Source organism: Tachyglossus aculeatus, chromosome 18 (genome assembly GCF_015852505.1).
Source record: "Tachyglossus aculeatus isolate mTacAcu1 chromosome 18, mTacAcu1.pri, whole genome shotgun sequence".
Lineage (NCBI taxonomy): Eukaryota > Metazoa > Chordata > Mammalia > Monotremata > Tachyglossidae > Tachyglossus > Tachyglossus aculeatus.
This window is the reverse complement of record NC_052083.1, coordinates 7576784-7698679: the sequence shown is the minus strand read 5'-3', so window position 1 is coordinate 7698679 and position 121896 is coordinate 7576784. Positions and strand designations below refer to the sequence as shown.

Here is a 121896-nt window from a genome sequence, read left to right as displayed (position 1 = left end):
AAAAGCACAGGCTTGGGAGCCAGAGGTTATGGTTTCTAATCCCGGCCCCACTACTTGTCAGGTGTGTTACTTTGGGAAAGTCACTTAACTTCTCTGGGCCTCAGTTACCTCATCTGTAAAATGGGGATTAAGGCTCAGAACCTGACGTGGGACAACTTGATAACCTAGTATTTCCCCCAGAGCTTAGAACAGTGCTTCACACATAGTAAGTGTTTAACAAATGCCACCGTTATTACCTCCACCCCCACCCCAAAAAAGGGTGAGTATGTGGGGGACCTGGGGGAGAGACAGGGGTGAATCATGGTGAAGGGCAAAGCCCCCCTTCCTCTCTACCCTCCCTCCCCCACCACAGCAGTGACAAGCACCAGGGTCAGCTACACCCAACCTGATTACCTTGTATCTACCCCAGCGCTTAGAACAGTGCTTGGCACATAGTAAGCGCTTAACAAATACCAACATTATTATTATTGTTCTGACGACTTTGACACCTGTCTTCATGTTTTGTTGTCTGTCTCCCCTTTCTAAAATGTGAGCCCGTTGTTGGGGAGGGACCGTCTCTATATGTTGCCGACTTGTCCTTCCCAAGCGCTTAGTACAGTGCTCTGCACACAGTAAGCACTCTATAAATACGACTGAATGAGTGAATGAGAGGACTCCCGATCTGGTGCTTTAAACAAAGACATCCTGAGCTCCTCCCCGCGGGGCACGAGGGAGCTTGGGGAAAGAAGGCTTTGGAAGTAGCCAGGTCTAAGAGGAGGATTAAAGGCAGGGGTTGCAGAGGAAGAAGCACGGCAGAGTTGAGGGGTGGGGGCAACACCTCAGCAGGATGGTGGATAACATCACCTCAGAAGTCTTCTCCTGTCCAAGGCAGCTGCAGCAGGTGATGCCCTAGAAAGGCTTTGCTGCAAATCTGTCAACCCCCTGCCTCATCTCTGCCCCTCTTGCTGGCTTCTCCCACAGTTTCCCCACTGTGCCCAGGGCCTCTCTGAGGTCCAGCCTCCCCAGAGATGAGGGGTGGGATCTGCCTGTGGAGGGGGTAAAACCAGGTGGGAAGAGCCCCTCTTCGAGCAGAACCCTTCTGGGGGAGCAGATGAGGCTGTGGTAAAGCTCTGACCTAAGAGTTTAGTTCATAAAGTGGGGAAGCACAGGTGGTGGATTCCAACCAGAGAAGAGGGTGAGCAGGAAGATGCTAAAATGGAACATGCCTGCGTAAATGTGTACGGACCGATTATGCACACTCAGGGACAGACACACAGAGACTGACACAAATGTACAATCAGGTATACACCAGACCTACACACAGATACCCCTTTTGTTTGGACTCCTTCATGACCTTGAGCCTGGGGTGGCTCCATTTTCTCCTACAGACCTTGGGGCCTAGGTAGCAGGGCAGGAAAAAAAATCAGGCACAAAGCACTCAAACTGAGAAGCAGCGTGGCTCAGTGGAAAGGGCACGGGCTTTGGAGTCAGAGGTCATGGGTTCAAATCCCAGCTCCGCCACTTGTCAGTTGTGTGACTTTGGGCAAGTCACTTCACTTCTCTGGGCCTCAGTTACCTCATCTGTAAAATGGGGATTAAGATGGTGAGCCCCCCCCATGGGACAACCTGATCACCTTGTATCCTCCCCAGTGCTTAGAACAGTGCTTTGCACAGAGTAAGTGCTTAATAAAAATGCCATAAAAAAACTGCTCAGAGAAGGTATGGAAAGCAGGGAACAAAGGAGTCAGTGCCTGGGCAAAGTGGCAGAGGGGGTGAGTGTTGACCTCTGAGTAGCCGCTATCCTGGCCCCCATGTCATAGCTCTTGGCTGCCTTCTTTATAGACCGAACAAGCTGAGGCTTCTGGGAATTCTGCTGTACAGAGGCAGTTTCCTTAACTCCCCTGGAGATGATTTACCCCCACAGCCAGCTGAATGAACAATGAAGGTTGAGGATGGTTCTGCTCTTAACATTATTTCCACCACTCTAGTGTCCTGATTCCAGACACCAGCTCTGTTCTCTGTCCCATGCCCCGACTGCCCATTTGGTCCACCTCTGTGCTTCCTCACCCTGTGCTGTCCTGTCCAACCCTCTTCTCCAGCAGAGGTACCCCAGCTGCTGCTCTCACCCCGTGCCTCTGAACTGCTCTTCGGGGTCACCTTGAGTCCAAGGGCCAAAATGGGGTGGGAGGGGAACAGAGGCATGAAGGGGCAAGGCCCTCCCTGCCTCAGGAGTTGGACTCATTGGCTCCAGCTGGGGAGAAGGGCAAGGCCAAAGCATTCCCCTGTGTCCGTTTGGTCTTCTTGCTCCAGATGATCAGTGGGCCACTGCCACCGCTCTTGCTACTCATAGGCTTCTTCCTGCTGTTCTCCCTGGGGCTCCGTGATAGTCCCCCGGGAGAGGACATGGATGACTTCTTGTCCGCCTGGAAGAGGAACGGTGGAGAAAATAGGATGAAGTGTCTGGAGGGCAGCCCTCCCCCTGCCCAACCACCTTTCCAATCACCTCATCCCCAGCTAGTCCGAGCTCTGAGGCCAGTGGGCCCCAAGGATTTCCAGCTGTGGGGTTGAAGCCATTTTTGGCCCACAGCTGTTTGAGCTGGACTCCCAGTTTCGCTCATCTCTACTTTCCTACAAAGCCCCAGAGTTTCTGGGCAGGCCTTAAGAGACCTTCAAGTTGTCTTTTCAACTCCTTAGCTCTTTGGAATCTGCCTGCACCTCACAAGTCTCAATTCCTTGCACTGATTGAGGGCCTAGTCTGCAGAGCGCTGTACTAGGCGCTTGGGAGGGAACAGTAGAATTTATACACGAGTCACTCCTTCAAAGAGCTTACAGTCTAGAGGGGGAGACAGATGCTAAACTGAATGATGACAGAGAGGAGAAGTTGTAGAGTGCAGAGACAGAAGCCCAGCCTCTCTCTGCCTAAAGTGTTGGTGCCTGGGTTTAGCAAGATGGAAGTTCCTGGAGGCTCCCCCATCTTGAGCTGGGATGCAGGGCACTTGGGACTCTGACTCTGTCCTCTCCTTCTTTCCCACTGCGCATCATGAGGGGAGGCCTAAGTCACCACCAAATAGCACCCCCACCTTCCTTTCCCTCTCCCCAGGACCGATTTCTGACATTGCTGTTCTAAGGCAGACGATGATTCTGGGCACAGGGATAAAGGTCAAAGGTGGTCAGAGAGGCGGTTTGACCTAGGAAGGATTGGAAGGAATCAGAGTATAATTCCCATCCTCTGGTGGGAAAACTGCAATCAAATAAGTGAGTTGGGGATGGCCTAAGAACAGCAGCTCAGCCAGGAGACCACCCTGCTTCTCTGGGATGGCTACTTCCTTGGGGAGGAGGAAGAAAGGAAGCTGATCCCTCCAAATGGGACTTCTCCTGACTTACATTTTGAAGGGGTCCCTCCCCAGGCCCACAGGTCTGCCACGGGCTCCCCACTGCGACCCTGGGGACTGGTTACCAGGCTCTGTCCCTCCGAGCTCTGCAGGGTGACCACCTCGATGTCCACACCCTCGTCCCCGATGCCCTTCAGCAGCTGCACCACCTCCGAGTGCCGAGACCACTTGCAGTCCTCCCCGTTGACGGAGACGATGTAATCCCCCTCCTTTAGGCCGGCTGCCTGCAGGGAGGGAAAGTGGGAGAGGGATGGGATGGGCAGGAGTGAGAGGAACAAGAGGAGGAGGAAAAATGATTAGAGAAAGAGGAGGACAAGGAAAAGACTTTTGTGAGGCCCCACTGTGAATGGGGCCAAGTTGGCCCATCCCCCTGGGGCTCTGTCTGTGTAGAATTACTGCATCACCCTTCCTCCTTCTCCCTGAGCCTAGAAGGCCAGCCCTCTGCAGAAGAGTTGCCTCAAGCTTTGGCCCTTCATGGAAATGGCCCAGTGATGGGACCCTAGGGGTCATTTTACCAAGGCGCATATCAACGAACCAGGGTCAGGGTTTGTCCAAGGGATGCTGGGTCCTTCTAGCATTGACGACTTTCTGGGTGGGGTGGGGCAGGTTGCACATTAGTCATAGCCCAGGACATGCCCCAGGCTCTTTCTCCTCGCCTGTCCTCAGTGTGTAGTGAGCTTGTAGTGGGCAGAGCTCCCAAGCCGGAGGGGGAGTCAGAGGGAGGAGAAGGCCCAGTTCAAGCTCTCAAATCACTGAAGTGGCTGAAGTCAGGTGGGAAAAACAGGTGACATGGGGTGGAATTTGAGCAATGAGCTGAAAAAGGGGAGGGGGCTGGTTTGGCAGAGCAGAGTGGGGAGAACATCCTGGGATGGGATAGGGCTGGACGAGGCAGAGCCTGGCAACTTCCTCCTTTGACTAGGAGGGTGGGGGAGACCAGGAGGGGTGAAGCAGGACAGCAAGGATGAGGCTTCGAATTGTGGTAGGGCCTCAGGGCCCCTGCTGCCCTTTGGTCCTATCCCTGGGCCCCGGGGTTGAGGGGAGGAAGTCACTTACCGCAGCACAGCCCCCAGGGATGACTCCAGCAATAAGAACAGGGGAGTCCCCTCTGAGCGTGAACCCAAATCCGCTCTCCCCTTTGGCCAGGTGGACACGGGATGCCAACCTCCACTTGTTCTTTGCCGAGAAGATGGACAGGGGTCCCTGCAGGATGGTGGAGGGAACCGAGGGGACAGCTCAGAAAAGCAATACCTGGCTAAGGGGCTGCATGGAGATAGTTTGGCTTCAAGTCGGCCAGGCCTGGGGCTGCCCCAACGAGGGCAGACCAGGCTGAGGTCACTTATGAGTGGCGGGCTCTGGCAAGGCATGTGGTCTTGGGCATTCCAGCCCCAGGGATTCGTATCCCAGTTCCAAAGACTCAGGGATGCCATGGGGCAGGGGTCCTGGACTGAGATGGACCCTCAAGCCTGGGAAATGATAGTCACCCAATCTCCACTAAGGAGGGGCCATGACTGATTCATCTCTTTGGGGTCCTTTGGTCCTGGGGTCTGCCATCTCCCCTTCCTCTTTTGTGAGACTCCTGAGCTTAGCACAAATCCCTGTGGCTGTGGGGCTGTCTGAGCCCAGAAAGATTAAGTCACAAGCTGTGAGGCATAGAGCCATGAGAACTGTCAACTAGCTCAGAACAAAGGCTTAAATCGATCAATGATACGTGAGCATTTACTGTGTGCAGAACATTATACTAAGCACGTCAGAGGAAACAAAGTAGGCAGACAGCTATCCTTGACCACAGTGATTTTATAATCTAGTTGGGGAAACAGGCATAAAAGTAAATTACAGGAAGGGAGAAGCAACTTAGTATGAGATATATGCATAAAGTGCTGTGGGTGGGGGTAGAGTATGAAAAGTGGATATTATTATTATTATTATTTATTAATGGCATTTATTAAGCACTTACTATGTGCAAAGTGCTGTTCTAAGCGCTGGGGCGGTTACAAGGCGATCAGATTGTCCCACAGGGGGCTTACAGTCTTCATCCCCATCGTACAGATGAGCAAACCGAGGCACAGAGAAGTCAAGTAACTTGCCCAAAGTCGCAGAGTCAGGATTTGAACCCAGGACCTCTGACTCCAAAGCCCATGCTCTTTCCACTGAGTCACGCTGCTTCTCAGATTTAAGTGTATAGGTGATGTAGAAAGGAGAGAGATTAGGGTGGGGAATGAGAGATTAGTCAAGGAAGGCTTCCTGGGGAGATATAATTTTAATATGAGAAGGGTGGTGATGAAGAGGGGAGTTTTTAGGCAGGAGGAACAGGGTGAGGATAAGAGAGGTGAGAGAAAGGCAGAGTGAGTAGAGTGGAGTTTGGGGAGCAAAATGTGCAGTTGGATTGTAGAGGGAGAGAAGTGAGGATAAGAAGGGGGTGGAAAGCAAGCTAACGGTGGCTCCAAGATCTCTGCAGTCTCCCAAGGTTGAAAACTGGGTGAGCGTTTCCCACCCCTTGAGGGATTGACAGACTAGCTCCTCTTGGGTGGGTATCGTGTCTACTAAAGATGGTTAGCAGTGTGGTTTAGTGGATACATCACAGGCTGGGAGTGAGAAGGACGTGGGTTCTAATTCCGGTTCTGATACTTGTCTGCTGTGTGACCCTGGACATGTCTCTTCACTTCTCTAATGCCTGTTAGCTCATCTGTAAAATGGGGATTAAGACTGTGAGCCCTATGTGGGACACAAACTGTGCCCAACCTGATTAGCTTGTATCTACCTCATGCTTAGTACAGTGCTTGGCACACAGTAAGTGCTTAACAAATACCATAAAAAAACCAAAACTGCATGGTATTCTGCTCTGCAAATAGTAAATTGCTCAATAAATACCACTGATTGACTGTATACTAGCAGACTATACCAGCAGAAGGAGAAATATACCACCAGCAAGCAATGAGGCAGACAACAGAGGTTACAGAGACACTCTACAGGTTTTCCAGTAGCAAACTGGGGAAATAGAAACTGGGAAAGCATTCAGAAGAACTGGAGAACACTAGTCCATCACCACCTACCAGTGGAAACAAATTGTTGGCTGCATTTGTTGCAACAATTGGGTGTGTTTGAACAACTTTATGGTTCTCAGCTACTGGTTTAGTGTCTCTGGGTGCTGTTTTAGAGAGAGTTTGCAAGCTTCATCAATAGAAGAACCTATCACAGAGGAAATCAAGTAACTCCCTGGACCCTCTGAGTTGAAACCATAAAAAGATTAGGCAAAGAATTAAGCTAACTTTAAGCAGGCTACTCATTGTTTTCGAAAGCTGGTAAGCTGATATAGCTTTATGTCCTCTCTAACAGTGTTTTAGCCCGCTGGGGATTCTTATACTACAGTGAACAGTGGTTCTGTCCCTGGGCACCATTTTCAGCTCTGTAAATTGGAGGGAGGAGATACTGAGAGAAGGAGTTGGTACAAATTCATCTGATCCTACATGGTTGTTATCTGAGAAGTCCAGGGGCCCAAACTCCACAAGTTTTGAGGATCAAGGATGTTTCTCAGCTTTGAACTTACCAAACGATGAAAAATATCAGTCACTTTCACCTTGGAGAAGTTGGGCATTTTGATCTCTGGCTTCTGAAGAGTTTTGGCTAAAATAAAAGCAATAAAAAGGCAAAGTCAACAGGAGATGGAGAGGGGAGTTTTTAGGCAGGAGGAACAGGGTGAGGATAAGAGAGGTGAGAGTAAGGCAGAGTGAGTAAAGTGGGATTCGGGAGCAAAATGTGCATCCTTCCCACTGCCTTTTAAGCCAAAATCGAGAGCCGTGTCTGCCTTTGAGCCCTCTGGTGACCTGTCCTGGCCAAATAGCTTACAAAGTACTATTTTTAAAATTCACCCATGGTAATTACAGGAGTATAGTTGGCACTGCTCTAAGGTCACTTAACACCATTCCCACATGGGGACATTTAGTCTTTCTGTACTCCCACATCCACCCCATGGTCTTTCTGGAATCCTAAAACCCATTAAGTGTGACCTTGAGGTCTGGCATTCTCTACCTGGTCACATGTGGGATTTTTAAAGAAAAGTCACAGTACAAACATCCCCTAGACTGTGAGCTTCTTATGGGCAGGGGAATGTGCCTGTATTGTTCTTTCAAGTGCCTAATATAGTGTGCAGCATATAGTAAATGCTCAATAAATACCACAATGATTGACGGACTGTAGGTCACGGGGGACAGTGCTGCCATTGCAGTAGGAGTGACTACAGTGAGACTTGAAGAACACTTTATTAACGTTTGACTTGGGGAGTCAAGGATCTTGAGATATTTAGGAAGGGAAAAAAATTGGTGAGGAAGAGCCAGGTGTAAGCCATCCTTACCAGGCTCAGAGGAAGGCCAGGCAGCTTCCAGAACCCCCAATGCCATTCCAGGGTCTGATGCCCCCTTCACTTCCCCCTAGTCCTCCCCTGCTCTGCACGGGCAGAGGGGTCACTGAGTATGACCATAGTGGGAGGGAGCATTTGCCCACCCACCCAAGTGCTCCACATCTACCCCTTGCCCCATTCAGCAGCTTGCCCACTGGGGAAGGGGAGATGCCCCTCCCGGAGATCTCTGGGGGCTCAGCCTCCTGTCCCGGGCCACTCACGGTGAATGTCTGGAGCCTCGCCCATCTCAAAGAAATCCTCTTCTTGGTCGACCTCGGAGTATTTGCTGAGCGAGCGTTTGTGGGTGAAGGACAGCACCTCCTGAAGGATGTCCATCTTGCGCAGGATCCGGCACAGCCCGTGGACCCGCCTGGCCTCCTCGTGCCTCATGATGGCTTGCTTCAGATGGGCCTTGCCTGTGAGAGGAATGGAGAAGGGCCAAGGATGGAGATGCCCACTAAGGTGTGCAGGGCCTTGGGGGGAGAGGAAGTCACTAAGAAAGCACCCTGAAGCAGACCACTGGCAGGAGCTGGCAGGGGTGACAGGATGAGAGGTTCTGGCCGGCCCCCTCTAATTCCTTCATTCATTCAATTGTATTTATTGAGCGCTTACTGTGTTCAAAGCACTGTACTAAATGCTTGGGAGAGTACAATATAACAATAAACAGACACATTCCCTGCCTACAACGAGCTTACCGACTTCTTGCCCCTGGTCTAAAACTGGGGCTCCATCCACCTCCCTGCCCTCTCAGATCCCTCCTTGCTGGCTTGCCCTTTTCCTCTTTTTCCCATTTTCCACTTCATCCTAGTAGATGCTGCATGGCAGGTGCTCTCAGGAGATGGTGAGGAAACAGGGAACAGCAGCGGTGACTCTCTCTAGGGCTTTGAGGCTGCAGAGCGGGTTCCCAACACTGACCTTTCAACCGGTCCTAGGTTTCCGGGAAGGGCAAGGTGGCCCTAGGTACTGCTTTAGGTGGGACGACTGCAGTTTTCAGGGCTCATTCATTCATTCAATCGTATTTATTGAGCGCTTCCTATGTGCAGAGCACTGTACTAAGCGCTTGGGAAGTACAAGTTGGCAACATATGGAGACAGTCCCTACCCAACAACGGGCTCACAGACTAGAAGGGGGTGACAGACAACAGAACAACATGTGGATAGGTGTCAAGTCATCAGAATAAATAGAAATAAAGCTAGATGCACATTAACAAAATGAATAGTAAATATGTACAAGTAAAATGAGTAGAACTTGGTGTAAGGAAAGCCCCTTGAGCTGGGATAGGAGGCTGTATTTCTAATGGAATGGCGGCCGACCATTTCCAACTACCTTGTTTTGCGTTATTATGGCTTATCCATGCCCTTCACATCCTAAATAATCGAGAGTGGCCAAAATAGTAGTAGCTGATACAGTTCAATGCCTTTCTTTGGAGAAACGCACTGACCTCTCTCAGCCTCCATCCCTCTGCTTGCACCTTATGGGATGTGCTCTCCCTTGAGGGGCTGTGGGGAGCATGGAAAGGCTGGGTTTGGGTAGAGCCATCCTTGCCCTCCTGCCTCCCAGGAAGGAGAATTACCCAGTTTCCTTCGCTCCTCTGGATCCTGCAGCAGGACTGGCAGGGGCGGTCCTTCAGGCACGGTGACATGGAACTGAACGAAGGCCTTCTCATACTTGGGGACCTCTGGGTCTGAAACAGCTGTGGAAAGAAGGTGTCAAGATCAGGTGAACAGAAGAGGGCCCCTCTAGTAATAATAATAATAATAACAATGGCATTTATTAAGCACTTACTACGTGCTGGGGAGGTTACAAGGTGATCAGGTTGTCCCACAGGGGGCTCACAGTCTTAATCCCCATTTTAAAGATGAGGTAACTGAGGCACATAGAAGTTAAGTGACTTGCCCAAAGTCACACAGCTGACAATTGGCGGAGCCGGGATTTGAACCCATGACTTCGGTCTCCAAAGCCCGTGCTCTTTCTACTGGGCCACGCTGCTTCTCTATGTTTGGGGAGTCCCTGGCCCAGAAATATTGAGCCCCAGAGTCATCTGGAACTAGCAGTTTTGGGGGTGCAGGGTAGGATGCCCCCTAGCCACACTCCGCAGCTTTCTTTGGGAAACCAAGCCTGAAGGGGCCCTGTAGGTCAAATCTCTAGTTTGTAGGTACCCTCAATCTCCGAGGGATGGGAATGCTCTACTCAACCAATTGTATTTATAGAGTGCTTACTATGTGTAGAGCACTCTACTGAAGGGCTTGGGAGTTCCCTGCCCACTAGGACTTTGAAGTCTGGAGGGGGAGACAGACATTAAAATTAATTATGGACATGTAAGTGCTGTGGGGCTGAGGGTGAGGAGAATAAAGGGTGCAAATCCAAGTGTACAGGTGATGCAGAAGGGTAAGGGAGTAGGGGAAATGAGGACTTAGCTGGCCAAGTTGGCCCTGGACTCTTGGGCATGCCCCAGGGACTTGCTCAAAGGGTGCATGCGATTATCTGGACTCCTACTGCTCCAGGCTGGGGCAGCTCTGGTCTGGAGTTTCCCTGAAGTTGGGATTCCTGGTCCTCCCGCTCCAACTTTCCTGGGATCCTGGGTGTTGACAAGTCCCCGGATCACCTCAAACCCTCAACAAATCGCTAGGGTATGGAGAAGATTCAGAACCACCCGAGCCCCCTGAGCAGTTCTTCAGGCTGGAGGAAGTTACCTGACTCTCTCCAATCTTCTTCCCCGTGACCACCATCACCTTCTCACCTATTCCAGGCTGCTGAGTTCCAGAAGGAGCAGGAGAGCTTTGGGCCGTATGCCACTCAGATGGATGGATGAATGGACGGAAGGGGTAGAGAGGTCAGGGAGGGGTGAGGGGTACTCACGGGGACCATCGCAGAGCGCGACGGCCGCGTAGTAGTGCGAGAGGGCCCGGAAGTGCTCCGATTTGACGTGAACCATGGTGGTCCAGGAGAAAGGCACGTAATCCTTCATGGGTGGCTGGATCATGGTCTGATACACCAGCGAGTAGACATCTTCCACCTACCAGCACCGGGGACACGGCTCCTGTGAGCGGGACAGGGCCCAGGGGTGACCCTGTGGGCTGCCTTTTTTAAGGAGCCCTGCAGCCAGCCCCCCATCCCTCTTGGCCCAAATATGTGCTGGTGGGGAGAGGGTAAGAACATCGTTGATTTTAACAATTTGGCCACTAGGACTGGGTGCTGGAGGAGCTGGCGTTGGGACAGAGAGTCAGAGGGAGAAGATGAGGGCCCTGCCTTCAGGGGGCTAATAATCTCATGGCTGATGAACAGCTCTGAACATTGTACTATCCCCTCCCTCCCTCAACCCAGACTCCTTGGGGGTAGAGAATGTGTCTGTTGTACTGTACCAAGTGCTTAATACAGTGCTCTGCATGCAGTAAGTGCTCAATAAATACGATTGACTGACTGACTGACTGGACGGTCTGCAGGACCTCAAGGGAAGGGAGCATTTCCTCTCTTCCCTCGGCCCCTTCCCGGATGCCAGCTCAGGGCTCCCAAAATCAATCAGGTATTTACTGAGAGCTTACCATGTGCAGAGCACTGTACTAAGCACCTGGGACTGTCCTATTGTACTGAGTTGGTAGATCCGCCCACAAGGAGTTTGCAGTCTAGAGGACAGTTTACAGCCAACAGAATGGGCACCACCCAGGCCAGGACCTGGCGTGAATGAGTGGGCGCAGGGACTCGAGCATCGTACCCGGGCCGCCTCCTGGGCGATTTGCAGCTGGGAGAAGCAGTCGTTGGGTGGTTGGGAGAGTGTGACCTTCTCAAACACACACTCCTGGACCTGTGCGATCATCAGTCTCACCAGCATGTCCAGGGAAGCCGCGCTCATGTCCAGGCTGGGGGCGTTGGAGAAGTTCTCCTTCAGGTAGTTAAAAGCTCCTGCAGGGACAACAGCCTTGGGTGTACAAACCGCACACGAGAGCCGGAGTCCTTCCACGGGGGCCGGCCCTCGATCCCTAGACTAGAAAGACACAGGACTGACAGGTGGACAATCCTCATCCAAACGGATGGTTATAGAGCCTCATCCGCTGTTCCTGTGAGGAGGCTTGATCGTCACCAACTGAGGTCAGGGTTGGTGCTAGGGGTGACAGCAAGTGAAGCAAATTGGGGAAGGCTTCTTGAAGGCGGTGGCCTGGAAGGGAAGGCATGGGGAGGGCAGACAGGAGGGAGGTGGCGGTTTCAGGCCCACTAAGATTCTCAGAAGTGGGAGAGAGTCACCAGGACTTGGGGCTCCCAGGAAGGAACAAGTCTCAGGAGGAGAATGCAGATGGAGGGGGAGTAGAAGAGGAGAATCGGGGATGTGAGCAAATGGTTCTAAGTCTTCTGGGTCGCCTCAAATCCAGACAGCCAGGAACAGGATTGCAGGGCAGGGGCAGTGAGAGAGGCAAGAGACTCAGGGTATGCCCTTGGGAGGGAGGATGTCCTTGGGAAGGTTATTGCTGGGGGGTGGGGGGAGCAATGTAGTATGTATCTCGTGAAGCCAGCTAGTTCAAATCACATCAAACGTGTTGACACAAAAATAATGCAGTCAACTTGGAATTTTCCAAACAGCAGAGATGGGATGCAGAATACTGAAAAGTAGAGGATGAGACTTGGGTTCCTTCTAGACAGCAGGTCAAGCAGCTGTTGTGGCCAGCTGGTACTGGAGCGGGGGGGGGGGGGGGGGGGCAGAAACCCAGGCAGATAAGCCAGAGCTAGCTGCAGATGCTAATTTATATCTTTGCTTATCATGAGTATGCTGGCCATTCTGAATGTGCAGACATTCTTTCTCCCGGCATCCTCAGCTCCCCGTATGTAGGACGTAGTGGGAGAAAAGAGCAAGAGTGGAGGGGAGCAAGGAGGTCACGAGAGAGAATTGTAACAACAGAGCTGGGGCCAAGATAGTGCAGCTGTTTCTTCAGGACTGAGTCAAGTGGAGTGGAGCTCTCTCCATGCCCACCTGCAGAGGCTGCTAAAACTAAAAACACTCCCTCCCGGTCTAGTTGGCCAACTGACCTGCAACCTTTGCCACGATCCTTCATTGCCCCCAGACTCTGTGTGTCTCTCCTCTCCCCTCCTGGCGTATGAGATCTCACGGTTGGGGGAAACTGCAGATTATGGGACATCTTCACCCAGACCCTCCCCTGTGGTCTGTTGCTTCGGTGATAATGAGGTGCGTACCGGCCGCTTTCTCGAAAGCGTCGATGGCGAGGTCGATGCCTCGGTCACTGGTGCGGTCTTGGCGGGCCCCGATTTGGGTGTATAGGGCCCCGATGTTGAACAATACACTTCCCTTCTCAAAGGCCAGAGCCCGCTGGTGGGAGGGGACTCCGGTGAGTGAGTCGTACCTAGGGAGACGAAAGAGAAACGAGGGTTGGGTGGGCCCGCGCTCCTTGCTGAGCTTGTTTTTCCCTCCTAGGAGAAACAGCATGGTTTAGTGGATGGAGCCCGGGTCCGGGAATCAGGTCATGGGTCCTTATCCCGGCTCCACCACTTGTCTGCTGTGTGACCTTGGGCAAGTCACTTCACTTCTTTGCCTCAGTTACCTCATTTGTAAAATGAGGATTGGGATCGTGAGCCCCACATAGGATAGGGAGAAGCCATGTGAGAAGCAGCGTGGCTCAGTGGAAAGAGCCGGGGCTTGGGAGTCAGAAGTCATGGGTTCACATCCTGGCTCCGCCACTTGTCAGCTGTGTGACTTTGGGCAAGTCACTTCACTTCTCTATGCCTCAGTTACTTCATCTGTACAAGGGGGCTTAAGACTGTGAGCCCCACGTGGGACAACTGATTACCTTGTATCTACCCCAGTGCTTAGAACAGTGCTTGGCACAGTAAGCGCTCAACAAATGCCATCATTATTATTATTATTATATAGGGACTGTGTCCAAATCGATTTGCTTGTATCCACCCCCAGCATTTAGTACAGGGGCTGGCACATAATAAGCGCTTAACAAATACCATTATTATTATTATGTCTATCTTCTGATTGGCTGGTACATTGCTCTGCAGAGAGGCTCCTCCTCCTCTCTTCGGGCTAATGCTGCCCCATGACATCACAGGAAGGTAGACCCATTCCCCTTCTAGGGTCCTGGGCTAGACTGATTTCCCCAGGAACTTCCACTCACCAATGGAAGAAGACTCCAAGATGCCTACTAGGAGGTGAAAACCTGTAGTCCAGGAAGTACAGCTGATTGTAATACTCCATGAGAAGCTCTAGCCCAGCTTCATTCCGGCTGGGAGTCCGCATTGCCTGGAGGAAGTTGGGGAGAAATGTCAAGAAAACCACCCAGTGTGCTGTAAACTCGTTGTGGGAAGGGACTGTGTCTGTTATATTGCTCTGTTGTACTCTCCCAAGCGCTTAGTACAATGCCCTGCACAGAGTAAGCACTCAAAATATACAATTGATTGGTTGTGTGTATGTCCCCTTTTTCCCCTTCCCAGACTAGAAGTCTTGAAGGTAAGGGGTGTGGCTTCCCCTCTCATCCCCGCTCCCGGGGCCCTGTACGGTACATCAATCAATCGTATTTATTGAGCGCTTACTGTGTACAGAGCACTGTACTAAGCACTTGGGAAGTGTCTGTCTGTCCTATCTGCCCCAGACTACTCATCTCTGAGGACAGAGGCTGCCATCCTCTTCTTCTTCTTCTCCTCCTCCTGCCCCACTTCCCAAAATATCTGGCACTGGTCTCTGTGAATGGCTCTAGGGTAGGGTCAGATTTACCGGCTGTCTCAGGAACACTGCAGATTTATCCCACAATTTTCAGACTAAAATAGAAAAGATACAAGGGAAGAAAAGGAAAGCTTCTGGAAGCCTCAGTCTAAGCAGTTACCCTGCCACTCTGAGCCTTGGAGATGTGAAGGAACTCAGAGCTGAGCAGACTCCTGTCTTCATTCACTCATTCAATCGCATTTATTGGATTGTCTTGGATTCCTTTGCTGTTGCAGCCTCCACAACCCTGATCCCCACCTAAAAAAACCAGGTTAGCCCAGCCCTCCATGGGTTTCCTGACCTGTCTCAGATCCATCACCTCCTGGATTTCCCTGTCGTAGGAGGTGCCATCCTCACCGTAGTGCTCGGAGATCAGCTCCTGGGAGGTGGAAGGAAGAAAGAGAGACAGGGTTCAGAGAGTTTGCAGAATCCAGCCATCGTGAGAAGATACAGTCTGCTTCGAGACCCATTTCAGTTCATCCTCCAGTCCCCATCGCCCACAACATGGATTCATTTTGAGAGGAGGTGGAAATGAATCTGCTCCCTGTGGAGCTGGTGATGCTGAGGTCCAGAGAGGTTCGGTGACTTGGCTGAGGGCAAAGAGCAGGTTCCAAAATGGCCAGGCCTCTGAGTACCCCGTGCCTCATCTTCCCATAAGGCCACAATGCCTCCTCAGACAATTTCACCAGGGCCCGAGCATCTGTTCCCACTGAAGCTACTCCTGGAAAATGGAGGGGTGGGGAGGCCTTGGTCATCCAAATGCCAACCCAGCAAGTTTACCCCACGCCCTAATTAACTGGACCCAGCAGGTCTACCCCACGCCCTCATTAACTGGATCCCTGAAATGTCCCAAATCATGTGGGACATACCCAGCAGGCTCCCAAATCCCCTCTGCCTGAAAGATTTGGGCCATTCACGCAATAGTGGATTTTGAACAGAGCCACAGTCTCCGGCTTTAATCGAAACGACTATGTTAGTCTGACTCCCAAGGCCATACCCCTTTAAAAACGGGACTCAAAGAGACTGGAGATAATGGCCATAAAGAGCTAATGTCAGATGCAGGAGCACAAAGTGGCTTTGATCCTAAAGGAAACCATAAAAAGTTTCCAGGGACAATAAAGGAGCTTATAGGGACAGAAGCCAAGAGAAGATTATAAAAAGCCCCCAATGATACAGGTCCCAGAGGGAAGGGAGGAGGGAGAGGAGAAAGGCTGTTATCTACCTAGCCCCAGCCCCTAAGAACACACAAACCCACACAATTAGCAACCTTCAGGAGGAAACCAAAAGAGATCTGTTCTAGGCTGATGAATCCCTGCTTCTCTCCATCCCAGAGACCATCAGTGAGAGGCAGGTTATAAATAGCAGCAGCCAGGACTGGGGATGAAAGGGGCTGGACTGATGTTATTCAGGTCGGGTGGCCATGTGTCGTGCATTTGACAATCACAACAGCTCATCTGCTGTCCTTGGCTTTGGTGGGAGGAATATTTTATTTATCAGGCAAGTTGTTTTCCTGATCAAAACGGACTTCAAAAGCCTCGAGTCAGGTTCCATATGTACTGGAGTATCAGGTGCGCCGATGAAAGAGCTGCATGGTGGCATATGATCTGCATTTACTCCCACACCCCTGTAGGACTAATTTGAGAATGTTTGATGATGCTTGGAGCTTGATGATCTGGGAATGGGGGCTGGGATGTGGATACCCTAAGTAAAGGAAGAAAAATCACACTTCCTAGGTCCTCGCTGATAACTCTCTGGCTGGACCTACACTAGCTAATTAGACCCCCAAAATACAAAGCTGCCAAACAGCTAAAGAGTTCAAACCCCTTGACCAGCAGGACCCCACAATGTCATTGTGGGGTCATTGGGAGGGGCTCCCACCCCCAACTAGCTTTGTGAGGTTATTGATCTATTTGTCTCTTCAGCCAGAAACCCTACTGGCCCCAGGGCCACACTTACCTTTAACGCCACTGACAAGTCCAGCTCTTTTGTCTCCTTCAGTCCCAGCGGGATCATGGGAACGCTGATGCTTTCACTGAAAGGATACAGCAGACCAGCGGTGGGCATCGGGGGTGAAATTGGTTCAAAACAAGGAAGTCGGGTGCGACTATTGTACTCTAATCTTAGGGGAAGAATGAGACTGAAAGAGGGGAGGAGGGGAGGAGAGGGTTTGTAAGGCCCTTGGGCGGCAGCTGGAGTTGATGAAGATTTGGGCCATGGGCTGGTGGGAGAGGGGAGGCAGTCCAGGGCCTCAGTGGTCCTCCCTCCCTTCCTTTACGTCGCAATTGCAAGAATAGGTGCCGGTACCTTCCGACAGGTGGGAGCCAGGCTCCATGACTGCCAACCAGATTGAGCGGGACGCTGTTCCTTGCTGAACTGGGCACGTTCGGGGCCACAGACAGAGCCACTTTGGGCTTGTGATCTGGTGGTGGCTCACCCAATCCAACATGAAATAATTCGGAGATGTGGCTCGGAGAATTTAGGAGATTGGGTCCAGGAGGGGAGAGGGGGCAGAAAGGGGAAAGGGTGGGGCCTGCTGGTGGCACAGCCTTTGCCTCCTCCCAGTACTCAGCCGAGGTGGATCCCAACCTGAAATTTTCTAACTGGGACCCCCCGGCCCCGAAGGCACCCTGGGGGTACCCCATAAAGGCATTCCATCTTCCGGTCTGCCTGATGGATTCTTGGATTTAGTAATGATTGCGGTATTGTCTGGTGCTTACTTCATGCCAAGCACTAAAGTAGAGATGAGAAGCAGCGTGGCTCAGTGGAAAGAGCATGGGCTCGGGAGTCAAAGGTCATGGGTTTTAATCCCGGCTCCACCACTTGTCAGCTGTGTGACTTTGGGCGAGTCACTTAACTTCTCTGTGCCTCAGTTCCCTCATCTGTAAAATGGGGATTAAGACTGTGAGCCCCACATAGGACAACCTGATCACCTTGTATCCTCCCCAGTGCTTAGAACAGTGCTTTGCACATAGTAAGCGCTTAACAAATACCATTATTAGTATTATTATTATTATTATTACACAAGGCAATCAGGTCAGACAGTCCTGGTCCCACATGGAGCTCACAATATAAAGGCGAGGGAGAACAAGTATTTAATCCCCATTTTACAAATGAGGAAACAGGCACAGCGAAGTCCAGTAACTTGGCCAAGGTCACCCAGTGGGCCAGGACTGGAACCCAGGTCTCCTGACTCCCAGCCCTATACTCTTTCCAGTAGGCCACACTGTTTCTCTACAGAATGTCCCCAAGCCCCAGCACACCATAGTTATCAGTTAAGTCTTGGTGAAAGTGGGGATAATAATGATGGCATTTGTTAAGCGCTTACTATGTGCAAAGCACCGTTTTAAGCGCTGGGGATGTTAGTGAGCTTCTGAGTAACAAGCTCAGCCCCTTCCTAAGGACCGATCGAAGAGAATGCCAAATGCTGAACCACCTTCCTTCACTGAGAAAGGTGGAACCAACACTCCAGAAAATAGAACCAAGGCGGAGGGGTGAGGGGAGAGAGACGAGAGGAGAGACTAAGGGCAGTGACAGGAAGGAAGCCAAGGCTCCTAAGTGAGAAACCATGAGGCCATGCAGGCCGGAGAGAACTCCCTCTCCCTTACACTGCGCTGCGAAGGCTAGGCCACCTGGATGGCTCTCACGGCCCCTCAGTGTTGACCAGCTGACAGAGGACATGCCAGTAGCAGAGGGTGGGAGAAAAGACATAAGTCCAGGGTGGGGCAGCAAAGCCAAATTCACATCTCAGTCCATCCATATTTACTCATCCTCCAGACCAGTGGCCTCCGGACAGCTATTAATTGGGGCGGAGAAGGGTTATCGTGTTTTTTCTCGAGGTGGCGGGTCCATCTAAATGCCCCAGTGGAAACTGACCCATGGAGGGGGGCTGGGCTGGGGGTGGGGCTGGTGAGGATGTCAGGAGATGGGACGCCAACGTCCCTCTCTACCCTTCTCCTGGGGCCACCTGATCCGGTTCCCTGTTCCCAGATAATAATAATAATAATAATGATGGCATTTGTTAAGTGCTTACTATGTGCAAAGCACTGTTCTAAGCGTCCAGATCAGTAGCACAATATGGTAGCCCTTACACTATTAATGGGAGAGGGAGAAAACTCTTCATGGCCAGCCAGGACTGACCCCACTGCAGCAGAAGACACTGGGGGAGGATGCCTATGTTGAAAAGGTCGAGGGCCGGAGCACGACATCTCTCCAGGGCGGGCAGTGTGGGTTCAGCCCTCTGCCAGGGCCCAGGGAGACTTAGCCAGAGGCAAATCTGATGGCCAACCATTCAATTGGATTGATTGAGCGCTTACTGTGTGCAGAGCACTGTACCAAGCAGTTGGGAGAGTACAATTCAACAATAAGCAGACACATTCCCTGCCCACAACAAGCTTAACGTCAGGCACTGCAAACATCAAACTTGAAAACATAGCAAGGGACAGTTTTTTGGTGGGTCCGTGCAAGCATGGTTGTGGATACCAAATCAGTCTTTAAAGTCACACCCAGGTGAATTTCACCATTAATGTTGTCCTTCTTGAATGTGGCAAAAACCATATATATATATATACTTTATATTTTATATAAATTTTATATTTATATATTTTATATTTTATTATATATATTTTTATATATTTATATATAAAACTATATATACACACTATAAATTTTATATTTATATTATATATATATAAACTAGCTATATTTATATATGCAAAAAAATTAATGTAATTTCCCTACCACCAGGCCACGTGTGGAACCGGGCACTGTGACAGAGCTCCCTCGTGGGCGGGGAACGTATCTACCAACTCTGTCGTACTGTTCTCTCCCAAGTGCTTAGTACAGTGCACTGCACACAATAAGCACTCCATAAATATCACCGATTGATGGGCATTAACCAGGCCCTGCAGTGGGATTTCTGCTTCAGTCCTCCACCCACCCCGGGGTAGAGCCGGGCCAATAAATCAGCAGGTGAGCCCTCCGTTGACTCTACCTATCTCAGGAGCACTCCTGCCCCCAGATCCTGCGCCTGTGGCCACCACCACCTGGACGGGCGGCCCTGCAGCAGGCATTGTGCAAAGCCCCCTGACCTGTCGTTCTGGTACACATCCACACAGCTGTTCAGCTCTTCCAGCTCTTCCTTCAGCAACTGCAAGTTGGAGTTTACGTAGCTCAGCTCCAGGGCCACCGTTTCCTTGACTTTGTGGTTATTGGTGGCTCTGAAAAGACACCCCCACCCAACCCCACCACCAAAATGGAGTGAAAGACGGACCGGCGCTGGGTAAGGGAAAAGGGGAGGCTGAGCTCAAGGCTGGAATAGAAGGAAGAAAAAACAAAATAAAACCTGGTCCCAGTAAAGGCCCCCTTCAAAGGAAGCAGCATGGCCTGCTGGAAAGACCACAGGCCTGGGGGGTCAAAGCATCTGGGTTCTAATCCCATCTCTCCCATTGGCTGGTTGTGTGACCTTGGGCAAGCCACTTAACTTCTCTGTACCTTAGCCTCCTCATCTGTAAAATGGGGATTAAATATCTGTTCACCCTCTCTCGTGTGGAGCAGTGACTGTGTCTGAGCTAATTATCTTCTATATACCCTGCTGCTTTGTCCATGATACCATCACAATTATAATTATTATTATTCGTCAAATCAATCAATCAGTTAATCGTATTTATTGAGCACTTACTGTGTGCAGAGCACTGTACTAAGCGCTTGGGAAGTACAAGTTGGCAACATATAGAGACAGTCCCTACCCAACAGTGGGCTCACAGTCTAGAAGATACAGTCAAAGAAAATACAAGTCCATTGCAAGCATTTCCTATAAGCACCAGATGCGCTAAGTGGAAAGACCACAGGCTTGGGAGTCAGAGGACGTGAGTTCTAATCCCAGCCCCACGACTTGTCAACTATGTGACCTTGGGCAAGCCACTTAACTTCTCCATGCCTCAATTACCTCATTTTTAAAAGGGGGATTAAGACTGTGAGCCTGAATACCTTGTATCTATCCCAGTGCTTAGAAAAGTGTTTGGCACATTGTAAGTGTTTAACAAATACCATAATTATGATTACGCCTTTCCCCTGAGCTCTGCAAACTGTGTTTCCAAGCTTGGACTAAACGCCTCCCCTGCCTTCCAGCTTCCCCAGTGTCACTACTGATGCGCACTGACCGAGTCCCTGAGCCAGTTGGGAACTAAGGCCCAGTGAGTTTGGGTCATCAAAAGTGGGGTTAAGGAATTCCCGGGGAGGAGAGGGCAGAGAGCTAGGCCTAGGCTACTTTGGGGAGGGCAGGGGGTACAGCAGACTGTGGGGGCTCAGGCACAGGCAGTGGAAAACAAGCTTCTTAGATCCATTTAAAGACCTGTCACCACCACGAAGTACCACCATGAAGCCAACTGGGAAGCAGCTTGGCCTAGTGGATGAAATACTGGGTTCTAATCCCAGCTCCACCGCTTGTCTGCTGTGTGATCTTGAGCAAGCCACTTAACTTCTCTGGGCCTCAGCTACCTCATTTGTAAAATGGGGATTAATATTGTGAGCCCCATGTAGGACGTGGACTGTGTCCAACCTGATTACTTTGTACCTACCCCTGTGCTTAGAACAGTCCCTTGGCACAGAGTAAGCACTTAACAAATACCATTAAAGGAAAAAAAAAAAAAGGAGCTCACGTCGCAGGGTTGAATGTGCCAAAATGGAACTCGAGCTGGGTTTATGACTGGGGCTCTTGGGCAGGGTGTTTGGCGGCTGGGGAATTGGGGATACCTATTATATTAAGGGTGGGGTCCAAAAACTTTTGACAATTTGAAATGGCCAAAAATGTCTCTGAAAACCTTTCCCGCCTGCAAGGAGAAACTACAGAGGGTAGGCATCTGGGCAGTCTAATCCCTCCCTGGCACTAATCCCTGCCCAGGCAGGTTAGACAAGAAAAGAACGAAGAGGACGGGAGCCCACATGGCGCTCACAGTCTAAGTAGGACGTCTCTACCAAGGGGCAGACCTGCTTGGGTTCTATGTGTGAGCTCTGTACATGGCTTAGGAAATTTAGAATGAAAATAATAACAGTAGTATTTACTAAGCATGTCCTACTTACCAAACTACTGAACTCTGGGGCAGTTACAAGACACTCAGGTTAGACACGGTCCATGGGACTCCCAGCCTAAGAGACCCCATTTAAGATCTCGTCTATCTCGCGGCCGACCCCTCTCTCTCTCTGGCCTGGAACTCATCTCCCCATTACTATCAGAGCCATCTTCAAAGCCTTATTAAATCACATCTCCTCCAATAGGCTTTCCCTGACTAAGCCCACATTTTTTCTACTCCCTCTCCCTTCTGCATCCCACCCTGCACTTGAATGTTTAAGTGCTTTAAGCACTTGGTATTCACCCAACCTCAGCTCCACGGCACTTGAGCTGCTCTGAATTTAGCCGGCATGGCTGTATGCCCACCTGTTTTGTCTGAGTTTGGCAGGGATGTCCCTGGGCTGGGGGGTGGAGATGGGGTGGAGAGGGTTAGAGCTGGGTCTTTACTGGATCCTATGGATGATTAATTGATGACCCACCCCAGGTGGTTGGCGGAGAGCTCTGCACCGCGGCTGTGGTCAGGTCACACAATCTTGTTACTAAAAGGATGGATGTGGGGGAATTGACTGGTCGCACAGGCTGGTGAAGAGAACTGTTTGAGGAGACACAAGAAAGTGGTATTTTTGTGTGTGGTATTTGTTAATCAGACAATCAATGGTATTTATTGAGGGTTTACTAAGTGCAGAGCACTGTACTAAGTGCTTGGGAGAGTACAATACAACAGAATTAGCGGACACGTTCCCTGCCCATATTGAGCAAGAGTATAGAGGACTTGCAGTGTAAAGTTCATTCATTCATTCAATCGTATTTATTAAGCAATTACTGTGTGCAAAGTACTGTACTAAGCACTTGGGAAGTACAAGTTGGCAACATATAGAAACAGTCCCTACCCAACGGTGGGCTCACAGTCTAGAAGGGGGAGACAGACAACAAAACAAAACATATTAACAAAATAAAAAAAATAGAATAAATATGTACAAACAAAATAGAGTAATAAATACATACAAACATATACATATATACAGGTGCTGTGGGGAGGGGAAGGAGGTAAGGCGGGGGGGATGGGGAAGGGGAGGAGGGGGAGAGGAAGGAGGGGGCTCAGTCTGGGAAGGCCTCCTGGAGGAGGTGAGTTCTCAGTAGGGCTTTGAAGGGAGGAAGAGAGTTGGCTTGGCGGATGTGCAGAGGGAGGGCATTCCAGGCCAGGGGGATGACGTGGGCTGGGGGTCGACAGGGGGATGGGTGCGAACGAGGCACAGTGAGGAGATTAGTGGCAGAGGAGCAGAGGGTGCGGGCTGGGCTGGAGAAAGAAGGGAGGTGAGGTAGGAGGGGGTGAGGTGATGGACAGCCTTGAAGCCCAGGGTGAGGAGTTTTTGCCTGATAAGCGCTTGCTATGTGCCAGGCACTGGACTAAGCGCTGGGGTAAATACAAGCTAATCAGGTTGGGCACAGTCTCTGCCCCACGTGGGACTCACAGTCTTAATCCCCATTTTAGAGATGAGCTAAGGCACAGACAGTTAAGTCACTTGCCCAAGGTCACACGGCAGACAAGTGGTGGAGTTGGGATTAGAACCCAGATCCTCTCACTCGCAGGCCTGCGCGCTTTCCACTAGCCCACGCTGCTTCTCGAGCTGCAGGTCGGGCAGTCGTGAGAGGAAGATGACCAGGCTCTGTGGGGAGGGTGTGCGGGACTTACTTAAAGAGATTCTCCGCTCCGGCTCGCATCCTCATCTCCTTGTTGATCTGCTGGTTAATCCGGGCTCGGCGGTTCTGAAGTTTGCTCCTCTGGCTCTGGGCCAACGGGTCACAGCCCTGTAGAGACAACGAGTGAGTCACTCCATCCTCCATGGCCCCTTGCTTGCCACTCCACCTCCCTCTCCTCCCCTCCCAAGGCTACCCTCTCCCAGGAGGCGCCAATCAATCAATCGATCAATCAGTGGTGCTTATTGAGTACTTACTGTGTGCAGGGCACTGTACCAAGCGTTTGGGTAAGTACGATACGATAGAATCGGTAGACAGGATCCTTGCCCATAAGCTCCCCGTGTACAGGGGGAGACGGACATTAAAATCAATTACAGGTAGCGCAAATAGTTGGGTAAAAGGATACGGTGTGGGGCTGGGGTGAGTATCACTTTGATACAATTCCTCGACATCCCACAGATCAGTCTGCCTGCTAATCATGCAATCAATCAATCAATCATATTTAATGAGCGCAGAGCACTGTACTAAATGTTTGGGAGAGTACAATATAACAGATTTGGAAGACACATTCCCTCCCAACAAGGAGCTTACAGTCTAGAGGGGGAGGTAGACATTAAAATAAATCATGGATATTCGTTCATTCAATCGTATTTATTGAGCACTTACTGTATGCAGAGCACTGTGCTAGAGCGCTTGGGAAGTACAAGTTGGCAACAAGTAGAGACGGTCCCTACCCAACAACGGGCTCACAGTCTAGAAGGGGGAGACAGACAACAAAACAAAACATGTGGACAGGTGTCAAGTCATCAGAATAAATAGAGATAAAGCTAGATGCACATCATTAACAAAATAAATAGAATAGTAAATATGTATAAGTAAAATACATAGAGTAATAAATCTGTACAAACATATATATAGGTGCTGTGGGGAGGAGGTAGGGCGGGGGGGTGGGGAGGAGGAGAGGAAAAAGGGGGCTCAGTCTGGGATATGTAATTAAGTGCTGTGGGGCTGAGGGTGGGGTAAATATCAGGTGCTCAAAGGGAGCAAATCTAAGTGCAAGGGCATCGCTGAAAGGAGAGGGAGAAGGGGAAATGAGGGCTTAGTTGGGAAGATCTCTTGGAGGCGATGCACGGGCTATCACTGTGTCTGCTCCAGTTTCAAGTCCCGGAAGTCCTCCCCTCTCCTTCGACAGTCAGGTCAAACAGTCCCAAGAGAAGCAAAAAAAAAATGAATGACAGGAAAGGAGAACAGTCTCATTCTCAGCTGGTTCAGATTGGGTTAAAAGTCAGATTTAACCCTGGTGGCCAGGCAAGTTCAGTCAGACGTCTGAAATGAGATCCTTGAAGGAATCTCAGCCTGCAACTTCTAGCTTAGATCTGTAGATCAACCACCCTCCCCATCTCCTAAGGCCTCTTGAAACCTTCTCCTCCTCGAGGAAGCCTACCCGATTCAACTCCGCCTTCCTAGGCCAGGTCAATCCAACAGCTGCTCAGAGCCTTTGTGCTTACAAGCACCTGTCCTTGACACAAAACACATCTTTGGCTTACGTTAAACTTACACTTCCTCATTTATCCTTTCATGTTTCTGCTATCAGCAACTGTAGCATCGCTTCTCACTACAACTACTTGCAAATGGCTGTGTCTGTCAGTTTCCCCCATTAGGTTCTAAGCTCCTTGAGGCCAGGGACCATGTCTTTTATTCAAGTGCATTCTCCCACATGTTCAGTACTGTGCTCTACTCCCAATAGGCACTCAAACCCCTTAGCCCGCACCAGCTGCTCAGACTTGGACACTAGGTCTCCCACTGCCCATGGTCCTGGGCATTGAAGGCAGAGAGAAGACATGGTCCTTGCCCAGAAGGACCGGCAGTCTGATGGGAGAGACAGGATAGATTTTCCATCCCCGCTCCCAGCCTCAGGCCCCACATGTAGATACAAAGCTAAAAGAGGCCTAGGGATCAAGGCCGAGAACATAACAACTCTGCAAGGGCACAGAACAGAAGGGAATATACACACCCACATTCATTCCACCTACCAACTTGGGGGTCAGTGTGAAGGAGAGCCAGATGAACTTGGGCTAACAGAGGAAACTTCTGGTCTCCCCAGTCTTCCCATCAAACCCCGTGGGCCTTGTTTTCACGTGGTTTCATGAGCTTCAAACTCCAATAAGTCTCCCGCAACCTCCTTCCTCACTGCTTTCACACCCCCACCCCCCTCCCCGACCCAGCATTCCCACTGGAATTTAATTAAAAATCGGTTGGCTCTTCCGCTGTTGGCAAAAAACCTCCTCCTCCACAATGGGGAACGTGTCCTTTCGGTGCCCCGTTGCCATGACGCTGTCCTGAGCCTCCAGTGACGCAGCCCTCCGAGAGAGGAGTGGTAAGGTGTAGGGAGAGGCACACACACACACACACAAACACACACACACACACATCATCTTCCCTCCCCTTGCTTTGCCCCACATCCACCTCCTTTCCTCTGCCAATAGTTTGGTAATGGGCCCTGGGAAAAGGGCGGGTAGCAGCTTGGAATGTGTCCCCTTAGAGAAAGTGGACAAGGATACGGGGAGGGGCCCTGACTCCTGTTTTCTTTCAAGGTGACGCAAGTGTGCAAGGGTCTCCGATGACGTGAATAATGGTTAGTGACCTCTGGCATCCTCTCTAAGCAGTCGGGGTGGCGGAGGGAGGGCTGAGAGACAGACCGAGGTTGGAGTGGCCCAGGCTGGGAGACAGACAATCTCGGGAGCGATGACAAACAAACATAACAAAAGCTCAGCCCTTGTGAAAGGGGCCCATTGTGTTGGGGGAAGAGCTGGAATACACGAAGGGATATTTCCAGGGAGCTCCTGGAGGTTAAATAGAAGAGTCTTTTTTAAAAATTTCCTTAGGGCAATAGGAGAAGGAGGGGAGGTGCTGGGGAGAAGAGGAAGGGAGATGGGCAGGAACACCCCACAAACCCCTCTTTCCCTGCTCTCTAAAAAGAAAAAAAATAGGCCAGAATGAGCAAAAACTAGTGTGTGGCTGCTGTTGGAGCAGGGACCAAACCACTTCTGGGCAGGCAGGAGGGGAGACGCTCCTCCCCTCCTGCTTCTGTCCCAGCCTTGGGGCTCCCCCAGGCATCCTGCAGTGGAAGCAGTGAGATGCTAAAGGAGCAACAAACAGCTTGGTATGGGCCAAGCTCGGCCTTATTTTGGGCCTTCTCATCAGGGGGACGGGAGGGAGGGTCGGAGACAGGAGAAGAGCTTGGGCTGAACTGGATGTGACCTGGGCCTCCCTCCCAGGGTGGATTTGCGGAGCACAGGCAGTTCCTTGTATATGCACAGTTGTGCCCCTGGACTCCCTTTTCGAGTCAGAGTCCCAGGAGCCCAGACGGCCTGCTTTGGTTTGAGCAAAATCTCCCTACAGAGCTCCACGTGTTCGAATCTCACTTTTTATAGATGCTGTCCTAGGGAGTGGTGTTAAATTGGTTATTCAGAAGCAGCATGGCCTAGTGGATACAACATGGTCCTGGGAGTCAGAAGGTCCTGGATTCTAATTCCGGCTCTGTCACTTGTCTACTCTGTGACCTGGGCAACTCACTTCACGTCTCTGTGCCTCAGTTACCTCATCGGCAAAATGGGGATTAAGACTGCGAGCCCCTTTGTGGGACATGGACTGTGTCCAACCTGACTGGCTTGGATCTACCCCAGCGCTTAGTACAGTGCCTGGCACATAGTAAGTGCTTAACAAATACCGTTTAAAAAAAAGTCGTGAGGGCCACTCAACCCGTAACTGCAGTACTATATGAAATGTAGGTCAGAGATGGAAATCTGGGTGAAGTCACACGAGTTTATAGACAGTTTGACTTCACTGCCAGTAGAAAGTCGAGAATAGAGGCTCATTTCTATGACTCAGAAGGACGTGTTCATTGTACTACTGAGGGCTAAACACGGCGAGCCCCAGGACATACTGCCAACCACAGATTGGTTCCATCCAGCGTCTAAAAGCTTCTGTCCAGTTCCAAATGGACAATCGGACCAGACGCCCTGGATCCGGGCCCAGAAGGGCACGTTTCCCCCATTGGGGGTCCCGAGCCCTGGTTTGAACTCTCTCCCCATCATCGCTCCCCAGGAGATGTCACTGAACCTGTTACAGGCCCCCATCAATAGGCCCTTTCAGCGCTGTTAGGGGGGAAAACTCCGACACACAGCAGACATACAGCTGAAAGGAAAATGTGAATTAGGAAGCTCCCTCAAAAGGCTTACTGCAGGGCAGACACTTCCCAGCTAGGCATCTACTGGGCAAAATGGGCCACTGGCCAGAACCACTGTTGCTGGGAGCTCCGCATCCTTCCCTCCCCTGAGGGCTTCCTCCACTCTCTTGTGGCCTTTCACCAAGAAGCACTTGGTTTGTGTGGGAAAGGAAGGCATGCATGCGTTTTGGGCACATGCACAACACTCCAGGGAGAGGCAAACTTTGGTCTGGGGGCAAACTGGCTTTCCCTGCTCAGGCCCCACCACAGCCTCAAACAGGGTCCACACCTGAAGACTGGAGAATGTAACACAATGGAAATTCATGACCGAAATTGTTCCTTTACACACAAACACATACACCACTATTTCATTGGCTTAGATAGACATTAAGCTGCGCAGGTTTTGCCTGCCCTAATGAGAAGGCAGTTGTCCATTCCCCATTACAAAGGCGAGAAGTAGCTGGTACCTGGAAGAAAGGAGTGTAATTCCCTACTTCGGTTCTCAGTTTACCCATATGCAAAATGGCTAGAATAATTCCAGCTCCTCCCTCACTCAAGAGACTCTCTGAGGGCTTTGGCTTCTCTCCCTGGCACTTTGTGAATTCCAGGGTAAAGCATTTTAGTAGTTACACTCCAAAGGGGAAAGAATCCTCTCCACAGACCCTGCCAAGGACTTGCACTGAATCACCCCATATTTCATTCATTCAATCGTTTTAATTGAGCATTTACTATGTGCAGAGCACTGTATTAAGCACTTGGGAAGTACAAGTTGGCAATATATAGAGACGGTCCCTACCCAACAACGGGCTCACAGTCTAGAAGGGGGAGACAAACAACAAAACAAGAAGACAGGTGTCAGTACCATCAGAATAAATAGAATTATAGCTATACACCCATCATTAATAAAATAAATAGAATAGTAAATATTCCTGTTGCTTCAAATCAGGGTCACGCTGGGCTCACTCCTCCCAGCTTCCACCACTTTCTGGTGCCATGGCTGCCCAGTAAGGAAATGCCAACCAGGGAAGGGGCAGGGGGGTGACTGTCATCTCCCAACTGACAAACAGCGGTGGACTAGTAATAAAAGTGGAGGAATCCTGCTTCCAGCACCCACAGAATATTAATATTACTATTATTAGTAATAATAATATTTGTTAAGTGCTTACTATGACTTTGGATTCACGACTTGAACATAAAACTGGCTGTCTTGGTGTCAGCCTGGTACTTTGACGGCCTTGTGCATCCCTGAAAACTTTGGGGGCCCTGCCCTGGGTGAATCAAGTTCTTTAGAGTCGGAGGTGGATGGCAACCTGCACAGACCCTGTAGGATGGGGGTAAAATGCCAAGTGGGGCCAGAAACCACTTTTCTGTCTGTCTTGATGTTAATTACTAGTGCCCTGCCCCATTCTCTGCTTCTTTCCTCATTGTGGGCAGGGAACGTGACTACGTTTCACTCTCCCAAGCACTTAGTACAGTGCCCCGCACACGGTGAGCACTCAAATAACACTGATTGATTCAACTGACCATGTCCACCTTGCATTTCACAGCTAAAATCATCTTGATCTCACAGGGCAAATGGACAAGCTTTGGCCTGAATTTCCCAGGTGGCTCGAGAAGATTGTGTGTTTAGACTGAAAAGTCCAGAAGGCTCGTCTACCGGATAATTGCTTCACTTGTTACATAATTGCAGTGATGTAGCCTGAACCCCCCCAAAAAACACTTTAGCGCCCAAGGAGAAAAAGCCTGCTCAAGGAGACTCAGGAACTTCAGCCTTAAACAAGACAAACCAAAACAAAAATAAGAACACCCTCAGAGAGAAAAAGAGCCATGTAACTTTCAAAGATTAGAGCCAAGTTCAGTCGGGGCTTTAAAATGCCTAGCTTTGTAAGCCAAGATAACCTTTCATGAGTGTCAGTATTTGTGAGCTTATTTAAGGAATTTAGCTTGTGAGAGGCTTTGGCTGTTTGTTTTCCTTCTAAACTTCTAAGGTTACCTTAAGCGAGTGAAAAAAAAAACCCACTTAATCACCCTGTGTAACTTGGTGTATCTGGAGGCCTTAAAACCACCTTGGGAAACTTTGGGTGACTTGCCACCTGTCCACATGCTTTGTTTTGTTGTCTGTCTCCCCCTTCTAGACTGTGAGCCCGCTGCTGGGTAGGGACCTTCTCTATATGTTGCCAACTTGGACTTCCCAAGCGCTTAGTCCAGTGTTCTGCACATAGTAAGTGCTCAATAAATATGATAATATGTTTTATTTTGTTGTCTGTCTCCCCCTTCTATACTGGGAGCCCGCTGTTGGGTAGGGACCGTCTCTATATGTTGCCAACTTGTACTTCCCAAGCGGTTAGTACAGTGCTCTGCACACAGTAAGCGCTCAATAAATACGATTGAATGAATGAATGAATGAATGAAACCTACTGGATAATGACGGCTTCAGAAGTGATAGGGTGGTGTGGTCCAATGGAAAGTCCCAAGATTCAGGTGGCGAGGCTGACTCGCTCTCTCTCTGACTTACTGCCTGCCATCTTCTGTCACTACTGCAAGTGCCACCATCACTACCACCACCGCCCAAGGGGCTGTGATGCAGCTGAGTCGGGGCTGGCAGCACTTTAACCAACAGCTGCCCCAGTTCCTGCCTGGCTGTTCTACAGTCGGGTACCGAGGCAGCCAGAATTCCCTTCGTGCACAGCTAGAGAAGCAGCGTGGCTCAGTGGAAAGAGCCCAGGCTTGGGAGTCAGAGGTCATGGGTTCTAATCCTGCCTCCGCCACTTGTCAGCTGTGTAACTTTGGGCAAGTCACTCAACTTCTCTGTGCTTCAGTTAACTCATCTGTCAAATGGGGATTAAGACTGTGAGCCCCACGTGGGACAACTGGGTTACCTTGTTTCTACTCCAGTGCTTAGAACAGTGCTTAGCACATAGTAAGCGCTTAACAAATACCATTATTATTATTATTATTTAAAAAAAGTTGAAAAAGATTCCCCGGTGTGGTTAAAATGGGGCCCGAGGATGAGGCTTGAGGCCAAAGCGTCTGGACGTTGTTCTTGGTGCCGTAGTATAGACTGTAATTAACTTTAATGGTCTGTTCCAAGGAAGTTTGATTTATTGAGGGCTTAGTGTAGGTGCAGAGCACTGTACTAAGCGCTTGGGAGAGTACAAGATAAGAGAGTTGGTAGACATGTTCTCTGTCTACAACAGAATTGTAGTTTAGAGAGGGAAGGATTTTTCTATCAGTTCATTCATTTATTCATTCAATTGTATTTATTCGAGCGCTTACTGTGTGCAGTGCACTTTACTAAGCGCTTGGGAAGTCCAAGTTGGCAACATATAGAGACGGTCCCTACCCAACAGCGGGCTCACAGTCTAGAAGGGGGAGACAGACAACAAAACAAAACATATTAACAAAATAAAATAAATAGACTAAATATGTACAAATAAAATAGAGTAATAAATATGTACAAACATATATACATATATACAGGTGCTGTGGGGAGGGGAAGGAGGTAAGGCAGGGGAGATGGGGAAGGAGCGGAGGAGGAGAGGAAGGAGGGGGCTCAGTCTGGGAAGGCCTCCTGGAGGAGGTGAGCTCTCAGTAGGGCTTTGAAGGGAATCAAAGCTATCAGTTCAGCCCAACCTCCAGATTCTTTTTCGTCCCCTTACCATGCTCTTTCCTGCTCCTGGAGTAGGAGTCATTGCCTTCTAATCCCTTCCTTCCCTGTGTTCTTTTTTTAAAAAAAATTATATCTGTTAAGCACTTACTATGTGTCAAGCACTGTTCTAAGGGCTGGGGTAGATATAAGTTAATCAGATTGGGCACAGTCCCTTTCTGACATGGGGCTCACAGTCTAAGTAGGAGAGAGAAAAGGTGTATTGAACCCCCTTTTTGCAGTTGAGGAAACTGAGGCCTAGAGAATAATAATAATAATGGCATTTATTAAGCGCTTACTATGTGCAAAGCACTGTTCTAAGCGCTGGAGAGGTTACAAGATGATCAGGTTGTCCCACGCGGGGGTTCACAGTCTTCATCCCCATTTTACAGATGAGGTAACTGAGGCACAGAGAAGTTAAGTGACTTGCCCAAAGTCACACAGCTAATTGGTGGAGCTGGGATTTGAACCCATGACCTCTAACTCCAAAGCCCATGCTCTTTCCCACTGAGCCACACTGCTTCTCTAAGAGAAGTGAAGTGACTTGCCCAAGGTCTCACAGCAGACAAGTGGCAGAGCTGGGATTAGAACCCAGGTCCTCTGGCGCCTGTGTTTTATCTACTAGGCCACAGTGCTTCTCAATTTCCAACCTTCAAGTCTGGTTCCAGGCTATCTCCTACAGGTAGAAAAAAGCCTTTTTTTCCTCCCAAGCTTCCGTCTTTGAAAGCCCACCTCCTCCAGGGAGCCCTCAAGGGACCTAGTCAGCAAACCCAACTATGACTACACACAACAAGAGGCCCGTCGATGGCTGCAGGTTTGCTGTGAGGGACCTTCAGCCCCAGGAGAGACGAAGGCTGAGAGTCCCGTGAGTTCTGAAAAGTGTCCTGCACAGCTGCGGAGCTGAAGAGATAATGAATGTGGGCTAAGATTGCTTTTTATAGAAACCCATGATGAGGAAAAGCCTTTAAAGAGGAAAGTTCAGCTCATTACTGTCCTACTCAGTGTCCCCCTTTTAGACTGTGAGCCCACTGTTGGGTAGGGACTGTCTCTATATGTTGCCAATTTGTACTTCCCAAGCGCTTAGTACAGTGCTCTGCACATAGTAAGCGCTCAATAAATACGATTGATGATGATGAAGAGTCACTAGAAATAAGAGCCTGGGGTTTGGTTTGACAGACCTACAGGATTAGACAATCTAGGAGCTATTCCATAAATCAGCCAGTCAACTGGATTTATTGAGTGCTTACTACTACTAATAATAAAATAATGGCATTTATTAAGTGCTTACTCTGTGCAAAGCACTGCTCTAAGCGCAGGGGAGGTTACAAGGTGATCAGGTTGTCCCACAGGGGGCTCACAGTCTTAATCCCCATTTTACAGATGAGGTAACTGAGGCCCAGAGAAGTTAAGCGATTTGCCCAAAGTCACACAGCTGACGATTGTGGAGCCGTGATTTGAACCCACGACCTCTGACTCCAAAGCCCGTGCTCTTTCCACTGAGCCACGCTGCTACTCTGTGCAGAGCACTGTACTAAACACTTGGGAGAGTACAATATAACAATAAACAGACAAACATTCCCTGCCCGTGAGTTTACAGTCTAGCGGGGGAGGCAGACGTTAACGTAAATAAATTACATAAATTACAGTGACTTGCCCAAGGTCACACAGCAGGCAAGAGGCAGAGTTGGGATTAGAACTCAAGTCCTCTGGGTTTTAATCCCATAAAATGGAGTCATTCTCCCAAGGAGAGTTGCGCACAGACCTGGGGGGTTGGGGGTGTGGGGGGAGTGTCAGGGAAGTCCCGGTCAGGCTGGGCCAGATGGGGGGGACCCTAAACTCCCAGATGGAAGCCCCCAAGGTGTATTGGCACAGAGAAGCAGCGTGGCTCAGTGGAAAGAACCCGGGCTTTGGAGTCAGAGGTCGTGGGTTCAAATCCCGGCTCTGCCACTTGTCAGCTGTGTGACTTCGGGCAAGTCACTTCACTTCTCTGGGCCTCAGTTACCTCATCCGGAAAATGGGGATGAAGACTGTGAGCCCCACGTGGGGCAACCGGATCACCTTGTAACTTCCCCAGCACTTAGAACAGTGCTTTGCACACAGTAAGTGCTTAAAAAATGCCATCATTATTATCATTATTATTATTATTGGCACCTGGGCTATGGTGGCTTTTGGAGTGCCTGGCCAGGTTGGGGCACCTCTGTTCTGTCTGCTGTGTGACCTTGGGTGAGTCATTTTACTTCTCTGGGCCTCAGTTCCCTCATCTGTAAAATGGGAATTTAGACTTTGAGGCCCACATGGCACAGGGACTGTGTCCAGCCCGATTTTCTTGTGTCTACCCGTGAGCTTAGTACAGTGCCTGGAACATAGTAAGGGCTAAACAGTGTCTACCCGCACACTTAGTACAGTGCCTGGAACATAGTAAGGGCTTAACAAATGTCATAATCATTATATTATCATTGTGAGAAGCAGCGTGGCTCATTGGAAAGAGCATGGGCTTTGGAGTCAGAGGTCGGGGGTTCAAATCCCGGCTCCACCAATTGTCAGCTGTGTGACTTTGGGCAAGTCACTTAACTTCTCTGGGCCTCAGTTACCTCATCTGTAAAATGGGGATTAAGACTGTGAGCCCCCCGCGGGACAACCTGATCACCTTGTAACTTCCCCAGCGCTTAGAACTGTGCTTTGCATATAGTAAGTGCTTAATAAATGCCATCATTATGATTCTTATTCTTGTTATTGTTATTCGTTAAGTGCTTACAATGAGCTCCCTGCCCACTAGACTGTACGCTCGTTGTGGGCAGGAAATGTGTCTGTTTATTCATTCATTCAATCGTATTTATTGAGTGCTTACTGTATGCAGAGCACTAATGTATGCTCCCAAGCACTTAAGAACAGTGCTCTGCACAAGGTAAGCACTCAATAAACACGATTGAATGAATGACTGAATGACCAAGCTGAGGAACCGGCTCTGTTTTGCTGCTTGGCCACGGGTCCGTGGTTCTGTTTTGCCTCACTTCTCCTTAGTTAATAATAATAATAATAATAATTATAATAATAATAATAATAATGGCATTTATTAAGCACTTACTATGTGCAAAGCACGGTTCTAAGCTCTGGGGAGGTTACAAGGTGATCATTAGTTGCTCATTCATCTGTCAGTGGACCATGGCCATGGTCCCAGTCACATCAGCCTTGTCTTGTTACGGATGTCACCCTGGGAAGGTGCATTTGGTTGTACGTTACCAGTCCACCGCCACTTAACTTCTCTGTGCCTCAGTTCCCTTATCTGTAAAATGGGGATTAAGACTGTGAGTCCCATGTGGGCCAACCTGATCACCTTGTAAACTTCCCAGTGCTTGGAACAGAGCTTTGCACATAGTAAGCGCTTAATAAATGTCATCATCATCATCATCAGGAAGGGTCTTCTGGGGCTACTGACATGGGACGCCCGCAAGCGGGACTTTCTGCCAATGTGGCATTCGCAGGACTCCTGCCTTTCCTCTCGGACCGGATAATCATGTTCTCTCTGGATAAACAACCACAGTGGATTCGCTCCCTCCTCAGGCCACAAATGGCTCCCGCCAGGCCTGAAAGGGTCATCATCATCATCATCAATCGTATTTATTGAGCGCTTACTATGTGCAGAGCACTGTACTAAGCGCTTGGGAAGTACAAATTGGCAACATATAGAGACAGTCCCTACCCAACAGTGGGCTCACAGTCTAAAAGGGGTCAGGATATTCTCCTGCTCAGGGCCTCCTCATGACCAGCAAGGGATCTAGGCATAGGGAGAATCCAGCTCCGAGCATCACATTCCCTTCCTTGCCAGGAAACATGGTGGAAATCGATAAATGCCAAGGAAGCAGGGCTGAACATTAAGGGGACAGTTGCCCCATTCTTCCTCCCCAGCATTCTCTGGCACCTCTGATGGAGGAGACAGAATGGTAGGCTGAGCGGGCCGGAGTCTGACCGTCTCCCCCCCGTCCCCGAGGCTTTTGTTTAGCACAATCAAGGAACAGGGCAGCCTAGTGTACAGAGCACAGGCTGGGAGTCAGCAGGACCTTGGCTCTAATCCCAACTCCACTACTCGTCTGCTGTGTGACCTTGAGCAAGTCACTTCACTTCTCTGCGCCTCCTTTACCTCATCTGTAAAACGGGGATAAGGACTGTGAGCCCCACGTGGGACATGGACTGATTAGCTTGTATCTACCCCGGCGCTTACTATATTGTCTAGCACTTAGTAAGAGCTTAACAAATACCGTTAAAAACAAAAACTCCCAGGGAGGGAGAGACACCCAGGGTGGAAAGGGATGTGAAGCCCTGGGTTAACTTTTCCAGCATCCTGAAGTACTAGTTTCCTGAAAAAAACACAAACAAACCCTTAATAAAACCTTAAAGCTACACTTGCTGGGCACTAAGGAAATGTGGTTCAAAATTTTCAAGCTCGGGAGGATGGGGGAAACAGGGATTTAGTTGAGAGGATGTTCTGAGACTAGGGCCCGACAAAAGCCTCCCTCCCCACCACGCTTGCTTTCGTTAATCACTCGGCTCCTGCCTGTTTATTTTAAACTGCGGCTTTCCAGGATCACTCAGCGGGTGTCATCATCTGTCCTCTCTTGGGAGAGAGACTGTTTCGTGAAGTCGCAGACAATTCACTCTCTTGAGAAAGGAGGGGGTTACGGGCAAGTTTTCACACTAGTTGAAACAAAATGTGGGAGAGGTGTATAAAAAAGATCCCAGAGTTTACAATGCAGTCCGTCTACTGGGGAAGTCATCCTTAATCCCACAACACCGTTGCTCTACCAACGGGCCATTAGGAAGAAAAAAGCTTTTCTAAAGTTAACTTGATCCGTTTCTTATCTAATCACCTAAACTTTTCTGGTTTTCAGTTTGGCTCAATTGTGGTCTTTGAATGGAATCAGTACTGAACCGCAATATTCTTGGGTTTATGATAGCTCTCCTTAACACTGCTCTACCCCCTTCCCCTCCCCACAGCGCTTGCACGTATTTGTACATATTTATTACTCTATTTTATTAATGATGTGTATGTATCTATAATTCTATTTATCTATTTTAATGGTATTGATGCCTGCTTGTTTTGTTTTGTCTGTCTCCCCCTTCTAGACTGTGAGTCCAATGTTGGGTAGGGATTGTCTCTATCTGTTGCCAAATTGAACTTTCCAAGCGCTTAGTACAGTGCTCTGCACCCAGTAAGTGCTCAATAAATATGACTGAATGAATGAAAGGTTTGGGAATCAGAGGACCTGGGTTCTAATCCCAGCTCTGCCACTTACCCGCTGTGTTGCCTTGGGCTAGTCACTTAATTTATCTATGCCTCAGTTACCTCATCTACAAAATGGGGATAAAATATCTGTTCTCTCTCTTCCTTAGACTGTGAGCCTCATGTGGGACAGTCACTGTGTCCACCCTAATTAATTTGCATCTGCCCAGTGCTTAGAACAATGCTTGTCTCCTTCCCTTCCCCACAGCACCTGTATATATGTATATATGGTTGTACATATTTATTACTCTATTTATTTATTTATTTATTTATTTATTTTACTTGTACATTTCTATCCTATTTATTTTATTTTGTTGGTATGTTTGGTTCTGTTCTCTGTCTCCCCCTTTTAGACTGTGAGCCCACTGTTGGGTAGGGACTGTTTCTATGTGTTGCCAATTTGTACTTCCCAAGCGCTTAGTACAGTGCTCTGCACATAGTAAGCGCTCAGTAAATACGATTGATTGATTGATTGTCACAAAGTAAGCACTTAAACACCATAATTTTTATAATTATTTAGCACTCTCCTCTAACTAGCCCGGTTCCCCTCTTAGTCACTTTCCAAATTAGGGCAAGCAGAAGCACCTAGAAACCCTACCCCAGGCAAAATTTAGCACCCCCACAATCTCCCTAGTCCACGCAGCCTGCAGTTTCAAATAATTTTCTGTCAGGACTCTGGTTCTGTGGCCTTCTGGAGGATCTAACAGCATGGCAGCCTCCACACTCACTCACTCACTCACTCACTTACTCATTCTTCACTTGGCCCATGTGCCCAAGACTTTGTAGACGAGGAACAGAGAAGGAGCATGGCCTTCTGAGAGTCAGAAGACCTGGGCTCTAACCTCATCTCTGCCACTTGCCTGCTGTGCCACCTTGAGTAAGTCAACTCCCCTGTGCCTCAGTTTCCTAACTGTAAAATGGGGATTAAATATCAGTTGAAGATATTGAAGGCATATCTCCAATAGGCCCTCCCTAACTAAGCCCTCATTTCCTCTTCTCCCAGTCCCTTCTGCATCACATTTGGATATACTCCCTTTATTCACCCCTCCCTCAGCCCCAGACCACTTATTTATTTATTTTTATTAATGTCTGGATCCCCCTCTAGACTGTAAACTCATTGTAGGCAGGGAACTTATCTACCAAGTTTGTTATATTCCCTAAAGTGGTTAGTACAGTTCTCTGCACAAAATGCCAATAAATACAATTGATTGACCATTCCCCTCCCCATTAGACTGTGAGCCCCATGTGGGACAGGGATTATATCTGATTTGATTGTCTTATATCTACCCCCAACACTTAGCACAGTACTTGTCACGTAAATGCTTAAATATCACGATTATAATAAGGGATGATGAATCAATGGTATTCATTATAGACTTGTACGGAGAACACTATACTAAGAGCTTTAAAAAACTGTGTTTGAAACTGGGAAGTATTTTCTCATGAGAACTGTTATAATCCAGTGAAATAAGGTAAAGGCATCACTCCCCCTTTGTTTTGCTTTTCCTTAAGCTTGAGCAATACTAAAAGAGAATTATTCAGGATGGGGAAGGGTTCTCTTATAAATCGTTTACTAAAATGGAAGAGGGATGTGTATGTGTGTGCGTGTGTGTGCATACGTGGTGTGATCAAAACAGGGCAAGGATCAAATTCCAGAATCAGGAGTGAAAGGAGAAACTGTCCATGTGATGCCCATAACTCAGAGAACCGAACAAAAGTACTTCGGCAGAAACTAGCCAAGGCTCAGAAGGGATCGACTCTTGACTAAAATCATCTGTGCCTAGGTGATGGGAGACGAAAATGGGAGATGAGAAATAACAGACCACTTCCACCCTGTAAAGACCAAAAGGTGATCTCCCAACTCAATCTCCTCCTGCAAAAAAATGCCCCTCTCCTTTACTTTTGTGTCTTTCCCACAACAAAACAGGAGCTTAACGATAACTGTTGACAGTTCATCAGCTGGATCCCATAGCCTTTTAAATTGTGATGTGTTCAAGAGTGGCCTAACTGCCCAAAGGGAGTTTTTGAAAAAAAAAAAAAAAGAAAGAAAAAAAAAATCAATCTTACTCGCCTGCCCCTCCCCTTCCCAAGCCTGAGTTCTGTTGATTCTATTTCAGCCTGTAGTAAATGCTGTTTGGGTGAGTCCCGGAGGAGTAAAAACAGGAATCAAAAGCACAAACTGCAGAAAGATCCAATGTAAAATGACATTTTACATAAGAGTGCCTGAAACATATGGTAAACATTTACATTCATGTGATGTGTGAATGGCAGGAGAACTGTATGACAATTATATAAAAATATTAACCTGTATATATGTATATACGTTTGTACATATTTATTACTCATTTATTTATTTATTTTACTTGTGCATATCTATTCTATTTATTTTATTTTGTTAGTATGTTTGGTTTTGTTCTCTGTCTCCCCCTTTTAGACTGTGAGCCCACTGTTGGGTAGGGACTGTCTCTATATGTTGCCAACTTGTACTTCCCAAGCACTTAGTACAGTGCTCTGCACACAGTAAGCGCTCAATAAATACGATTGATTGATTGATTGATTAATTACCCAATATCTAAGGGGATGTTTGCATCTTAATGGCTGAGGTGCTTTCAGTCTCATTTTCAAACCAACAGAATGGGGATTTGTGACTTTTTTGTGTGTGTGTGTGTGGGGGGGGTGGCATTTCAGCATTGTTCATCTTGAAAACTCCAGGTTGGGCTTGTGGTGATAAGGCAGTCGCGCTGTAGGTGAAATCATTTCCTTGAATGGAAGCTCCCGATTGGATCTACTAGAATCTGGGCCAACAGAACTTTCCACTGAAAGATCCCATCAGGAAAAATAGCGCGGCTCCTTAGCAGTGTGGCTCCATGGAAAGAGCACGGATTTGGGAGTCCGAGGTCGTGGGTTCTAATCCTGACTCCACCACTTCTCTGCTGGGTGACCTAGGGCAAGTCACTTCACTTCCCTGTGCCTCAGTTACCTCATCTGTAAAATGAGGAGTAAGACTGTGAGCCCCACGTGGGACAACCTGATCACCTTGTAACCTCCCCAGTGCTTAGAACAGTGCTTTGCATGTAGTAAGTACTTAATAAATGCCATTATTATTAAATACAAACAACAGAGAGTTTTGGTGGTTATAGGAAGGACCACTGAGATAGCACAGTTCCATCTAATCAATCAATCAATCAATCGTATTTATTGAGCGCTTACTGTGTGCAGAGCACTGTACTAAGCGTTTGGGAAGTACAAGTTGGCAACAAAGCTGCATCTAAACTGCAAATTAGGTTAAAGTACTAACATGAAGCCAACTGGGTTCTAATCTCGGTTCCACCACTTGTCCGCTGTGTGAGCGCCAAGAAGTCACTTAATTTCTCTGTGCCTCAGTTACCCGATCTGCAAAATGGGGATGAATACTGTGAGCCCCATGTGGGACGTGACCTGGTTAACTTGTATCTACCTAGTGCTTAGTACAGTTCCTGGCACATAGTAAGCACTTAACAAATACCCTCCCCCCTCCCCCCAAAAAAGCAAAAGCCTGGGAGCCAGAGGGCCTGGGTTCTAATTCCAGCTCTGTTACTTACATGCTGTGTGTGACCTTGGTCAAATCACTTATCTTCTTTGTGCCTCAGTTTCCTGAACTGTAAAATGGGGGTTAAATACCTGTCCTCCCGCCTTTTTAGACTGTGATCCCCATGTGGGACAGGGGCCATATTCGGCCTGACTAATGTATCTACCCCAGTGCTTAGAACAGCGCTTGACACATAGTACAGTAAAAGTTAAATAAACCCTTCTAACCCACTGTTCCCAGTGGGATCCTGGGACTCATGTGAGAGTTTCTTCTGGCTACAAGCCCTCCATTTGCCTCCCCAACTGTCAACTCAAAGAAAAGAAGGCCCATGAAAGAGGGTGTATAGGACTTTATAAAATGCCAGTGGGTTTTTAAGTCCGTCAATGATTTCCTTCGTTTGGCCTTGTCCCATCTGGCAAGTCGTGCAGCCTGAAACGTCATGCAGAAAGAAGCCAAAAGCACTTGAAACCTTTGCGGAAGCTGCCTCATGAAACAAACATTTTCAACACCAACAGCCCCAATACTGACTCTGCATAGGGTAATGTCCATTTTGGCAACAGCAAACGGGGCCTCTGTATTTTGAACCGCACTCTGTTGATGCCCAGATGTTTATTAATAATAATGGCTTCAAGCACAACGAAAGTGTACCGGTGCAGATCGGCAGGGCTGGTTTTACAGCCAAATCTGAGGCACAGTCAATCTCAATCATCTGGAGAGAAATTTGATCACTTATTAATCACGGTGATCCAAAAGAGCTAGTTACACTGTCCACATTCCTAAGATAAATGCTACCACTGTATTTCTCTTGGTGTTCTGGAGGTGTGGCCACAGGCTACAAAAGAAAGAGAAGCAACAGTCTACTACTTAAATCCAATTATTGCACCTCCATCATCATCATCATCAATCGTATTTATTGAGCGCTTACTATGTGCAGAGCACTGTACTAAGCGCTTGGGAAGTACAAATTGGCAACATATAGAGACAGTCCCTACCCAACAGTGGGCTCACAGTCTAAAAGGGGGAGACAGAGAACAAAACCAAACATACTAACAAAATAAATAGAATAGGTATGGACAAGTAAAATAAATAGAGTAATAAATATGTACATCATCATCATCATCATCAATCATATTTATTGAGCGCTTACTGTGTGCAGAGCACTGTACTAAGCGCTTGGGAAGTCCAAGTTGGCAACACATAGAGACAGTCCCTACCCAACAGTGGGCTCACAGTCTAAAAGGGGGAGACAGGGAACAAAACCAACCAAACAAAATAAAATAAATAGAATAGTTATGGACAAGTAAAATAGAGTAATAAATATGTACATCATCATCATCATCATCATCAATCATATTTATTGAGCGCTTACTATGTGCAGAGCACTGTACTAAGCGCTTGGGAAGTACAAATTGGCAACATATAGAGACAGTCCCTACCCAACAGTGGGCTCACAGTCTAAAAGGGGGAGACAGAGAACAAAACCAAACATACTAACAAAATAAGATAAATAGAATAGATCAGAATTGAAAAAGTACATACTTGCACAGTACAAACATGTGACAAACAATAAATAGTCACAGGGCAGTGATCCAGTAAGACAGAAGAGCAAAAAGAGAGACTATTTCATCTCATTAGTATTCCTGCACAAAAGTGAAATGACTATCATGCCCTTCAAAAGAGGCTTTTAAGCACAAACAAGCAAGAAGTTTCCATGAAATCCCTCAGAGGGCAGGGATGTCCATTCTCATGGAAAAATTCAGGCTCAGCAACAGCTGGCATCGGGCTGTGTGCTTTGAAAGAGTGTTTCGTTATCTCAGTAACTTAAAACAAAGGAAAAACCACTCTCACCGATCGTAGGAAACGTTCAGTTATCACACTGGCTTTTTCGGTTGGCTAATCTCTGGCCGATTTGCTGATTCTGGCCACTTAAACGCGTTTAGCCTTCCCTTGGCTGCCCCAGCATTTCCTTACAGAGATTATTCTGCAGAAAAGGCATCAATCTGGCTAAATTGGGGAGGGAGGGGGCTGGAGAATGAAAATGAGGAATGGAGATTTTAAAGTTGGAAACTGAGACTCGCAAGGGGAAAGGAAACTTAGGCAGGGGGAGAGAGAACGTCAAATGCAACTGGGGACAGTTAATCACTTGCTAACTAGTGATTTACTAAACTAGCATAATTTCTGAGGACTAGAAGCCTGGGAAGTGACCACTGGCTCCTAGGGAATGTGGCTGCCTTTGGAAAGAATCCCACCCTGGCAGTCAGGGGAGGAGGTGGCAGGTGCCCCTGGACTGTAAACCCGTTGTGGGCAGGGATTGTCTCTCTCTATGGCTGTATTGTACTTTTCGAGCGCTTAGTACAGTGCTCTGCACACAGTAAGCGCTCAATCAATACGATTGAATGAATATTCTGCCAGAGGGGCAACCCCGGGGGAGTCAGGGGTTGAGAGTTCTAATGTCGGCTCCGCCACTTGTCAGCTGAGTGACTTTGGGCAAGTCACTTAACATCACTGTGCCTCAGTTACCTCATCTGAAAAATGGGGATAAGAATGTGAACCCCACGTGGGGCAACCTGATTACCTTGTATCTACCCCAGGTATCTACCCCAGTGGTAGAAAAGTGCTTGGCACATAGTAAGTGCTTAAAAAATACCACAATTATTATTATTATTCTCTGTGCCTCAGTGACCTCATCTGTAAAATGGGGATTAAGACTGTGAGCCCCACGTGGGACAATCTGATTACCTTGTATTTACCCCAGCGCTTAGAACAGTGCTTGGCACATAGCAAGCGCTTAATAAACACCATCATTATTATCACCAGCCCCATTTCAAAGGAGTGCGTCTCTGGGTTCCCTGGGGAGGACAGTCCTAGCGACTGTGAGAGCTTAATAATAATAATGATGGTATTAAGTGCTTACTATGTGCGAAGCACTGTTCTAAGCACTGGAGGAGATACAAGGTTATCAGGTTGTCCCACGTGGGGCTCACAGTCTTAATCCCCATTTTTCAGATGAGGTAACTGAGGCATGGAGAATAATAATAATAATAATGATAAAATTGGTATTTGTTAAGCACTTACGTGCCAAGCACTAGGCAGGCCAGGCCAGGTCGCGGGGGCCTGACGGCATTCAGTCGATCTTACCTGTACAGATTTATTCTATTTATTTTATTTTGTTAATATGTTTTGTTTTGTCATCTGTCTCCCCCTTCTAGACTGTGAGCCCACTGTTGGGTAGGGACCCTCTCTATATATTGCCAACTTGTACTTCCCAAGTGCTTAGTACAGTGCTCTGCACACAGTAAGTGCTCAATAAATACGATTGAATGAATGAATGAATGGGGTAGATACAAGGTAATCAGGTTGTCTCACGTGGGGCTCACAGTCTTAATCCCCATTTGACAGATGAGAGAACTGAAGCCCAGAGAAGTGAAGTGACTTGCCCAAAGTCACACAGCCAACAAGTGGGGGAGCCGGGATTAGAACTCACAACCTCTAACTCCCCAGCCCGGGCTCCTTCCATTAAGCTACGCTGTTTCTCCCAACAAATATCCTCATTATTAGGATTATTCCATCCGCTTCTTAGTCTGGGAGCGATACCATAATAATAATAATAATAATAATTATAATTATAATGTTGATATTTGTTAAGCGCTTACTCTGTGCAAAGCACTGTTCTAAGTGCTGGGGTAGATACAAGGTAATCAGGTTGTCCCACGAGGGGCTCACAGTCTTCATCCCCATTTTCCAGATAAGGGAACTGAGGCCCAGAGAATAATAATGACGGCATTTGTTAAGTGCTTACTATGTGCAAAGCACTGTTCTAAGCACTGGGGAGGATACAAGGTGATCAAGTTGTCCCACGGGGGGCTCTCAGCTTTAATCCCCATTTTCCAGATGAGGGAACTGAGGCCCAGAGAATAATAATGACGGCATTTGTTAAGTGCTTACTATGTGCAAAGCACTGTTCTAAGCGCTGGGGAGGATACAAGGTGATCAAGTTGTCCCACGGGGGGCTCTCAGCTTTAATCCCCATTTTACAGATGAGGGAACTGAGGCTCAGAGAAGCGAAATGACTTGCCCAAGGCCACACAGCAGACATGTGGGGGAGTTGGGATTAGAACCCACGACCTCTGACTCCCAATCAATCAATCAATCGTATTTATTGAGCGCTTACTGTGTGCAGAGCACTGTACTAAGCGCTTGGGAAGTACAAATTGGCAACATATAGAGACAGTCCCTACCCAACAGCGGGCTCACAGTCTAAAAGATAATAATAATGGTGGCATTTGTTAAGCGCTTACTATGTGCCAAGCACTGTTCTAAGCGCTGGGGGGATACAAGGTGATCAGGTTGTCCCACGTGGGGCTCACAGTCTTAATCCCCATTTTACAGATGAGGTAACTGAGGCTCAGAGAAGTTAGGTGACTTGCCCGAGGTCACACAGCAGACAAGTGGCGGAGCGGGATTAGAACCCACGTCCTCTGACTCCCAAGCCCGGGCTCTTTCCACTGAGTCGCGCTGCTTTTCTAGTGACTTTGAGACTGTGAGCCCACTGTTGGGTAGGGACTGTCTCTCTATGTTGCCAATTTGTACTTCCCCAGCGCTTAGTACAGTGCTCTGCACATAGTAAGCGCTCAATAAATACGATTGATGATGATGATCATCATCATCAATCGTATTTATTGAGCGCTTACTAATTGATGATGATGATGACTGGCCCAAAGTCACCCGGCTGACAAGTGGCGGAGCCGGGATTTGAACCCACGGCCCCTGTGACTCCAAAGCCCGGGCTCTTTCCACTGAGCCAGCATGATTCGAACTCGGACCCACCTTCCTGCCGCTCTCCGCCGGCTGCAGCAGGAATCTCTCTTCCCCTTCTCCATCCTGGTTCTCCTCCAGGATCATCGCCTCCGCCGGGATACCGGGCACTCCTGGGATCCGAAACGAACTTTTCCTCCCCTCGGGACTCTTCGGGGATGGCGAGGGCGTCTTCAGAGCGCTTAGTACAGTGCTCTGCACCCAGTAAGCGCTCAATAAATAGGGGTCGGAGACACCTGCGCGGGTTCCAGCCCCGACAGACCCAGAGGGGCGACGAACTTGGAAATAAAATGAAAACAGTAAAATAAATGACAAAGTGATAAATGATAATAAATGATAAAGTGAAATAAATGATGGTATTTGTTAAGCGCCTACTACGGGCTAGGCGCTGTACTAAGCGCTGCCTGATGCAGTCGAGAGCAGGGAGGCTGCTTTCCCCTGCTCCGCATCGGGGAGATCTTGGAAAGAAAATTCCTGATCCCGTTTTTTCCTGCCTCTCCCTCCAGGAGGGAGGAATAAGGGCTCGAAAAGGGGAGGGGGGCGTGGGAATTTGGCTCCGACCAATCACGTGCCGAGGAGGCTGAAATGGACGGGGCGTCTGGCCAATGGGAGCCGAGAACGGGAGGGTGTCGCCCCGCCCCCTCCCCGCCCCGTCTCCCCTGGCAACGGTGGGAATTAGAACGCCGAGCAACGAGAGCCAGCGCGGAAGTGCGCCTGCGCCAACCGCCCCCCCTCCCATCGAGTGCAGCGCCCTCTGCTGGACGAAAGCGGGAAGCACCGCCCCCTACTGGACCAAACAGGGAAGCGCCGCGAGCTCCCTCTGCTGGACAAAAGAGGGAAGTACCGATAAGGAAGCTCCTCTGCAACCGTAATCCGTGCGGTTTCCAACTCATTGTGGGCAGGGAATATGTCCTTTTTATTATTGTATTGTAATTATTATAATTATAATGGCATTTATTAAGCGCTTACTATGTGCAAAGCACTGTTCTAAGCGCTGGGGAGGTTACAAGGTGATCAGGTTGTCCCACGGGGGGGCTCACAGTCTTCATCCCCATTTGACAGATGAGGGAACTGAGGCACAGAGAACTTAAGTGACTTGCCCAAAGTCACACAGCTGACAGTTGGCAGAGCCGGGATTTGAACCCATGACCTCTGACTCCAAAGCCCGTGCTCTTTCCACTGAACCACGCTGCTTCTCCACGTACATGCAGGCACACAAAAACACATATGCACATACATACCACCACACACACTCATACACACATGTATGCAGAGCTGTCGTTCTGGTTTACAGATATTTTAATCAGTGCGTGCAAGCATGGCTAATGAGATCAGTGTGTATCTGACAATCCCTTCCATATTCTGGCATTTATTAAGCGCTTACTATGTGCAAAGCACTGTTCTAAGCGCTGGGGAGGTTACAAGGTGATCAGGTTGTCCCACGGGGGGCTCACAGTCTTCATCCCCATTTTCCAGATGAGGTGTAACTGAGGCACAGAGAAGTGAAGTGACTTGCCCAAAGTCACACAGCTGACAATTGGCGGGGCTGGGATTTGAACCCATGACCTCTGACTCCAAAGCCCGGGCTCTTTACACTGAGCCACCAAGCGCTTGGTCCAGCGCTTAGAAGAGTGCTTTGCACATGGTAAGCGCTTAATAAAATGCCATTATCATTATTATTATTATTATTATTACAGTGCTTTGCACACAATAAGCGCCGAATAAATATGACTGACTGGCTGACTGAATGAATAACCTGCTCTGATGGCTGGTTTAGGACGCCCATGTGGATTGGGTGGTCAACGATGATGGTATTTGTTAATCGCTTACTATGTGCCAAGCACTGTTCTAAGCATAAATAATAATTTTTGTATTTGTTAAGCGCTTACTATGTGCAAAGCACTGTTTGTTAAGCGCTTACTATGTGCAAAGCTGGGGAGTGCCTTGCACATAGTAAGCACTTAATAAATGCCATCATTATGATTATACAAGGTGATCAGGTTGTCCCATGGGGGGCCTCACAATATTAATCTCCATTTTACAGATGAGGTCACTGAGTCCCAGAGAAGTTAAGTGACTGGCCCAAAGTCACACAGCTGACAAGCGACGGAGCTGGGATTTGAACCCATGACCTCTAACTCCCAAGCCCGTGCTCTTCCCACTGAGCCACGCTGCTTCTCTAAGGAGCGTTTAGTACAGTGTTCTAGGCACAGTTAAACGCTCAAGAAATACCACTGATTGAATGAGCGAGATTTAGCCAAGTTGATACTTTATTGAAGTACACCTTGCACAGGATGCATTTTTGAAAAACCCACTGAATTTTGGTTCACAGCAATGTTTTCAAAACACTCATTACTGCTTTAGGTTATATGTAAATATCTCTGTCAAGCAACCTATTTTTATCCCAAATGAACAGCACACACACAATGCCAAATTATTTAAAGGTTTCTTAAAAAGAGTGATATATTTACAAATAGGTTGGCTAACTTGCCAAAGTTGTTGGAATTTTTTTCAAATACTTGTTAATAGAAAAAAAAAAAGATTTGCTGAAGACTCTGAAGTCCTGTTCTATGGATGGGTCATTTATACGAGAAGCAGCGTCAGAGGTCATGGGTTCTAATCCCGGCTACGCCACATGTCTGCTGTGTGACCTTGGGCAAGTCACTTAACTTCTCTGAGCCTCAGTTACCCCATCTGTAAAATGGGGATTAAGATTGTGAGCCCCACGTGGGACAACCTGATCACCTTGTATCCCCCCAGTGCTTAGAACAGTGCTTGGCACATAGTAAGCGCTTAACAAATGCCATTATTATTATTATTATTATGCAATCTGCAGGTCGTACTTTTTACAAGTTGCAAATGCCTAATTCATTATTTGCAAATTTGATCAAATATGTCAACATTACATTTATTAAAAGGAAGTTATGTTAGTGATTAGACTGTCACAGTGTTAGTGGGTGGGCTTTTCATGGGGGCAGGAACAGGAGTCAGAAATTGCGGAATGAAAAAGGAAAGCATGGAAAGAGACGGAGCGTGAGAGGAGAAGAGAAAGGAGTCCAGGGGGAACACGAAAAACAGATTAAAAACGGAGACACAGAGCCAGGAAGGGATTCCATAGGAATCCCTCACCCAAGAAGCAGCGTGGCTCAGTGAAAAGAGCCCGGGCTTGGGAGCCAGAGGTCGTGGGTTCTAATCCTGACTCCACCACTTGTCAGCTGTGTGGCTTTAGGCAAGTCACTTAACTTCTCTGCGCCACAGTTCCCTCATCTGGAAAATGGGGATTAAGACTGAGAGCCCCACGTGGGGCAACCTGATTAAGTTGTATCTACCCCAGTGCTTAGAACAGTGCTTGGTACATAGTAAGCTCTTAACAAATGCCATCATTATTATTATTATTCCCTATCTTTAACCCCCTACATCCTTCAAGCGCACACCCCTCAAATGCACATCCCTGATACACACACTGCACACACCCTTCACATGCACCTCTTTCACGGAAACTCACAATCAATCAATCAATCAATCGATGCTCTTCCCTTCAGATAATGGACACAGCAGGAAGGAGATGGATACATATTCAATCAAGATCCCGCCTCCCTCACCTCTTCCAACAACCCGACTTCTTTCCAGAGTTTTGTTTCATAGCGTATAAGTCTGCCATGTGGACTCCAAAGGATCTTCTATGGCACAGTTCTCACACTCAAAAACGCACATTTCTTTATTTTTCCTTATTAATAGATACGTGCGGGGAGTCAGGAGTCTGCGTAAGCATGTTTTGAATCGCTTGATTCATTCTGGGGGTAACACTTGGATAGAGATTCTCAGAAAACGTAAGGAAAGCAGGGAAAATAAACATTACTTCCTTGACAGAAGGAGGAATCTTCGTTATGAGGAGATTGATAACAAGCTGTGTTGAGAAGGAAGGCCCCGATTCTGAGCTCAGAATCATCCCGAGTCTATAACTTTGGATGATTATTTCTTGCTCTGAGGACTCCTGGAGAATTTTGTGTCTGGTAGTAGTCCTTGGGTTCAGATAGAAGGTAGGGTGTTTGGGGGAGGAAAGTGCTGACTGACGTTTATTTTCCTCAAGCCCAATAAAGGCTCTATTAGTTGACCTTTAAGACACAATGTCTTTGTTTGCACTGGCTTTTTTCAGAATGATGTGGGAGGTAAAGGGAGTTGGTAGGGAAATCAATGGATTCATTGGATTGGCTGAAGCCAAGGAATTTAATGGGAGGTTTTACTGTGCCACGGTTGCCAGTATATTGTTTTTTTAAAATTTTTGGTGTGTTCTTTAGCCTATCTATTTATCGTGGGTGCACACCATAGATTGAAAAATAAATAACCATCGAGCACGAAGGAAAACATAATATACTGCTCTGTGGGAGCTGTTTGACTGTGATGAATGAAGTTACAGGTACCGCAAGACTAAAAGGAAATCTTAATCAATGGTTGTAATAGCTGCAGATGCATCATCTTTTGAAGCTGTCAGCAATGGAATGCTGGTGAAAAAAAAAACCTAGTGGAATGTGAAAAATGAATTGTTTATAAATACAATCACCACTTTTGTGTTAGTAAGAAAGTTAATCATTTGGAGCCACCTTCAGTAAAGCTTTTCTGAGAAAATAGCTTCTCTGAAAGACTCTGAATGATGATCAATTCCTAGGTCAAAATATTATCAAAATATTCAAGACTGAGTCATGCGAAAGCAAAATACATAGATATATCAAGGACAGCTTCTAGAAAGTAAGGTCGTTGTGGACAGGGAATGTGTCTAACAACTCTGTTCTATTGTCCTCTCCCGAGTGCTAAATAAAAAATAATAATAATAATATTTGTTAAGTGCTTACTATGTGCCAGGCACTCTACTAAGCACTGGGGTGGATACAAGCAAATCGAGTTGGACACAGTCTCTGTCCCATGTGGGGCTCACCGTCTCAATCCTCATTTTACAGATGAGGGAACTGAGGCACAGAAAAGTGAAGCGACTTGCCCAAGGTCACACAGCAGGAAAGTGTCAGAGCCGGGATTAAGTACAGTTAGTGCTCAATGAATACAATTAATTGATTGATTGACAGTACCTTTTAATGGTATTTGCTTAGCGCTTACTATGTGCCAGGGACTCTACTAAGCACTGGGATAGTTACAAGATAATCAGGTTGGACACAGTCTTAATCCGTATTTGACATATGTAGTAACTGAGGCACAGAGAAGTGAAATCAATCAATCAATCAATCAATCGTATTTATTGAGCGCTTACTGTGTGCAGAGCACTGTACTAAGCGCTTGGGAAGTACAAGTCGGCAACACATAGACAGTCTCTACCCAATAGTGGGCTCACAGTCTAGAAGGTCATGGGTTCAATCCACTTAACTTCCCCGTGCCTCAGTTACCTCATCTGTAAACTGGGGATAATAATAATAACCGTGGCATTTGTTAAGCGCTTACTACGTGCAAAGCACTGTTCAGGTTACAAGGTTGAGGGAACTAAGGCCCAGAGAAGTTAGGTGACTTGCCCAAAGTCACACAGCTGACAATTCCACTGGGCTCCCCCCGAGGGATGACCTCATCACCCCCTGCGCTTAGAACAGTGCTTTGCACTGACTGAAATGACTTGCCCAAGGTCACACAGCAGATAAATGGCAGAGACGAGATTAGAACCCGGGTCCTTCTGACTCTAGCCACTAGGCCATGCAGCTTCTCAGTTCCAAGTCATAGAAAATGAGCCGCAGTTTATTAATAGCTTGACTCGGACATAGTGTGGAGTAGTATCATATATGGGCCATTTTGATCCCCCTTCTCTTAAATATCTGCCTCATATCTCATTCCAAACCTGACCCACTCCTCCAACAGCCAGAAGTAGGAGAATGCCTGCTGGGTCACCTTGGGCAAGTCATTTAATTTCTCTGTGCCTCAATTTCCTAATCTAAAAAATGGGGGTTAAATACCTGTTCTCCCTCCCCCTTGGGTTGTGAGCTACGGCACCAGTACTACACCGTGGCTACAACATCAGTACTATGTTACAGTCACTTGAAGTGTAATTAGGTTTTGTATGTATAATTCTAGGGTACATTTCTTCATACAGAGCACCCCTTGTCACCGATACATGTCACATCCTTTTCTAGGAGGAACAGGACTGGTAGCAGTGAGCAAGTGTGAATTCATTCATTCATTCATTCATTCAATCGTATTTATTGAGCGCTTACTATGTGCAGAGCACTGTACTAAGCGCTTGAATGGCACTCTGCATTCGAATCAGTTTCTTCAGGTAGGCTCTCGACCCCAACGCTTCATGACTAGACCAAGGCTCTCCCATCATTTATGATAGGAAACGCCATCATCGTCATCGTCATCGCTACTATTTTGTTTCAGTCTTGACCTTCCGTCTCAGCCGGCTAAACTAAATGATGTCATATTCAGCTGCCCTGAAATCCCGCTCTTCTACTTTGGTCCTAAATGACATCGTGATTCCAGATAAATCTAGATAAATCCAGATAAATCACGTTAATGTATGCCAAACTATTGTGAGGACTATGCGAGAGAGGGAAAAAAACCTTAAAAACAATGGACCTTTTTTATTCACCTGCAATCTAGGAAAAAACTTAGGCTTCAGTCGGTGAAATCTTAAAATTTACAAAGGCCTTTTTGTCACTGTTAACTGACCGCAATACTATTACCTGAAATCTGAATCTACTTAGATAGTCCTATCATCAATAAATATGTATCATTTGCTATTATTATTTATCAGGTAAAACGCCAGTACTCGAACCTCATTTTCCATGCAATCCCATTTTTATTTGGCACGAATGACTTATTTTTAATCTTAGTGAATGCGCTGTAATTCTATTGTCACTGATGCTGACACTGGTATTTTTAAAGGCGGATGAAATATGTTGCTTTCATGAGTTTCTTTTTTAGTTATCGTTCCTACAAATGCTTTGACTGAAACCACTCAGTTTTGATATGGTACTCAGTGAGGCAGTGGGCAAAAGGCAATTCACAGATTAAATGTTCCCTTCATTCAGTTTTTGCTGTCAGAGCATACCAGTCAAATACGGGGCCAAATTATGGAAGAAAAAACCTGAACTGATTTACACATGGTTTGGGGAATAGCAACATGCACGCTGCTGTGAAACTGGTTTAGGGAAAGTTTAATAATCTGAATTGCTTGTAACGAGGAAGGTGAGATCAGGGAAGAAATCAATCAATCAATCAATCAATCGTATTTATTGAGCGCTTACTGTGTGCAGAGCACTGTACTAAGCGCTTGGGAAGTTCAAGTTGGCAACATATAGAGATGGTCCCTACCCAACAGTGGGCTTACAGTCTAGAAGGGGGAGACAGAGAACAAATCAAAACATATTAACAAAATAAAATAAATAGAATAGATATGTACAAGTAAAATAAATGTTTATGATCTCTATTATTATTAATCAGTGTTAGCAATTGCTTTGCATTTTAAATTGTCATTAACCTCTGATGAGCTCGAGACCCTTTACATGACTTTATTTAAATGGAAATAAATTTCATGACACCTCTAGGAGAAGGGGGAAAGAAAGGAGAGCATACTCACACTTTGCTGCTATTTCTACCTTCTCTATGAACTCAGGCACTGAGGCCACTGGATGAGGAGCAGTGTGGCCTGATGGCAAGAGCAGAGGAGCTGGGTTCTAATCCTGCCTCTTTTACTTGCCTTCTGTGTGACCTTGGGCAAGTCACTGAACTTCTCTTTATTTTATTTTGTTAATATGTTTTGTTCTCTGTCTCCCCCTTCTAGACTGTGAGCCTGCTGTTGAGTAGGGACCATCTCTATATGTTGCCAACTTGGACTTCCCAAGCGCTTAATACAGTGCTCTGCACACAGTAATCTCTCAATAAATACGATTGATTGATTGATTGATTGATTGATTCTCTGTGCCTCAGTTCCCTCATCTGAAAAATCTGGATTAAATACCTGTTCTCCCTTTCCCTTAGACTATGTGGGACAAGGACTGTATTTGTTCTGATTGTACTGTATCATCCTCAGCGCTTAATCCAGTGTTTGACACAAACTAAGTGCTTGACAAAGACTGCAGTTAGAGGTGATGGCATTTATTAAGCGCTTACTATGTGCAAAGCACTGTTCTAAGCACTGGGGAGGTTACAAGGTGATCAGGTTGTCCCACGGGGGGCTCACAGTCTTAATCCCCATTTTTATCATCATCATCATCATCAATCGTATTTATTGAGCGCTTACTATGTGCAGAGCACTGTACTAAGCGCTTGGGAAGTACAAATTGGCAACATATAGAGACAGTCCCTACCCAACAGTGGGCTCACAGTCTAAAAGGGGGAGACAGAGAACAAAACCAAACATACTAACAAAATAAAATAAATAGAATAGATATGTACAAATAAAATAAATAAATAGAGTAAAAAAAAATGTACAAACATATATACATATATACCTGTAAATGCCTCATTTACAGATGAGGTAACTGAGGCACAGAGAAGTTAAGTGACTTGCCCAAAGTCACACAGCTGACAACTGGCAGAGCCGGGATTTGAACCCATGACCTCTGACTCCAAAGCCCGTGCTCTTTCCATTGAGCCACACTGCTTCTCATGTTATTATTATTATTCTCAGTTATTATTATTATTATGGGCTACTGCTGCTTGGAAGGGGGAAGCAGCTATTCAGGGACCCTAAACGGAGAACTGCTTCCGCAGCAGCTACAAACTGCTTCAATTTTTAAGCACTCTCTGGGTGGGCTGGGAGCAAGGTCGGCCCTTGATCCACCTCTAGAAGGGCAGAAAGGAGCCCAGCTCGAGAGGCAAGAGGATTTTCAGGGTGAGGTTGGGGAGCCAGGGCCTGTTGGGTAGGGACTGTCTCTATGTGTTGCCAATTTGTACTTCCCAAGCGCTTAGTACAGTGCTCTGCACATAGTAAGCGCTCAATAAATACGATTGATTGATTGATTGCTGAAGGAGAGAGAGTAAGAAATATGGCCTATGGAGTAGACTGGCTGCCGGAACAAGCCTGCGAGCAAGACTAATAAATTGCCCTCACAGTGCTAATCATCATCATCATCATCATCAATTGTATTTATTGAGCGCTTACTGTGTGCAGAGCACTGTACTAAGCGCTTGGGAAGTACAAGTTGGCAACATATAGAGACAGTCCCTACCCAACAGTGGGCTTGCTAATCTCAAAGGGACCAGAGCCCCTCTCAGTCTTATGGCCTTGGGCATCTGAGCCCATTGATCCTCCCCAGAAAAAAACCTCTCCTCTCCCAACACATATCTATCAATCCATCATATTTACTGAGTGTGCCAAGAACTGTACTAAGCGCTTGGGAGAGTACAATATAAGAGACACGTTCTCCGCCCACAATGGGCTTACATATAATAATAATAATGGTATGTATTTAGTGCTTACTATGTGTCAAGTACTGTTCTAAATGCTGGGAATCGTATTTATTGAGCGCTTACTGTGTGCAGAGCACTGTACTAAGCGCTTGGGGTAGTTACAAACTAATCAGGTTGGACACAGTCCCGGCCCCACATGGGGCTCACAGTCATAATCCCCATTTTATAGATGAGGTAACTGAGGTACAGAGAAGTTAAGTGTCTTGCCTGATGTCACACAGCAGACTAGTGGCAGAGCTGGGATTAGAACCCAGGTGCTTCTGACTCTGAGGACTGTTCACTAGACCATGCTTAGGGAGCCTAACTGATATGGATAATAATAATAATAATAATAATAATAATAATGGTATTTGTTAAGCACTTACTATGTGCCAAGCACTGTTCTAAGTGCTGGGGCAGATACGAGGTAATCAGGTTGTCCCACGTGGGGTTCACAGACGTAATCCCCATTTTACAGATGAGGAAACTGAGGCACAGAGAAGTGACTTGCCCAAAGTCACGCAGCTGATAAGTGGCAGAGCCAGGATTAGAACCCACAACCTCTGTGTCCCAAGCCTGGGCTTTTTCCACTAAATTACGCTGTGGATGAAGGGTAAGTAGTGGAAATTGGGGTTGAGGATCCCAGGGGATCTTCCTTTTTCACTTCTGTCTCCTTTTTTCCCCTTTTAGCCTCGCCTTTATCATTATTCTTATGGTATTTGTTAAGCGCTTACTTAAGCGCTTACTGTTCTAAGTGCTGGGGTAGAAACTGAAGGTAATCAGGTTGTCCCTCATGGGGCTCACAGTCTTGATCTCCATTTTATTCATTCAATTGTATTTATTGAGCACTTACTGTGTGCAGAGCACTGTACTAAGCGCTTGGGAAGTACAAGTCGGCAACATATAGAGACAGTCCCTACCCAATAATGGGCTCACAGTCCAGAAATGAAGATGAAGGTAACAGACAAAGAGAAGTTGAGTAACATAACCAAGGGTGCACAGCTAATAAGTGGGGGGGGGGGCGGGATTAGAACCCATGTCCTCTTACTCCCAAGCCTGTGCTCTTGCCACTAGGCCCTGCTGCTTCTAAGGCCATTCCTTTGATCTCTTCTTCTGTTTTTAATAATAATAATGGTATTTGTTCAGCACTATGTGTCAAGCACTGTTCAAGTGCTTAGTACAGTGCTCTGCACACAGCAAGCACTTAATAAATACGATTGAATGAATAAGCACTGGGACAGATGCAAGGTTATCAGGATGTCCCACTTGGGGGTCACAGTCTTGATCCCCATTTGACAGATGAGGTCACTGAGGCCCAGAGAAGTGACTTGTCCAAAGTCACAAGGCTGACAATAATAATGATGGTATTTGTTAAGCGCTTACTATGTGCAAAGCACTGTTTTAAGCGCTGGGGGGATACAAGGTGATCAGGTTGTCCCACATGGGGTTCACAGTCACAGGCCTCCAGGAGGCCTTCCCAGACTGAGCCCCCCATTCCTCTCCCCCTCCCCATCCCCTCCGCCCTACCTCCTTCCCCTCCCCACAGCACCTGTATATATGTTTGTACAGATTTATTACTCTATTTATTTTACTTGTAACATATTTACTATTCTATTTATTTTATTACTATGTTTTGTTGTCTGTCCCCCCCTTCTAGACTGTGAGCCCGCTGTTGGGTAGGGACCATCTCTATATGTTGCCAACTTGTACTTCCCAAGCGCTTAGTACAGTGCTCTGCACACAGTAAGCGCTCAATAAATACGATTGAATGAATGAATAATTCCCATTTTACAGATGAGGTAACTGAGGCCCAGAGAAGCAGCATGGCTCAGTGGAAAGAGCATGGGCTTTGGAGTCAGAGGTCATGGGTTCAAATCCCAGCTCTGCCAATTGCCAGCTGTGTGACTTTGGGCAAGTCACTTCACTTCGCTGTGCCTCAGTTACCTCATCTGTAAAATGCGGATTGACTGTGAGCCCCCTGTGGGACAACGTAATCACCTTGTAACCTCCCCAGCGCTTAGAACAGTGCTTTGCACATAGTAAGCACTTAATAAATGCCATTATTATTATTCTCTGTGCCTGTTACCTCATCTGTAAAATGGGGATTAAGACTGTGAGCCCCCCGTGGGACAACCTAATCACCTTGCAACCTCTCCAGCGCTTAGAACAGTGCTTTGCACAGAGTAAGCGCTTCATAAATTCCATTATTATTATTATTCTCTGTGCCTGTTACCTCATCTATAAAATGGGGATTAAGACTGTGAGCCCCCCGTGGGACAACCTGATCACCTTGTAACCTCCCCAGCACTTAGAACAGTGCTTTGCACATAGTAAGCGCTTAATAAATACCACTATTATTATCATTATTATTCTCTGTGCCCGTTACCTCATCTGTAAAATGGGGATTAAGGCTGTGAGTCCCCCGTGGGACAACCTGACCACCTTGTAACCTCCCCAGCGCTTACAACAGTGCTTTGCACATAGTAAGCGCTTAATAAATGCCATTATTATTATTATTAGTCTCTGTGCCTGTTACCTCATCTGTAAAATGGGGATTAAGACTGTGAGCCCCCCGTGGGACAACCTGATCACCTTGTAACCTCCCCAGCGCTTAGAACAGTGCTTTGCACATAGTAAGCGCTTAATAAATGCCACTATTATCATTATTATTCTCTGTGCCTGTTACCTCATCTGTAAAGTGGGGACAACCTGATCACCTCATAACCTCTCCAGCGCTTAGAACAGTGCTTTGCAGATAGTAAGCGCTTAATAAATACCACTATTATTATCATTATTATTCTCTGTGCCTGTTACCTCATCTGTAAAATGGGGTTTAGGACTGTGAGCCCCCCGTGGGACAACCTGATTACCTTGTAACCTCCCCAGCGTTTAGAACAGTGCTTTGCACAGAGTAAGCTCTTAACAAATACCAGTATTATTAATAATGATAATAATAATAATGGCATTTAGTGACTTAAGTGATTTAGTGACAAGTGATTTAGTGATATTAAGTGATTTAGTGATATTAATTGACTTTCCCAGTCACACAGCCAATAAGTGAAAGAGCTGGGATTACAACTCATGATCTCTGACTCCCAAGGCCGGGCTCTTTCCACTGAGCCACGCTGCTTCAATCAATCAATCGTATTTATTGAGCGCTTACTGTGTGCAGAGCACTGTACTGAGCGCTTGGGAAGTACAAGTTGGCAACATATAGAGACAGTCCCTCCTGCCCTCTGCCCCCGCCATTGCTCCCACCCCTTCCCCTCAGACGAGGGAAAAAGGTTGGCCCTCCCTCTGTAGTCTCGCGAGATTTGCTCGTGCCCCGGCCATCCCCTCAGACGGGGAAAGAAGGGCGGCCCTCCCTCTATAGTCTCGCGAGATCTGCTCCGCGCGAGCTCTGCACATGGCGGGCGCGGGTCGGGTGCGAGGCGGTGGGGGGGACTGCGCATGCGCAGGGGAGGGGAGGCCGCTGAGGCGTCTGGGCGGAGGCGTCTCCCTTGGCAATCCTCAGGCCACTTGGCCACTACTAGCCTAGAGGCTGACCACTAGCCCAAACGCTGACCACTAGCCTGAAACCGCCATTTTCTGGTCCAACAGCAATTTGGAGAGGTCACCCGCCTCTCAGGGGCGGCAACGGGGGCAGAAGCGCCCCTGTGGAAGGGGTGTGTGGAGCGGGTGCGTTGTCTGAGGCGACCGACTCCATCTTGCATTTCCTGGCCTCTGTACACTCCCTCCCTCTGCCCTGACCCCTTCCCCTCCCCGCAGCGCTTGTGTCTATTTGTACATATTTCTTATTCTATTTTATTAATAATAGAGTCTGCAGCTATAATTCCATTTATCTATTTTGAGCTTCAGTTACCTCATCTGTAAAATGGGCATTAAGACTGTGAGCCCCTCCCCGCAGTGCTTGTGTGAGCTTGTTACCTCATCTGTAAAATGGGCATTAAGACTGTGAGCCCCTCCCCACAGCACTTGTGTCTATTTGTACATATTTCTTATTCTGTTTTATTAATAGCATCTGCAGCTATAATTCCATTTATCTATTTTGAGCTTCAGTTGCCTCATCTGTACAATGGGGATTAAGACTGAGCCCCTCCCCGCAGTGCTTGTGTCTATTTGTACATATTTGTTATTCTATTTTATTAATGATGGCGTCTACAGCTATAATTCCATTTATCTATCTTGAGCTTCAGTTACCTTATCTGTAAAATGGGCATTAAGACTGTGAGCCCCTCCCCACAGCACTTGTGTCTATTTGTACATTTTTCTTATTCTATTTTATTAATGATAGTATCTACAGCTATAATTCCATTTATCTATTTTGAGCTTCAGTTACCTCATCTGTAAAATGGGCATTAAGACTGTGAGCTCCTCCCCACAGCGTTTGTGTCTATTTGTACATATTTCTTATTCTATTTTATTAATGATAGTGTCTACAGCTATAATTCCATTTATCTATCTTGAGCTTCAGTTACCTCATCTGTAAAATGGGCATTAAGACTGTGAGCCCCTCCCCGCAGCGCTTGTGTGAGCTTGTTACCTCATCTGTAAAATGGGCATTAAGACTGTGAGCCCCTCCCCACAGCGCTTGTGTCTATTTGTACATATTTCTTATTCTATTTTATTTATGATAGCGTCTACAGCTATAATTCCATTTATCTATTTTGAGCTTCAGTTGCCTCATCTGTACAATGGGCATTAAGACTGTGAGCCCCTCCCTGCAGCGCTTGTGTCTATTTGTACATATTATTCTATTTTATCAATGATAGTGTCTATAGCTATAATTCCATCTATCTATTTTGAGCTTCAGTTGCCTCATCTGTCCAATGGGCATTAAGACTGTGAGCCCCTCCCTGCAGCACTTGTGTCTATTTGTACATATTTCTTATTCTATTTTATTAATAATAGCGTCTACAGCTATAATTCCATTTATCTGTTTTGAGCTTCAGTTACCTCATCTGTAAAATGGGCATTTCCCTGCAGCGCTTGTGTCTATTTGTACATATTCTATTTTATTAATGATAGTGTCTACAGCTATAATTCCATTTATCTATTTTGAGCTTCAGTTACCTCATCTGTAAAATGGGCATTAAGACTGTGAGCCCCTCCCCACGGCGCTTGTGTCTATTTGTACATATTTCTTATTCTATTTTATTAATGATGGTGTCTACAGCTATAATTCCATTTATCTATCTTGAGCTTCAGTTACCTTATCTGTACAATGGGCATTAAGACTGTGAGCCCCTCCCCACAGCGCTTGTGTCTATTTGTACATATTTCTTATTCTATTTTATTAATGATGGTGTCTACAACTATAATTCCATTTATCTATTTTGAGCTTCAGTTACCTCATCTGTACAATGGGCATTAAGACTGTGAGCCTCTCCCTGCAGCGCTTATGTCTATTTGTACATATTTCTCATTCTATTTTATTAATAATAGTGTCTACAGCTATAATTCCATTTATCTATTTTGAGCTTCAGTTACCTCATCTGTAAAATGGGCATTAAGACTGTGAGCTCTTCCCTGCAGCGCTTGTGTCTATTTGTACATATTTCTTATTCTATTTTATTAATGATAGTGTTTACAGCTATAATTCCATTTATCTATCCTGAGCTTCAGTTACCTCATCTGTAAAATGGGCATTAAGACTGTGAGCCCCTCCCCACAGCGCTTGTGTCTATTTGTACATATTTCTTATTCTATTCTATTAATGATAGTGTCTACAGCTATAATTCCATTTATCTATTTTGAACTTCAGTTACCTCATCTGTAAAATTTGGATTAAGACTGTGAGCCCCTCCCCGCAGCGCTTGTGTCTATTTGTACATTTTTATTACTCTGTTCTATTAATGATAGTGTCTACAGCTGTAATTCCATTTATCTATTTTGAGCTTCAGTTACCTCATCTGTAAAATGGGGATTCAGACTGTGAGCCCCTCCCTGCAGCACTTGTGTCTATTTGTACATTTTTATTACTCTATTCTATTAATGATAGTTTCTACAGCTGTAATTCCATTTATCTATTTTGAGCTTCAGTTACCTCATCTGTAAAATGGGGGTTAAGACTGTGAGCCCCACGTGGGACAACTTGATCACCTTGTCTCCCCTTCAGCGCTTAGAACAGTGCTTTGCACATAATTCATTTATTCGCTCAATTGTATTTATTGAGCACTTACTGTGTGCAGAGCACTGTACTAAGCGCTTGGGAAGTACAAGCTGGCAACATATAGAGATGGTCCCTACCCAACATGGACTCACAGTGTAGAAGCGGGCTCACAGTCTAGAACTAGAAAAGCACTGTTCTAGCATAGTAAGCGCTTAACAAATGCCAAAATTATTATTACTTTTGTTGTCTGTCTCCCCCCTCTAGACTGTGAGCCCGTTGTTGTGTAGGGACCGTCTCTATCTGTTGCCGAATTGTACTTTCCAAGCGCTTAGTACAGTGCTCTGCACACAGTAAGCGCTCAAGAAATACGAATCAGTGACTCCACCAGTTGTCAGCTGTGTGACCTCCGTTCATTCATTCAATTCAATCGTATTTATTGAGCGCTTACTGTGTGAATAGTACTGCACTAAGTGCTTGATTTATGTTATGTCACTTCTCTGTGCCTCAGTTTCCTCATCTGCAAAATGGGGATTATGACTGTTAGCCTTACGTGGGACAACCTGATTACCTTGTAATAAGAATGATGGTATTTGTTAAGCACTTACTATGTACCAAACACTGTTCTAAGCACTGGTGTATCTACTTGGCACATAGTAAGCGTTTAACAAATACCATAATTATTATTATTGTGCCACTCTCCCGTGGTCTCTTAATAATTTTGGTGTATGTTTGGTCCTTCACCTTCTCCCCAATCGCCCCCCCACACCCAACCTCACTCCGTGGCAATGTTCCCTTACCACCCCGCCTGTCCATGATGGAAGTTTCCTCTTCTCCCTCATCCCTTTCTCCCTTGCTTTTTCCCAGGTTTCCCATCCCCTCCTTGACCCTAGCAACCCTCTTCCTCTAGGATTGACCCTTCCTCCCTTAGCTCTGCCCATCTCAGAGCTGGGCTCCCCGCCAAAGCAGATTCCAAAGGTTTTGTCTGTACCCCAGTAGCCCACAGATTTTTTAGGGGGGAGTATGCATTTATGGGATTCAATACAAGTGACCAGATATAGAAGTAGTAATCATCATCAGCATCATCAATCGTATTTATTGAGCGCTTATTATGTGCAGAGCACTGTACTAAGCGCTTGGGAAGTACAAATTGGCAACATATAGAGACAGTCCCTACCCAACAGTGGGCTCACAGTCTAAAAGGGGGAATGTAATGATTGTGGTATTTAAGTGTTTTCTCTGTGCCAAGCATTTTAACTAAGTGCCGGGGTCCCATTATGGGGCTCACAGCCTAAGTAGAAGGGAGCATGTTTTGAATCTCCATTTGCAGATGAGGAAACTAATTCTGGGAGAATTGAAGTGACTTGCCCAAGGTAACGTAGGAGGTAAGTGGTGGAGCCGAGATTAGAACCCAGGTCCTCTAACTCCCAGGCTCTTTCTGCTACGCCATTCAAGTTGGCAATAAGAGGTACCGACTTTTCATTTTGAGGGTGGAGGTGAAAAGATGGGGCAAGGAGGCTGGGACTTGAAATGTCAGGCAGTCTTCCAAGAACGGAAGGCTTTAAAAGATTTGTTTGAAAAATTGCAGCCCTACTTATCCCATACTCTGTTTGCTCTTTTCAACCCCCTTGTTTCTTGAAACTTATTTAGTTTAATGAAACCCGAATGAATGGAGAGTGAGGGTAGAGGTAGCTTGAAGTGGAGCTTTCAAATGAGTAAGACTTTGAGTTTAAAAAGAAAATTAGGCATTGTTCTAATTTACCATGCATTCAGTTTTTTTAGTTGCTGATGAATCAATATACTTTAAAATTCACTTCAGTGCAAATCATGTCTTATGCACACCAGGTGCAGCAGTATGGTTGCAATATGCAGCAGTATGTTTTTTCAGATCTGCTAAGACTTCTTCATGTAATTGTCGTTGCTAGATATTGGTTGAACTGTATATGTACTTTATGAGTAAAACTATTCCACTTTTTTGTAATGTAGTTTGTACCTTTGATTTTTCATAAGTAATAAAGAACATAGGAAAGCTGAGGAAAAAGGGGATTAAAAGTAAGAAAGTTGAATTAGAAAATTTCATTGAAGAATAAGATTGTCCTTAACTGAAAGTGAAATTTTTATTTGTTAAAAAGGCAAGTGTGTTCATAGTTTGCGGAATGTGTGGGTTTGCACTTTGCTGACATTTGTGAAAGCAATTCTCAAAAGACATTTACACTCTTGGATGCAGTCTCGTCATTGGCAGGGTCATCTTCTAACAGAAGGACAATTTAACAACAGATACTGACCAGTGACATGAACTGTTTAGTCCTTTGCACTTCCCACTCATTTCAACATATCTGTAATTTTTAATGGTATTTGTTAAGCGCTTATTCGGTGCCAAGCACTGTACTAAACGCTGGGGGTAGGTACAAGGTAATCCAGTTGGACTCAGTCCTTGTCCCTCCTGAGGCTCGCAGTCTAAATTGGAAATATTTATGTTGAATTAAATGCAAAAAGCTCTTTTTAGCATGAGCAATTGAATTTCTTAGGATCTAATTAATCAAACAGGCTTTAAAGGATTATCTTCATTTTCATATGTGCTTCTTCCTGTCATTGCTACCATTTTAACATTGTTTTCACAATTTCTCTTTAATTGAAGGCAAAGAGAATATTGAGCAGATGGAGCTAGGCAAGACCAAGAAACAAAAAGTGAAGGGGTTAACCCTAAAGAGAAAGGAAACACGGCAGAAAGAGGAGGTATGAGTCTGCTAAAATATTCACTTTTTGCTTTTTATGTTTCACTGTGCTGTGGTTGTTTTGTGTTGTTTTTAAACCCAGTCTTCCTTCTTTCCCATTTGTATTTTAGGAGTTTTAAAATGTAGTCATAAATGTAATAGTAACTTTATAGTAATTGTGTGTTACAGACTTCTTTTGAAATAAGAATAGTATCCTACATGTGCCCAGGACTATTTATTAGATTATTTGTGGAAAATTGAGAAGAGAGATAGAGATTTAAGACTGTCTTATGAATGTCTATTCTTATTAGCTGGGTTGGGGTATTTTTTTTTGTTTTTTAGCTCTCAGTACAGTTGACATTCATCGAGTTACTTATTGATCAGTCTGGCCTTCAGTTGATCTTTCCCTTGCCCAGTTTGGGACTGGTCGCCTTTCTGCTGATGTTTTTATTTTCAGCCCCCAGCCTCCCTCCACCTTAGCTTCTTGCCACCGAGTCCTGCAGCTCAGAAGTGGCATTCTTGCTTTCAGGAACCTGGGAGGGGAATGCAGCCGCATGGGAGCAAGAAGGTGGGGTTAGGGAGAAATAGTGTAAAGCTTTACAACTTTCTACAGGTTCACAATCATGTCTTAAGCTATATTGTGTTTCTGGCATAACACGCATGTTGCGGCTGTTACTCCTCACTGGGAACAGGGGTGTGTGTGAGCCCTTGCGGTGGCTACCTTCATTATTACATGAGTTGTTACTCCTGAAGTTGGCTACTTTCAAGTTGATTTTTACTGCATCTAAGATGTGGTTTCTTTGCCGTAAATCGACTTCGAGGAGCAAAACGTTGTGATATTGGCTGCATCTGTTGCAGCCGATAGGCATAACAAAACTTGTTTCTGTGAGTGCTTTAATCACCAAGTAGAATTTTTTTTATAATGGCATTTATTAAGCGCTTACTATGTGCAAAGCACTGTTCTAAGCGCTGGGGAGGTCACAGGGTGATCAGTTTGTCCCGGGGGGAGGCTCGCAATCTTAATCCCCATTTTACAGATGAGGTAACCGAGGCACAGAGAAGGTAAGTGACTTGCCCAAAGTCACACAGCTGACAGTTGGCGGAGCCGGGATTCGAACCCATGAGCTCTGACTCCAAAGCCCGTGCTCTTTCCACTGAGCCACGCTGCTTCCAGAATTATTTATATATGGTAAAAATTAGAACCATCCCAAGAAATTGACTGATTTTTCTTGCTGGCATTTTGTGAATTTTATCAGTGCTTCCTGAAAAAAGAAAACAAGCTCTCTGGATCCCAAAAGAAGCCAATTCAAGAAAATGTTATTACAAGGTAATTTTTCTCTTCAACTTTTTTTCTTTGGAGAAGAGGGTGTGTGGGAGAGGAAACATGGGTTCATAAAATGATGGATGAATTTGCCAACATGCGTCCCTAACACCAGGCACACAAATATAAATAAGGATATGGCCATTCCAATTTAGCTTTGACTAAGTAATCTTTTCTAGTCCATGCTTTTATTTTCATTTGCCTGGAAATTACAGTGCCCTTGTGTCTTATACTAGAGTAGCTTTGTAACATGAGCTTCTGTCTGCTGCTCACCCACAGATTAGCTCCCCCTTTAACTGTTGTAGCTCAGCTGCAATTGAGCTGTTCTTCTTCCCTCCCCACTAAATTATCTTTGCTTGACAGATAAGGATTATACTAACATGCACAAAAATCAGGATATCTCTGAATTTTAAAAGCCACAGTAGAGAGGACTACAAATAATTTATAGTATCATAGAGTATTTACACTACTGATTTTTTTTTCCTTTTCCTAAAAAGTATACCAAAAGAAAGAGTAACTAGCTTTGTCTGTCAAAGCCAAAACATACTTGACTGGGGAGAAAAAGCTGCATTTAGATCTGGTTTGCAAACTAACCCATAGTTTATTGGCAGAATACGATTAGCTCAACTCATAACCAGTACGAGGAGCCCATGGTGTAGAGACTATTGTTTTTGTCTTAATTCATTGTAATATATTTTTCAATAGAAATTGGATAGTTTCTTTTATCAGTCAGTGGTAGTTATCGAGTGCTTTCTGTGTGTGCAGAGCACTGTACTAAGTTCTTGGGAGAGTACAGTATAACACGGTGAGCATGTTCCTGGCCCACAACAAGCTACTCTGTTTTTGGAAAAGTTACTAATCTTTTTACATTCCTCTGGAAATAGACCACATAATATTATTTCCTTGTAAAAAGGTTGTTTCTATCTTTAATATGCAAATCAAGTAGGAGATATTTGGTTTCACTTTTGTCTGAGTGCTTTAGTAGGGATTATGCATTAGGTTGTTGTTGGCAAAAATTTAATGCCGAAGTATAGGAGAAACTGTGCTACTTTCTTTTCTTGCCCATGAAACATATGGAAAAATCCTATTAAAATTTTCCTCCGTCTTGTTCTCCATCTCTAGCTGTAATGCTCGTTGTCCCTGCAACAACTACAGATTTCCTCACTGGTTGTCCTTGTTTTTCTCTTTTAATCTCCCTCATTTCTCCTTCCTTCTTTCGTCCTTATTCTAAAACTATTCCCTGCCCCTCCGTCTGATTTTTCAAAACTGCATTGTCACATAATTTCCACTAGTCACTATTTGGAATACATTATACTTTATTTGAGATTAATGGCCTGACCGTGTCGTCTTCATCTCATTTCAAGTTTGCAGCATCTCATCCCTATGTGACTTTAATTTTCAGAGTCTTCTTACTTACTGCCTTCAATCTGCCAAAGCATGTTGCCTAATCATTTCATTTATTTCTTCCCCTGTCTTTTCCTCCATGCTTTTCATTCTGCAATTATATCTGAAACTGTCTCCCATATTTTTTTCACTGTGCTTTTATCTATCTCTTTCAGATTCCTTCTAAAATATTTTCTTCTGAAAAATCTTTCAGTGACACTCCTGCACAAAGAAATGATTTTCCTAGCTCCTCTTGTTTGTGTGGGTGTGCTTTTGTGATTTTATAATAATGGTTCCTTGGATTTATAGAGCACTTTTCCACTGAAGAGCATAAAGGTGATTTCATAAATCTTTTTTATTCTTGTAGCAACCTGAGAAGTTGGAAGGGAGAAAGTGAGCAGGGAAAGTTAAATGACTTCCCTGAGAAGCAGAGACCTAGGTCTTATAACTTTAGCCTAAGGCACTATATGTCTCTAAACTGCTGCATCCCTCAGGAACAATCATCTTATGTTCATTCACATTCTCTGGTTCATTTAATGTAGAAAGGAATGGAGTGTTATATTTGGGAAATGTTTCTTCCTCCCTTCTTTTCCCTTTTCCAGGAGAATTAAAAAAAAAAGGGCTCTGTGTGTGTTTCATAAATGGAACAAGATCCACAAGCGTAAAAGTGGGCAAGTTGACGTACCTTGCAATCAATCATTGAAATTTATTGAACATTTACTGTGCGGAGCACTGTACTAAGCATGTGGGAGAGTTCGACAGAGTTAGTAGACATGCTCCCTGCCCATAAGGAGCTAACAGTCTAGTGTGGGGAGATAGGCATTGAAATAGATTATGGATATGTGTATCAGTGCTGTATATCAAGTGCTTAAAGGATACAGACCCAAGTGCATATGCGACAGAGAAGGGAGAGGGAATAGGGGAAAAGAGGGTTTTATTGGGGAAGACCTCATGGAGGATATATGGTTTTAATAAGGTAGGGAGAGTGGTGGTCTCTTGCATATGAAGGGGGAGGGAGTTTCAGGCCAGAGGGAGGGTGTGGCCAAGGGGTTGGAGGTGAGCTAGATAAGATGGAGGTACAGAGAATAAGTTGGCATTAGAGGAATGAAGTCTGTAGACTGGGTTGTAGTAAGAAATCAGAGAGTTGATTAAATGCTTTAAAACCGATGATAAGGAGTTTCCGTTTGTGGAGGTGGGTGGGCAGCTGCAGAGGTTTTTGAGAAGTGGGGAGATGGGAAACTGAACTTTTTTTTTTTTAAAGAAATGATTTGGGCAGCAGAGTTAAAGTGTAGGCGAGTGGAGGGAGACGGGAGGCAGGGAGTTCAGCGAGGAGGCTGATGCAGTAGTCAAGGTGGGATAGGGTAAGTGCTTGAGTCAGCGGAGTAGCAGTTTGAAGAGGAAAGGGCAGATTTTAGCGACGTGAGGGTAGAACCAAGAGGATTTGGCGACAGGTTGAATTTGTGGGTTAAGTGAGTGAGATGAGGATAAAGCCAAGGTTATGGGCTTGTGAGATGGGGAGGGTAGCGGTCTTCAGGGATGGGAAAGATGAGGAGGACAGGGTTTGGGTGGTAAAATGAGGAATTCTGGTTTGGACATGTTTAATCTGAGGTGTCAGTGGAACACACTTTTGAAGTGTACAAAAGTGATTCAGCTGTGCCGGGGAAGCAACCTTCAAGCTGACTGTTCAGTTGCTTTTTTAAAACACCATTTTTTCAAGAATAACCTATATTGAAACTCCATTACAGTTTGATGTTGTTCTTCGTGGACTTTTATATTGGTTTTTTGTTTTGTTTTTTTTTGCTAAGAAGCTCTCTCAAGCAAAAAGAAGTGCTCGAAGAAAATAATACTAATGAAGTAGCGGATGAGCAACCGCAACTGGCAAAATCTCTTGAGGAAGAAGAGACCCAATTCAAAGAGGTACGTTCGAACCTGTGCCCAACCGTAGAACTTGTTTTGAGGGAGACAGTTATCTCTGAAGTTTAGAAATTGATTGAAATAGAAAATTACTAGGTATTGAAGCTAGGTAAGCAAATGGATATTAATGCTACAGATATTGAAGTGATCTTTGGTTTATTAATAATAATAATGGTAGTTAAGTGCTTACTATGCGTCAAGCACTGTTCTAAGCATTGGGGTAGATAGAAGTTAATCAGGTTTGACACAGTCCCTGCCCCGCATGGGGCTCACAGTCTAAGTAGGAGAGAGAACAAAGCTTTTAAAGTGCTTTGATTCTTCTTAATTAAGGTGATTTATAAATCCTGGCCCTGAGCAGGCCCCGTTTGGGTCTGGTCTGTAGGATTTGGGCTAGTCCATGGAAAGAGAGGCTGGGTTCATGTGTGTGTGGCTTTTGCTAGAGTTCTGTATAGACTAGTTCTATTATATTTATCTCTCAAAAAGTACTTTGGATTGCTAAAAGCTGAACTGGACCAGATTCAGGTAGAGTTCATTTGCCCCTCTTTGAGGCAGGCAAGATTGGAGTAGGATGCATGCTAAGTGCGTAGCTTTACATACATGTGTGGTTGTTTCAATAGCTAGCCATGGTAACAGGCCTCCGTGACCATTGTGCTTGTGTGGAAGCACTGTGCTTAGCTTGCACTTAAAAGTAAGGCTCACGGTTTGGAATGGATGCAGCTTTTACCCCAACATTGTGGTTATGGAGCTGTTCAGGAGTTAAGATTGGGATGGTCCAGGACAAGTCAAGCCATTAAATTGCTTCCCACATCTCTTTCTGCTCCTCTCCCTGCTCACTTACTGGACTGCAGTGGCAATGATGTATGTGCACAACGCTGCCTCTGTGACCTGGATCGAACTCACTGCCTGGCAGGGAGAAGTTGGGAGATGGGAAGGTGGTTTCTTATTGCTTGGATTTGGAATGGGTCAAGCCCTAGATGGCTGGCTTTAGCCAGAGATACATGGTAGAGGTGAATTAAGCCTCTTAAGAACTCTAGAATAACAAGGACTCTGGAAAAAGTAATTTACCAAATCATAGTTGATGAAGAATTATGTCATCTCCAACCCTGGTGCATCATGCTTTCAAAATGAGTCAATACAATGTATCTTTTTGTAATTGTTAATATGTTGGGCTGTGCTGTACATGTAAATCAGGGTGCTTACAATTACATTGTGCTGAATGGTAATTGATTAAATTTACCAAATTGAGAAGTCAGGGATAGATTGTATTTAGAGATGGGAGGCTTAAAGGGAATTATTCTCAAATCCTAGGCAGTGTTATTTTTCTTGAAAAACAAAGGACATTTATAAATAGCATTGGACAGTATTTTGGTGCTTACTTGGTATGGAATATGTTACAGAGTGTCATAGTTTCAAAGGAAAAATAGAGATCCTTCCCTATAGGTTTTTTCCTCCTATTGAAGGAGACAGGACAAGAGCCAGATCCAGTGAATCTAAAACAAGTGACAGGGGCACATAAAAGTCACAAAGAACTCAGCTAAAGAAGCATATAAAAAGAATTTATAGAGCTATGCATGAGTGCTTAAAGATAACTAGATCCAGATGGAGTTAATTTGTGAAGTTTTCCTGGAGGAGGAACGTTTTTAGTGATGTTTTGAAGGGAGGGAGGGAATTGATAGAGCCCTGCACTGCTCAGTCTTGGAGCTTTGTCCAGGCTCCAGGACTACGGACCTGTATCTAGCCTAGAGCCCCTTGGGGGCCTGGAATTACTCAGGTGGGGCTTGCCATATGCAGTTGAACAGCATGACTGTACCAGGCACGTGCGATGGAAATGCAGCTGGTGTGCTCTCCAAAAGCTGCCGTTACACTTCCTTGGATGGAAGCAACCCAAAGTGGGTGTGACTCGGCCCAGATGGGCAATAGGGCATGGTTTAGCAAAGAAGGGTCTGGGGAGGATAGTCTAGTAGGAAAGTAGTACATGCAGCAGAATCGTGTGTGTGGGGGGCAGATAGAAGCTAGCCACCTTGTGATCTGGAACTCCACCCCCACCTTTAGGCTCTGGGTCCTTGATAGAGAACCCAGAGACCTGGGGGGGTCTCCTCCTTCCCTCTCCACTCACCATGGCTGGGAGAAAAGACTCGTCCTGCTCTAGATGAGTGAGTGAAAGACCAGCCCGGGCCTTCTAGCACGTTGGGAAGGTTGTGGAGGTTTGGACTAGAATGACTCTCGCCTGAGGTGGTGAGAAGCCCAAAAATGATCCCTTTCCATAACTGTGCTCCTGGGTTTTAATCCCCCCCCTCCAGGATTTACCCACTTATTTTCCTGTGAATCTGTTTTTCCTCCACTCTGTGTCTGTGAGCCTCTCTTGTGCCTTTCCTCAGCACCGAGTACAGTTCCCTGCCCACTCTTAACAATTGTCAGAAATAATAATAATGTGGAGGTTGCTTGGCTCAGTGGAAAGAGCATGGGCTTGGGAGCCAGAGGTCATGGGTTCTAATCCTGGCTCTGCCACTTCCCAGCTGTGTGACTTCGGGCAAGTCACTTAACTTCTCTGGGCCTCAGTTACCTCATCGGTCAAATGGAGATTAAAACTGTGAGCCCCACGTGGGACAACCTGATCACCTTGTATCCCCCCCAGCGCTTAGAACGGTGCTTCACACATAGCAAGCACTTAACGAAAACCATCATCATTATTATTATTATAAACAGACTTTCTTGACTGGATCAGGGATTATTTGAAGAGATAGGGTAAGAAAATCATTAGACTATTAGATTGCAAATGCCCCTAGGGTCACAACCATAACACCTCTTAATCTTTTGTTATTCTTCATGCAACACTTTAGTAGATAATCAATAAGTCCTTTTAACGAGAATGAAATGAGAGCAGTAAGGATTTGAGACAGGGAAGGTGGGTTGTCACTGGACACTTCAAAATGCATGGTGAGAGGTCTTTTAATTTGCAACTAGGGATAACCAGGAGTCACTAGTCTTCTGGAATGGGAGTGAGGTGATCGGAGCCTGACTCTGATCAGCGACCCCCTGACACATGGCAGATGTGGTGGATGCCAAGCCCATTCCACCTTTTAGAGCCTAAATGAAAAGACTGCCCACTACTATGTAAATTGGAGAGACTCATGCTGAAGGCCAGGGAAGAGCGTGCACTTGAGAGGTGCCCACTGCTGCTAGGGCATCGCTTTTACCCCTAGGTTTGATTAGCTCACCAACTAGCTAGGCAGCATGAAAGATGCTTAGGCATTTTGGATCCTTTAGACTATAAGCTTGTTGTGAGCAGGGAATGTGTCCCTTTATTGTTGTACTCTCCCAAGCGCTTAGTACAGTGCTCTGCACACAGTAAGCACTCAGTATATACAATCAATTGACTGTTTCTCCGGTGGGAAGCTGTAGATGTATGTAATCAGTCAATGCAAAGAATAGGTACCTTTGATAAAGGGAAGGAGAGAACACCTGACCTGACTCAGCACATAACTACTGCTTTGGTGACTGCCCTGTGAAAGTGGTAAATCTACTTGCAGAGTTGAAAAGACAGCAGATTGGGTTGGAGTTTGTTTCCATGTATAATTTTGGATTCTCAAATTAGTGACCATAAAAACTTTTCTTTTAGGATGCTGAAGCTTCTGGGTCTGAAGGGCCAAACCTGGGACAAGAAACTGATATGAGGTGAGGCATTTAGATACTGTTTTGGTGCTTAGATAAACTTTTAAAAGCTGGGGAAGAATTGCTTGTTGTAACTTCTTTAAGGGTCTAGGCTCATTTAAAAGGGTTTACCTGCAAAGATCCTGTCAGGCTTGCCCAAGTATCATGGTGTGAGGGAAAGTCCACTTAGAGAGTTGATGGTGGAGGGATTAGTGCGTGAGGAGGAGCCGTTCATTGTCGTATTTATTGAGCGCTTACTCTGTGCAGAGCACTGTACTAAGCGCTTGGAAAGTACAAGTCGACAGTCCCTACCTAACAACAGGCTCACAGTCTAGAAGGGGGAGACAGACAACAAAACAAAACACGTAGACAGGTGTCAAAATCATCTGAACAAATAGAATTAAAGTTATAAAGATGATGTAGGGGGTTTCATTGTTCATAGACAACTATTGAGCTTTCGTAAGGTTTGAAGATCTGCACGCAGCTTGTTCTTTGGGAAATGACTCTCAGTTGAGTGCACTTTCCTTCTTTGCGAGTAGAACACAGAAGCCCAAGGGAACTGACTGTAATTCTTGCAAGAAAATATGCCACATTCCTTTCTTATTGTTGAAAAAATATGACTATAATGTACATTATGAGTACATTACATTAGACCTGTAAAATTCTTTGTCCTGCCAAGGAATTTTGCTTCAGAAATCTAGATTAGACTCTGAGCTGTTCTCAAGATTCGTTTCATCATTTACAGTATAGAAGACTTTCTAAACGCCAAGCAGAAAGTTGCCTTGAAGTCTTAACTCCAAATTTCCATACCGTAATTCAAAAATTCAACAACAAATGATCCTTCTCAGTGCAGTTGTTGTACTCCTTATTTAAAGATTTTGCATGGTATGAAAGGAGAGGCAAGGCAGATAACCATTTAATAAGTAGGTAAATGTAGTACAGGGATGAAGCTTAAAATTTCTGGTCACCAGGTTACTTCCAGTGACCAGAAATTCCATAGTGGTGGTGGTGAAGTGGGTTCAGGCTGTCTTTAATGAGCATCTGTTTCCACTTCACCACTGTCATCTTCTGAGCATGTCCGTTGTGGGCAGAGATTGTCTCTGTTGCTGAATTGTATTTCCCATGCGCTTAGTACAGTGCTCTGCAGACAGTGAGCGCTCAATAAATATGATTGAATGAGTGAATTTGTTCCCCAGTGCATGGTCAGCATATTGAAATTGGGTGTTCTGAGCCCTGCAAGGCTAGGGATTTAGTGCTTAGAACAGTGCTTGGCACATAGCTCTTAACAGATACCATCGTTATTATTATAGGGCTTCACCGAGTCATCACACATACATGGGACCCTCTAGCAGACCCGGGGGAAGCACAGCCGCAAAACTCCCAAATGTCATTGTAGGAGAGGGGACTGGGGAAACATTCTCACCCTGCTCTCCCCAGGGTGAAAGAGTGTCAGAAGTGTTTGCTACAGGATCAGAAAATTCAAATTTTCACATGTGCCACATGGTAGCCGGAGGAAGACAGCCTGGAGCCCAAGATTATGGGGGCAGGAGCTAGGATTCCCACGTTTACTGTAGGCCTGCCAGATTGTGTGAATTGTCCTCTACTTAGCCCCAACAGACTCTAAGGGCAGAAGGGAGAGTAAAGATCACCAAGCATTTCCCTACCTACATCAGGTGTGACGTCCCCAGACAGCGGGGAAACCAATCAGGCGGTCAGCAACTTGGGGACAGAGGTACCAGTCTGTAGCTCACAGTCCTGATCCTGTGAGCGGAATTACATTCCAGCTCCCATACACAGCATCAAAGACCCGAAAGGAACCCGTCATGCATTAGATCCATCCCCCTGCCTTTGTGTAGGCCTACACTGGCATCATGTCAACGGGGACAAAATTGCTAAGGGAAACAAAAGGGCTGGCAGCAGTGGCGGGAGATAAGAGGGGGAGTTGTGAGCGTGCGAAGTAGTGCTATTCCGTCCAGTCACAGAGAAGAGGAGGGGTAAATTGCCCATGACCATCTTATGGGAGTTGCACCTGTGTATCGTGAGGTGATTTTGGTCTCCGAAAGAGCACGGGCTTTGGATCAGAGGTCATGGGTTCTAATCCCAGCTCCGCCACTTGTCAGCTGTGTGACTTTGGGCAAGTCACTTAACTTCTCTGTGCCTCAGTTCCCTCATCTGTAAAATGGGGACTAAGACCGTGAGCCCCGCGTGGGACAACCTGATCACCTTGTAGAACAGTGCTTTGCACATAGTAAGCACATAACAAATACCATCATTATTATTATACATAAATTGGGGTAAGTCATGGGTACAGTCTATATAGTTAATCAGAAGAATTTTAGCTAGAAACTCAAGAACAGTTCGGATGCTGGCGGTGGTCTTTGAGAAGTAGCATGGCCCAGTGGAAAGAGCACAGGCTTGAGAATCAGAAAGTCATGGGTTCTAATTCTGGCTCAGCCATTTGTTGGGCAAGCCAGTTCACTTCTGTGTGCCTGTTACCTCATCTATAAAATGGGGATTAAGACTGTGAGCCCCGTGCAGAATAGGGACTGTGTCCCACCTGATTTGCTTGTACTCACCCCAGCGATTAGTACAGTGCCTGGCACATAGTAAGTGCTTAACAAATACCACAATTGTTATTATTATTATGTCTACTAACAGTCATTCAAGTAGGTCTAAATCAAAACTTTTTTTAAGAAATCCAGATGATCTACTTTTAGTTGGTATCACTTTAAATTTTCTTATTGGTCATTCCTCTCTTTATCCTAAAGGTCCTTGTTGCAGTGATTGAGGTTTAATAGATAGCAGTAATCTCAGCCTGACCCTAATCCAGTAGGAGACTTGCAGTTTTGGGATATAGAGCTCTGTGTAATGTAGAAATGATTAGAACTGGTCAAAAAGGAATAGATTATAAATATGTCATCTACATCCCCATACATAGTAATTTGCTGATCATTTTCAAAGATTGCCTCTTCATTTTTAAATTGGACATGTAAATTACAATACACTAGAAACAGTGAAAACAGAAAGATGACGACGACTGCTCGGATCCTATTTTAATGATTTGAAAAGAAAATAGCGTGTTTTGCCTTTCTGTGTTTCAATTTTTTTCTGTCAGTCACCTCAGGTGAGCCTAATGGGAGGCCAGCTCTGGAATTAAAATACAAATAAGAGTTGGAATCTTTTTTTGTGAATCCCAGGGTCCATACTGAATCAGAACCAGACTTCCAAATTTCGGCCTTCTGCCCTTTCACCCCTTAACAGGAGTCCCAGGGAAACCTGGCACTGAAGAAAATGTAGTGAATGAACTGTCCATCTGATATTTTCTCAAAGGTCTATTTTCAAAGTCTACCTACCCCCAGCTCTGAGGATGGGGGTAGGTAGGGGGTCCAGATGCTTGGGTTCTTTTCCAAATTTCTGAATAAAACTAGACCTCCAGGCCTGCCATAAAGAGAACATAAAAATCTGGTCAACTCTTGGGCTGTTCTGCACTCTATACCAATTCCAGCCCCATTTCAGATGCACACACCCGAGATTGGCCTAGAATCCTTTCATTTTGCAGGAGATGAGACAGGCAGTTGCTTGTTTAGAGTTTTCTCCTCTTTAATGCCCCAAATAGCTTGAGTAATTGTTCCTGAGGGGCTGTTCTTCTTTCTAAAGATTTAGATTTTTCAAGGGCACTTCTGGGACTGTGCTTCATGCCTGCTTCAAAAAGGAGGAATTTTATTGTCTTTAATGAATGTGTCTTGCATCTCAATTTCACTGATGTACAGTTCCCTTTGTGAGAGTAAATTCTTGACAGATGCCTGGAAGATCAAGGTTGTATCAAGATTCATATTCTCCCCAAAAGTAATTTTGTGTTTACCATGGAGGCATGGTAAATATATAATCTGTAATCAGAGTAATGTTTCTTTAGTCCTTTTAAAATGACTAACTGTGATAAACATCAAGACTAATTTAAATCTTTGTGAATTACTCCATGAGAATTTGAGTGCCGTTACATAAGCGTGACACAGGATGTTTATGAAGGAATTAGAACTAAGAGAGGTAACTTTGCTTAATAATGATAATTGTATTTCTTAAGCACTTACTATATGCCGGGCACTGCACTAAGTGCTGGGGTGAATAGAGTGTGAGCCTAGGAGTTAGAAGTACCTGGGTTCTAATCCCAGCTCCAGCACTTGTCTGCTGTGTGACCTTGGGCAAGCCACTTAACTTCTCTGTGCTTCAGTTACCTCATCTGTAAAATGGGGACTGTGAGTCCCATTTGGGACGTGGACTGTGTCCAACCTGATTACTTTATAACTACCCCAGCGCTTAGGACGGTGCCTGGCATGAAATAAGCGCTTAACAGGTACCATAAACACCCACAAAGGTGCATATTCTGGCTTTTATCCAAAACCCCACGTCAGAATGAATATTTTCCTCCCAAAAAGCAATTCTACTGTTTTTAATTTAAGGCACTGTCTATGTTAGAGGGTAACATAAAGGCAGTTTTGGAAAACTGTCTGACTACAACCCTTCCTTTAATTTAAATCACTATTTTAATATATTTTAAATTTTTAAACCATTTTAAATTATTTCACCATTCCTTTTAAGTTATATTTCTCCAAGTGTGTTTCATGAAAATGCTAGGCATTTAAGTCTTAATCCAGAGCTGCGGTCCCTACAAAGGCACGGTCTGAAGTGCAGACAATCCAACTTGATTTACCTAATAGTTTTTTTCCCCAGTAGTGAAATCTACTGGGCAGGGCAATGTAATGTTTTAATTTACACTGACAAGGTATTCTTAACATGATACAGGGAATTGTCTGCGGTTCTTTTGATTTGGTTTGGTTCAGTGCAGGGTTAATAAACAAAAGTTCTTCAAAGAATAAGCTATTCAATTCACAAGATTTATAGTCAGCAGCTGCTGGTCTTTGAGAGCCACCTTAGTTAACTCAGGGCTTTTAGTTAGCTCTAGAACAGAAACCATTAATTTGGTTTTTTGGGGGTTTTTTTTTTCTTTTTGGTACAAGGTCTCTGCTGATACCACAGAGTGTTAGCAGCCGACTGCTCTCATCTGTTTCTCATCATCAGTGTGTGTTTGTCCAGAATCTTTTCTGACTCTATTATCTCTTCCCCTAGTCTTTTGGTAAGACCTACTGCTTAAAAATGATCTTTCTCAAGAAGAGGGCATTGGACTGGCTTCAGAATGCATGCCTAGAGTTCACTTTTTGTGTTGATACATGGTATCTTTCTGAAAAAAAGAGAGGTTTCTGGTTTATAAAACTGCTCGTTCATTTTAGTGGAAAATGCCAGTTGTAACGCTAAAATGGGCCGACAGTTCACAAGTGACCTGCCCTTTTTTTGTTTTTGAAAGGCCAGTGGGATTAAAAGGTTATGCCTCAAAGCAGAGGCTTACAGGCTTTTAGATTCCTTAAACCATTATGGTAAAATTTCATTAAATTCCGAGTTAATCAGAACAAAATTCAAAGCAACTTCTATTTCTCTGCTGCAAGTGATAGTACCCTGAATGTATTACCTGTCTTCCTAAGAACGCAAGCCTTCACATGAATTCTCATTTCATCTTTCTCATCTCCTTGTGAAGGATAGAGGAGTGGGTAATCTCCCCACTGAAAATGATAGCAACCAGTCATTGGATTTGGGCCCATTATATATAAAGCACTTTTCTACGCACTCTGAAGTGCTGTGCAGGACATCACTCATTCCATCGTATTTACTGAGTTTGTCCAGAGCACACTCCTCCCTTAAGGATGCAATTTAGTTGAGAAATCTGTGAGAACACAAAATCCCACAGTAGGGAAATAAATGACAAGCTTTTCATGTATTTTTAAGAAAGATGCCTATAATAGTTTTTAGCGTTCAGTGGTGGTACTCTTAACTGAGTTTTTACCCATTAGTGCAACTGGGTCAATAAAGACCGAAGAACAACCTGATCCTAGAGTGTCTCTCTAGACACTGAAGAACCTGCAGTGGTTCTTACTGCAGTGGTTAGGAATCCTACCTTTCCACTTGGTGTGTGTATGACTGATACACTTGTTCAGAAAGGCAAATGTAATGACTGCAGTAGGGCCGGTTCTTTGGCCACATCAAACGTTAGGCCCTAGAACTGCTCTCTGTATTTCAGTGTTGGATGTCACATTGACAGTCTCCCAAAGAACACATCTTGGTTCGGCTCTCCACCAGTGGTGCCAGTTTTCACTTTGAGCAAACCTGGCAGCGGGCCAGTAGGCTTTGAGAAGTCAGGGGAAGAGGAAGTGGAGGGGAAGGGAAGAGAAAGAAAAAGGTAGTAATAATAATAGTGTATTTGTGAAGCATTTACTGTGTGCTACGCACTGTACTGAGAGCAGGGGTAGATACACGATAATCAGTTTGGGCTTAGTACCTGTCCCACATGGGACTCTCAGTCTGAGACAGAAGGACTTCCCTGTGGCCATGTGGTCTCATTTTCCATCACTTCCACTGCTTTTCTAGTCCTTTCTGCTGTCAGCACTTCCTCCCAATTCACTTAGGCAGCCTGGGGAAGTCACAAGGGGCTGACTGGGGGGTTGGAGCTCCAGAGCCAACACAGCAGCATGCAACCCTGGGTTCACTGCATCTCTTTTCAGCCAGGGCCCGTGGGTCGTGTCTGCATTTGTTGCCCTCCATCTCCATTGCCCCGGCCAGCAATCCTGGTCGTAAAAAGGTGAGGTAGAAGTGTGGCTCCGAGACTATCTGCTGCAGCAGCAGTGGCTCTGCCAGGGCCCTGGAGAAACAGAAAAGTGGTCGCTGCCACCTTATATCCTTTCTCTTCTTCCTTTTCCCTTTTCCCTCCCTCTTATTCCTCCCTTCCCCTCCTCTTGGTCCTCCTTCCCATTCCCCTCCCCTCCCCATAGTGGTGAATTGATCCATCAACCCTAGTGTTTTGTCTCTGACAATAGTAACTGAAAGCTAGGGACTGTTTGCCCTCCCTCAAAAAAAAAAATGGTACTTTAGAAAGGCTTACTATGTGCCAACCACCATACTAAGCAGTGTACTAATTCGTTACATTCATTCATTCAATCGTATTTATTGAGCGCTTACTGTGTGCAGAGCACTGTACACTTGAATGTACTTTCTGGTAACCCTTTCCTTGCGTATTTCTGAGGCTGCTTCTTATCTTCAGACCAGTTGTTTGTAGTGCTTTGCTGATTCTGCAAAGTAGTTTGTACTCATTTATCTTTTTCAGTATGTCCATAGCATAGTGATCAACGTAAGGCAGGCCCTATATGAATGCTTCAGAGAATTGCAGTGGTGAACAAAGCCTGTTGAAAATTTACCAAAGGACAGGAAGTATATTCTATTGCCAGTGGCTATACAAGTTTGTCCTAAAGCTTGTCAAGAACCTGAGGGTGATGCATGGTGGGTTAGGCCAGAATTGGAGGAGCGTTGATTGGTCCTTTATCACCGTTGGGAAATAGTTTCAATACTGTGCCCTTCTTCATAGTCACGTTTGGAAGTTGCAGCAAGGAATGCAGAAGCTGCTATTAGAGATTGGTAGTAAAAACATGTGAGGGGTTCTTAGAGTAAATCAAGTGACTGGAGCCAGGTAGAATTAATCTGGGATGGCTACATGGAGAAGTTGAGTCTTTGGAAGATGGAAAGTAGGTGTGATTGGCTGTAGCCGAATAATGGAGTTTAGTGGGAAATGAGGGCACATAAGGAGTTTGCTATTTAATGAAGCATCTAGGATTTAAAGGGGTTTGGGGAGCCCTTAGAATCAGACCAGGCGGCATGGGCAGTAGAAGGCTAATTCCTATATGAACTTCATATTCTAGGTCAGAGCCATTTGCTCAAGAAATGGAAACCGATTATGGCCAGGAAATGAAGAATGCAGACAGTCAAGTGAGTAACTTAAAATGAATAAATGTGACCATTTTATGTGAGTGCAATAAAAATTTACAAGATACTTTGTGAGTTTTGTGCAACTTTTGTGCTGGGCATACAAAATATGGCAGTTACTTCAACTAGATACTCCAGATTATCACGTATCACACACATAGTTAAAAGAGTGGTCACAATAGCATCATTAATTTAGATGGAGAGTGAAATATGTAAAAATAGTGAAATCTGAAATGTGTACGATCGTAATTTAGGATAGACCCATAATTTCTAACTTCATTTTTCAGACCTGATCAATTTCCTATGATGCTAATGTGCTAAATTAGTATTTTAGTGTAATGACTGGGAAGTCCAGAAGGCTGGAATCTGTTCAGTTGCAGGAACATATCATTTGCCAGTTCAGCGAATCAACTAATTGCTCAAGTTGTCAGATATTCAGTTAATTGTGAACAATGAGTCTCCGCTGAGTTGAAGCTAGAGTGAATTACTGTAATTATGAAGAGATGACTAATATAATGGTTTTGCTGTTTCATAGGTGTGCTTGTGTTAACTTGGAGAATTGCTCAGCAATCCCTCTTTTAGCCGTTAATGATTATTTAGGGAGGGAATTTGGTAGTTGCTATTAAGATTAAGTTGTTAACCAAATGTTGTGTATTTGTGCTTTTTTTAATGGTATCTAAGTGCTTACTATGTGCCGGGCACTGTATTAAGTTCTGGAGTAGATATAAGGTAATCAGGTTGGACACAGTCCATGTTCCCATGGGGCTCACAGTCTTAATCCCCATTTTACCTAAGGGGTAAAATTGAGGCCCAGAGAAGTGAAGTGACTTGTCCAAAGTCACCCAGCAGCCAGAGCAGGGATTAGAACCCAGGTCCTTTTGACTCCCGTATCTTTGGTCTGTCCACCAGGCCATGCCGCTTCTCTTACACTCTACTGCTTATGTAAAGTGATAACAAAGATATGGCTGAAAAATACAGCTTTCCGTAAGCTTTAAGCCATCATCATGTTTTAAGGCCAGTTACCATGAGTACCATGTTGCCAACTTGTACTTCCCAAGCGCTTAGTACAGTGCTCTGCACACAGTAAGCACTCAATAAATACGATTGAATGAATTGAATGAATACCAGAATGGAAAAATATGATGTGATGATGATCCTCCCTAATCTGTCAGTTTGACAAACAAGATAAATTTAAATGTAGGTGCTGCATTTTACCAGAGTCTTTAGTGAGAAATTAGAAGTAGCTTTTAAAAATGGAACTGATGCTTCATGGCCACCCTTATGCCAAAGTGACAAACTCCAGAGGGCTGCTTTTGGATGCACATCAAGACAATGTATAAGATTCTGTGTAGTAATAATATTAATAATAATAATAATATTGATTGTGGTATTTAAGTGCTTACTATGTGCCAGGCACTATACTAAGTGTTGGGTAAATCCAAGATAACCAGGTTGGATACAGTCCCTGTCCCACCTGGGACTCACTGTCCAAGGGGAGGGAGAATTGGAATTTTGATTCCCATTTTACAGATGAGGAAACAGGCACAGAGAAGCCAAGCCACTTGCCCAAGGACACACAGCAGGCAAATGGCAGTGCCTGGATTAGAACTCCGGTGCCCTGACTCCGTGCTCTTTCCACTAGCCCGTGCTACTTTTCATAGTGGAATGCAATTTGGGGAAACTGTAGCATTAGCCAGTTCCAAGGAGGAAGTTCAGCCCACTACAACTTCCACTTTTCCCAAACTCCCGCAAAACTCGCTTAAATTAGTAGGAAATCTAGGCCTCAGGAACAGAAACATAAATGTAATCATAGTGTCCACTAGTGTGCTGCTCTTGGCACCCAAGGTGAAAAGGGGCTCAAGATAGTTGAATACCTCTTGGGGCATCTATCTTTCCTTCCTCATCTGTGTCTTCTTTTTCTCTTTTGGATAAGATTACAAAACAAGAAGTTAATGGAAACAAAGTGGAGAAAGCTACGAGTGGAAATAAGCAAAGCTTCCCAAGTGAGATACGTTTAGAAAGTGAAGATGATGTGCAAAATGAAGCTGATGCAAATGGAGAAAATAAAAGGGATCCTATGAATACTCTGAATTTAGGCATCTTTGGTGAAGAAAATGATAAGCAAACAGGAAAAAGCCAGATAAATTTGGTGAAAAGCAAAACTGAGCAGGGAGAAAATCGAGCTGAGATCTCAGAGCGAGAGAGAGAAAAGGATGCAGTTTTCAAAAAATGCAAAACCAAAAAAGTTAGTGGAAACACATTAAAAGTGGAAAAGAAAATTAGTAGCGGCCACAAGAAAATTAGTGAAAAGCTAAGAAAATTGCACGTGAACATGGGAGAGATGGGAGACCAAAAAGATGTGTTAAAAGGAAAAGTTGAAAAGGAGAACAACGATTCGAAAAAGAACCCAAAGAAGTCCAAGAAGAGAGAGAATGAAGTTAGAGTGAAAAGTGAATGTACAGACAGAAAGAAAGAAGATACTCAAGGTAGAAGTGATGGAGAGAGAAAAGTAGAGAGAGAGAGAAAGAAATCTGAAACAGAAGATGAATCAGTGGAAGTTAAAAGAAAAAAACTATCAGAAAGTGAGGAGAAAAATAGGGAAGTGCAGAAGTCATCTGAAAGGAAAGGGAGTCAAAGTAAAGAAAACAGAGAAAAAAAAGAAAGGGGGATTGAAAAAATTAAAGTAGAGAAAGAAAATGAAAACTGTGATAACGTCATGAAGGCGGGGGAGATGGGGAGGTGGCAGGAAAAGAAAGATAAGACAGAAAAAAATAAAAAAGATAAAGATGGATCCCAAAAAGAGAAGAAGAAAAGGAAAAAAGACATGGACAGAGAGAAAGATGAGCCCCAACTGAAGAAAGCAAAAAAGAAAAGTGAAGATGTAGAAGAGGAGGAAAATAGGGAGAAAGAGAATAGTGAAAAACTTGACAGTGACCAGGACAAATGGAAAGAGGTGGAAGAAAAGCTTGAAGTTAAGAAAGAACATGTTGATAAGGAAGACCCTGAGAAAAAGAGAAAACTAAAAAAGAAATCAAAAGAAAAGAAACCAGAGAAAGGAACCGAGGATAAAGATGAGTGCCCAGTAAACAAGGGTGAAATGAAGCATAAACTTAAAAAGAAAGATAAATTGGCCAGTGAAAAAAGTTCCAGAGAAGGGAAAAGTGAAAATGAAAAGAAAACAAAGAAATCTAAGGAGAGAAACGACCAAGAGGAAAAAGAGGATGAAGGAGCAAGCAAGTGGAAATGGTAAGTCTTGCTACAGTTGGTACAGCTTTGATAGTCTTGACACCAGTACTCATGTTGGCAAATTTCCCCATTAACTGTATTTTTGTACTTAAAAATGGAGGACACAGTTAAAATCTGGATTTCATCTGAATGCTGGGTCTTTCAAAGGGAAATGTAGTGTAAACCCAAAGTAAACCCCTCAGTTCTACCGTACCTGCTGTTCTAACTGCATCTTTTGGCTACCCTCCCGGCTGCCCTAACTGCTGGTTTTAGGTAGAATGTCGGTAGGGGATCGGGGAATGTTGGTCTGAAAACACAATCCTGTATGGTGTAACAAACAATAACAAACATGGCATTGGAACAGACGAGAACTACAGTGTGAGTTTTCCTTAGCCAGGGTTTTGTGAGAACTGGGTATGAACTCATTGCACATTTGCTGTTGGTTTGCATGGTTCATCAGAATTGAGGCACAGAGAAGTGAAGTGAGTTGCCCAAGGTCACACAGCAGACAAGCGGCAGAGCCAGGATTAGAACCCATGTCCTTCCCAGGCCCACGTTCTATCCACTAGGCCACGCTGCTTGTCAGGGAGGTTGGCAGAGAGGCGTTTCGCCCATCCATCAGTGGGGTCAATTTAGGACTGGATTGAGACTAGACATGGAATAGTACGAGCCAGCCTGCACGCTTCTCTCTAATGCCAACCTACTCTCCGAACCTCTATGCCGTCTCTCCCACCTCCGACCTCTCGCTCCCTTCCCTTTCCTATCCAACATACCACCACTTTCCCCACCTTCAAAGCCTTATTACAATCACATCTCCTTCCAAGAAGTCTTTCCAGACCTAGCCCACATCCCACCTTATTCCCGTTCCCTTCGGCATCACCCATGTACATGTGTGTTGACCCTTTAAGCACTTGATATTCACCCCACGATCAGCCCAACAACACTTATGTACATATCTGTAATTGATTTATATTAATGTCTGTCCGCCTCTCCAGACGGTAAACTTCTTGTTGGCAGGGACTATGTCTACCAATTCTGTTGTGTTGTACTCTACCAAGCGCTTAGTACAGGGCTCTGCATATAATAAGCTCTCAGTAAATGGCATTGATCGAATATCCCCTCCCCATCCCCCCCGCCCTACCTCCTTCCCCTCCCCGCAGCACCTGTATATATGTACAGATTTATTACTCTATTTATTTTACTTGTACATATTTACTATTCTATTTATTTTATTTTGTTAATATTTTTTGTTGTCTGTCTCCCCCTTCTAGACTGTGAGCCCGCTGTTGGGTAGGGACCGTCTCTATATGTTGCCAACTTGTATTTCCCAAGCGCTTAGTACAGTGCTGTGCACACAGAAGTGCTCAATAAATACAACTGAATGAATGAATGAAGGACCGTCTCTATATGTTGCCAACTGGTACTTCCCAAGCACTTAGTACAGTGATCTGCACACAGTAAGTGCTCAATAAATGACAATGAATGAATGAATAAATGACCGTCTCTATATGTTGCCAACTTGTACTTCCCAAGGGCTTAGTACAGTGATCTGCACACAGTAAGCGCTCAATAAATACGATTGAATGAATGAATGAAAGAGTGAGAGGATGTGGGTAGGTGTATGTGTTTGTGCATCTGAGTGAAACTATGGGTGGGTTATTCACAGTTTTTCTTAAAGCACTTTCACCAGGGGACGCGACTGAACTACACGGTCTATTTTTCTTGTTTCATATTTCGAGTTCTCACAATTTGTGAGCGTTGTAAAAGCCACTAGGTGTCATCATAAAGTAAGACTGCATGCCCAATTACACAATAAATGAAGATTCCAGGAGGTAGAAACCGATGGCAATTTGCAACCAAATGTGATTTTTGTTGCCCAAACTAGAACTTTAACAGTTCTGCCATTGACTTTTTCATCTTCTTATAATTTGTTCATATTTGTAAAGCTTGTGAAGTCCGCTTAACGTGACTTACGTTTTCTAAATTCTTCAAATCTTATTGGCATTTTACAGATATTTTATGCTTTGTGTGTTTAGCGTGCTTATTAAAGTCCCCTATAAATTTAACTGAATTCCCCGCAGATTTAATGGAGATTGCGTGTTTTAAATTGTTCTGCGGCCTAATGTGTGGGGAACTGGTAGCACTTTTTTTGTGCATTACAAACTCCAGCTTCCCCATTCCCTAATCAGCTTTCTGATAAATAACTGTGCCAGATAGGGGGAATTTTGTCTCAGCTGACTGCATACTTATTAAGCTTCATAAATAGCCCTGAGATGAAGGGAATCCCTTCTCCTTATCAGCAGTTAATTTAATTAAGTGCAGCTCTTTGTGTACGGCCCATTCTGGGACTATTTATAAGGTTAGGTAGCAGCAGGAAAGACAGTATTAACTGTTGTTTATAAGGTTAGGTAGCAGCAGGAAAGACAGTATTAACTGTTGCTGGCTTTTAGGTGGAGTCTTAATATTGTAGGGGTTAAGGCAGTGCATATATTGATTAAACACAGCATGCAGCAAGCTCAGGTTTAGGACTACATTTCCCAGAGAGCCACACAATATGGTCACGCTGGGAATTGAAGTAATTTTGACCAACGGCTTGCTGAAAAGAGTCGTTTCCAGGGGGCAGGTCAAGAATTCAAGAATCCATAGCTCATGGCACTTTGACATGCCGACTGCTGTTTTGTTTACCAGCCTTTTTCAAACTTTGGACTTGCTGATAATGGTTTCCAGAGATACCCTCTTGAAAGTTGAAACATGTTGGTGCTGTGGTTTAAAAAAGTTGTTAAATTTCGCCCTAACACTAGCCCTGGGTTTGTGGACGTCCAAGTAACCACATGTTCACAGGTCTGGGCCTTACAGAAAAAAACAAAATCAACTAAAGTCAGGTAAGGTTTTTTTTCCCCCACTTCGACGTCAGTTCTCAGAACTCCTAGAAAGGATTTGCCGAATGTAAGCTCCAGGCTGTGGTTGAGTGGGCTGCCAGTTTCCCGTGGGGGTCCATAGAGACTGTGTTGGCTGATACTATAGAGTCCCATCAGCCTCTGCTAATCTAGAGTGAGCCTCCAGATCCGTCTGGTCACTTATTACAGTACTGTTCCCTAATGCAAATGATTATTACATAGCCATAGGTGGAATTCGTAGACCTATTTAAAGGTATGAAAGCCTCTGATAACTTCTTGACATGGAAAGCAGTATGGCCTAGTTGAAAGAATGTAGGAACCCGGTAGTTAGAGGTTCTGGGTTCTAATTCTGGTTTCACCATCTACCTGCTGTGTGACTTTGGGCAAGTCACTTCACTTCAGTTGCCTCAGTTTCCTCACCTGTAAAGTGTTTTTCCTCCCCCTAAACTGTGAGCCCCATGAGGGATAGGGACTGTGTCCAAACTGATTATCTTGTATCTACCCCAATGCTTCATACAGTGTATGGCTCATATTAAGCCCTTAACAAATATTAATCAATGGTATTTGAGTACTTACTGTAGGCACTTGGGAGAGTACAGTATAACAGAGCGGGTAAACCGGTTTCCTTCCCCAGAGGAGCTTACAGACTGGTGGGGGAGATAGTAATATAAATAAATTATTGTTATGTACGTAAGTGCGGTGGGACTGAAGGTGGGGTGTATAGCGAGTGCTCAAAGGGTACAGATTTAAGTTCATACCACAATTATTATTATCATTATTACTGTTACTGTTATTGTTATGTTTGAAATATTAAGCCCTTAACAAATATTAATCAATGGTATTTGAGTACTTACTGTAGGCACTTGGGAGAGTACAATATAACAGAGCTGGTAAACCGATTTCCTTCCCCAGAGGAGCTTACAGTCTGGAGGGGGGGAGATAGTAATATAAATAAATTATTGTTATGTATGTAAGTGCTGTGGGACTGAAGGTGGGGTGAATAGCACGTGCTCAAAGGGTACAGATTTAAGTTCATACCACAATTATTATTATTGTTACTACTATTAATGTTATTGTTATGTTTGAAATCAAGGATTTATTGACAGCCTTTTAGGTGCATAGGGCCAAGCTAGGCAGTAGATTCTAAAGTCAGTGACTTGTGCGTCTTTCAGGGCAGAGTCAGAGAGATGTGAATAATATTTTTAATGCTGTTTACTAGGTGTTTTATTGGCATTAAGTGATGGTGGTACATTGAACTCCGGTATGACATGAGTGTTTTTTTAATGGTATTTGTTAAGCACTTACTACGTGTGAAGCACTGTACCAAGGGCTGGGGCAGATAGAAGATAATCAGATAGGACACAGTCCAAGTCCCACAGGGGCTCACAGTCTCAATCCCCATTTTAAAGATGAAGGAACTGAGGCACAGAGAAGATAGGTGACTTTTCCAAGGTCACAGCACAGTCAAGTGGTCGAGCTGGAATTAGAACCCAGGTCCTTCTGATTTCCAGGCCCGTGGTCCATCCGTTAGGCCAAGCTGCTTCTTAAGAGTTTCCACTGTAAACTCTTCAACACCAGTTTCAGCTTCAGCAATATCATGAGAACCATGTTTCTTTAGGTGGGAAGAGGAGAAGAGGGAAGATGGTGTGAAATGGAAACAGCTGGAACACAGAGGGCCATACTTCGCACCTTTATATGAGCCCCTTCCAGATCATGTTCACTTTTATTATAATGGTGAGTAGATAAGGATAGCTTAAACTTGCTTTAGTTCTGTTAAAAAAAAAGTTGAGAAAAGCAGCATTTCTTTTTCCACTGGCTGTCTATTTTCAAAGCAGTGAAGTCCTCATTACCATTATGTTTTATTTGATTTATTTGATTTGAACCCATGACCTCTGACTCCAAATTCTGTGCTCTTTCCACTGAGCCACACTGCTTCTGTATTTATATTGGCGAATATTGAAGGGCCCCCAAACTTGGATATTTCATCATGCTGTGCCGTGTTAATCAGTTGTAATGTTAAAATTCTTAAATTATGGTCTCAGAGAATAAAAATCTTTTCATCCTAGTGTATGTGATTGCCTTATTAAAAAAATACACATAAAACCCTGGAGTTTGGTATCTGGTATGTGAAGTGACAAGAAAATGAAATCTATTAAACAATCCACAACATTTATTGAGCTGCCCATGGTGTGTAGAGTGCACAGTATTACAGTTGAAATTGGGAAGTGGGAGCTAAATTGACTAGAAAAAAATGTACCATGTCAATTATTTCATTTTTCCAGGAAAGCCCATGAAATTGAGTCTAGTAACTGAAGAGATTGCCACTTTTTATGGGAAAATGCTGCACCATGAGTACACCACTAAGGATATCTTTCAAAATAATTTCTTCAGTGACTGGAGAAAGGTACTTTGCTGTAAACAGACTTAATGGTGGGGTTATTTTGGGCCCAGAATCTGGATACTGATTTGTAAATTATCAAGGGTCTAATGCTTCTCTCAATCAATCATATTTATTGAGGGTTTATTGAGTGCAGAGCATTATACTAAGCACTTGGAAGAGTACAATATACAATGAATAGACACATTCCCTACCCACAATGAACTTAATTTCCACCCTTTTTGTTACCTAAAACTCTTTAGCAGGTCCTCCAAAGTGAAGGGTAGAAAGTGAAATTCCTAATTCATTCATTCATTCATTCAACCGTATTTATTGAGCGCTTAGCGAGTGCCCAGCACTGTATTAAGCGCTAATTGACACAATTGGCCAACTGAGGTTAGAGTTCGGTTTTTGTTACTTCTCTGGTATTCCAGATGATTTAAAGTTAACTGTTACCACTTGCTCTTCCACTCAGTAGTGGAGGCAGACTGATTTTTTTTTGTTTGTTTCGCTTGCTTCGATGTAGGCATGATTGAGGGATCAACTCTTTCTCTTAAACACTTTCTCTTACTATTTGATTACATTTTGCTGTTAAACTGCACTGTGGATAGTTCTAGTTCATATTACTGCTTATGGGCATGCAGCAGAATAGAATTATTCCAGGAGACAGTATATTCAGTCATCACTCTGTATGTATCCTTTAATAACTGAAATGATGGAAAATGTATGGTGAACAAAATAAAAGAATTTAAGAAATGAGAGAAAAAATTACAGAGCTTTCTTCTTTGCAGGCAAAATACAATACAAATCCTTTGTTAAAATACTTATGGTATTATCCTGTCAGTAAAAGCAATGAAGCGCTCAAAATCCAGGAACAAAGTAAAACAGAAGACTTCTATATCTAAAATTTTCCCACAAGAGGGACCGGCTGAAACACTTGCTGGAGCTGAATAGCTCTGGTTTGGATGCAGGAAAGGGACTAATGTCTTTATTTGTCCCCTGCCCCGTTCAGCGCTCTGCTCAGAAAGTGACTTAATAGCTACATTTTAATGGCACTGATGATGATAGTCTAGTGGTCTTCTTGATAGAGCACAATTCTGGGAGTCAGAATAATAATAATAGTAATAATAATGGCATTTATTAAGCGCTTACTATGTGCAAAGCACTGTTCTAAGCGCTGGGGTATTATCAAGCATAGACCCTTGATAATTTACAAATCAGTATCCAAATTCTGGACCCAGAAGACGTGGATTCTTGCCCACCTCTGTCACTGGCCTGCTGTATGACCTTGGGCAAGTCACTTAACCTCTCTGGACTACATTTGTGAAGTGGGGATACACTAGATTGTGAACCTCATGTCAGGCAGGACTGTATCGGATTTGATAACTGTATCTACCCCTTAAGCACTTAGTGTAGTACTCTGCAAATAGTAGGTGTTCAATAAATACCATCTCTACCCCAGTGCCTGGATCATAGTAGCACATAAGTGCCATAATCATCATTATTATTATTGGGGTTGTGATGATGAAAGTATTTCAAAACATAATTCTCTGGCCTCTGGGCTAGAATGCATGTACCATATGTGACTGTCCTATTTCTTTTCCGGTGAGGGAAATTCCATCAACACTCTCCTTAGTAACCAGTTTTAGTGTTTTAAGAACACTAAACATTTTGGGGCCTGCCTAGTGCAGTGTTCTGCACAAAGTAAGTGCTCAATAAATGCAGTGACTTGATGGATTGATTGATTCGTGCTCTTAGGAGTCTGTTCTAATATTTTCTACAGGAAATGACTCCAGAAGAGCAGAAAACAATAACATGCCTAGAAGAGTGTGACTTCACAGAGATCCACAAGTATTTTGTAGACAAAAATGAAGCTCGTAAAGCCTTGCCGAAAGAGGAGAAACAAGTGAGGATGCATTTAAATTTTCTTAATAAAGTAGACGCCGATTGCTGACAGCAATAAGTTAGTGGTAGCAGCCGGGTTGTTTAGGATATATGTGGCTATTAAAGCAAGTTTGGCAATTTGTGGAGCTAAAGTGCTGTAGTTGAACTTATGAGTTTGATATTTGTTGTATGTTTCACCGACTTTGCAGATGGTTCTCACAGGAGTTTTGTTCATTGATTTTAATGATGGGGTTTCAAAAAGTTATATAAGAGTAGTTATGTTGAGGCATTTTATGAAACAGCACCTTTTCTAGCAAAGCCATCAGTCCAGGAATTATTAAAGCAAACTTGGTTATTTTTTAAGGGCAGATTTTCACTTTTTAAAAATAATAGCTTTATTCCTTAACCAAATTATTGTAGCTAGGTGCATTGTAATGCTATGTTTCTCCTTGAATCAACTGGTAATTGTGTATCTGCATTCAGATTTGCTTCTTTTTGAACATTTACAGTAATCCCCCTCTCTTGCAGGCTCTCTTTTAAAGCTTAGGTGCAAGGGTAAAGCAGTTTATCCTTGCCCTTTTCTGATGTTTCTAACTTGTGTTTTTGGCTTCTTATGAATTTAGAAGCTAAAAGAAGAGGCAGAAAAACTTCAAGAAGAATTTGGCTATTGTATTTTGGATGGCCACCGAGAGAAAATAGGGAATTTCAAGACAGAGCCACCAGGATTATTCCGGGGTCGTGGGGACCATCCGAAAATGGGGTTGTTGAAGAAGAGAATAATGCCAGAAGATGTAATCATAAACTGCAGCAAGTATGCACTTGGTTCAGTAAAAAACTAACTTGTATTGGTCAGTTTATGGCCTTGAAGGTCCTTGAAGCCAGGGATAGTGTTTTCTGCCAGTATTGGACTCTCCCAAATGCTTAGTACAGTATACTGCACACAGTAAATGGCCAGTAACACTACTAACACTAATGATTGAAAGAGCTTTGGTTTAAATTAGCTATGATCAAAATTGGTTTGTGGTATTTGTAGCATATTAATCCTGAAAAATATGTGGTACAACCAAGGATTGGAGTAAGGAATGCTTAAAATGAGTAATATTAGTGAAAGTCTAATTCTACTTAGTCTCTCTGAACTTAGCATTTACCTCAAACTTGCAAGTAAGTCCCAGATATACAGCCTTCTGCTTGAAACAGGGCCTGGAAAATAAAACAACCTCCTTTTCAACTGGAGAAGCAGTTAAGTTTGTGAACCATATCAATCAGTCGTTCATATTTATCGAACGCTTACTGTACTAAGCACTTGAGAGAGTACAATATAACAGAGTTGGTAGACATGTTCCCTCTTCACAAGGGACTAACATCCTAGTGGGAGAGGTGGACGTGAAAATAAATTATAGATATACGTATAAATGCTATGGGATTAAGGTGCAGTGAATATCAAGTGCTTAAATAGTAAACAGACAAGTGTAGGAACAATGCAGATGGGAGAGAGAGTGGGGGGGAAAAGGGCTTATTTAGGGATGGTCTCCTAGAGATGTAATTTTTAATAAGCCTTTGAAGGTGGGGAGAACGATCATCTGTTGGATATGAAAGGGGAGGGAGTTCCTGGCCAGAGGCAGAACGTCGACTTGAGGTACAGTGAGTAGTACTTTTTGAGTTCAGTAACTCGCTGGACTCCAAGATGGTGTTGGAGTGGGAGAAAGTAAAACGGAGTGGGGGACTCTTTTCATCTAGGGACTCTAAAATTCCTGAGCCACCATCAGGTCACAAGTGGAAAGAAGTGCGCTTTGACAATACAGTCACCTGGCTGGCATCGTGGACTGAAAATATCCAGAATTCCATCAAGTACATTATGTTGAATCCCAGCTCCAAACTCAAGGTGAGAGTGTAGAGCGGGTTGATTCTCAAGAAAGGGAGGTTTAAAGGGAAAACACTTTTTTTTCCTTTCTTCTGAACATTCATCTCTGCCTATCCCCTCTCTCCCGCTTTATGGTATACTAAATGACGTGCCAAATGGCAGGCTGTGTTTCTCCATGTGGCTCACCTCTGCTGCTGCTGCTATAGCTTCTCTTCCAACCAGCTGGCAGGCTGGTTTGTATCCATTTACCGTTCTGATCAATCTGCTGTCCTCTTTGTGTTGGGATGATAAAGTTTCTGTGCCGCTTCCTTCTGTCCTGATTGATTGAATGCAGTACCTGGATAAAGTTGGGGGAGGGGGTCCCCACTCATAATACGACCATATCGCAACACCAATTTCACTAGTTGAGCTCCAATATCTGTCTCCTTCCTTGCCACTCAGACTTCCAGCACCAAGCAGCCCCCACTCCCATCCATCATAAAATCAGTCAATCGAATGGTATTTTTCGAGTGCTTACTCCGTGCAGAGCACTGCACTAAGCATTTTAGAGAGTACAGTACAACAGAATTAGCAAACAGGTTCCTTGCCCATAATAAAATGAATTATTACTCTATTTATTTTACTTGTACATATTTATTCTATTTATTTTATTCTGTTAATATGTTTTGTTTTATTCTCTGTCTCCCCCTTCTAGACTGTGAGCCCACTGTTGGGTAGGGACCGTCTCCATATATTGCCAACTTGTACTTCCCAAGTGCTTAGTACAGTGCTCTGCACACAGTAAGTGTTCAATAAATACGATTGAGTGAATGAATGAATAAGGAGCTTACTGTCTAGAGGGTCACATGATCTATACCTATTTTATCCACTGATAAAGCATGGGGAGGAACTGGAGGAATGCCTGCCCTTCCATCTGTTAGTGGGGGAGGGAGGGGGTGATGTGATTTGAGAGCAAAGACTAGAACCCAGAGTGGGAGGAAAATTAATATTGCCCCCTCCTCGCATGTTCATCTATGTATTTTGCTCCTCGTTTTTGATTTTTGAATTTTTAAATGCTTGCATTGTTTGGAATTTATTTCTCTCTTTTATGTCTGTCCTCTCCCAACCTAGATTGTGAGCCATCTGTGACAGGGACTCTATCTGAACTGTTTACCTTGTATTCACCCTAGTGCGTGACACATAGTAAGCACTTAATAAATACCGTCACTAAATAGAGAACTGGTTGTAAAGGAATGCCTGCCTTTTAAACCTTTGTAATGTTGGTCTTGGCTAGTTCATCCTGTGTATTTGTATTCTTCCTGTTAGAGGCTTTTCTTTCTCCAGCTCACGCCATTTGTAAATAATTTTTGCTCATCTCCCCTATTAGACCTAAAACTCCTTGAGGGCAAGGAACATGCCTCTTCTTTCAGTTGGACAGGCTCACCCTCTTAGAACAGTACTTTACACTCAATCAGTGCCATTGTTGGGTTACACGCATTCCTCCCAAGTTCAGGATATTTTGTAACTAGAGAGTGAGTGCATTAAACATCTAATCCTTTCATGTTCTGCGGGATGTTGTGAATGCCAAACCAGTATTGGCACACAAATGCTTGAAGTTTTCACATTTACTTCTAATACGTTCATTTGCTTTCTGAATGAGTTTAGCACACTCACAAAAGATCAATTCTAGTTGTAATTTCTCGTTGGTTATTCTTCCTGGTTCCTAAACAAGACCGCTTGAAAAATACATGTAGAAGAAATAGATGAGGTTAGTTTGGGATTGTGTTCTTCAGGAAGAGAATTTCCAAAATAGATGAGGGTAGTTTGGGATTGTGTTCTTCAGGAAGAGAATTTCCAGAGTCTGATAGATTGTTTTCTGTTTGGTTTCCTGTTATCAAGGGGGAGAAGGATTGGCAAAAATACGAAGTGGCCCGGCGCCTGAAAGGGGTAGTGGATAAGATCCGAGCACAATATCGGGCTGACTGGAAGTCAAAGGAAATGAAGAAACGACAGAGAGCAGTGGCCCTTTACTTCATTGATAAGGTACTTGCCTTTTCCAAGATAGCTGTCTTGGCTTAGATGGTGGCTCTGTCAGTTAGTGGAAGGATGACATCTGGTTGCTCTGGACATCCCAGAATGGCTGCAGCCCGGGGAGAGGAGGGGTAAAATTTATGACCTGTAGTGATAGTTATTTTTGCCAGCCAGAGGGTTGGTGATTTTTTTGTGGTTGGAAAACGTCTGGCTCCTTACACCTTTCATTGGTCCTTTCCACACACCAGCTGGCCCTGAGAGCCGGTAACGAAAAAGAAGAAGGAGAAACAGCCGACACCGTCGGCTGCTGTTCACTGCGCATTGAGCATATCCAGTTGCACCGAGAATTGGATGGGCAAGAGCACGTTGTCGAGTTTGACTTCCTTGGCAAAGACTCCATTCGCTATTACAACAAAGTTCCTGTGGAGAAACAGGTGAGACTCGCCTCTCCCTGACCCTTGGCTCTGCAGTATTTTAGAGCCCTGCTGGGTCTGTGTGGTGCATACCCACCCTTGGGTCAGAGCTCAGATTCAGGAACAGCTAGGTCTGAGCCTGGAATGGCGTACACTTTGGATTCAGTTGGGACACTGTCTTTTTCACCTGAGCAGAGCTATGTTATGTCATTTCGCTCGGAAGCAGCATCTCAATTTGGGCCCAAAATTTGGTGAGATGAATGGATCCAATAACCCTGCCCATAGATGTTTTTTAATACCAAATTTTCCCCCAAACAGCAGTGTTCCACTCACTTTCCATCATCTATACTTCATGACTGAGCATTGCGGAACTCATCACTTTTCTTCAAAGTTGAATCTGGGATGACGTTTATATAAAATGCGTATTTTGAGGACTGCCTGCCTCGCCCCAGAAAGTGTCATTTTCATTATCTGTGAGCCCGTTGTTGGGTAGGGACCGTCTCTACATGTTGCCAACTTGTACTTCCCAAGCGCTTAGTACAGTGCTGTGCACACAGTAAGCGCTCAATAAATATGATTGAATGAATGAATGAATGATCTTTTCTCTTTATTTAAGACTCTGGTCTTAAATGTTTAATACCATACTTCCACCCTGGGCCCTCCAGAATTCCTTCTTTTTCAACCTTTAGTTGTGGGATGATCAAGTCCGCTTCTTCTGCCTAGAATTTTTAATAGTCTCTTAACCCAAGAGCTGAGCCCAGGTGAGTCAACAGAAGTCCCTCATTTAACTCTGTCAGACCTGTTTTTTATGGTATTTGTTACATGCGTATTACGTGTTAAACACTGTTCTAAGTTCTGGGGTAGGTACAAGTGAATTATGTTGGACACAGTCCCGGCCCCACATGGGGCTCACAAGAGAACTGAGGCAAAGAGAAGTTAAATGACATGCCCAAGGTCAACCATTTTAAGAGCTGGGATTAGAGCCAGGTCCTTTGACTCCCAAGCCTGTGCTCTTTCCACTAGGCCATGCTGCTTCTGTTGTGTTACTTTCCTACTAGCCTGGGTGTCTCTGTCATTCTCCAAGGATTGGCAGACTTCCCGAAGAGTGTGGTATTGCCAGAATAGGATATCATATAGGAGTGGTTAATTCCAGTGGCTGCTTTTGGTTGTAGTTGCAAAATTCCCCCTCTTGGCCTAGAACTTGGCTGAGAGTAGTAATAGTAATATTTATTAAGCACTTACTCTCTGCAGAGTACTGTACTAAGCGCTGGGAGAAAATGCACAGGTGTGACCTTGGGCAAATCACTTAACTTCTCTGTGCCCGGTTTCCTCAACTATAAAATGAGGGTTCAAAACCTGTTTTCCCCCCTTGACTGTGAGCCTCGTGTGAGACAGGGACTGTGACGTGTCTGATTAACTTGTATCTCCCCCAGCAGTTAGAGCAGTGCTTGACACGTAGTAAGCACTTACATACCATCAAAATATAAGTAAATAAAAAGGTGGGAACTAAACGTGGTCCCTGTCCCTAATGTGGCTCAAATAAGCCTTGGATCATGTTCCTAGGGCTTGAAAGAAATTGATAGGGGTCAAATGAGATTAACAGTGGGAGTAAAGTATGTAAGGTGTTTAGTGTTGTTGTCTGTCTCTTCCAGGAAAGGTTTGATGGGGATCTGTGGGAGGAAATGAGTGCATTTGCCACAGGAAGATAGTTTGCTCTCAGAGGCTGTTAATGTGGGAGGACTGGAAGAAATAAAGGAAGGCATTAGTAACGTGGGAGAGATTTTGTGCCAATTTTATGGTCTAGGTAGACTTATTTGCTTGACTTATTACAGCTGGTGGTTTTTGAAAGCTGTTTGTGAGACTTGTTTAAAAGTTTAACTGCCCCCCTCCCCCATCTCCAAGTGCTTGCTAAAATGCAAAGTTGCCAAACACTCAAATATGCAGTGCAGTTAACTTTAATTTGGGTCGATGTTTAAAATTGAGGTTTTTAAAAAAATAGGAAAACTTCTCTAAACCTCTCGACTCTTTTCCCTCATCTTTCCTCCGCCCCACTCTGTTGTTTTCTTAGAGACTGAATAATTTTTCCATCTTTCGTATCTTTTTGATAATAATAATAATAATAATAATGACATTTGTTAAGTGCTTACTATGTGCGAAGCACTGATGTTTTTGTGGCTCTATTTTGGGTTTTTCTTATTCCAGGTGTATAAGAACTTGCGGTTATTCATGAAGAACAAAGATCCAGGAGATGATCTATTTGATCGACTCCATGTAAGTAAACTTTCATCTGAAAGCATTTGTTACTTTTTCTTTTCTAATTCCAAATTGATTTTGGAAAACATCAAAGAGCTCTTGTAATTTGTTTTGGGGAAAAGACTAATGTGGGGAAAAAAAAAAAACCAGTAACTACATTACACACTTTAGACTAAAATGCCTTTCCTGAGTAGCTTCTGTGGCAACGTGTTCATTTGAGACTTCAGTTTGATTTTGAGCTTCAAGCTTTTTATGGTATTTGTTAAACACTTACTCTATGCCAGGCATTGTACTAAGCTCTGGGATAGACCCAAGATAATTGGGTTGGACACAGTCCCTGTCCCACATAGGGCTCACAGTCTTAATCCCCATTTACAGATAAGATAACTGAGGTACTGAGAAGTGAAGTGACTTGCCCAAGGTCACACAGCAGACAGGTGGCGGAGCTGGGATTAGAAACTGATGAAGTAGGATTCACCTACCCCGTCTTGGAACTGCTCTGATTCGATACAAATGCATTAATGTAGCTAAGCAATTCTGTCGAACTCATGGAGTACACAGATCTGGGTAATTTTGGTAAAAATAGTATAATTGACGGTAATTTAGGAACCAATCTCCCATTTCTAATATTGCTGTTATGAGAAAATTGGTTCTGTCGTCATCATGCCCTAAGGTGCAGTTTTCAGGAACTAGTTGTGTGGTTAGTTCAGAGGCAGCCTAGAATAGAAAGCATAGCTGAAGCCTGTAGAAGGTAAAACAAAACAAAGCTTTCAGGATTCTAGTTAAGGAGCTGCTTGGGTGGGGACTGCTAGCTGAGTTGCAGGATCTGAATTACACGTTTATAAATTCCTTGTTGGGATTTTTACTCTTTCTTTCCTCCTTCTTTTAGTCCCCTTTCCATGATTTTTAAAATTTCCATTTTCCTTCCCCCCGCCAAACAAAAAAGAAGTAACGAATGAAAAGAAGGTGGGAAGGGGTTTGGGAGAAGAGGTAAAACTAGTTCACCTTTTGTGGGGGGTTGAAATTGCCCATTAACCTACACTGTGTTATGCTATTCAAGTGCTTACTATGTGCCAGGCACTGTTCTAAGCACTGGAGTAGATACAAAATAATCAGGTTGAACACAGTCCCTCTTGCACATAGGGCTCACAGTCTTAATCCCCATTTTACAGAAGAGGTAACTGAGGCAGAGAGAAGTTAAGTGACTTGTCCAAGGTCACCCAGCAGATAAATGGGGCAGGGATTAGAACCCAGGTCCTCTGATTTCCAGGCCCGTACTCTTTTCACTAGGCCACGCTGCTTCTATTACACTTCTGCTGCTTTTCTGCGTATGCTGACCTCTTCAAAGGGCAGGTCCATTTAGAGCCAGAAATGCAAGGTTTTGGCCTATTTTTCACGTTTACAAGACAGTGTGACAAAACAATTTACAAAACAGTCTTCTAGACTGTGAGCCCACTGTTGGGTAGGGACCGTCTCTATATGTTATCCAACTTGTACTTCCCAAGCGCATAGTACAGTGCTCTGCACACAGTAAGCACTCTATAAATACGATTGAATGAATGAATGAAAAGGAACTTTGCAGACCTATTCTTCTGTTTTCTGATTGTGGCCTAACCTTGTGGAAAGAGCATAAAACTGAGAGTCAGAAGGCCTGGGTTCAAATTCCAGCTCTTACCACTCGCCTGCTGTGTCACCTTGGGCAAGTTACTTTACCTCTCCAGACTTCTGTTTCCTCATCTGTCAAGTGGGAGTAAGCTAGATTGTGAGCTCTGCGTGAGGCAGAGGCTGTGTCTGATTTCATAACTTTCATTATTATCATCAGTGGTATTTATTAAGGGCCTGCAATGTGTAGGCACTACACTAAGCACTTGAGAAACTATATAACTACACAGTAAAGTTGGCAGAGACGTTCCGTGGTTACAGTGAGCTTACAAGGTAGGGAACCATGTATCTACCTTGGAGTTTAGCCCATAGTAGACACTTAAGAAATGCCATTATTATTGTTGTTGTTATTGCAGACGACCAGCTTGAACAAACATCTCCAGGACCTGATGGATGGCTTGTCGGCCAAAGTGTTCCGGACCTACAATGCCTCTATCACACTACAAGAGCAATTGAGAGCTCTCACCAATGGTAATGCATTCTTTTATAGTGGACATCCAAACAGCGGAACTGCTTAAAGTGGAAGAGATAAAGGTTAAGGTTGCCGTGGGCGGTTTTCCTAGGACCTAAGAGTATTTTCTCATAGTAAGTCAGGCACCTGGAGAAGTGCGTTCACACTTTCAGATCACTAGGAAGTTTACTATCTTCATCATGCATGAGCCACCGAGGAGTGCCAAGTCATAATTGTTCCAGGTTTCCCAGGGCAAACAAATTCATTCATTCATTCAATGGTATTTATTGAGCACTTGCTGTGTGCAGAACACTGTACTAAGCGCTTGGGAAGTACAAGTTGGCAACATATAGAAACAGTCCCTACCCAACAGCGGGCTCACAGTCTAGAAGGGGGAGACATACAACAAAACAAAACATATTAACAAAATAAAATAAGTAGAATAAATAGAATAGAAATTGGGGCCAGGGAGGGATTTACAGTAATCCTTACTTGCCGTCACATCGTGGTTGGTTCTGGATGGGAACCTAACTAAGTGCAAGGGAAAACGTGCCCCACAGGACAGCCAAATATGTCTACATCATCATCAACATCATCAATCGTATTTATTGAGCGCTTACTGTGTACAGAGCACTGTACTAAGCGCTTGGGAAGTACAAGTTGGCAACATATAGAGAGAGTCCCTACCCAACAGTGGGCTCACAGTCTAAACTTGTCAGTATGAAAGTTCTGCCTTTAAAATTCCCCAAAATTAGCTTGGGAACTAACTGGTTCCAGGGACCTTTTTAAACCAGGGGTTGTGGGGTGCCGAGCCCAAGGTGAGGTGGGTCTGATTCACAGGTGGTGGGAGCAGATCTTACTCATAGGCCACAGTTCAAAAAACCCCAGGAAGTAACCTTAGGAATTGGGAGACTTGGCTTCATTAACTAATAATTGAGTGACTCTTCCGCCCAAGTAATGTTCATCGACAGGCTTTCTTAACCATACGGTCAGAGCCTCCGAAATACACCAGGGCACAGCATTTGTCACCTTCCATGCTTCGTATGTAGGAGTGATTCAGTAACTCGGGTCTTCGGGTTCTATTGCCTTGTGCCAAGAAAATATCAGGAACGTGAATGAAACTTTAACGGTCAGGTGGTGTGGCTATTTATAATCTGGAAATTAATTTTGGAGGGTAGGATGGGCTGCTTGAGTCATAGGGCCCTCGGTCACCAAGGTGGCCAGGCCAAGAGGCCAAGGTTCCTTCATTTTTTTGGTACTCTAAGGAAGCATAATGGTAACAAACAAATAGTATAACAAATAGTATTTGTTAAGCACTTACTATGTGTTGCCGTCACATCGTCACATGTTCACATAGTATTTGTTAAGCACTTACTATGTGCCAGGAAGTGTCCTAAGCGCTGGGGTGGATGCCAGCAAATTGGGTTGGACACAGTCACTATCCCTCGTGGGGCTCACAGTCTCAATCCCCATTTTGCAGGTGAGGTAACTGAGGCCCAGGGAAGTGAAGTGACTTGCCCAGGATCACCCAGCAGACAAGTGGCAGAGCTGGGATTAGAACCCATAATAATAATAATGGCATTTGTTAAGCGCTTACTATGTGCAAAGCACTGTTCTAAGCGCTGAGGATACAAGGTGATCAGGTTGTCCCACGTGGGGCTCACAGTCTTCATCCCCATTTTACAGGTGAGGTAACTGAGGCAGAGAGAAGTGAAGTGACTTGCCCAAGGTCACACAGCTGACTAGTGGCGGAGCAGGGATTCAAACCCATGACCTCTGACTCCCAAGCCCGCACTCTTTCCACTAAGCCACGCTGCTTCTCTATAACCTTCTGACTCCCAGGCTGTATTCATTACACCACGCTGCTTTTCGTAAGCCAGCAGTATCAAGGAATGTTTTTTTAAATGTCAGCACTGCTCGGTTTCCGTGGACTAGGTTTAGAGGATTTGTAATAATAATAATAATAATGGCATTTATTAAGCGCTTACTGTGTGCAAAGCACTGTTCTAAGCGCTGGGGAGGTTACAGGGTGACCAGGTTGTCCCACGGGGGGCTCACAGTCTTCATCCCCATTTTACAGTTGAGGTAACTGAGGCCCAGAGAAGTGAAGCGACTTGCCCAAGGTCACACAGCTGACAATGGGAGGAGCCGGGATTTGAACCCATGACCTGTGACTCCAAAGCCCGGGCTCTTTCCACTGAGCCACGCTGCTTTTCTTTGTACATAACTCTTTTCATCCCCTGTGAAACTGGCACTTGGTAAACGTTTCAGAATCCCTCCTCCCCAGGGATCAGCCGGAGCAGGCCATCCCAAGTCTTCCTTGGTGGGCTCTTACTGTACCAAGTCGGGAGAGTCGGGAATCGTGAATGGTCTCCATCCGGCCTTGCCCCTCTCAGCAGGGGCCTCTCTATCGTCTCACCTGCGAAAACTCATTCGATCAGGGTGTGAGGGTTATCGTTCCTTCAGGGCTTTTTCACTGCGTTAACCCCCCAAACCTGTGCCTGGTTCTTTCAGCGGAAGACAACGTAGCCGCTAAAATTTTGTCGTACAACAGAGCGAACCGAGCTGTAGCCATTCTCTGCAACCATCAGCGGGCTACTCCAAAGACTTTTGAGAAGTCTATGCAGAATCTGCAGGCAAAGGTAAGGCCACAAAAGGGAGCGGCAGCTGTGGTGGGAGGAGGTTCGCTTAGTGCAGCGGCACATCAGGATGACTGCATGCTTGCTGAGCGCCCGTGTCCTTTACGAGACAGAGTAAAGTTGCCTCTCTCTGGTGTTGTAAACCTCACTTCCATGTACTTGGTAACCACTTCCCTCCAGCTACCCTCATTCCCTGGGACATTATCTTGTAGTCGGTAAGCTCGTTGTGGGCAATATACGTGTCTACCAAATGTGTTATACTGTATTCTCCCAGCTGTTCCAGGGGGAGGGCCCCATTCTCAGATTACACCACCCCTCTGGTTAGGTGTGACCCAAAGATCATGTACTAGTACAGTGCTCTGCACACAGTAAGCACTCAATAAATACAGTTGAATGAATGAATGCACCTAGAGGATGTCTGAAGTGTTATTAGCCTCTTTCCTTGACCCAGATGTGCTATTTCTTCCCTTTTAGGAAACCATTTTCTCCATCCCTGAACCTTAGAAAGATTATATATACATATATATATATATATATATATGTATATATATATATATACACACACACATATATATGTATATATATATATACACATATATATGTATATATACACACACACACATATACATATGTACACACGTATATGTATATACGTGTGTGTGTGTGTGTATACACACACACGTATACACATATATACACACATATGTGTATATATTATGGTACTTGCTAAGCTTAATGCTTAGCTTAATTAAATGCTTACTCCCCATTTTACAGACGAGGTAACTGAGGTACAGAGAAGTTAAGAGACTTGCCCAAAGTCATACAGGTGTAGTGTAAGCTTGTTGTGGACATGGAACATGTCTACCAACTCTGTTATATTGTGCTCTCCCAAGCGCGTAGTATAGTGCTCCTCACGCAGTAAGCATTCAGTAAATACAGTTGACTGATATCTTCCCGAGCGCTTAGTACAGTGCCTGTTACACAGTAAGTGCTTAACAAATACCGTTAACAACAGCAACAAAAAGGCCTGATCCCTGACCTTGCAGTGCTTATAAGACCCAGTTGAAACTTGTACCTGTCAGTTCGTTTTCTGATTGTTACCCTCTTGCCAGGAGTATATAATTCCAGGCTCTGGTGAAATAGTGTCTTGACAAATGAAATCTTCCTACAACAAGCTCCCAAACCAGAGAGGCCACTTTGAGCAATGTTTGCGATGGTAGGAGTGGTGCAGAGTCACTTTCCCACAAGCAGTGCCAGCACAGGAACAGCCTGAGTTTCAGGGTGCAGCAGAGTAAGGAACCCCGGGGTTAAGAGACCGTCTTGGACTGAGATTACCCAACTCCATGGAACTCCTAGTCATCATTAAGTAGATCCCTTAGTCAGGTAACCTTGAGGGCTTTCTTGGAAGGGAGGAGGGCCCTGATGGATATCTTTGCTTTTGAAGATCGATTCTAAGAAGGAGCAGCTGGATGAAGCAATAACTGAGCTCAAAAGAGCCAAAGCTGACCACAAAGCCAAGAAAGATACCAAGTCTAAAAGGTGAGCGGCGGGGCAGGACGTTGGCACAGTGGGCGTTCCGCATTGACGAGTGCCCTACTGTGTGTAAAGCAGAGGGCCAGTTTTCCGTTTCAGGTGGGTGGGGAGAGTATTGAGGGGCGGGGAAAGGGATGGGGAAGGAGGGAGAAAGGGCTAGATATTCGCCTTTCCTGCCTCTTCCTCTTTCTCCTCCTTCACCACGCTGCCTTTCCTGTCATCACCAAAGTCCAGGGTAGGACCCTTTGGCGTCTGCCCTCCCCCATCACGAAAATGAGCCATCCACTAGTTTCTCCTGCCTGTGTCGGCAGGCTGGGGTTCCACAGGGGTCATGGCAGTGTGAGCGCTCACCTAACAAGGCCAGGCAGTCTCCATATTGCTGCTGTCACCACGTTGCCCAGTCACCGCGGGAAAGGCCAGCAGGACACGGAGGAAGAGCCAACATTCATTCATTCAGTCAGTCGTATTTACTGAGCACTTTCTCAGCTGCACCTCTGGTCCCTTTCTGCCTCCTCAGGGCAGAACAAGCTAACTGTGGTTTCCACAGAGAATCAATCAATCAATCGTATTTATTGAGCGCTTACTGTGTGCAGAGCACTGTACTAAATGCTTGGGAAGTACAAATTGGCAACATATAGAGACAGGCCCTACTCAACAGTGGGCTCACAGTCTAGAAGGGGGAGACAGAGAACAAAACCAAACATATTAACAAAATAAAATGAATAGAATAGATATGTACAAATAAAATAAATAAATAAATAGAGTAATAAATATGTACAAACATATATACATACATACAGGTGCTGTGGGGAAGGGAAGGAGGTAAGACGGGGGGATGGAGAGGGGAAGCAGCGTGACTCAGTGGAAAGAGCCCGGGCTTGGGAGTCAGAGGTCATGGGTTCAAATCCCGACTCTGCCACATGTCTGCTGTGTGACCTTGGGCAAGTCACTTAATTTCTCTGAGCCTCAGTTACCTCATCTGTAAAATGGGGATTAAGACTGTGAGCCCCATGTGGGACAACCTGATTACCTTGTATCCCCCCCAGTGCTTAGAACAGTGCTTTGCACATAGTAGACTGTGAGCCCACTGTTGGGTAGGGACTGTCTCTATATGTTGCCAACTTGTACTTCCCAAGCGCTTAGTACAGTGCTCTGCACACAGTAAGCGCTCAATAAATATGAATGAATGAATAGTAAGTGCTTAACAAATGCCATTATTATTATTATTATTATTATTATTATTATTATTATTATTATTATTATTCCTTTTAGTCCCCGGGAGTTGGGGGGCCTAAGGGCCAGAGCATTGCACTAGGCCCCTGGGAAGACTAGTGGAAAGAGCATAGCCTGGGAGTCCAGTGACCTGGGTTCTAATCCTGGCTTCACCACTTGTCTGCTGGGTGACCTTGGGCAAGTCACTTCATTTCTCTGGGCCTCAGTTACCTCATCTGTAAAACAGGCATTAAGACTGTGAGCCAACCTGATTATCTTGTTAATGATGATGATGACAGCATTTGATAACTCTTTACTACATGCCAAGCACTGTTCTAAGCCTTGGGGGTGATACAAAGTAATCAGGTTGTCCCACATGGGGCTCACAGTCTTAATCCCCATTTTACAGACGAGGTAACTGAGGTACAGAGAAGTTAAGAGACTTGCCCAAAGTCATGCAGGTGTAGTGTAAGCTTGTTGTGGACATGGAACGTGCCTACCAACTCTGTTATATTGTGCTCTCCCAAGTGCGTAGTATAGTGCTCTGCACGCAGTAAGCATTCAGTAAATACAGTTGACTGATATCTTCCCGAGCGCTTAGTACAGTGCCTGTCACATAGTAAGTGCTTAACAAATACCGTTAACAACAGCAACAAAAAGACCTGATCCCTGACCTTGCAGTGCTTCTAAGACCCAGTTGAAACTTGTACCTGTCAGTTCATTTTCTGATTGTTACCCTCTTGCCAGGAGTATATAATTCCAGGCTCTGGTGAAATAGTGTCTTGACGAATGAAATCTTCCTGAAACTACTTTCCTTTTCTCAGATTACTTTTATTTTCTCAAAGAACCTCAGTTTTTCTCATTTATTAAATCCAAGGGAGACGGATAGGTCCCAAAAAAGTCCACTGTGGAGATGGGAGACTGAGATTTCTTTTCCTCCTTAAAGAGGGACTATCTACTGTTTTGAAACATGCCCAGCTCTGGTGACAGGCACCAATTCTCCCTTGCACCTTGCTCCTTTCCAAGGCTGCCGGGGTCTAGACAACCCTATACATCGTTTTCTGTGCTAGAAAGAATGCGCTGTAGCTGACAGTTGGGCTTTTCTGTCATTTTTCCACCAGCACCCTGGAGAAGAAAAAGAAGCTTCTCCAGAGAATAGAAGAACAGCTGATGAGGCTGAGTGTACAAGCTACAGATAAAGAGGAGAACAAACAGATTGCACTGGGCACGTCCAAACTCAACTATCTTGATCCCAGGATTAGTGTAGCATGGTAAGTAACTGAGCCACCAGTGAGAAGTGAGTGGGGAAGATCAGTGGTTGGTGAAGAACTCTTCCAAAAGGGAAATCTTGCTCGGATATATGTATTTTGGATGAGGGGCAGGGCGAGGGGAGTGAGGTGGCCTCTTACTAATGATTTAATGCTCTGAATGTATGTTAAGAAGAACAGAGTCCAAGCACAAGGGCAGTTTATCTCAGAGGGGAAAATGACATATTGTCCTGAGGAGAACTAATTTGCTGAAGTGTGTTTCACGGGGGTCGGCGGGTTGGGGGGGAGCGGGGGGACTCTGAGAATAATTTGAAGGAATGGACCTTGACTGAAGTAGAAATATTATAAGTTGGGTGTGTTCAGTGTCTCTATAAGAAAGCACTAATTAATTTAGTAGCTCATCAGTTTGGCCATCCTAAGCCATCTCATCCTTTGTAAAATAGCCATCCGTTTAACCTGTTCACAGGTGTAAGAAGTTTGGGGTGCCCATTGAGAAGATTTATAATAAGACTCAGAGAGAGAAGTTTGCCTGGGCAATTGACATGGCGGATGAAGATTTCGAGTTCTAAGCACGGATCTACCAAAAAATAGATGTTTCCCTGTATATTTTAAAAGGTTTTTTGAGGTTTTTCTCCTCGTCCATGTAGAATTTAAAAATATTGTTAAGGGATTTTTTTGTGAGAAGGAACATAGGTTTTGATTAAATATTTGTATATAGGTCTGAAAGGTGGCCCAAATTTCCCTCATTTCTGTAACTGCAGTGTCAGAATTTCTTCCCAGCCCCCAGCCCAGAGGCAACAGGAAGTTTTAATTGTGAACAACCCAGACTTTGACAGTTCTTCCCCTTCATCCTTGTCTCAGTGAAATCGAAGTTCTTTGAAATTCTGAAGGCGAAAACGCAGAATTGGTCTTATAGCATCCAAACAACTGAAGACATACAGAGGTGTATCTTCTGACACTGAAGAAAATAGGGCAACTGAGAAATTTGGAGTTTCAAATTGTTTTCTATCGATAAATTTTTCATAATGCTCGAAAGTAGAGCTGATACACTTTCTATGTGTGTGGGAAAGGGTTTTCAGATTTCCAAATCCTAGTGAAAGGCGGGGGAGGATTCAGTTATGGAGAAGTTGCCGCTGAAGGCTAGGCAAAGATCTTCCAGCAAAAACCACTCTGTATGACTTCTTGATTTGGGGAAGACAAAACTCGATGACATCTGGGAAAGGAGAAGTTTGTTTTTCGGAGTCCCACTAGAAACTGCTGAACTTTGAAAATGGTGACGGATTAGAGCAGGCCGGTCAGGAAATCTTGCAGTTTTGGGACGGGGTTGCCACTGTAAAATAGCATTGTGCTACACAGTTATTTGGATGAAGGATTCTAGTTGAGCTGTTACTTAGACTGAGGTAAATGGATAAATGTTAGGGGGCCTAGGTAAAACCAAATAGATCCTAGAAGAGACACTATGGAAGTGAGCTTGAAATGAAATTGCTCTTTTTGCATTGGCACTTATTTGGCTCCCAGTGAAAGGTTGTTTTTTTTTTCACATTTTTTGGAATGTTTTTGTAAGGAAGCTCTGTTGTTAAGTTGAAGGGACATTTTAATTCACTCCAAGAAAAAAGTTTGGCATGGCTCAGCAGCTGTAAAGTTCATACCTTTTCTTTTGGGGGTCAGCATTTTCTACGGTATAATGTTACTGTTTCTAAGTTCAGTTTTCTTTACATTTGAGTCACGTTCAATAAAATCAACATATTTTTGTGTACTGTATCGTTGTAGGTGAGTTTTTGCCGTCGACAAAAGGTTTGCCTTTGTGAGGCTTGGAAGTCAGAATTTTTGAGAGGTGGTGTTCTGTTCTTTCTATTCTCATTCCTTCACTTTTGGGGGCGAGAGTAGGTGCCCAAGTAGTTTTGAATAGCATCGTTAGAAAAGGTTACTTTTAACAAAAGCTACGTGGAGGCTGCCCTTACCCACCCACGAGCTTTAGCTTGTACATATTTACTATTCTTTGTATTTTATTTTGTTGATATGTTTTGTTTTGTTGTCTGTCTCCCCCTTCTAGACTGTGATCCCGTTGTTGGGTAGGGACCGTCTCTATATGTTGCCAACTTGTACTTCCCGAGCGCTTAGTACAGTGCTCTGCACACAGTAAGCGCTCAATAAATATGAATGAATGAATCCAGAGGCCAGAAAGGGGGAGAATCTCAGAGAGCTAGTCATTCTCTGTTGTATTCATCCCATAATTTTCTTCTCTCCTAAGCCAGGGACAGTGTGATAAGTTGCTTGGAATCAATCAATCAATCAATCAATCGTATTTATTGAGCGCTTACTATGTGCAGAGCACTGTACTAAGCGCTTGGGAAGTACAAAGCCTTCTTAACCCCACTTCCCCAGAGATGCAGCTCAACTCAGGCTGTAGCACTCACCCATTCCGCGACTGCGAGCGTAACCGTGAGCTGTCCGACATCATGGATCGTGGCTTCCAAATGGGCTTGCCCCGTCGTACGAAGATTTCCCTAACATCATTCTAGCCAAAGCGGGCAGTGAAAGCCCATACTGTGACAGTACCGTCACCACTGCTGTCATCACTCTTTTGTCAGACTCCCCAAGAACATGTTGGGCTTTTGGATTCTGTTTTCCAAATAGGTGGTTCTTGGTGGTATTCTGAAAGGAATCCCTCTGCAGCAGGACGTTTTTCCTGTCAGATGAGTGGGGAGGAAGGGACCTTAATTTAGGTAATGAACTGAGAGAAACAGAGTTGTCTAAGGAAAAGAACACTGGATTTGGAGTCAGAAGACCCGGGTTCTAATTCTGGCCTGCTGTGTGACCTGGGGCAAGCCATCTGACTGTGGTTGTGGTCAGGATTGGACTGTGAGGAACTGGGGGCTCCCCTCTTGAGCCCCCTCCCCTCTGACTCTATCCTAAGTCTTGGGAGCGAATTTCTTCCTTATGGCTTCTCCGTTGATGTTGCACTCTATTTCCCTTGCTGGCTGGGTGTTTGGGGGCCGTGCCAACTGCCAAGGAGCCCCTGGTGCCATAGAACGGGGGGCACGCTGGATGCCCTGTTGCCCTGGGCAACCATCTGCCACCCGCTGCTGCAGGAGTTGGCTAACAGTTGTCGCCTGGGAAGGATTTCAAGGCAACATGGCTCAGTGGAAAGAGCCTGAGCTTGGGAGTCGGAGGTCATGGGTTCGAATCCCGGCTCTGCCACATGTCTGCTGTGTGACCTTGGGCAAGTCACTTAACTTCTCTGAGCCTCAGTTACCTCATCCGTAAAATGGGGATTGAAATTGTGAGCCCCACGTGGGACAACCTGATCACCTTGTATCCCCCCAGCGCTTAGAACGGTGCTTTGCACATAGTAAGCGCTTAACAAATGCCATCGTCATCATCAAGGTAAGAGCAGTGTGGCCGCAGGGCCTGGATTCTAATTCTAGCTTTGCTACTTGTCTGTTGTGTGACCTTGGGCAAGTCACTCAACTTCTCTGCCTCAATGACCTCATCTGTAAAACGGGGATTAAGACTGTGGGCCCCTATGTGGGCCATGGACTGTGTCCAACCCGATTAGCTTGTACCTACCCCTGTGCTTAGTACAGTGCATGGCATATAGTAAGGACTTAAAAATACCAGAAAAAGAGGCCAATGAGAATAAACACACCAATTACTTCCCACAGCCTCCTCCCTCCCTCTCACCCCTCCTCTGTTGTGTCCCCGACCCTCCCCTCTGGCCTGACCAGAGTTACCCGGACACGAGCGGCCTTGGTTTCCTCCACACCTTTCCCCCTTCTCCTCTGTCCTTCCCCATCACCCCAGGCCGGGAAGGCCTTATCAAAGTCTTCTGGATTCTAGGATCTCCTGGTTCCACAGACCTTGTGGCCCAGCCCTCAGCCTCTATGGGATAAGAACTGTTTCATGGGGATGGTTTGGGTCTGTGGGTTGTTGCTCACCTCTACTGTGGCCAGTTGTCACCATCAGGCCCCCAGAGCACTAGCCCGGACCTTTGCCCACTGGGCCCGAGGCTCTGTGCCAACGCCACAGATACCCAAACCTTCAGCCCTGCTTCCTCCCCCGGACCGAATGTGTTCTGGGGAGGGAATTGTTAGTAATTTGCCCCTCCCGATTGCCCAGTTTTCCAGCCAGACTATTCTGGTGTCAGGGCCACCTTGCCTGGAGACCTCTTCTCTCTGGGTGGGTCTTCTCACTTTTACCTCTTGGCTAGGGGAAGTTGAGGCCCGGCGTGTGTACGTACTTGGGAATGATCTGGGGCCCCCGTGGTAGCCGGGAGAAACTTTTCAGTTCGTTGTTGGGCTCAAACAGGGGTTTTCTGAGTTGATTCATTTTCTGCTTTCAGATCCTTAGCTCCTCAAAGCCAGGGCCACCTCTTCCCCTCCTCCCTCAGTCCCTCCCCTCAGTACCGGGGCCCAGTGGGGGTTTTTCTGGTCCTCCTCCCTCTGTCCATCTGCTCAGTGCCCAGGTCAGGGCTTGCTGCTCAAGTGACTTCATCTTCTGGGCAGAATGGGCAAGTGTCCACTGCTCAAAAGAGACAATCGACCCTAGGGTGGGGCTGAGGGAAAGGACACCTGGAGAGGGAGGTCCTGTGGCGAGGCATTCCCAGGCAACCGGGTCTGTTGGGGTTGACGGCTAACTCAGAAACGAAACCTTTATTGACTGCAGCAAAGGCCTTGGTGCTTGGCCGATCCCCCTGCCTCCATCTCCGGCCAGGGTGTGGTTGGGGAGCGGAGGCGGGGGGGCTGGGAGAGCGTCGGGTCACGTCAGTTTGAGCGTGTGCTGCCATTCCCGGGAAACCAGCCTCCCGGATTCCTCGGACTCCTGCCTGTCCAGATCCCACCAGGACCAGTGCCGGGTCAACCCTGGGGTCGCCAGGGTGGGGATGGAGGAAGCGGAGTTGCGGGATGCAGGGAGAGAGAATGAGCTGGTCTGGGAGGATGGAGCCTGTGGTGGGGATGCCAGGTCTGCAGAGATGGGGCGGTGAACAGGGGCTGCAGGGGTTCCCCTCTACCCGGCGTTGCCTCAGAGCCCTGCCCCAAGCAGGCTGAGCAGGACACTGGCCCCCAGGGCGGCCAGACTCCCCCCGAGCATGGCGGCAGCCCCGTCCCTCTCCTCCTTGTCGAGGCCCTCCACTCCACACAGGCTGCTGGAGCAGCAGCTCACCATGACCAACGTCCCGTGGACGGTCTTCGTCAGTGGTTCACAGGCATCCGCGCACCACATCGAGTAGGTGGTCAGGTGCCCAGAATCTGTGGGGGCACAGAGCGGACAAGTGGGGACCCCTCCGAAGGAACCCAACCCATCACCCCTGGAGATAGGGTTGGGGGAACGGTGAATGTAAGACTGTCTGACTGTACATATCTGTCCCGCCTGTCCCGCCATCGACCCCCGGCCCACGTCATCCCCCGGCCTGGAATGCCCTCCCTCTGCCCATCCGCCAAGCTAGCTCTCTTCCTCCCTTCAAGGCCCTGCTGAGAGCTCACCTCCTCCAGGAGGCCTTCCCAGACTGAGCCCCTTCTTTCCTCTCCCCCTTTCCTCTCCCCCTCGTCCCCCTCTCCATCCCCCCGTCTTACCTCCTTCCCTTCCCCACAGCACCTGTATATATGTATATATGGTTGTACATATTTATTACTCTATTTATTTATTTATTTATTTATTTATTTTACTTGTACATTTCTATCCTACTTATTTTGTTGGTATGTTTGGTTCTGTTCTCTGTCTCCCCCTTTTAGACTGTGAGCCCACTGTTGGGTAGGGACTGTCTCTATGTGATGCCAATTTGTACTTCCCAAGCGCTTAGTACAGTGCTCTGCACATAGTAAGCGCTCAATAAATACGATTGATTGATTGATTGATTGATTGATTTTATTTTGTTAGTACGTTTGGTTTTGTTCTCTGTCTCCCCCTTTTAGACTGTGAGCCCAATGTTGGGTAGGGACTGTCTCTAGATGTTGCCAATTTGTCCTTCCCAAGCGCTTAGTGCAGTGCTCTGCACATAGTAAGCGCTCAATAAATACGATTGATGATGATGATGACTCCTGATCCCCCGCACCAGTCCCTCTGTCCTTTTTCTCCCCTGCTCCCTTGCTGGAAGGCTGTCACTGGGACCCGGGAACCCATCTTCCAGGCGAGGAAACTGAGGCTGTGGAGGAGGGGAGGTCACTCAGTTGAGCTCAACGTCCCTGACCTTGGCTCCAGCCAGGGAGATCGAGCGCTGCTTTCCCCTTTTCCAGCTGGACTGACCCTCCCTGAGGGCTGGGTTTTATCCAGGATCCAGGGGGGCTGGGGATCACTCCAGGGGCAGGGGCTCACCTGTCAACCCCGAGGAGACGAGGGTTTTGCAGTAGTTGCTGGAAGGTGGACAGGGAGTGTCGTTGAGGCAGAACTCTTTGCTGAGCTGGGACTCGCACGTGTAACACCTCAGGTTGCTGCCTGCAGGGCCGGGGGGTAGGGAAGAGACGAGACGGGGCATTATTTCCCCCCAACCCCAGCCAGTCTGAGCCAAGACCTCCCTCCACCTCCGCCCCTGCCTTCTGGGGGCTGGGAGCCTCCCCCTATCTCATCCTGAGCGCCAAGCTCAGTCCTGCTCCACAAAGGGGGAGATTGACCAGTTTTTATGGCATTTATTAAGCGCTTACTATGTGCAAAGCACCGTCCTAAGCGCTGGGGAGGTTACAAGGAGATCAGATTGTCCCCCAGGAGGGGGCTCACAGTCTTAATCCCCATTTTACAGATGAGGGAACTGAGGCCCAGAGAAGTGACTCGCCCAAAGTCACACAGCTGACAATTGGCAGGGCCGGGATTCGAACCCGTGACCCCTGACTCCAGAGCCCGGGCTCTTTCCACTGAGCCATGCTGCTTCTCTAAGTTGTTTCTGCGGGATCCGAGGACCAACTAGAGGAAGTGGCTTTCCTTTGGAAGCATTTCCTGACTGTTGGTAGGCTCCAATCTTGGAACGGGGGACTGTCCCTGGAGCTCTCTTCAGGAAATATCAGGCACCAATCCGTCTTGGTCGGTTTAGTCCGCCCTCAGAGAAAGCAGCGTGGCTTAGTGGATAGAGCACGGGCCCGGAGTCATAAGGACCTGAGTTCTATTCCTGGCTCTGCCACGTGTCTGCCGTACGAACTTGGGCAAGTCACTTCCCTTCTCTGGGCCTCAGTTACCTCATCTGGAAAATGGGGATTAAGACTGTGAACCCAAAGTGGGACAGGGACTGTGTCCCACGCAATTACCTTGTATCTGCCCCAGTGCTTAATACAGGGCCTGAAGCAGCGTGGCTCAGTGAAAAGAGCATGGGCTTTGGATGAGTCAGAGGTCATGGGTTCAAATCCTGCCTCTGCCAGTTGTCAGCTGTGTGGGCAAGTCACTTAACTTATCTGTGCCTCAGTTACCTCCTCTGTAAAATGGGGAGTAAGACTGTGAGCCCCCCGTGGGGCAACCTGGTCACCTTGTAACCTCCCCAGTGCTTAGAACAGTGCTTTGCACATAGTAAGCGCTTAATAAATGCCATTAAAAATACCACAATTATTATTATTACTAGTTGCTCACCCTCCTGGAGACAGGGGAATGGATCAGATGGCATCCTGGGGCCCTGCTCGAGGCCAGGGGTCCATCTCATCAGCAAGAGTGCTTTGCTTTGCCAGTTTAGCCTTCCTCCTCCTCACTCCTTCCTCGAGGGAAGAGAGGGTTAGGGATCAGATAGGGAGGCATCCCTCAGACACCTCCCAAAAAGGAGTTTGGAGCCATAAAGGTGTTGGGAACACCAGACATCCCGGACTAAGCTAGGCTCTGCCCCACGGGGCACCAAACTGACAAACTCCCAGAAAGCTCAGCCTGGAGGGGCCAATGGGATTTGGATGCAGCCCGGGCTTTGGAGTCAGAGGTCATGGGTTCGAATGCCGGCTCTGCCACATGTCTGCTGTGTGACCTTGGGCAAGTCACTTAACTTCTCTGAGCCTCAGTTACCTCATCTGTAAAATGGGGATTAAGACTGTGAGCCCCTCGTGGGACAACCTGATCACCTTGTATTCCCCCCCCCAGCGCTTAGAACAGTGCTTTGCACATAGTAAGTGCTTAATAAATGCCATCATTGTTATTATAATGGGATTAGGCCCCTGCTTCCAGGTAAGATCACACCGACCCCACTTAGAAGTGCAAAGTCAGTCTTTCTTTTAGAAGACCGTGAGAACGAGGCTCCCTCAATTCCTAATTCCAGCATTCCCTCGCTTTTGTTCTTGTATTTGTTAAGCTCTTTTTTTTTTAATGGCATTTATTAAGCGCTTCCTATGTGCGGAGCACTGTTCTAAGCGCTGGGGAATTTACAAGGTGATCAGGTTGTCCCTCGTGGGGCTCACGGTGTTCACCCCCATTTTACAGATGAGGTAACTGAGGCCCAGAGAAGTTGCCCAAAGTCACACAGCTGACAAGTGGTGGAGCCTGGGATTTGAACCCATGACCTCTGACTCCAAAGCCCAGGCTCTTTCCACTGAGCCACGCTGCTTCTCTTACGATGTGCCAAGCACCGTACTAAGCGCTAGGGTACGTACGAGATAATCAGGTAGCACATAGAGTTCATAATTCAAGTCGGAGGGAGAACAGGCATTGAATCCCCACTTTGCAGACAAGGGAAGTGAGGCACAGAGAAGTGACGGGACTTCTCCCCGCTGTTAGCAGCCCTTCCTGGGGTCCATCCTCAATCCTTCCCCTGCCTTCCGGGGATACCTCTGTTTCCTTCCACCGGTGCTTCGTACTCCAGATAGTCGTCGTCATAATTCTCCTCTTCTTCCAGGTCCTCAGGCTCCGGCCTGTCAGGCCCCACCTCGTTGCTGACAGCCCCTGCCAGACCCCTGGACCGTAAACCTCCCAGCCCGGACGGCTCCGACGTCTCCCCCCAGCCCCACCCTGCCACCCACGATGGCCACTGTGCCCCAGAGGGGCAGCGGCAGAGTCACACTAAGGACCCGTGCCACCCCAGAAGGAAGGGGAAAGGGGCCGCTGCTCTCCTGCACTGGTATATCTTTTCATTTGCCTTCGAGCGGGGCCGATCAGACAGGGGAGAGCGGCCGGCAGCCAAGCAGAAGGGTGTGGATGCCACCCTGTGCGCCGCACCAGCGTGCTGCTGCTTCAGGTGGCATCTTATCTTCTTTTTCTCCTTCCCCACCCTCCATGATAGCCCTCCGTAGGCCGGCAGGTGTGGAGAGGAGGTGGAGTTGAGGAGGGTAGGGCTTGGTGATGCCTTTTTCCCTGGTTCTTGTTTCCCACTCTCCCCGGACAAAGACCACTGGGCTCTCTCGTACTCTCCCAGGGTCAGGGACCCAGGGGTCATTTGAGGGGGATAAGGAGGAGGCGTACCCACTCCCCTGCCCCAAAAGGAATAAAAAACAGGTGTCTAAGCTCACCTCCTCCTTCCCCTCCCAATAGGGGACTTCAATTTGGGCCCCCTGTCTAGATGCAGAAACCCTCAGGCCGGAGAGGACTTCTGGTCCCAATCCAGCCCAGATGGGCTCATCCTCTGAAAACATCCTGTCCGCTCCGGCTCCCCTCCCCAACATCCTGTACCCTCCCCAACCCCTGGAAAGAGGGGGGCTGCCAACCGAGCCTCGGTTCCCACAGCACTCTCGGTAAGGCTGCCCTCACCTTGCGCGGCACACAGCAGGGTGGTCAGCAGGGCGGTCAGCAGGGCGGTCGGCAGGGCAGTCGCGAGAGCCTTCATCCTTGGGGGCTTCGCGGACAGGGTCTGCTGGTCTGCTGGAGGGCAGAGAAAGACCCAGGAGTCTGGGGGTCTCTGGAGCCTGTGGGAACTCAGAGGGGGGTGGGGAGAGGCAGGCAAGGGAAGAGCCTCTCTCTCTCTCTCTGAGAGGCCCCAAACCTTGATTGCCCCAGGCTTCCCGCCAGCTTTTGCTGGGAACAATGGATTTTTTTGGCCTGTCCTTGGGCTTGGCTTAAACCATGTGCTTCCCTCCTTGAGCTAGGGGACAGAGGTCAGGGCAATGGGGCAGGATGGAGGTTGTTCTGGTCCACGTTGTTCCTTCTCCTGGTGCTTATGTCTCTCCCTGACCATCTCCACAGGGCGGGGGCCGACCTCATCCGGCCCCCCAGCCCTGCAGGTGGGCTCAGCCCGGACTCCTGTAGTTCTCGGCAGCTTTGCTGGCAGGCCGCAACCCTAGGAGACCCGTGTGGGACAGGGACTGTGTCTGATCTGATTGGATCTTAACGCTCTCGGCACTTTGCCCAGGACTGGGTGCATAGTAAGCGCTTAAATACCACAGTTGTTATTGTTAAGTACCTTGTCCCCTCTCACATCATGCTCATCATCCCATTTTGTACGAGGGGGTGGGATCGGGGGGCGGACAATCTCCTGTCTTTCCACCCCCACACTCCAGAATGTTGTCAGGTCACTCTCTGTTATCTCTGTTCCCTGGGAACAGATTCATTCATTCATTCACTCATTCATTCAATTGTATTTATTCATTCAATCGTATTTATTGAGCACTTACTGTGTGCAGAGCACTGTACTAAGCGCTTGGGAAATCCAAGTTGGCAACCTATAGAGACGGTCCCTACCCAACAATGGGCTCACAGTCTAGAAGGGGGAGACGGACAACAAAACAAAACATGTGGACAGGTGTCAAGTCGTCAGAACAAACAGAATGAAAGCTAAATGTACATTAACAAAATAAACAGAATAGTAAATATGTATTTATTATTGAGCGCTTACTGTGTGCAGAGCACTGTACTAAGCGCTTGGGAGGTACAATTCGGCAGCAGATAGAGACAGTCCCTGCCTACAGCGGGCTCACAGTCTAGAATGAGTCACGGTTGTTGACTGACGGAGGCCCGTAAGGACAACAGTAAGAATAATGGTATTTGTTAAGGGTTTAGTCTGTGTCAAGCACTGTACTAAGCACTGGGGTAAATCCAGAACCATCAAGTCAGATGTAGTCTGACCGCACCTGTAAACCCACCCGGGGCTCACAGTATAAACTGTGGGGGGAGAACAGGGATTAAATCCCCCGTTTTAGAGGTGAGGAAACCGAGGCCCAGAGAAGTTAAGCGACTTGCCCGGGGTCACACAGGAGGCACAGGGCGGAGCCGGGATTAGAGCCTCTGTTTCTAAAGCCGGTGAGGAAAGGAGAGATCCTCATGGATAACTGAAAACCACGGATAATCTAGCCATCATTAACTTCTGCCTCCTCCACAAAATAACAATAATAATAATAACAATAATTGTTGTATTTGTTGACCACCCCCTTCTCCGCAACACGCTATCCAACCTTGGCTTCACAGACTCTGTCCTCTCCTGGTTCTCCTCTTACCTTTCCGGCCGTTCATTCTCAGTCTTCTTCGCGGGCTCCTCCTCCCCCTCCTATCCCCTTACTGTAGGGGTTCCTCAAGGGTCAGTTCTTGGTCCCCTTCTGTTCTCCATCTACACCCACTCCCTTGGTGACCTCATTCGCTCCCACGGCTTCAACTATCATCTCTACGTTGATGACACCCAAATCTACATCTCTGCCCCTGCTCTCTCTCCCGCCCTCCAGGCTCGTATCTCCTCCTGCCTTCAGGACATCTCCATCTGGATGTCTGCCCGCCATCTAAAACTCAGTATGTCCAAGACTGAACTCATCATCTTCCCTCCCAAACCCTGTCCTTTCCCTGACTTTCCCATTGCTGTAGATGGCACTACCATCCTTCCCGTCTCACAAGCCCGCAACCATGGTGTCATCCTCGACTCTGCTCTCTCGTTCAACCCACACATCCAATACGTCACCAAAACCTGCCGGTCTCACTTCCACAACATCGCCAAGATCCACCCTTTCCTCTCCAACCAAACCGCTACCTTGCTAGTTCAATCTCTCATCCTAACCTAACTGGATTACTGCATCAGCCTCCTCACTGATCTCCCATCCTCCTGTCTCTCCCCACTTCAGTTTATACTTTACTCTGCTGCCCGGATTATCCTTGTACAGAAACGCTCTGGGCATGTCACTCCCCTCCTAAAAAATCTCCTGTGGTTGCCTGTCAACCTACGAATCAAACAAAAACTCCTCATTCTTGGCTTCAAGGCTGTCCATCACCTCGCCCCCTCCTACCTCACCTCCCTTCTCTCCTTCTCCAGCCCAGCCCACACCCTCCACTCCTCTGCCGCTAACCTCCTCACTGTGCCTCTTTCTCGCCTGTCCCACCATCGACCCCCGGCCCATGTCCTGGCCTGGAATGCCCTCCCTCCACACATCTGCCAAACTAGCTCTCTTCCTCCCTCCAAAGCCCTACTGAGAGCTCACCTCCTCCAGGAGGCCTTCCCAGATTGAGCCCACTTTTTCCTCTCCTCCTCCCTATCCCCCCCACCTCCTTCCCCTCCCCACAGCACTTGTATATATTTGTACAGATTTATTACTCTATTTTACTTGTACTTATTTACCATTCTGTTTATTTTGTTAATAACGTGCATAGAGCTATAATTCTACTTATTCTGACGATTTTGACACCTGTCTACATGTTTTGTTGTCTGTCTCCTCTTTCTAGACTGTGAGCCTGTCGTTGGGTAGGGACCACCTCTATAGGTTGCCGACTTGTATTTCCCAAGCACTTAGTACAGTGCTCTGCACACAGTAAGTTCTCAATAAATACGATTGAATGAATGAATGAATGGAAGTTGGAGATCGGGGTTGAGTCCTGCCTCTATTGCTTACCTGCTGTGTGATCTTACGCTCTCTGGGCTTCGGTTTCCTTACCTGTAGATACCTGTTCCCCGCTCCCACTTAGACCAGGAGCTTCATGTGGGACAGGGACTGTGTCCAATCAGCCCCAGAACTGGGCAAAGTACTTGGCACATAGTAAGGGCTTAACAAATAACACCATGATCATATTCGAGAGAAAACTTGGGCCCAGAAAGCAGCCGTGAAAGCAATGGCCTGGGTCCCACAGGAGTTTCCAGGTCAGCTTCACCTAAGCCTGGAAAAGGAAAAGTTGCTTTGTTGCTCTAGACTGTAAACTAGTTATGGGCAGGGAACATGTCCTCTAATTCTGTTCTATTATACACTCCCAAGCATTTCAACTAGTGCTCTGCACATAGTAAGCACTCAATAAATACCATTGATCGATTGATTAGAGATTCTCTGGGGTCCCTGGACTGCAGAACGAGGGAGGATCACAGGGAAATCTGGAAGACCCTCTCCTCTTGAATCCCTACTTCTCGAGCCCCAAACCTCCTCCTTGTTTTCCATTTTATAATAATTAATGATAATTATGGTATTTGTTAGGCGCTTCCTCTGTGCCAGGCACTGTACTAAGCGCTGGTGTGGATACAAGCAAACCAGGTTGGATACAGTCCCTGTCCTTCTCAGGGCTCACAGTCTTCATCCCCATTTTACAGATGAGGTAACTGAGGCCCAGAGAAGTGAAGTGGTTTGCCCAGGGCCACACAGCAGACAAGTGGGGGAGCTGGGATTAGAACCCATGACCTTCTGATTCCCAGGCCCGTGCTCTATCCACTACGCCATGCTTCTTATCCTTCTCTCTCCCTTCCACCTCCTCTGTTCTCCCTCCCACCTGCTCCACTCTCCCTCCCACCCCCTCCATCCTTCCTCTCATCTTCTCCTTCCCCTCCTCTCCTCCTGCCCTCTCTGCTCTCCCTCCGACACTCTCCACACTGGCTCCCAATTTCAGTAGGCCCCTGGCCAACCCTGGAGGCCGAGGCTTTAGCCAGGCCTGTGAGCCTGTGTGAGTAGCCCGGAAAGTTGTGGTCAGTGACTCGGGATCAGAATTGACTGGATAACGGCCCCTCTGCTTGAGACAGATGGGGAGCATGAGTGGGAGAGACCCCACGGGAAGGAATCCCATGAACGCCCTCACTGCCAGAATGTAGCCCCAACAGCCAGAGTAAGGATGTCAATTGGGAAACGGCAACCAGGAACCTAGATATCGTAGCCTGACACCGGAGTGACCTCTCATCTAGCCCTCAGCCTCCCTGAAGGGTCGGACTTACCAGCGCGAGCCTCCAAGCGCCCCGGCTCCTCTTGGCTCCAGCTGCCGGAGCAGGGGGATGGCAGATTGACCGTAGGGGTGGGCAGGGCCTCTCCTCCCTCCGCTGGCGGAGAAACACCTTGTAGAGGACCAACCGGCTCGCTCGCCAGCGGCAGAATTGCCCAGTTTCTGCGTTTCCTCGAGAGCTTAAAATATCTGCCCCCAGCTGAGCTGGAAAAGTCATCAACCATCAAAAGACTCTTGGCCTTGAGTGCACATTGTATCCAAGCCGGCATCAGATAAGATCCACAGCAACCCAGGACCCTCCCTGGACTCCCCAGCTTCCCAGGGAAGCCAGGTTGGGCTGGAAACCTTTTATTCAGCTGGGCTTCCCAATGACAGCCCCCGCCCCCATATAGGGCTCTTCTTCTCCGCCCATGCAGTAGCCGAGGGTGACGGAGGAGAGATGGTGGGGGGGCACAGGTGGTTATTGGGGTGAATAATACTGAAGGGGCCAGCCAGTTCTGGGCACTCCCTGGGCAGAGGGCTGAGTTGGGAGGGAGGGGTCAGTGAGTGGGTTGGAAGAGGCAGGTGAGGAGGGTGGGAGGGATAGGGGAGCTGTTGGGAGTCGTCAGTGACTGGAATGGGAGGAATCAAAGAAGTGGGGAGCTGGGGGTCAGTGAGCAGAGTGGGATGTTGTCGGTGAGTGAGGAGGAAGGGGTTAGTGTGGCCGTTACGGCTGGCTGTGACTGGAGGAAAGGTGAGGTCACCTCAGAGACCAGACTTGCCTCCCCACCAGATAATAATAATAATAATAATGGCATTTATTGAGCGCTTACTTTGAGCAAAACACCGTTCTAAGCGCCGGAGAGGTTACAGAGTGATCAGGTTGTCCCAGGTGAGGCTCACAGTCTTCTTCCCCATTTTCCAGATGAGGTAACTGAGGCCCAGAGAAGTGAAGTGACTTGCCCAAAGTCACACAGCTGACAAGTGGGGAGCTGGGATTCGAACCCACGACCTCTGACTCCAAAGCCCGTGCTCTTTCCACTGAGCCACGCTGCGCAGCCACCCAGCCCCCGGAATGCCGATGCCAGCCTGGTGCCCGTGTCCGAGAGCCTGGTGCCAGCCTGATGCCAGCCCCCAAAGAACCCAGAACTAGCCCCCAGAAGCCTGATGCCAGCCCTATGCCAGCTGCAGCCGGTGCTCGGAGAAGCGGGGCCTCTCCAAGCTGCTCTTCCGCCTGCAGGAGCACTGGGAAGTGGGGTCAGCAGGGCCAGCAGCTGTTGAAGCTTCAGGATTCAAGCTCCATGTCTTGGCTAGTCTTGGGACCGGGGCCAAGCCGGGGCCGGGACTGGGCCTGCAGGAGCCAAAACACCGGCACCGGCCTGTGGGAACTAGGAGGAAAGGTTGAGGGGAAATCGGGGACGGAAGACAGCAGACCGAGCCAGACCTTGGGGATAATAATGATGGCATTTGTTAAGCGCTTACTATGTGTGAAGCCCTGTCCTACATGAGGGGGGGGATACAAGGTGATCAGGTTGTCCCACAGGGGGCCACACTCTTCATCCCCATTTTACAGATGAAGGAACTGAGGCACAGAGAAGTGAAGTGACTTGCCCAAAGTCACACAGCTGACAAGTGGTGGAGCTGGGATTAGAAACCACGATGTCTGACTCCCAAGCCTGGGCTCTTTCCATTGAGCCACACTGCTCTGGGGGGCTGCCATGGCTGCTGTCCCCTGACTTCTCTCTCCCTCTTCTTTCTCTCCTTCTCTTCCTCCTCCTCCTCCTCTTTCTCCGCTGACTAGGCCATTCCTCCCATCCACAGGAAATCGGGGATGGAAGACAGCAGGCCGAACCAGACCTTGGGGATCTGAGGGACTGCCATGGCTGCCATCCCCTGACTTCCCCAGCCTTCTTCTTTCCCTCCTTCTCCTCTTCCTCCTCCTCCTCTTTCTCCTCCTCCTCCTCCTCATTCTCCGCTGACTAGGCCACTCCTCCCATCCACAGGAAATCAGGAATGGACAACAGCAGGCCGAACTAGACGTTGGAGATCTGAGGGGCTGCCATGGCTGCCATCCCCTGACTTTCCCAGCCTTCTTCTTTCCCTCCTTCTCCTCTTCCTTCTCCTTCTCTTTCTCCTCCTCCTCCTCTTTCTCCACTGACTAGGCCATTCCTCCCATCCACAGGAAATCAGGGATGGACGACAGCAGGCCGAACCAGACCTGGGGGATCTGGGGGGCTGCCATGGCTGCCGGCCCCTGACTTCCCCCGCCCTCTTCTTTCCCTCCTTCTCCTCTTCCTCCTCCTCCTCCTCTTTCTCCGCTGACTAGGCCATTCTTCTGTGTTGACGCCGGATTCATCAGTGAGTCCCAGGGAATGTGGGATTGAGTCACGGATCTGGCTACAAAAGACGACAGAAATCTCCCCTTGGATCCAGACCCGAAATCAGGAAGCAGGAGAGCAACAAGCCAGATGAGGTAACTGAAGGACAGAGAAGTGAAGTGACTTGCCCAAAGTCACACAGCCGACAAGTGACGGAGCCGTGATTGGAACCCATGACCTCCGACTCCCAAGTCCGGGCTCTTTCCATTGAGCCACGCTGCTTCCGTATGTAATGATGTTTTGTGTATGTAGTAATGATGTAGTACACAGCTATAATAGCATTGACACCTGTCTACTTATTTTGTTGTGTGTCTCCCCCTTCTATACTGTGAGCCCGTTGTTGGGTAGGGACTGTCTCTCTGTGTTGCCGATTTGTACTTCCCAAGCGCTTAGTACAGTGCTCCGCACACAGTAAGCGCTCAAGAAATACGATTGAACGAATGAATGAATCCACTGAGAGTCACCGGCCCCTCAGCTGAACCCCCTTTTTTCTTTTTTACAGAAGCTTTTCAGAGAAGCAGCGTGGCTCTAACGGAAAGAGCCCGGGCTTTGGAGTCAGACGTCGTGGGTTCAAATCCCGGCTCTGCCAGTTGTCAGCTGTGTGACTTTGGGCAAGTCACTTCACTTCTCTGGGCCTCAGTTCCCTCATCTGTAAATCAATCAATCAATCGATCGTATTTATTGAGCGCTTACTGTGTGCAGAGCACTGGACTAAGCACTTGGGAAGTCCAAGTTGGCAACATATAGAGACAGT

At 46.1% G+C, this 121896-nt stretch overlaps 3 protein-coding genes across 10 annotated transcripts in view; 1 reads left to right on the top strand and 2 right to left on the bottom strand.

Annotated features, from left to right (window-relative positions):
• Window positions 1-1625: 1625 nt before the first annotated feature.
• On the bottom strand, window positions 1626-45199 carry RHPN1 (rhophilin Rho GTPase binding protein 1). 2 transcript variants are annotated; one of them, XM_038760346.1, is made up of 16 exons: window positions 45148-45199; window positions 44785-45050; window positions 23233-23348; window positions 19561-19689; window positions 16430-16505; window positions 14775-14852; window positions 13890-14014; window positions 12946-13112; window positions 11477-11664; window positions 10624-10780; window positions 9338-9457; window positions 7986-8180; window positions 6916-6992; window positions 4425-4571; window positions 3437-3595; window positions 1626-2402 (listed from the first exon to the last, which is right to left on the bottom strand). In XM_038760346.1, exons 2-16 carry the CDS (start codon window positions 44857-44859, stop codon window positions 2205-2207), a joined length of 2007 nt encoding a protein of 668 aa, XP_038616274.1. In that variant the 5' UTR covers window positions 44860-45050; window positions 45148-45199; the 3' UTR covers window positions 1626-2204. The 2 variants fall into 2 exon arrangements, with proteins under 2 accessions (XP_038616274.1, XP_038616276.1); XM_038760348.1 differs by lacking the exons at window positions 44785-45050; window positions 45148-45199 and adding an exon at window positions 25271-25340.
• Window positions 45200-57672: 12473 nt separating this feature from the next.
• On the top strand, window positions 57673-106544 carry TOP1MT (DNA topoisomerase I mitochondrial). The gene is made up of 21 exons (XM_038760073.1): window positions 57673-57837; window positions 62907-63004; window positions 64239-64309; window positions 67492-67603; window positions 71220-71275; window positions 79048-79114; window positions 81045-81833; window positions 81969-82357; window positions 86852-86967; window positions 87516-87637; window positions 89394-89516; window positions 90118-90305; window positions 91232-91376; window positions 93234-93377; window positions 93614-93799; window positions 95981-96049; window positions 98050-98164; window positions 100659-100786; window positions 102228-102322; window positions 104650-104799; window positions 105263-106544. The coding sequence occupies exons 2-21, from the start codon at window positions 62927-62929 to the stop codon at window positions 105363-105365; spliced, it is 3246 nt and encodes a 1081-aa protein (XP_038616001.1). The 5' UTR covers window positions 57673-57837; window positions 62907-62926; the 3' UTR covers window positions 105366-106544.
• Window positions 106545-109433: 2889 nt separating this feature from the next.
• GPIHBP1 (glycosylphosphatidylinositol anchored high density lipoprotein binding protein 1) overlaps window positions 109434-121896 on the bottom strand; it is a 14006-nt gene continuing 1543 nt past the window's right edge. For 2 of the 7 annotated variants that reach the window (XM_038760508.1, XM_038760505.1), the window contains exons 2-5: window positions 114433-114543; window positions 113518-113631; window positions 111109-111228; window positions 109434-110045 (exon numbers count right to left, since the gene is read on the bottom strand). In XM_038760508.1, the coding sequence (XP_038616436.1) occupies window positions 109819-110045; window positions 111109-111228; window positions 113518-113631; window positions 114433-114508 (537 nt within the window). In that variant the 5' untranslated portion in view covers window positions 114509-114543 and the 3' untranslated portion in view covers window positions 109434-109818. Of the gene's footprint in view, window positions 110046-111108; window positions 111229-113517; window positions 113632-114432; window positions 114544-118780; window positions 119043-121896 lie in introns of those variants that run through there. The other 5 variants (XM_038760509.1, XM_038760506.1, XM_038760502.1 and 2 more) reach the window with 4 other exon arrangements.

What these genes read in the sequence shown, in the direction of transcription:
- RHPN1 (XM_038760346.1), bottom strand. Translation starts at nt 44,859, where the DNA reads ATGATCCTGGAGGAGAACCAGGATGGAGAAGGGGAAGAGAGATTCCTG. An exon ending in ACTTGTCAGTGGCGTTAAAG is followed by an intron (nt 14,853 to 16,429) that starts GTAAGTGTGGCC and finishes TCCACCTCCCAG; the next exon opens with GAGCTGATCTCCGAGCACTA. An exon ending in CTGATATTTTTCATCGTTTG is followed by an intron (nt 4,572 to 6,915) that starts GTAAGTTCAAAG and finishes ACCATCCTGCAG; the next exon opens with GGACCCCTGTCCATCTTCTC.
- TOP1MT (XM_038760073.1), top strand. Translation starts at nt 62,927, where the DNA reads ATGGAGCTAGGCAAGACCAAGAAACAAAAAGTGAAGGGGTTAACCCTA. An exon ending in TGTTCACTTTTATTATAATG is followed by an intron (nt 86,968 to 87,515) that starts GTGAGTAGATAA and finishes TCATTTTTCCAG; the next exon opens with GAAAGCCCATGAAATTGAGT. An exon ending in AAGTTCCTGTGGAGAAACAG is followed by an intron (nt 93,800 to 95,980) that starts GTGAGACTCGCC and finishes TTCTTATTCCAG; the next exon opens with GTGTATAAGAACTTGCGGTT.